The sequence below is a fragment of the Microtus pennsylvanicus genome, chromosome 15 (assembly GCF_037038515.1).
Source record: "Microtus pennsylvanicus isolate mMicPen1 chromosome 15, mMicPen1.hap1, whole genome shotgun sequence".
Taxonomy (NCBI): domain Eukaryota; kingdom Metazoa; phylum Chordata; class Mammalia; order Rodentia; family Cricetidae; genus Microtus; species Microtus pennsylvanicus.
In genome coordinates this window covers 29,954,490-30,098,668 of record NC_134593.1, presented here as the reverse complement: position 1 = coordinate 30,098,668, position 144,179 = coordinate 29,954,490, and the positions used below count along the sequence as shown (strand labels likewise).

Genomic DNA, 144,179 nt, shown 5'->3' with positions numbered 1-144,179 from the left:
TGGACAAATGAAAGGTTTGCTCAGAGTCTGAGATAAGTTAACTGCATTCCCAAGGTGAATTAATAATGAGAACACACATGTTCATACACACGCATGCACACATACACACACACACACGCACACACACACACACACACACAGAGAGAGAGAGAGAGAGAGAGAGAGAGAGAGAGAGAGAGAGAGAGAGGGAGAGGGAGGGAGGGAGGGAGGGATGATATTCACACACATACAGAGAGAGAAACACACACACAATACACTCAGATCAATAGGAAAAAGGTAAACAGTCCAATGATAAGATAATCAAAAACATTTAGCAGTCAATTCACAGAAGAAAATAAAGTATTATAATCGTGAAAAGATGCTCAGCCTCACCAGTCATGTGGAAACACATATTAAAACAACCACCTACCAGTCTATATTCACCAGATCAAAGCAAAAGGCCTGACAGTGTCAATGCTGATGTAAAATTTCCATAGTCCACCAACTCAGCTCCTGACTACACAGAAGTCTCCTCCTACACACAGTTCTTCTTCCCATCATCTTAGTTACTCGTGGTCACCTGTGGTCTGAAAGTATTGTTCTACTTTGTTTTCTACTGCGGTGACGAACACCGTGACCCAAAGCTACTTGGAGAGGAAAGGGCTTATTTGAGCTTCCAGTTTCTAATCCATCACTGAGGGAAGTCGGGAGGTGGTGCTGAGGACATGGAGGAACACTGAGTACTGGCTTGTTCTCCACGGCTACCTCAACAGGCTTTGTTCTATATCCTGCCCAGGAAACACGGTCCACAGTGAGCTAGGTCCTTCCACATCAATCATTAATCAAGAAAATGCCTCCATAGACTTGTCAGGAGGCCAGTCTTATGGAGCATTTTCTCATTAAGGTTTCTTCTTCCCAGATGATCCAAACTTCTGTCACATTGAGAAAAAAAAGGATGGAAGGAAGGAGGGAAGGAGGGGGGAGGGAGGGAGGAATGGAGAGAGGGAAGGAAGGAACGAAGGAAGGAAGGAAGGAAGGAAGGAAGGAAGGAAGGAAGGAAGGAAGGAAAAAATAAAAAATAAAGAAACCTAACCAGGACAAGAATAAAATGGAAAAATTTGAAAATAGGCTATTCAGATGCCTTAGATAACTTTTATTAGTGTATTGTTACAATTATTCTATTCTATTATTATTTAAAGTTGTCAAGCACCACTAGGGGTCTTGGAAAACATCTCCTAAGATCAACAGACACTATGGTATGTTCTAGAAAATTGTAGCAGTCAGAGCAAGAGAAGACCCATGTCTCCTTGAATAAACGAATACTTGGATGCCCAACGGTAATGGTGGAAAGAAACATCATTCACATGAGAATGAATAAACAACTTTGGAATTGGCATACAATGAAAATTATGTGTAATTAAGAGAAATGAACCAAGATTATAAGAATCACATGAGACGGGCCCTCCCAGGGCCAAGTGGCTTGGGCAGGTGGAAGACAGCCACCCGCCCAGTGGGCACCACTGTGATAAGCAGGTCTGTGGGGACGAAATGGGATCAGGAAGAGGCAGAGCAGTTGGTGTGCTGTGGAGAAAAGCATAAGTGATGTGGGAAGGAACGGGCTGATACGGGTGGCCTGTGTTGCTCTCCGGGACTGTGCCTGTGTCCCTACCGCAGCTGGGGTCTGTGTAGATGTCTCTGGCCCATGTTACCACCAAAGGTCTTTAGATGCTGGTGGTCTGGGACGCCTCCTGAGACCATGTTGACGTCCAGGGTTCATGTTGCCACCAAGGTCATACTAATCTGGATAGCCTGCACTGCCATGGTGGTACCCAGGCCTGAGCTGCTGCTAAGAACCATGTCTGGGTCTGTGGGTGGGGTCTATGTTGGTGTCTGTGGCTTGTGTTCCCACCAAAAGCTGCGGGAATGTCCAGGGTCTGGACCACTGCCTGAGGTCATGTTGTTATGCAAGGGTCACATGACCACTGGGATTATCACAGTCTGAGTGGCCTGTGCTGCCATCCAGAGTCATGACAATGTCTAGCCTTGAGTTTCTGGGTCTATGACCCTATCACAGCCAGGGTCTATGATGATGTCCATGGCCTGTGTTACCACTGAGAACCTGGGCACTGGAGAGCTGGTCCTGCCCTCACTGGTCCTCTCAGTGGAAGAGCTGCCCGCCCCCCAAGGAGAACTGACCCTAGTGTGATAAGCATAGGAGAGTTGGCTCCAAGACCCTCGATGGCCCTGGGAAAACTACCCTCCCCTTTGCCAGCGGTCATAACAGGAGAGCTATCCCTATAGGTGGGAGAGCTGGTCCCAGTGGCATGGGTGAGGGAGAGCTGGCCCTGACCCTTACCTGAGGGGTCTAGTCCTGGTGGAGGCCCAGACTAACCAACTCAGGTACCCCCAGGCCCACATCCAGGGCTTTGAGTTGGTCTACCCCATCATCTACTCCATCTATGACCTGCTGGAGGGTGTGAAGGGGCCAGTGCTGTGGAGCCATAGCCACAGGATCTCTATGACTCAGGGCAATAGCCAGATATCCAAAAGAAGTTTAGGTGAGGGTCCAGTATTGATGGTGCACCAGAAGTCAGAGGCCTTGAACCGGACCAAGAACTCATTGCAATGAACATTTGTAAGTAAAGCTGTTTGGGCAAAAGGGTTTACTATGCAACACACGGCAGCTCCCAGTGCCACTACAGCAAATGAATATGTGATAGCAAGACAGGAAAGACAGAGGAGCAAGGTATTCTCTTCTTTCTTTTGTTTTTTTTTTTAATACATTTTCTATTGGTAGACCCAAGGGGAAGGTGGGAAGGAGGCTACAGGGTAGAGGACAGAATGGAGGGACTGGGAAATGAGAGAGATTGGGGTGCATGATGCAAAAGTCCCAATGAATTAATTAAAAAAATTACATTAATAAAAAAGAATCAAATGAAAAATCATCAATAATGTTGAAGGAAGAAAAGCAAGTTAGACATTTATGTGATACTTTATACTTTAAAATATGTAAGACTATGTAAACTTCGTATGTAAATACACACACACACACACACACACACACAGCACTGTGTAGCTATTTCTTCCAAATTGTAACATCCCCATCTAGAAGAAGAGGGGAAGCTCATTAAACTTGGGAAGCTATGGACACTTGTTTTGTTGTTGTTTTGGTTTTTGGTATTTTTATTTTTTCAAGACAGGGTTTCCTCTGTGTAACAGTCCTGACTGTCCTGGAACTCGCTCAGTAGACCAGGTCGGCCTCAAACTCACTGAGATCCTCCTGCCTCTGCCTCCCAAGGGCTGGGATTAAAGGCGAGTGCCACCACCTCCTGGCACTATGGACACTTAGAAGGCTCAGCATGATAGGTCAAATAAGAAATATACCCCATAGGCTCAGGCGTTTAAACACTTGGTCCCCAGATGGTAGAGCATTGGGGAACTTATAAAGAGGTGTGGACTAGCTGGAGGAAGTGCATCTCTGGGGATGGGCTTTGGGAGTTCATAACCTCACCCTACTTCCAGTTCTCTCTCCCTCTCTCTGTCTCCGTCTTCCCACCCCCACTTTCTTGTTCCTGCCAGCGTACCTGCCATTTGCTGCTATGTCTCCCACCACAATGAACTCTTAGGCCTCTTAAGTTCATACAAACTCCTCCTCCTAAATTGCCGTGGCGGTGTTTTATCACAGCAGCAGAAAGTAACTGATATACTCATGAAGTTCAAGAAACTTCTAAGACGTGAAAAGTACAGAAAGGCACAAGATTCATAAGGCCCTGTCCCCTAAGTCACAAAGCAATAAACAATCCTAGGAGGTGAAGAGAGCCCCTTCAACCCATAAATTGGTCAGTGAACTCCAGGAATGCAGTCCTTACCAATTCTGAGGTGGGCCTTTCTGTGACTCTACTGCCTTTGAGGCTCTCATAGCTCTGTAAGCAAACCCCCAACCACGCTCCTATTAACAACCCCCACCCTCCCACGCTCCTATTAACAACCCCTCACCCACTCTTATTAACAACCCCTCACCCTTTCCCGCTCCTATTAACAACCCCCCACCCATGCTCCTATTTACAACCCCCACCCACACTCCTATTAGCAACCCCTCACCCACGCTCCTATTAACAACCCCCACCCACTCTTATTAACAACCCCTCACCCTTTCCCGCTCCTATTAACAACCCCCACCCACACTCCTATTAACAACCCCTCACCCATGCTCCTGTAACTCCAGTAAATGCTGGAATTGTTCCTATGGTCTGTCTGCCCTATCTGGGATAAATGGACATTTGTTAACTTTTCCATAATAAATGTCATGCAGCGGTGTCAAAATGTTTATATGGTTTTATTTACTTGTTTGTTTATTTGGTTTTTGGTGGCCAGGATGAACAAGTATCCTCCTTACAACATGTTAAATATGCTTTCTTTTTTCCATTTGATATTTTTTGCTTCTTTGTCAAAAATCAGGTGTTCAAAGGTGTATGGATTAATATCCGGGTCTTCGATTCAGTTCCACTGGTCCTCCTGTCTGTTTTTATGCTAGTACCAGGCTGTTTCAGTACTGTTGTTTGGTAGTAGAGTTTGAAGTCAGGGATTGTGATGCCTCCAAAAATTTATTTATTGTACAGAATTGTTTTGACTTTCCTGGGTTTTTTGCTTTTCCATATGAAGTTGAGTAGCATTCTTTCAAGGTCCGTGAAGAATTTTATTGGGATTTTGATGGGCATTGCATTGAATCTGTAGATTGCTTTTGACAAGATTGCCATTTTTACTAATTCTACTTACCCAAGAGCATGGGAGATCTTTCCACTTTCTGATGTCTTCTTCAATTTTTTTCTTCAAAGATTTAAAGTTCTTCTCATAAAAGTCTTCCACTTGTTTGGTTAGTTACTCCGAGACATTTTATGCTATTTGTGGCTTTTGTGAAGGGGTAATGTTTCTCTGATTTCTTTCTTGGCCCATTTATCATTTATGTAAAGGAGAGCTACTGAATTTTTGAGTTAATCTTGTATCCTGTTGCATTACTGAAAGTGTTTATGAGTTGTAGAAGTTCCTTGGTAGAATTTTTAGGGTTGTTTTATGTAAACTATCATATCATATGCAAATAGTGAGAGTCTGACTTCTTTTCTGATTTGTATCCCCTTGATCTCCTTTTATTATCTTATTGCTTTAGCTAGAATCTCAAGAACTATATTGAATAGATATAGAGAAAGTAGACAACCTTGTCTTGTTCCTGATTTCAGTGGGATTGCTGGGAGCTTCTCTCCATTTAGTTTGATGTTGGCTATTGGCTTGCTGTATATTGTCTTAATTATGTTTAGGTATATTCCTTGTATCCCTGCTCTCTCCAAGACCTTCATCATGAAGGAATGTTGTATTTTGCAAAAGCTTTTTCAGCATCTAATGAGATAATCGTGTGGTTTTTATTTTTCAGTTTGTTTATTTGTGGATTACATTGACAGATTTTTATATGTTGAACCTTCCCTGCATCTGTGGGATAAAGCCGATTGATCATGGTAGATGATGGTTCTGATGTGTTCTTGGATTCAATTTGCCAGTATTTTATTTAGTATTTTTGCATCAATGTTCATGAGTGAGATTGTTCTGTAATTCTCTTTCTTAGTAATGTCTTTATATGGTTTGGGTATCAGGGTAATTGTAGCCTCATAAAAAGAGTTTGGCAATGTTCCTTCTGTTGCTATTGTGTGGAACAATTTGAGGAATATTGGAAATAGTTCTTCTTTGAAAACCTTGTAGATTTCTGAGCTGAAACCATCTGGTCCTGGGCTTTTTTTGGTTGGGAGACTTTGGATGACTGTTTCTATTTCTTTAGCAGTTATAGGTCTGTTTAATTTACTTATCTGGTCTTGATTTAATTTTGGTAAGTGATATTTATCCAGAAAGTTGTCCATTTCCTTTAAGTTTTCCAATTTTGTGGAGTACAGGTTTTTGAAATATGACCTGATGATTCTCTGGATTTCCTCCATGCCTGTTGTTATGTCCCCCTTTTCATTTCTGATTTTTTTGATTTGGATATTCTCTCTCTGCCTTTTGGTTAGTTTAGATAAAGGTTTGTCTATTTGTCTATTTTGTTGATTTTTCTCAAAGAACCAACTCTTTGTCTCATTGATTCTTTGTATTGTTTTCTTTGTTTCTATTTTGTTGATTTCAGCTCTCAGTTTGATTATTTCCTGCCATCTGGTTCTCTTTGGTGAGTTTGCTTATTTTTGTTCTAAAGTTTTCACATGTTCTGTTAATTCACTAGTGTGGGATTTTTCCAGTTTCTTTATGTAGGCATGTAGTGCTATGAACTTTCCTCTTAACACCGCTTTCATTGAGTACCATAAATTTGGATATGTTGTGTGATCATTTTCATTAAATTTTATTCAGATTAAATTAAATTAATTCAGAAATTAAGTCTTTAATTTCTCCCTTTATTTTTTCCTTGACCCATTGATGATTCAGGTAACATTGTTTAATTTCCATGGGTTTGTGGGCTTTCTGGAATTAGTGTTGCTGTTGAATTCTAGTTTTAAGCCATGATGATCTGATAAGATACATGGGGTCATTCCAACATTTTTGTATCTGTTGAGGTTTGTTTTGTTACTGAGAATGTGGTCAATTTTTGAGAAGGTTCCATGAGGTTCTGAGAAGAAGGTATATTCTTTTATGTTTGGATGGAATATTCTATAGATGTCTGTTAAGTCCTTTTGAGTCATAATATCTGTTAGTTCCCTTATTTCTCTGTTAATTTTTTGTCTGATCTACCTGTCCAGTGGTTAGAGTGGAGTGTTGAAGTCTCCCATTATTAGTGTGTGTGGTTTAATGTATGATTTAAGCTTTAGAAGTATTTCTTTTACATATGAGGGTGCCCTTGTATTTGGGGCATAGATGTTCAGTATTGATATTTCCTCTTGATGGATTTTTCCTGTGACTAATATGAAATATCCTTCTTTGTCTCTTTTGTTGAATTTTAGTTTGAAGTCTATTTTGTTAGATATTAGAATAGCTACACCATTTCTTAGGTCCATTTGGTTGGAAATTTTTCCCAACCCTTTATTATGAGGTGATGTCTGTCTTTGAGGTTGAGGTGTGTTTGTTGTATGCAGCAGAAAGATGGATTCTGTTTTTGTATCCAATCTGTTAGCCTGTATCTTTTTATAGGTGAGTGGAGTCCATTTATATTAATGGATATTAATGACCATGACTGTAGGGTGCTAACCACAAACTGACAGCGAAAGACAACACCTATACAATTCATTGACCATAGAGAAATTGAGTTGATGCCTACCTAGAGCCTTCAGCCCTGTGTGCTACCATCTTCAGTACAGGAAGGCACTCTGTATACTACCAGAGGAGAAAAGTAAACACCAGGCCAGCTACAAACCCTTTGATCTACAATGATATCCTGCCTGTAAGATATGTTAGGGCAAAGGTGACACAAAGCTTGTGGAGACAACCAAGTAACATCTCATTTGGCTTAAAGCCTACTTCATGAGATGGAACCCATGTCTGACACTATGACTAGATAGCCCAGGGACCTATGGTAAAAACTAAATAAAAGAACATAGCAGTATAATTACTCGCAATGACATACTGTTGTGCTCATCGATCAGCGCCTTGTTTAGCCATCAGAGAAGCACTCTTCTGCAGCGGATGGGAACAAATAGAGAGACCCACAGTCAGACAATATGCAGAGAGAGAGAGCCCTAAATGGAATGTCTCCATCAAATCCCGCCCCGTCAGGGTTTAGAGAACCCTATGGAAAAGGAGGCAAAAGAGTGTCAGAACCAGAGAGGATGGAACACTTGGAGACAATGTAAATGATAAATTCTCAGCCAATAGCTCAGGCTTATTGCCACTTAACTCTTACATTTAAGTTAGCCTATACTTCTTAGTTATGTTTTGCCCTGTGGCTCATGGCTTATTGCTTTATTTTCTTCATGTGATCACTTCCTCCAAGACGTCACCTCCTAATCCTTCCCAAACAGCCACCAACTGATGAGGAAGCATCCATGTCCTAGACTTATAAGGGACTTCTCATTCTAATCACCATAGCTACCCAAGACCAAGTTCAAGTATTCCACCATGATAGTGAAAAACTGACCATGTGACAATCAAAAATATCTCCAGACATTGTCCATAATTTCCTGGGAGGCCCGTAGTTGAGAATCATTTGTGTAATTTTTATTTTCCCTTTAAGTAATATATGAGAACATAAAATGTGGCTGTGGGGATAGTTTAATCAGTAAAGCCCTAGGTGTCCAAGTATAAGAACTGAGTTAAAAACTGGGCACATGACCTGCAGTTGCCCAGGCACAGAACCAGGGTTATGACTTGGCTTGCCCCAACATCTGTCCATCTATGATCTGCTGGAGCACGTGAAGAGACCTGACCTGTAGAATCAAAGCTGCAGGATCTCCACAACACAGGGCGACAACAGGATATCCAAGAAAAGTCCTAGTAGGGGCCCAGCATCAATAGCGTAGAAGAAACCAGAGGCCTCGAACCAAACCAACGACTTTGCAATTAACACTGGCAAGTAAAAAAATATGGGCAAAGGGGCTTACTTCATGACTCGCTCACTGTGTCACCCTTAGCTTCCATGACAAGATTTTATTTTTTTTCCTTTTTTCTCTTAAAACGTTTGCTTTATTTGGAGGGTGGGGGTAAAGGGGCAGAGGGCAGATGTGAAGGGATGGGGAAATGAATGGGATCAAGATATGTGATGTAAACAACACATAGGATTTTAAAAAAAAAAGCTGGGGCATAGTAACATCCATGTAATCACTGCACTCCTAGCAAGTTAGATACTAAGACAGGAGAATTTCCATAAGCTCACAGACCAGCTACCCTGGTATGTGTTGGAGCAGACAAATGAACCTGTCTCCAACAGGTTGAAGGTAAAGACTGATACCTATGGCTATCCTCTGACCTCCATGTGTATCCATCCTTACGCATATGAATATTCTCCTGCAGATTAAAACAATGCAAAGAATTGCTCATATAAATGAGGTTCCATTAATGGGCATGTAGATATACTATGCAATACTCAAATCAAGTCACATATGTCTGACTCGCTTAAAACATTCGTCTCTTCTTAGTAGTGAAGGTATCCAGTATCCTTCCAGCTTTCTGAAATGTCTAGTAAATAACTCTTACCTACGATTGCTCAGCTGTGCAATAGCACCCAGAACATCTTGCACCTGTCTGTCACTCAGTTCCCTCTGACGAACATCTCCTTATCTCACTCTCCCCTGCTCCTGTTTTGTATGCTCAAACTTTTCACCCTGTGCAGAACTGGGATGTGAATAAAAGTATTGGACTGGACCCTTCAGAACCCACAGAGGGGAATGCCAACAGAATAAAAAAATGTGTTCAGACAAGACTCATTAGTGGATACACATGTGATATCCTGTTTGCACAAATAAAACTTGTCTGAACATCATAGGGTGGAGCTAGCCACTGGCTAACCACAGAACTCTGGAAGTCTGTACAGACAGATAGGAAGTGATATGCTTGACTGGAGAGAGGAAGTGATAAGTCAGGAGGAGACAGGAACTCAGTCTCTTTTCAGCTGGGAAGTTAAGTAGGTAAGGTGGCTGTGGGTTTTTTATGGGGTTTTTTTGTTGTTGTTGTTTGAGACAGGGTTTCTCTGTAGCTTTGGAGCCCATCCTGGAACTAGCTCTTATAGACTAGGCTAGCCTTGAACTCACAGAGATCCACCTGCCTCTGCCTCCTGAGTGCTGGGATTAAAGGCATGCGCCACTACCACCCAGCTAAGCTGGCTATGGTTTTACTTCTTCATCTCTCTGATCTCTTAGTATTTTCTTCAATATCTGACTCTGGACTTTTATTATTAAGGCCTGTTAGAACTCATGTTACATATTGATGCCCAACGTGGGGCTCAAACTCACAACCCTGAGATTGAGTCTCATACTCTATGCTTAGCTAGTGGTTAACTTCATCTTCCAATCTTGAAGCAAACTTTATTTGTACAAACAAGATATCAACACACGCATACACACACATACACACACCTGAACCCAGGGCAGAAACAGAATCTTTCCTTATAAAATACATCCTCTTGAGGTTTTATGCGTGTGTGAGTTTGAAGCAGGGTCCCCCTTACATAGCCCTGGCTGTCCTGAAACTCACTGTGTAGACCAGGCTGGCCTCGAACTCACAGAGAGCTGCCTGCCTCTGCCTCCTGAGTGCTGGATTAAAGGCCTGCACCACCATGCCCAGTTTATGAAGTCTTGCTACAACCAACAAGTTGGCCTCTTTCCTTCCTGCCCCCTCCCCAGCTCTGAAGTCCCCTTGGGTCTGGACACCTAGTTCCAACACAGTCACCAGGAACCAGGTAGGTCTAGAGTACTAAGAGTGTGTCCAGATGCAATTGACTTTACTCCCAGTCGTAACTTCTGATTCCATTTGGAGCCAGCAGAGGCTGCAGAGTAATCGAATTAGGCAAATATTATGGGGAAGAAAATGGGCCTGTAAGTAGCTTAAAGTGATGGAAATGACCTGAAGGTGACCATGCAAATGGTCTGTATAATATCCTGTAATAATCCTGTCCAGGCAGCCCGAGGAGGCTGGCTTCCAATAATGAGGTGTCTGATTAGAATAATATTCAGTGGGAGAACATGTGAGTGTCTGCATAAATCAGGCCTGGAGAGCCTCCCCAATTAGCTAGGAAGGAGACAGGTAAGGTGAGTGCCAATTCTGCACCAGAAGGATGCTGGGCAAGCTGCAACCGTGGGGAGGGAAAGTAATCATCCTCTTAACAATTCATGACATTTTACAGCACTTTATAGTTTATAGACCCTCTTCCTGGGCAATATTTCATCTGATCCTCCCACAGTTGCTTTAAGGATTAAATGAGACAATTTCTCTTGGGAGATAATGTTATCTTTGGGTTGGGATTTTAGCCCCAGCAACCAGCATGTGTTCAGCACCTAATAGTTGTTCAACCAAAAAAACCACTGAGAACCATATATGACCATTTTCCACTAGCCTGCTTCTTCCCCCTGTTTGTACAGGAGACATAAAGTGCTGTGGGAGCACATTCTGCTCCTTCAGCCAATAGCCTTTAAGATACCAGTCCACTGGGGTGTGGTCTCTTATACTGTAAAAGCAGCAGGAACCTTGAACCTGCTCTCTTGCTTCCAGCTCTCATTCTGCTCTCTGTTCCTGTTTGCACTCAGAGGACTGTTGTTTAGGACGGTGGTCTGTAAGTTTTCCCCTTAAATAAAAAAACCTTTTATTATCCATTCTTCTGAACTGGTGTGGGATTGTTTTATGGTATCAATGAAGAGACTCACATCCAGTCTCGGAGGACTTCTCCCTTCCCATTCCCCTTCCCCTGCCTCTGAAACAATGGAGCAAGATCATGACTGTCTTCAGCAGGTAGCTGCTCCAGAAGGAAGCCTCTTTCTGAGCCTCCCATCTCAGTTCTAAGAACAGGTACAAGATCAAAAGCATCAATGGGTGCCACCTTCCCAGGATACCTCACTCCTTTGATAACTGGATATTTAGTCTCATTCATTGTGCCGCTCATTCATACAGTGGGTCATTCATTCATATACGCATTCAGAGAAAGCTACTGTACACCCAGTCTGGAACAGACCCAGGCAAAGGGAAAGAGGAGAAAATGGAGAAAACCAACCATCCTGGAAGCCCGAGTCCGGTGAAAGAAATCCTCTGGATGCCAGAGCACTGCGGTTTCAATATAACATGAACTCTATTGGCTCGTATTTATTTGAATATTTGTTTGCCAGCCGGTTTGGAAGGCTGTGGAACTTTCAAATTAGGGAGCCTAGAGGACAGAGGTCAGCCACCAAGGGGAAGGCTTTGGGAGGTCACACTCAGCCTCTAGGTCCTGGCACGCTGTATTCATCTAGTGTGCTGTGGGTGAACAGCCTTGGCCCGCAAACCGAGCTCCTCAGACACGGATCCACCTTTCTCACCGTGATGGACTAAAACCACGAACCAAAACAGATGTTTCCTCCCTCAAGGTGTTTCTGTCAAGAATTAATCATGCTCACGGGTGATGGGAAAGCAGCTAACATACGGAATCAACAAGCCACAGGAAGAAGGGACTTTCCATGGGAAGGGCTAGGCCACACAGCCTTAGGAAGAGGAGCCCCTGGGGTCCTTCTATCTGTGACTGCTGTGGTATTTACAAGGGAGTGCACACCTGTCCCCTTATCCTCTCTGCCCACCTCTAAAGGACATTTCCACCCTTGTTGATTCACCAATCACAAACCTGAGGGTCTTGTCTAAGACAATAGAATCAAAAAGCAACAAGCTTGCCCTCCACCAAAGGTGCTAGACTTCAAGACTAGTCTTAGGTGAGTATGTGTGTGCGGTGTGCCTGTGTGTGGTTCCTCATGAGTGTGTGGAACATGCAGGCGGGCATTTGTATAGAAAAACAAAACAAACAAACTTTTAAAGGTTAAAAAAAGAAAAGTTAAATTTATTTTAGAATAATGCTTTGGTTGATGTATAATTTAATCATCTATCATAGATTTATAAAGTTGGTTACTGATGAGATAAACATGCTTATCTATTTTCACATAAAGACTTAAATCTTGACTGAATATTTGATACAGCAGAAGGCAGAGTATCTTCAACATTGTTCGAAGTGGATCAATAATAGATTTTATAATCATCAGCACTCAAAATACCACTTCTAAATACACTTCTAAGTATATAGCAGACATATGTGTTTGTATGTCTAGGACCTGCTGTGGTTAGGATGTGAAATGTCCCCCATAAGCTCACGTGTTTGAACACGTGATCTCTTGCTGGTGATACTGTTGGAGAAGAGTGGAGCCTTTAAGAGGCGGAGCCTTGCTAGGGGAAGTAAGTCACTGAGAGTGGATTCTGAGGCTCTGCAGCCTGGCCCAGCTTCCTAATCCTGCTCCACTGCCTATCAACCATTACAATAACCAGCCTGCTGTGCCTGCTGCCATGCCTTCCCTGCTGTGATGGACTGATACTCCTACAGCTGAGCCAAAATAAGCCCTTCCTTCCTTAGCCGGCTCCTTATCACACACTTGATCACAGCAATGGAAAAAAACAGCTAATTCAAGACCATTTCAGAAACTGTTGTAGATTCTAGCCCAAATTCATGGGATGATTTTTTTTCACAAACCGCATCAGCAACTCAAATAGAAAATTCTAAAATCAAACATCCTAGCACAATACAACCCAAAGACATACTGATTTGATACTTACATGTTGAAGAAAGGCTGTGAGGAAATTGTCTTTATTTTCATAATCAAATCAGTATGTTTCTTTAAGAACAGAGAACTGCATACACGGTAAAAACTGAAATGCATAGCATATAGCAGTCTCGAACTAAGCCGAGCTGCTCCGGGCAGCATTCGTGGGTGCCGTATGACATGATGGCTTGCACATGCAACGTGTGCATACGGTGTGTGCAGAACCAGGCTGCAGTGAAGTCACAGGCTACAACACAGGCGCGTGCTGCCAGGAACATCTTTGATACATCACTTGTTTGATTTTTGACATTTGATTTTTCTTTTAATTTATTTATTTATTTTACATCCAGGCCGCAGTTTCCCTTCCCTCCCCTCCTCCCATTTTATCCCCCCATGTGCCTTCTGCCCCACCGCCGCCACCACCATCAATCCACTACTCCTCTGTTTCTGTTCAGAAATGGGCAGGCCTCCCATGGGTATCAACAAAACATGGCATATCAAGTTGAGGTTAAACTAAGCACCTCCTTAAGCCTGGACAAGGCAATCCAGTATGAGGAATGGGTTCCCGAGAGCCTGTCTGTCAAAGGGTTAGGAACAACCCTTGCTCCTTGTTAGGAGTCCCACAAGTAGACCAAGCTACACAACTGTCATATATATATGTAGAGGGCCTAGGTCAGCCACAATCAGACTCCCTGGCTGTTGGTTCAGACTCTGTGAGTTCCTGTGAGTCTGGGTTGTTGTTCCTGTGGGTTTTCTTGAGATGTCCTTGACCCCTCTGACTCCTACAATTCTTCCTCCTTCTCTTCAGTAGAAATCCCCATGTTCACCTAATGTTTAGCTGGATGAAGGCTCTCTGATGACGAAAGTCACCAATCTGATCACAGGAGATGGCCAATTCAGGCAATGTAGCCGAGGACACACAAACTCACATTCGGTTACACAATTCCACATAGAGTCATTTCCCAGGGCTTAAGAAGCTGTAACCTATATCACACACTCAAAACAGAAAGGCTAAGATTCAGGTTCCACCCTGGATTTCCAGAAGCCCTCCTTCTTGGTTCTGCCCCAACATTGGAAGACAGACAAAAACACATGGTCTAGCAGACTCAGGGATTAACACCCTGTGCTCCTGGGTGACTAGCTATTGCCGTACAAAGTCCCTCTGTGGCCCTGGGTGACTAGCCACTGCCTTTCTTTTTTTTAATTTATTTATTTATTAAAGATTTCTGCCTCCTCCCCGCCACCGCCTCCCGTTTCCCTCCCCCTCCCCCGATCAAGTCCCCCTCCCTCATCAGCTCGAAGAGCAATCAGGGTTCCCTGCCCTGTGGGAAGTCCAAGGACCACCCACCTCCATCCAGGTCTAGTAAGGTGAGCATCCAAACTGCCTAGGCTCCCACAAAGCCAGTACGTGCAGTGGGATCAAAAACCCATTGCCATTGTTCTTGAGTTCTCAGTCGTCCTCATTGTCCGCTATGTTCAGAGAGTCCGGTTTTATCCCATGCTTTTTCAGACCCAGGCCAGCTGGCCTTAGTGGGTTCCCGATAGAACATCCCCATTGTCTCAGTGTGTGGGTGCAAATTTAAACAATACGTAGCCACTGCCTTTCAACTCGTCTTCAGGAGCCATCAGTGTGCAAGAAGTAGAAAAGATACCCACGGCTGAAAAGTCACTTAAACAGAGTCAGAGTTATGGCATTCCAGCCTGCAGAGCTGGAAGGTACCTTTAAGATGGGTTCATCTAAAGCACAGAAGTTGGCCACAGTGTGCGACTCCCTCCCTTTCTTTGTCTCCGTTGTCCAGTCAGTTCCTTGTGTTATCACACTATACTCTGTTGGTTCTTGCCTTGAACAAGGGATGCCTTTACAACCCTTGAACACTTTCACACTGTGGCAATTACAGGGCCCAAACAGGAAGTGGTTTTGTGTAATAAAGTACATAGTTGGCTGAGAAGCTCCAAGGGCAACTATGGGGCCAGTCTGTTACTATCTAGGGGTTCTTATTCGTTCTTTTCTGCGCCAGTTAAAGAATGAAAAGATGGGGAGCAGTGGCGAAATCTCAAGCCCAGGAGACAGGATGTGCAATTGAAGAAAAGCTTTTATTAGGGGTGGGGAAACACACAGACAGCAGGCACAAGCAGGCGGAGAAGAGGGAGTAGTCAGAGCCCAGCTTCTTTCTAGGGCTGGAGTTTTTGAAGTCTCTGAGGGCTCTTCCTCTGCTGATTTAGGGTTGGTCAGTTTGAAGAAAGACGGGACGGTTGATTGGCCCACAACTGCTGTGTAAAACAGGTTCTGATCCAGCCTTGAACTGATTGGCCAGTTCAGCCCAGAGGCCTTTGTTTCAAGCATTCAGGATTTTTGACTCAGGTCCAGAGGCTGAGAAGAAGCCAGCCATCTTGAAAGTTCTCCCTCTCTATTCCCGAATCCTGGCCCCTCTCCTGATCTGCTTGCTCACCAGGGATTCTGTCTACCTCCTACTCCCTCACCCCTGCTGTCACCAGTCAGCAGCCTTACCATCCTGAAACCATAGGTTGTTTTGTTTTGTTTTGTTTAAATCCTAGCTGGATTTGTGTGGGATTGGGGGGAAGGGGTTAAACTTTAAAATGCTATGTATACAGCACAGCAAAACCTTACAGGACCATTCACGTATAATGTCAAGGATCAATTCACCGCTTGCCTCTTCTCTTCCCCTCTCCTCTTTCCATTGTTCTGTCCAGCAAGCACAGGCGACCTGTGACCCACCCATGGCCAAGGACAGCTGTGAACGCTGCCCAAAAGAAAATCACAAACTTACTTAAAATCTGGTCGTATTTGTTGGCAGATTCTGTGTTTGTTTATTGTTTGTTTGTTTGTTTGTTTTTGGAGCTACGTAGCAGTGTTATCGGGAAAACACAGACGACAACATCCTCCTAACACGACGCCAAAAGGTGAACATGTCTGATCCAGGTTCTCACGATCGCCGTCAAATCTGAGGAAGACTTAGGCCGACACTGTCTCAAAGAAAAGTTAAAGTGAATACAGGGAAAGCCTTTCCATTTCCAACCCAAGAAGAAATGTCAAGAACTTCCACCACTGACCTCAGTGTAAACCCCCTGAGAGCTCAGAAGAAAAGTCACAGCTGCCCCTCCCCCCATACATATATTCCCATGGACACTGCCCCCTGTATCCATCCCTCGCCCCTTCCCCCATTAACCTGCTTCCCTCAAGCACCATGATTCCAGATAAATAAAAAATGAGTGCCTATTCAATTGAATTGCTTTTCTGTTTTGTTTAATTACTAGCATCGGGACAATATTGTTTCCTGCCATTTCCAATGCAAATGAACTTCATTGTGGGGTTATCAATGTTTATGAGCTGGCCCTGGAAAGCCAACCACCACTTAGAAGGCAACTCTCCTGGGGACACACTTGCCAAATCCCAAAGACTCAGCTTCAGCAAATCAGGACTGGGCTCTCCAGTCAGCTCCACACTGAGCTATTTGAGGGACAGGTTTGCCATTTCACACGCTGGTGCTAGCATCTCAGACCACGTGGGTGAGAAGCCTACTTGGAAATCACTTAGTCCACCCCTTCATCTAAGGGGGTGGGGGAGGGGGATGTTTGCATGTGAGAAACAGAAATGAAGTAACAAGGCTTCCTACTCACAGGTAGACTGTGCGTGACCTGGAACCCCAGACACCGCCACAGAGAAGACAGGGGCTGGAGGGATGGATGGCTCACAGGTTTGCTGCTCTTTTAGAGGACCCAAGCTTGGTTCCCAGCACCCACATTCAGTGGCTCAAGATTTACTATTGACTCTACCTCCAGAGGCTCCAAATGCCCTCTTCTGCCCTACCCTGGCACAAACACACATAGCGTATGCTCACAAACATGCACATAAATAAAAGTAATAAAAATAAATCTTTTTTTTTTTTTTAGAAGGCAAAGAGGGCTGGAGAGTTAGCTCAGTGATGCGGAACACTTTTTGCTCTTCCAGAAGACCTGAATTCAGTTCCCAGCACCCATGGCACGTGACTCACAACCATCTGTGACTCCAGCTCCAGGGAATCTGATGTCCTCTTCTGTCATCCACAGGCACACATATGCAAGAGACGCTACATGAATAAAATATAGAATAAATCTTTAAAACAAGAGAGGAAACAGAAGCAGCCAACACTCATTAAATTCATTAAAGTTCAGTGAGTGCTGGGCCTGGTGTGAGGCCTTATAGCTGGATGATACCGGTTCTCTCCAGCAACAAATGATGCTCCAGGGAATCAAGCCTTCAGCAATCGTACTCTGCCTGAGAGTCGCCCAGTGCAGCCACCTGAGGCCATGTTGATGTCCGTGGTCCATGCTATCGCTAACAGCCATGTTTGGGTCTGTAGTTCTGAAACAGCGAGGGGCTGGCTGATGTCCATAGCCCAGGTTACCACCTAAGCCCATGGGGATGTCCGTGGTCTGCGCCACAGACTGGATCCATGTTGATGTCTGTGGCCTGTGTGACCACCTGGAGTGAGGTTGATGTCTGTGGTCCATCTCTGGTTTGTGCTACCACCTGAGGCCTTGTCGATGCCCATCTCCTGTGTTACCCCCAGGGTCCATATTAGTATCCATCACCCATGTTACCCCCAAGCCACGTTTATGTCCTTTGCCCAATATTGCCACTGAACACTATGATGGTGTCCATGGCCCATGCTTTGGCAGAAAGCCGTATTGATGTCCATGGTCTGTTCTGCCACCAGATGTTGTATTGAGGAGCAGCAGGCTTCCCGCCGCCCGGCTCCCAGCTAGCTTTACCCAAAATAATTACATGAAAACTGTATTCATTTAAACACTGCCTGGCCCATTATTTCTAGCTTCATATTGGCTAACTCTCACATCTTGATTAACCCATTTCTAATAATCTGTATGTCACCACGAGCTCGTGGCTTACCGGGAAAGATTCAGCATGTCTGACTTAGCGACTGGCTCCATGGTGGCTCCCTCTGTCTCTGCTTTCTTTCTCCCAGCATTCTGTTCTGTCTACCCCACCACCACCTAATTTTCTGCCCTATCAAAAGGCCAAGGCAGTCTCTTTATTTAACCAACGAAAGTAACACATAGACAGAAGACCCTCCTACACCAACCTGAGACAAAGCAGAGATCCTTGGCATGAACTGACGCCGGAGTCTATGTGGATGTTCGAGTTCCACACTATCACCAGAAGTCATGTAGAAGCCCGTGTTCTGTGTTCTCGCTGACTGTAAAGGGCAGGGAAGCTACTTTCACAGTGATGTTGATAACTACAGGCACATAGTTGAGAAGGAGGGACATAGAAGGCTTCTGGGTCAACTCCTACCCAACTCGACAGCCACCCCCCAAAAAGTAACAGCTTAAAAAGGAAGCTATCAAAGAGAACTCTTAAAAATGGTGGTAAGAATGCTGAAGTGTGGCTCTCTGCAACTGACAGCTTTGGGCAGGGGTGCATGTGGAGAAGGACTCAGTTTTTTTAAGGGGCTGGCCACTGGGAGTTTGACCGTGCTCCAGTGAGTGTATGAACAGCACAAATTAGACTCGTTTTTTTTTCTTTTCTTCTTTCTTTTTCTTTGGGGGGGAGGGGCAAGCACAAGGATGGGGATGGACATAGATGGGCAGGAAAATGAATGTGATAGGGGTGCATGATGTGAAATTCCCAAATAATCAATAAAAATATTATGTTGGAAAAATAAATAAAGGTAAAAGTCAGGGCTAGAGAGATGCCTTGGACATTAAAAGCTAGGCTCGCAAACAAAAATTCAAATTGTAAACCGAAAAAAAAATCTAAAAAAAAAAGAGTTACATAATTTTCCCACACCCTACCACACACCCAAATGAAGAGTATTGCCCCGCAGTTTCATAATGTCTCTTCCTTCTATAGCCTGTAACTTCCTGTGGTCTCCGGGGCAGTGGTTCTCAACCTTCCTAATGTTGCAAGTGTTATGCCCAAGTTTCTGGTCTCCAAATGAATTCACGGAGCCAGATTTCTGACGCAAATTACATGAGGGTTTTTAATAATATTCAACCTCAAGTTTGGACCAACACTTTTCCAGCACCCCAGCATGGTGGGTGCAGAAAGTGTGGTGGGAGCCCTGGGAGGCTAGAACTTTTAAAGGGGCAACGCCATAATCAGGGGAGTTTGGGTCCTGTTGTCTTGGGATTGTGTAAGGAGTGCATTGGATAAGGTATTTTCTGAACCCATTGGTCAGTTTTTGGGCATGAAAACCTAACAAAGAACCATTAATAACTGACAAGGTATCTTCGAAGACAGGATGCCTCCCAAGAACATCTGGATCTCGGTAAATTTTATGCCCTGGCTCCCTAAATTAATTGGTCATTTTTAGGGTATCTGTTCAAATTTCTGCTATGACAGCATATCTCTAGAGCTGAGATCACATACCCCCAGCTCATTATATGGCTTAATATGAAGCCCCTTCTTTAAAACGAAGTTTGCTAAGTCAGGTCCTCACACAACCCTTTAATACAGTTCCTGGTGTTCTTGTGTCCTCCAACCATAAGATTATTTCATTGCTACTTCATAACTGTTATGGATCAAAATGTAAATATCTAATAGTCATGATATCTGATATGCAAGCTCTGTGATAGAGTCACTTGAGCCCACCCCCTCCTCCACCTCACTCCACCCCCACCAAGGAGTTGCAACCCACAGGTTGAGAGTCACTGTTCTAAGATGTAAGGATTCTCTGTTGAGAAGAAGCAGGAGAACCTCTCATTCTCAGGACACATGGCGGCTGAAGTGTCCAGAATATCTTCCTCATAAAGAAGAGCAAAAAACTGATGAGAAAAAAATAAATTAACATCATAAATGTTTCCCTGGGCTTTGGACGAGTGAAGAAAAAAATCCCCAAAGATTTAAAAAAAATAATAATAATCATACGAAAGTCCACTTCCAAGAGAGAGGAGTAGCCACATGACCCCTGTTTACCTGAAACTTGACTTTCATTGGGTCAATGTAAAGGGTAAAAGTTCAGCAAGTAAAGACGTGGGGAGAAGGATGAGAGACAAATGAACCATTTTTTTGTCCCATACTCTCAAAAACTATAAGGCACGACAGAAAATAAGACTATCTGTAGAGGGGCCTGGAGAGGTGGTCCAGACATTAAGGCATTAGCTGGAAACTGAACCTGGGTTAAATTCCCAGCAACCAAATAGAGGCTCATGACCATTAGTAACTCTAGTTCCAATGACTTCAGCGCCCTCTTCTGGCCTCTTCCAGCACTGCATTCACAGGATGCACAGATATAGACGCAGCAAAACACCCATATGCATAAAATAAGATAATATTAATAAAGAGTATTTTAGAGTTGCCTATAAAGAAAAACAAAGGTGACAAAGTGATATGGGCTGGAAACCTCTGCAGCCAGCCAATCCCAGATCGTGAGAGCAAGGAACGAGTAACAGTCACAGGATAACGATTCTGAACTGAACTCTACACTGAGAGTTTATGTGGACATACCCCTACAATATTGACTTATGCACGAAACCAGCAAACCAGTGGTTAGTCCCAAGGGTCAGAGAAGGGGCATGGAAGGACTGTAAGAGCCAGAAGTTTGGGAGGACCTGAAAAAACAATGTCTTCTTGACCTAACAGGACCAGGAACTCCTGAGTTCCGAGCAGCTGTGGTTGTTTGAACAAGATCAAGCCAATCAACGGCCAGCATGGAGAGGGGAGGCGCTCACAAGTCCCCGCCCCCAGCTAAGGAGCCGCTGAAAGTTAATAGCTTCTGGGGCAAAGAGAGTCAGTTTTCTTGCGAGGTGTGGTCCCCGGTAGGTTGGCCATGCTCCTGTACACACCATGTGTACGTGGGTTGCACAACTTGAACAGCCGGGTATTTTTTTAAGAGGACTTGAAGTTAAGAGAGAGAGTGGAGAGGTAAAGAGTGGTGCACGGGCGGAGATAATCAAAATATATTGTATGCAAGTGTGAGGCTCTCTAAGGATCAATTTAAATATTAAAAATAGGCTTAAAATACCAGAACTGGGAAGAGTTTTACTCATCACCTAATTTCATATTTTATAACTTTGATTCTTACAATTTTGGGCTCATAGGAAGAAGATAAATGGCTGGATGGATGGATATAGGCACATATGTACATACGTGATAGCTAAGATAGGTAGATGACATATATTCACAGATATATATATATATATATATTATATATATATATATATATCCATACATCATTTGATGAGAGAGATATGTTCTGAGAAATGCATCATTACAGGGGCTGGAGAGACGGCTTGGTGGTTAAGAGCATTGCCTGCTCTTCCAAAGGTCCTGAGTTCAATTCCCGGCAACCACATGGTGGCTCACAACCATCTGTACTAAGGTCTGGTGCCCTCTTCTGGCATTATATATATATATATAGCCATATATAGACACAATATTGTATACATAATAAATAAATAAATATTTTTATAAAAAAAAAGAAATGCATCATTAGAAAATGTCATCATTATACACCATTCTTACCCAAACCAAGGATGGTATGTCACCCTAACCCATATAATCTTGAGAGTTGACTGCCATGGGTTGGATCCATCTTTGCCTGAAAGATCCTCATGCAGCATATGGCTGTCCACACGTACACGTACAAATATGAACACACACTGTGTCTTGGTATAGATCTGCAGGCTAAAGTGAAAGAACCCAAAATATGGGAAACACTGATAAAGTTCCAAGCCATCAGCCATTTCCTTTTGTAGGAAATGGAGGCTTAGAAAAGGAAGCTACCAGAGTTGGAGCAGAGTCCAGATGAGGATAAGATCTCTCTGTGGCTCCCTGTGGAGGCAAGGTGGTCCCAGGAACCTCCACCCTGCACAGCTCCTGCCAGGAAGCTCATCCTGTGCCCCCTGAGGAGGGAGCCATGCTGCAGGGTTGGCTCTGCCTCTGACTGAGCAGGAGGGGATTGAATTTCAGTGTCTCCTGGGTGAGCTGCTTCTCTCCACATTCCTTCCACAGAAACACCCACGGCCTTTCTGCTGGCTCCAGTCTCCTTCTGTGAAGACCTGGCCTCGGGAGAGGACATCTGGTCTCTTCTGTATGCAAAGCTGTAAGTTGCGCCTTTGCTCACTTCTCTGCAGCAATTTGCTCTTGTCCTTAAGGATAGACAAAAGTCTATGTCCAACACAAGAACTTCTAATAGCAGCATTTCCGTCTCCTGTTGTCAGCATCCCAGCCCGGAGGGAGAGAGGAGGGGGGAGCATTCGCAGCCTCTTTGTCACCACGGACAGACATGGGTGGTCCTGAGGAGTGACTTAGGGGTTGGCTTCATTCTTCCCCAGGTGACCTCCTTCAGCAATTCTCCTCTTTGACCTCAAGTCCTCTAGTCCTCCTGCCTATGGAGTTGATAAAGGAGAATAAGAGATAAGATTATGAGGTTATGAATATGCTATTTTTTAACACACTTAGCAAAATTTCTAATTCTAGATAAAGTCTGTCCCTTCAAAGCCTTCACCTTGGGGGACATGGCCTTTCTTTCATCAACGTTCCCATTCATTTCAGGATCCCTGTTTTAGGAATATTAATAATTACCAATTATAAAATGCCCATAGATCAAAAACTATCCTAAGAACTTTACTCACCATCCCTTATTATATGCTTGAAGGAAGAAGTATATTCCCTTTTAAACAGAAAAAGTAAGCCTTATCCCAGCCATATTAAACCTCATCAGAGGCCATAAGAACCTTAATCTCTCATTTTAGACATCATACATGGTTTTCAATAACTCGATGCTGTTTCTAGGAATCAAACTTACCCTTGAAATGCAAAGAGTGAGCCCGACAGAGAACAGTCAGAAGAGGGATTTCCCAAAAGGGAATTTGAAAATGCTTTATCCTTATCCCACAGTAACATCTGTGCAAAAAGTTCATGGTCTCCCGAGGTGTCTGGGGGTTTTAGTTTTGGTTTTACTTCTTAAAAATAAAAATGTGTGTGTGTGTGTGTGTGTGTGTGTGTGCGCGCGCGCGCGCGCACGTGCGCGGAGGGTTACATGCCACAGCCTGCATATTGAGGTCAAAGGACAACTTGCAGGAATCAATTCTCTCCTTCCTTGTGGACAAGCTCAAACTCATGTCTCCAGGCTTGGCAACAGTGTCTTTTTTTTATAAAGCCATTTTGCCTTGCACCTTTCCCTTCAAAAAGATTCCTTGATGTGCAAACTCACATGCTGTGCGTTGGAGGGGAAGGGGTACGCACACATGTGTAGATGTGTGTGCATCTCTATATCTGTATGTGTCTTGTCAACCAAAGTAAGTCAGAGACACAAGCTACACCGTCAGACTTGCCTAAGTGTCTACGAGAGGGAAGAGGATGAGAAAAAGGCATTATGAAATTTCCCTCCCATTCAGTGAGAGGCCTGGCCACATCTCTGTAAACACCTGTCTGGTTCTGCATCTTCCTTCTCACCCCATTGGCCTTGATTCTGCTGACTGAACACAGCTGGGGCAATGGCACTAGTTCCGAGATGGAGGGCTCATCTTACCCAGAAGGCCCCTCTCTCCCCTCCAGCTGCTTATGTAAGACCTACCCTTAGTGGGTCATGGGAGAACTTCAAATTTAACGCACTCTCTGCCCTGGCTACAGCTTATCTTATCCTTTATAGGAACAACTGAGGTTTTCTTGACCTAAAGTATTTTGAGAGTTCCTTGTCAAGCTCCCTTCCAAGCCAGCCCAAGCCCCTCAGTGCCTCCAATATAGACAGCGATTCTATATTGTCAGAAGCAATGTCAGAGCCAATGACATTGCTTGCTTGGGAAAGATGCCTGTGGCCACGGCTGGTGACGTGAGTTCGGTCCCAGGGACCTACATAGTTGAAGGACATAACTAACTATGCAAACTTCCTCTTGACCTCTGTGCTGTGGCACCCTCCAGCTGCTCCCGCACACACATTCGAACCTGCGGCGGTCTGAAGGAGAAATGTTCCGCACTGGCTCAGTTGCTCGCACACTTTGGCCCCCAGTGGGTGGTGCTGTTTGGGGGAGCTTTAGGAAGTACATCAGTGGAGGTGAGCCTTTGGAGTTAGAAGTCTCACCCTGTTCTCTCTCTGCTCCTTACTTATGATCAAGAGAGTGAGCTCTGGGCTCCCTGCTCCTGCTTCCATACCTGCCCATTTCTTCCTGGCCTTTCCCACCACCATGGAATCTTCCTCGGCAACCATAAGCCAAAAATATTTTGTTTCTTCCTTAAGTCGCTGTGATAATAGTATTTTGTCACAGCAACAGAAAAAAAGTAGCTAATATGCACAAATTTTTAAAACTATAAATGCAAAAAAAAAAATGTAAGGAGATTTTGGAGTTGCCCCAGGTCGCTTTGTGCTGCTCAAAATTCCCACTCTCTTGGAAGCCCTGTTGTCTTCTCTCTTCTCTTCAAATTTGTTGCACTTCCTCGCTTCCCTCCTCAACCCATGATTTTTGTTTACTTGAGAAAAGAGAAGTTTCTGTGGCCCTGCGCTGCCTCTCTTCCTGTTGAAACGTCTCACCAGCTATAGCCAATGAAAAGGTTTCTGCTCCAGGACCACGCCCAGATTGTCCTCACGCCTACGCAGGCCCCGTCCTTCTCTGCTGTCTTTACTGATTGGTCCGCCTCCGCATCCTGCTGTCTAGACTGTCCTCCCTCCCCCGGCATTACGTTTTTATTTACTATCTTCTCTACAAACACTCAATTTCTAAGTAAGTTCACTCTGCCTTGTGGCTTTTGAATACTGAGAAATGCCCATCTTCCTTTATCTAAGCCAGACTCGTCGACTCACACTTGTGGCTAAGGCTCAACCACCATAGACACTTGGAAGTCCCGTCCTAAGAGGTCAGTTCCTCCCTCAGCCTTCCCCACGTCAATCAGCGGGTTGTGTTCTTCCATGCCCGAAACAACCGAGATGCCCTTCAATGGAAGAATGGATGAAGAAAGTATGGAATATATACATATTAGAGTACTACTCAGCAGTAAAAAACAATGACTTCTTGAATTTTGCATACAAATGGACGGAAATAGAAAACACTATCCTGAGTGAGGTAAGCCAGACCCAAAAAGAGGAACATGGGATGTACTCACTCATATTTGGTTTCTAGCCATAAATAAAGAACATTGAGCCTATAATTCGTGATCCTAGAGAAGCTAAATAAGAAGGTGAACCCAAAGAAAAACATATAGGCATCCTCCTGAATATTAACCTTCATCAGGCGATGAAAGGAAACAGAGACAGAGACCCACATTGGAGCACCGGACTGAAATCTCAAGGTCCAAATCAGGAGCAGGTGGAGAGAGAGCACGAGCAAGGAACTCAGGACCGCAAGGGGTGCACCCACACACCGAGACAATGGGGATGTTCTATTGGGAACTCACCAAGGCCAGCTGGCCCAGGTTTGAAAAATCATGGGATAAAACTGGACTCGCTGATCATAGCGGACAATGAGGACTGCTGAGAACTCAAGAACAATGGCAATGGGTTTTTGATCCTACTGCACGTACTGGCTTTGTGGGAGCCTAGGCAGTTTGGATGCTCAACTTACTAGACCTGGATGGAGGTGGGTGGTCCTTGGACTTCCCACAGGGCAGGGAATCCTGATTGCTCTTTGGGCTGACGAGGGAGGGGGACTTGATGGAGGAGGGGGAGGGAAATGGGAGGCGGTGACGGGGAGAAGGCAGAAATCTTTAATAAATAAATAAATTTTAAAAAAAAAAAGACAGTCAAAAAAAGAAAGAATTTGGTAGCCTTGAGCCTGAAGCCGGTGAGAGAATCGATCTCTGGAGTCATCCCTCTGCCAGTGACTGGTGCAGAGCTCAGAACTCTAAAGTTCACCCCTTCCCTTCATCAAGGATATTAATACTTAGGACATTTTGAAAATACAAAGCTAAGCCGGGTGGTGGTGGCTCACGGCTTTAATCCCAGCACTCAGGAGGCAGAGGCAGGCAGATCTCTGTGAGTTTGAGGCCAGCCTGGTCTACAAGAACTAGTTCCAGGACAGGCTCCAAAGCTATGAAGAAACCCTGTCTCAAAAAAAAAAGAGCGAGAAAGGAAGGAAGGAAGGAAGGAAGGAAGGAAGGAAGGAAGGAAGGAAGGAAGGAAAGAAGGAAGGAAGGGAGAAAGAGAGAAAGAGAGAAAAGAAAGAGAAAGAAAGAAAGAAAGAAAGAAGAAAGGAAACACAAAGCCATGTCCTGCACCTGTTCAGACTACAGTACTGAGGTTACTTCCACTTGGGAAATAGCCTCTATAATATATTAGTCACCCCCGCAGGGACAATGAGTTTAGGAATCTCCAGAGCACAAGAGAAGCAGTCCAACTCACAGACTAAAGCTAAGCGTGCCCAACCGAAGTCCCTGTTATGCAAAGAAGTAAGGGTAATAAACAATTCTGGTAGGCATCAGACACTTGTCCAATACAAGCTCAACACTATCATAAACCACAGGAAAGACATGAATCCACAAGTTCAACCGCCCCTCTACACTCCCGTGTATGCAATTGTCGGTCTATAAATTTCAAAGACCCACAAAGCAGCTGCTCTAAGGGTTGGAGGAGTTTTCCTTTTTGAATTCTATACCCTCTCTCTCTTCCAACATTATGCTTCTTCTATTTTATTTTCCAGCAACTATAAAAGCCAGGAGAACATAAAACAATATATGTCAAGGCCTGAAAGTAAGACTTCCAACCAAGACTGCTGCTTCCAGCAAAGCCACTTTTGAAAACTGACAGGTAAATAAGGACATTGCAAGACAAGCACAGACTAAGACGGTTCATAACCACCAAGTCAGCACTGCACAGGATACACTGTGCAGAATAGTATTCACTGAGGAGGAAGACAGACAGTCTCAACCATAAGAGCACAAGAAAGAATATATTTCAGAGCTGGGCGGTGGTAGCGCACACCTTTAATTCCAGCACTCGGGAGGCAGAGCCAAGAGGATCGCTGTGAGTTCGAGGCCAGCTTGGTCTACAAAGAAAGTTCTAGGACAGCCAGAGATGTTACACAGAGAAAACGTCTTGAAAAGCCAAAATGGAGGGAGGGGAGGAGGAGGAGGAGGAGGAGGAGGAGGAGGAGGAGGAGGAGGAGGAGGAGGAGGAGGAGAAGAAGAAGAAGAAGAAGAAGAAGAAGAAGAAGAAGAAGAAGAAGAAGAAGAAGAAGAAGAAGAAGAAGAAGAAGGATTGCCTCCACGCTAGCCTTGCCTCCACGCTAGCCTTGCCTGTTTGTGCCTATTGTTTGTCTTCTCTCACTTGGAGGCTCTGAGCTCACATCCAGCCAGGCTTCCTCTTGTTACCAAAGAAAACCATTGTGATAAACTGAAGTCCACTGATCTTCAGGTCAGAGGACCCAGGTGACAACCACATCACTGTCACCAGCACACTGAGTGATGCTGGGCAAATCCCTGGCTCTTCAGCTTCCTTTCTGCAAGAGTTCAGACTGTATGCAGAGTCTCTTTGCTCAGAGTTCAGTGTTCCTAGGACGTCAGTGTTTAGTGAGTTTCCCCGCTAGAGGAATATGTCCACTGCAGAGAGACCTGGAACAGGGCTTGATGAATGCACAGGGGAGAATATCCAGGGATGGAACTCAGATTGAATGGCACATGGGGGGCTTTTTTTTTTACGGTGATGCGGGGGAGGGGAGACTCTTCCAACACACAGTTGGCAATCTGACTCTATAGAAGACCTATTTCACCTCAGATTCTAGGCCTACCATGAGCCTCAGACCACTACCTCCTCAGCAGAGTTGGGCCTGCGCCCCCACTCCAGGCTTCACCTTCCCATCTACCAAAAACCAAGAAACCAGGCCCAACTGAAAAACCGAGGTATTTTATTCATTTGAGTGTCTGTACAGAGAGAGAGAGAGAGAGAGAGAGAGAGAGAGAGAGAATATTGAGGGCGAGAAAGGACCAGGAGGAAAATCAGACTTGACAACCTAATAAATGTCAATTTCTGAGGGGGGCTGAGTGGAAGATGAATCCTTAGAACTTTAATTGGAGACAAGATGCTTCCCTTTGCCGACAGCCCCGCCTCCTGCAGATCTCTCTATAGATAGTAAGTCCCTTGCCTATCTCTAATTGATGATAGGCCTCTGTCTGCTAGGATTTGTTTCTGGGCTGTCAAGATATCGGTGGGATAGGCTGATGCCCCTCAGAGAGGAGCAAGAAAGCATCAGAATACGGCCCCCCAAAAGCAAGAAGTCCAGTGGACTGAGCAACCACACAAACAGCTCTCTCAAAAGACACATGGTCCCTCCTGATTGGAAACAGTTGCTTCTGACCAGGCAGCAAGTCACATGGTGTCTTAATGGCTCCTAATCACGGCAGGATGGGAAGCGAAAGCATCTTAAAGAGACAGCTGCTTTTATTCACTACTGGGGAGTGGACCCCAGGGTCTCCAGGACAGTAGTCAAGGGCTCCTCCACAGCTGAGCCCCAGCCCCAGCCCAGAAACACGTCTCTCAATGAGCACTGAACATTTCAAATGTTTGCCTGTTATAGTGATGCAAACATCACCATAACAAAGAGCTGGAAGCAGATCCTTGGCACTTATGCAAATATATTTATAAGATACATTCCCAAAAGTGGAATTGCTGGGTCAGAAGAGCTATGTATTTAAAACATTGACAGCGATTGCCAAATTACCCTCTGTAGAGGTTATACGCATTTCTCTTCCCATGAGAAAGATGAGGGTGCCTATTTCCGCGCAGCAGCGCCATTACAGTGTGGTATCAACTTTCTGGCCTGTTGCCCATCTGATAGGTGGGAAAATTGTTTACCACGGTGTAATTTTAATTTACATTTCTCTTATTCTAAATGAGGTGGTAAGTCGTCATCTGCACTTAAGAGCCATTTGTGTTTCCTTACAGTAGACACACTTTGCTGGCCGTTTATCTCCTTTGATCTTCGTAATATCCCTGTGAGATGCGTGAGGCAAATATTCAGAATATCTGCATTTTAAAGGGATAAAGCTAACGCTCAAAGCATTTAAGATTCTGACTCAAAGTTACAGGTTGAAGAGGCAGATCCAAAATACCTTCCTTGTAGGGTTCCCTCCTCCGTGCCAATAGTTTTATCCTTTTCATCTTAACTTCTCAATTAAGGTGTGCAAAATTTTACCTGCTTTTGGATCAACACACACACACACATAGCAGAAGATGCTCAGATGTGTTAGAAAAGCAAGTCAGAGACCAGGAGAATGTAGGCTTCTAACATGGTAAGTTACTGGCTGTGTGCCGCTGAGCAAGTCTCTTGACTCTCCAAGCAGACTCTCCATATCTGTAAAACCAAGATTTGAACTAAATCACCAAAGCCCCTTCTAGGAAATGTTTATAGTAGGCAGAACTCCATGAATGTTTTATTATTATTTCTTTTTGAGTAGAGGAAATAAACATCCTAAGATGAGAACTTTCAAATCATAGCCATTTACATAAACTTAGTTTAATCAAAGATGAGACATGGGAAGGCAGGAGATCCCTGGGAAAGGGGGCTTCAGGAAGAGTTTGGGAGAAAGAGGGTGCTGCTATGGTGATAGTCTGAAGTGAGATGTATATTTTGAAGTGCATTGTAGAGTTTGCAGTGTTTCAAGCTGATTGATATTCAGATGAGGGCTTAAAGTTGCCCATGGAGGGAATCCGGCCACAGTGGAAATATTTACACCACAGCAAAGAGCAAGGGCTGCAAATGATAGTGTGTGGGACAATGGTCTTGTACCCTGTGAGGATTTGTCACTTGTATTGGTTTAATAGAATGCAGATTGGCCAGTAGCCAGGCAGGAAGCATAGGCAGGGTGACCAGACTAGAATTCTGGGAAAAGGAAAGACTCAGTCTGCAGTCATCACCCAGACGCAGAGGAAGCAAGATGAGAATGTTTCCCTGGTAAAAGGTACCAAGTCACACGGCTAACACAGACAAGTATTATGGGTTAATTTAAAATGTAAGAGTTAATAAGAAACCTGAGCTATAGGCCAACCAGTTTATAATTGATGTGGCCTCTGTATGTTTCTATGGGACTGAACGGCTGTAGGACTGGGCAGGACAGAAACCTCTTTTAACAATAGCATTCCATCTCACTTGCCCAGAGTTGCCCATGCACCATGTTCATCTCTCCCTGAAGGGAAGCAAAATAAGGAGGAGGAAGAGAAGCAGCAATGGCACTGAGGCATTGACAGACAGTGTAGAGGGTAGAACTGAAAAGATCTTTAAAACAGAAAATATCTTAAAAACAGCGTTGCCATGCTTAGATAAGGGCTATGGACCACACTCTTGGTTACCCAGGACATCAGATGATTCTATGTTACTTCTAGGAGGAAGAACATGGCCCCTAGCACAGACTGAAGAGTTCCTATCCCTGATCCCTATATACTAGCTGTGTGACCTTAAATAAGTTAACCACTGGGCCTAAGGTTCTTCATTTGAAGAATGGGAAAGAAATAACCACAGTAGCTCTCTTGGTGGGGAAAGAAGATGAATGAGTTTGTACTTCAAAAGTGTTAGAACAGAGCAATATGGTGTGGAGGTCCTTCTATGTGTTGCTTTTATTGGTTAATGAATAAAGAAACTGCTTTGGCTTATAGCAAAGCAGAACTTAGTTAGGCGTGGAAAACTAAACTGAATGCTGGGAGAAAGAAGGCAGAGTCAGTGAGAAGCCATGTAGCCCCGTCAGAGACAGACACTGGAACTTTACCTGGAAAGCAACAGCCTCTTGGTGATACACAGATTAATGAAGATGAGTTAATTTAAGATACGAGATAGCCAGAAATATGCCAAGCCATGTTTTGAATAATATAGTTTTCTGTGTGATTATTTCGGGTCTTGATGGGGGAGTGTCATATATCAATCTGTTGATTTCATTGGTAGCAATAAAGAAACTGTTTGGCCCTCATAGGTTAAAACATAGGTGGGTGGAGTAAACAGAACAGAATGCTGGGAGAAAGAAGCTGAGTCAAGGAGTCGCCATGATTCTCCCACTCCAGGCAGACGCAGGTTAAGATCATTCCTGGTAAGCCAGCTCGTGAGCTACAGCAGATTATTAGAAATGGGCTAGTCCAGGTGCGAGAGCTAGCCTAGAAGAGACTAGATAGAAATGGGCCAAGCGGTGTTTAAAAGAATACAGTTTCCGTGTAATTATTTCGGGGCATAAACTAGAGCTAGCCATGTGGGCGGCCGGGTGCTGGGGACGCAGCCCCACCGCTCATATATCAACAGGGTCTGAGCTGCCAGGTGGCTGGGAAACAAACAAGTGACCTCTTACAACAGCAATATGTACAGCTACACTGAACTAAGAGTCCTGAAGCGTGAGGGTTTCGGTCCACGTGTAACCATGGGATCTTGGGCAATTATCTTCTCCCCTCTATGCCCGATTCTATGTCTATAAACACAGGGATTAAATAGAGCCAGCCTTCTCCTTCTGTAGTTCCAAGGTCCTTTGCTCCACCATATGGGTGCTACTCACATTGAACACCACTCTAAATAGAATGTCCTCCCCAGGCTACCTCTGCCTTTCTCACAGTAGACCACAATGTCCTCTTCCCTTTCTTACTCCACAGTGGCCTCTCCTGTGACTTGGCGTCCTTCCTTTTCCCACCACACTCAAAGAACATACTATAATGACCAAACACGGGCCTCTCAGCCTGCAATGCTATATTTTCTTCCTCTATCTTCAGAATTCATCTATGTCACCATCCCTGGAAACCTGTGATGCTCAGGTAGCTGGGCCTCCTTCCTCTGGACCACAGTACACCAGAGCTATTTCCTCCATCATCCCCTAGTAGCACTGCATCACACCTTGGGGCACTGTCAATCCCCCATTAGATTCTATGGACAGTTCTGTGCTATTTTCTTCTGTGCCCCCTCACCTAGCTAAAGAAGACCCTCACCAGCTAAACGAAGTAAGGAGGGAGTCCAAGCACTGTATGAAACAAGCCCTCAGCTACCCAGCCTGTCTTCAAACTGTTTTCACACCATCTCAGTTTGGTAATCCCCCCCCCCCGAAAGCTGTGGATGTTAGGGTAGGAAAAAAAGAGAGACCACCCAGACCTGGAAAGGACACTCCAACCTGTTGAGCTGCCTATAAGTTGTGCAGTGTGTGCTCAGATTCCCCAGTTTTTGTGAATTGTCATTCATGCTAGAGCAGGTCTTAGTGACACAGCTGTCTTTGAGTTATTTCTAATCCTGTGAGTAACTCCTCACCAGACACCTGTAAGTAAGCCTAATAAAACTCATTGGTTCAACAAGTTGGACTTTAGTGGTATCCATACTTTTATCTGTTGTGGAATCCCTATCTGGGTTGTGTAGACATGTGTGTTATGCCTCTCCAGAAGTTTCGTCACACAGGAGGGAAAAAAATTTATGAGAGGTAAGCTGGCACCTCATTCCTTGGTGTGGTAGCAAATTCGAGTTATTGAACTGATTGGATGGAAAACTGTGTGCACTGGCAGAACACACACCCATGGATGTGTCTGTGATGGTGTTTCCAGAGATAATCACATCACCAGGGTTGAACAAATTCATGGTTGTGTTGAATGCATGAATTCTTCAGTCTCTTGAAAGATTCAAGGGATGGCAGCATTAATGGAAACTGAAAAATAGGAGATGCTGTCTAGTTGAAGAAGGTAAGTTAAGTCACTGGATTGTGTCCTTGAGGCTACATCTTGCCCTGGCTCCTTCTTGTACTCCCTGTCTCTGTTTCCTGTCCACCATAAGATAAATAAATAGCTTCTGGGGCCATATTGTTCTGTCTCCCCATGGGGCCAAAAAACAAGTGGCTGGGAACTGAACCTTCTGAATGTGGGACCCAAAGAAAACTTTCCTCTGTTTACTAATATTTTGGTCACAGCTAGAAAAGTAACAAATATATCCAGGAACTGGCTGGCAAGGAGCTTACCGAGCTACTCAGTCTGGTCAGGAAACACCACTTCTGTGGCTTCTCTTTTGCTGGGCCCTGAGAGCTCTCTGATTCTTGGAACACTGCGTGGAGAAGGAACATGCATGGAGGAGGCAGGTGTCGGTGGGCATGCACCTTGAACATGGAGAAAGGGTCTCCTTCAGCGCCATGTCCCAGGAGTCTGCAGGCCTTCTCCTCATCCTGGCACTTGTAGTCACAGGCTCGTCCTTTCCCCCAGAGCCAAGTCCAGCCGGGAAGCTGACACCTCTTCTGTCATAGCCTCTCCTCTCCCTGCCACATTTTTCTCCATTATTCTTCCTGCCATCTGACTTACCTTCACCTCTCGTTCTACCTTGTTTCTTGCCCTTCTACTTTGAAAGAAAGAAAGCTCCATGGGGACAGAGGTGTTTTATTTCTTTGGTCATTCTCCAATCCCGCAGAACCAAGACTATCATTTGGCATTCTATTAGTGTTTGATCAATATTTGTTGAATGAATAAAAACAATCTCCTGCTCTCAACTCAAAAATATGCACACACATACTCAAAGATTGTCTATAAATGTGTGTTTACATTTACATGGGGATATGCTATGAGATTTGCATGGGTATGGATCTTGGTTTATTGATACAAATTTATGGTCAATTTTGTTATACTGTGTATACATATTTCTGCTCTTGATTAAGGTATTGTGTTTGTGAAGCTCATTTAAAAATGTAATGTAATAGATAGTCACCTATAATAGTCAAGTTTGTGGTCATGTTAGTTAGGTTTTCTAGATGTACAGAGATGTATTTCAGATGGATAGGCATTTTTCAAACCTTTCAAAGACTACAAAATATGACATTTAAAGTGTTTAAGAACTTAGGACTTTTCATGACAATGAGACATATCTGCTTCTGGAATCACCAATAACTTAAAGAGGGAGATGGGCATTGAAGAGGCTCCTTATGGAATCTGTTAGCCATTTGGGCAAGAAACTGCTCTTGCCTGGACTGCTTCATGAACTGGACATGCAGGACCAGTGAGAAATGACTGATGAACTTGCCTAAAGGTGAGATGGTCCTTCAGGGTTCCTACTTCATGAGTCTGCTAGACATTCTGCAGGACATAGAAGAAAGTGACTGAAAACTACCAATATAGGTTGAATTGTCTTTGAAATTTCCTGCTTTGTGGGAAAGTCTACTGGATACTATGGACTTGTAGGCTGAAAACGGATGCCCCAACAGTACAGAAGAAACTTTGGGTGACTGTTCAGGCAGCACGATGTCTCTATCAATTCTAGAGTTTTGGAAGTTGCTTACAATTCACCTCCTGTTTACTTAGGTAATATTATATCCTTCTGGAGTCTTTGATGGAGTTGAAGAATAGATAGGAAGTAGATATAATTATTGTAACTGTAATTCTTGCTTGATAACTATTTTGTTTCATGCAATTTTACTATGTTAAAGTTAAAGCCTTCCTTTTTGTTTAAACAGAAAAGGGGAAATGGTGTGGGAAGGCCTTCTGTCAATGTATTGCTTTTATTGGTTAATGAATAAAGACCTGCTTTGAACCTATGGTAGGGAAGAACAGAGCTAGGTGGAGAAAACTAAATGGAATGCTGGGAGAAAGGAGGTGGGATCAGAGAGAAGCCATGGAGCAGCCAGAGACTCTGGGAACTTTACCCAGTAAGCCACAGCCACGTGGTGATATACAGATTAATAGAAATGGGTTAAGTTAATATAAGAGTTAGCCAATAAGAAGCTAGAACTAATGGGCCAAGCAGTGATTTAATTAATACAGTTTCTGTGTGGTTATTTCTGTTCTGGGCGGCTGGGACAAACAAGCGGCCCTACGTGGTCATTCTCCAATCCCGCAAAACCAAGACTACCATTTGGCATTCTATTAGTGTTTGATCAATATTTGTTGAATAAATTTAAAAAAAAATCTCCTGCCCTCAACTCAAAAACATGCACACACATACCCAAAGACGTGTCAAATACACATGCCCACGTACACACATGGAAACGATTAGGATCAGATTTCTGGGTGCCACCTAATTCCTACGGAAATGACCCCAATTGGGGTGTTGGTTGATAATGAACACCAGCCATGGCCACTTTATGGGGCATTTGCCTTTTATAAGGTAGGCTCTTATAAATGCTAAAATCTTTTATGAGCCCATGGAGGGAAGCCATCATGGATGAATTATATGCTAGGGGTATTTTATAATCCTTTCATCCCCCACCTCAAAGTGCCTTCAAAAAGATCTACACAGAGGAGTCAGCCCCCCACATCACACGGCATCCAACCTCAATGCCACGCTGGAATCACTCAGCTCTTCAAACTCCTGGAAAAGACACATCTCAGTTCTAAGCCCTGATGTCCCCAGGCTGCTACCCCTCCACAGTCTGTCCTCCTCCCCATATGAAGACTTGTTTTGTCTTTGTTCAAAACTACTACTACATAGTAGTTGGCATTCCAGGAAGTATGGCTCACTAATGGGAGCAACCTTGTCCCCAGCTTCTAAAACTCCTGATATTCCAGTGTCATTAGGCTAGGACCCACAAGAGACAGAAGAACGAGCACACTGGCCTAGATCAGTGGACCCCACAGCAAGAGCCACAGTGCTGACAGGTGAACGGAGAGACCTTGGCAGGAGAATCCAACCTTAAACAGAGTGGCATACCACGGTCACCTACAAAGTTCATGCTGTAGAACTAACCAATCAAGTTATATTAAAAGAAAAAAAATGATAGATGCCAGTGAGGTAACCCAGACCCAGACAGACCCATAAAGACAAATATAATATGTACTCACTCATAAGTGGCTTTTAAACATAAAGCAAAGAATGACCAACCTACAGTCCACAATCCCAGAGAACTTAGACAACAAAGAGACCTCTAAGAGAGACATACACGGATCAGCCTAGGAAGGAGAAAAAGACAAGATCTCTTGAGTAAATTGGGGTGGGGGGGAGGTGGAAGGGGAAAGGGGAGGAAGGACGGGGAATAGGAGAAAAGTATATAGCTCAATAAAAAGAATAAATGGGGGAAAAAAAGGTAGAAAAATCTCCCAGTGGTTTGAGTAAGTTTATGGCTTTGCGTGTTGAGCTGTATTTATAGCTACAAATCTGGCCTGCCTACCAGTAAAAGGAGCCAGTGAGTTTATCCCACAGAAGAGGGCCTGGAGTAACTGTCTCCTGCCCCTTACCCTCATCAGTTCTGATCTTGGCCAGGGCACTAACTTTAGAGAATCCATACAGGAGCACCTCTGAAAAATGGAGGGGGGCTGCAGATTGTCCCTCTTTATGAGACATTCCCCTTAGTTAGGGACCCCACAGCCTGATAGGCAAAAATGCTACCCCACCTTGGGAACAGTGTAAAGGGAGCAGAACCTAGATCCACACACATCTCCCGGAGGAGGAGCTGGTGAGGTGGCAGGATGTCGCCCTACCTCTAGCAGAGACCCACGAGTGTGCACAGATCCTGGGCGACAGCGTCTCTATAGACATTTAGAAGTTTTCTACTTGCACACACTATAGTGTGAAGACATCCTCAAAATCCTGCCTGGTAGAGCAGAGCACCTCTTAACTACCAGACACTGAATCCTAGCTAGACAAAACAGTATGAGGATCCCCTCACAATCCTGCCCAGTACGGGCAGACCATCTCTTCAGCTACCAGAACACTGGATCATAGCAACCCACATGCTCAGGTCTGGAACAGGGAGCCTTGTTTCTTGTGGGCTCTATGGGAAGGGCTTCTGAGCTTTCCTAGAGTCTGAGAAAGGGCTGGAGACAGCACTGTTCCCTTCTGCGGGGGAAGGGAGTAGATACCAGGACCAGAATCCAGTTGCTCTCTTAGTCCCTAAGAGCAGCCCACTGTGCAGATGGTCTCCATTGATCAACCAGAGATTTTGCCAACTTGTCTGTTCTCCAATCAATTCTTCTTCCAGCTCTCATCCCTCTCCTGAGACCATCATCCATCTCCCTGCCTGGGCCAACAGGAAAGGGCAAGCTCTTAAAGGAGCCAGAGCCAAGCTCTCAGGCACCTGTTAGCTGCCAGAGGTAGCGAAGCCTTCCTCTGCCCCGGGGCTTTGTCAGGGTTTGGCTATTCCTGCAGCTTCTGGCTGAGCCCCAGAGAGAGCCAGAGAAGCCAAGAACAGGGAAATTATCCAGGAAGGCGGTGCATGCCTACCACCCCGGACAGAAGGATTGAACATTTGAGGTCAGCGTGGAGGAAGAAACAAAAGAGAACCAAAGAACCTGAGTCGCGTATGCCTGTGTGGGTCCCTCCTGTCCTCTCTCCATTGTTCTACTTGATGACTCATGGAGACATCTGAGAACATTGGCATCTGATTGCCATGGGGTGCTGTGGGAAACAATGACGACTTGTTGTTGAATAAAGGGACATGATTTCCACTCACCTTATTTAACCTCGTGGAGGTTGATAGATGGCTACTACCCATAGCTGAGAGATAAACCACTAAGCCTGGGACCTCTCTTCCCAGCCTACCCCACCCCCTAGGGATTTTGCCTCTTGGTGTGGACCCAGAGTCCCCCTAGTTCTTTTCCACCACCCCTTTCAGACATTATTTCCAGCACATTTCCATTCCTTTGTGGTTCCTGCTGGCTCATGAAAACACTCTCTATCAGGGATCCCACAGCCATCACACTTGGTTAGGATCCGAGTGTGCAACAAGCAACTGAAGAATAGAACACCCACCCAATAAAACACTCAAATACCCCAACTCCAGATCCCCAAATTTCTGCACAAAAAAAACAAAAAAACAAAAAAAAAAAAAACACAATACGAAAGCCAAGACAAAACCTCTCCTCCAGAAGCCAGGAACACTGTTGTGATAGGTCCTGGGGGAGGGGGAAGCAGTTTAGCTGAAACACATGACGAAGACTTCAAAATAGCAATTAGGATTATGTTAAGGGCCTTAAAAAAGGATATGAATAAATTCATTCATGAGACCATAACCACAAACAGTTAAATGAAATAGTAAAAACAATTCAAGACATAAATATAGGATTTAACAAAGAAATACAATCACTAAAGAAAACTCAAACTGAGCTCAACTAGAAATGAAAAACTCAAGATATCAAACAAATCCTCAAAGGTAAGCCTAACCAATAGATTAAAAGACATGGAAGAGAGAATTTCAGATCTAGAAGAAATGGACACTTCAGTCAAAGAAAATGCAAACTCTAAAAAAATATCCAGGCAAAAAGAATCCAAACCTACAAACAATAACCATAGAGGGAGGGGAAGAAACCCAGGTCAAAGGTGCAGAAAATAATTTTAACAAAATCATAGAAGAAAATTTCCCCAGCCTAAAGAAAGAGGTGCCTATCTCTATATATCAAGGTCCAAGAGGAATACAGAACACCAAATAGACTGGAACAGAAAAGAAATGCCCCACGGCTTTTCTTAACAGGACGCCAACACTGCAGGCACTAAAACCAGAGTTAAGAATGGAACCTTGTAATGCTGAAAAGCTTTTGTGCAACAAAGGCCAGCATCGTTCTGGCAAAGGAGATACACACAGAATGGGAAAAGGTCTTTAGCAATTATACATCTGATAAAAGCATCTAAAATATATAAAGAATTAAAGATTTTTAAAAACAAATAACCCAATTTAGGATTGCCTAGGAGATGGGGACACACCACGGGTATGTCTTTGGAAACATTTCCAGAAAGAACTGAGAGGGAAAGGGCATGGTGGAGGGAGACCTGATGTGTGATTCCCCTCTGTATGTCAGGGAAGAATATAGCCAGGCTGGAAGAGATACAGAGAAGAAAGTAGGTGGAATCAGAGGGATGCCTTATAGCTACTGAAGGAGGAAGACACCGTGTAGCTGCTGGAGGAGAAAGATGCCGGAAACCCTTACTAATAGGCCACAGCCTCGTGGCAGTACATAGATTAATAGAAATTGGTTAATTTAAGATATAAGAGTTAGCCAGGAAGATGCCTAAGCTATTGGCCAAGCAGTGTTGTAATTAATATAGTTTCTGTGTGATTATTTGGGTCTGGGCAGCTGGGGAGGAAAGAGAAGTCTCTAACTATAGTAACCCACTCCACCACCCCCATGGACTGACACTTCTGAAACCCTGGGACCACGCCAAGAGTCAAAACCCCTAGGGGGTGGGAGGTGGGCTGGGAAGAGAAGTCCCAGGAATTGTGTTTTATCTCTTGACCATGAGAAATAACTCTGTTTGTGGTCATGGTCTCATGAAGGAATTCATTCATATCCTTTTAAAGTGGTTTCTCCTTCCTCTATAAGTGGGTGGCATCACCCTCCCAGGGCTTCAACCGATTAAGAGGGCAACACCATGAGTATCCCTCCAGCTCTGTCCTCAGGCCAGCCATGATGTAAGCTGTTCTCCTCTGACCCACTCCACCACCCCCACGGACTGAAACTTCTGAAACTCTGAGCTGAAGTATATTCTTCCTCCTGTATTGTCTATTTTGGTCACAGTGATATCAGGACACCACTCTGCTCACTCACAAGGATAGCCCTCAGCTTCAGACAACCCAACCTCCCCAGTCATTTGGTAACTGCAGGAGCCATTTTATTACTCCAAGGAAGGGACTGGGGGAGGGGAGTGTCAAGGAGATAACAGCCCCAATTTAATCCCCAGAAACTACATTTGTTTAGGCCAGATATGGTGGCAAACATCTGTAATACCAGGTGAGATGGGAGCCAGAGACAAGGGAAGCTGAAGGGCAGGCTAGCCCAGAGCCCAGAGCTTAGCAGCAAAAACAAGAGCGATCTTATCTCAACAGCAGAGGCAGAACCAACCCCTAAGAGTCTTTTTCCCATCTCTCCACTCCTGTTCGGACACATGCCCCTCACACATACACACAAATAAGAATAAAAAATAAGTATACAACAGAAGAGGAGGATTAGGAGACCAAAGAGGAGGAGAAAAGAGAAAGACTCTCTGTGCTGTTCTCTGGCTTCCTGGGATGACCCCCAGGCCCAGGCACCTCTAGCCCCCTCTTCCTCTCTTTGATACAAGCCCGGTCCTCATGAGCTCACATTGTCCTTCTCAACTGGACTCGTCCTAACTCACCTCTCTACCCCCTGCCTTCTCTCTACCAAGCCTGTGTGGTGTCACTTCCCCTGGACTCAGTGATCAAGTTTGTGGCAAAGCAGAGGTTCGCGGGGAATAGAGCACAGGGTGACAGGGTGGGGTCACTACCAGAGGAAACCTGTCCATATAGCTTGTCTTTGGTGCAGAGCAGTGAGGGACCAGCAGGAAATGAATAGTCTGGGTCTCAGTTGCCCTTCGTTAACCCAAGCCTCACACACATCCTTGGGCCTTTGCTTAGAGACTTGCAGGGATGTTGTGGAGGGAAGAAATTCTTGCTCAGAGAGACCTGTCCTTTTAGGAAGATGGAATAGGGGACCAGGAGTTCCCGTCCTTATGGTGCCTCTCCTATTCAAGTGCAAAGTCTCAAACCGGCTCCCTATGGATGTCCAAAGCTGCCACATTAGAAACTCGGTCCTCTGCACCCAGCACAGATTCTCATAAGATGTAAACATGGCTGAGAGATGGAAAAGTCCGCATGGCCTCTATTTCCTTAGGTGGGAAATGAAGCTGTAGGCCAGAGGGTTGCTAAGGTCCCTTCAGGTTCAGGCATCTGGTCCCTTGCACTTCCAGGGGTAAGGTGTTCCTCAACCTCAGGGGCCTCCAGAGAGCTCTACCCTCTGCAGGCATAAGGCAAAGAGAGGGCATCAGAGGGGAAACACGGCCAACCGTACCCACGGTTCTATCTGTGTGTGCCTCCTATGGCTTCATACTAGGCTGCTTTTGTTTTGTTTTGTTTTGTTTTAACCAGTCACACTCTGGCTCCAGGAGCAGGAAATGGTGGCCATCCTCACCTCTGGCAGCTCTGGGGGCCTCGTTTACACTGAGGAGTTGGACACACCAAACATTTCAGAAGAAATGGGTGGGGAGAGAAAGAGAGAAAAAGAGAAAAGAGGAGAGAGGAAGGGAGAGAGGGAAGTAGGAAGGGATGGAGGGAGGAAGAGAGAGAAAGAGAAAAAGAGAGAAGCTATATTGTGTTAAGTGTTTTCTGGACCCCTTATTTTATTTTAATTTATTCATTCATACATGCATTTATTTAGAGGCAAGTTCTCATTACGTAACCCAGGCTAGCCTCAAACTAACCACCCTGCCTCAGCCTCCCATGTGTGGGGATTGTAAGCCTACCTGCCATACATGGCTTCCAACAGTCTCCGGGCTTACACCCACTTCTTCTCAACTTCCTCAATCATTCTTCCCAGTTCCTCCTTCTGGCTACAGAGTAGTGGTCCCAGGATCTGCACTGACCACACCAGGTAACAAGTGACACTAGCTGGGCCCCCTTGTGCTTCTTCCCAGCCCGAGGCCAGCTCCCTTCCCTCCCCCACCATGCCTGGCGTGAGCAGAGGCTGAGAGAAGGAAGGAGGGCTAGCCCAGGCTGCCTGGCCTCCAGCCTTGCTGCTAGCCAAGGCCTTCCAGGCTGTGCAACAGCCTGCCTGGCCCCGCTCCACCATTCCTAGGCATAGCAGACCACGTGCACATCAGATTCACCCAAAGGAACCCCCCTCCCCACTCTAACGGTGTAAAGGAGAGGCCACTGACAACACTTTCCTGACCTCTTCTTGACCTTTCTTCCTCTTTTCTTCACTCTTTAGAACCGCAGGTAACTCTCTTAAGCAAATCCTTCCACCACTACAAAGCCCAAGCCTACTCTGCAGAGACCAGGGGCAATCTGCCTGTCTGTGACCTAGTGACCCTCAATAAGATGAGAATAACTTGCCTGCTGCTTTAGGGAGCTGTCAGGGGCGAAAAGGAGACAGAGGGTGACACCAGAGCACTGCGTGTACCAGGCACTGTCTCAGGAGCCTCCGCTTTCACCTATTCCTTGCATTTTTGCCATCGCTTCAGAGATGGGTAGCATTACCCTCTCCTTTTCCATGGGTGCAAAGCGCTGTGTGTGTTCCAAAGACACAGCCGCCACTATGCAGAAGTGGAACTTGAACCTGGGGAGTCACACTGCAGCCTGTATGCTGTCCCAAGCACTCTACACACATGGAAGTGTGGCAGGCAGTCTGCATACCACTCCCCGCTCCCTCACTAACCCCGGCCACAGCTAGAAGATTGATAGACTCAGCTCTGCGGTGGGCAGTAGAGGGCCAGAGCCAAGCAGTGATGAACAGCAGCCTGCCAGGGGCAAGCCAACCTAACACCTAATCGGATCAGACACCCCTCCCAGGCTCTCATTCCTGTGCCTCCTCCTCTCTGCTCACCACCACCCACCCCCACCAGCCCTACCCTGCCTGAGGTCTGCAGCTGCCCCGGTTGATTTTATAAACGGCTCTTGCAGGAGGTGGGCACCTTGGCTAATTGAATCAGCACCCAGGAGGCAAGAGGCAGGAGGCTGGTTAGCATCAGCGATGAAAACTGGCGGCGGCAGCAACAGCTTGAGTGGAGTCACTAGGGAGGAGCCTGAAGAGCCAGAGAGGCCCAAGCAATCTGGGCCCTTCCTAGATGCTGAAAGTCCGTAGTGGAACCTCCTGAGACACCCCCACTGTAAGCATGGAGCACGTTTATGCAGATTGCACCACACACACACACACACACACACACAGCTTGTACACTCTGGAGAAAGTAGGAATAATGGGGAAAGAGAGAGTCCGAGAAGAAAAGAAAGAGAATGGCACAGCACATTGACAATCATGAATTTGGGTACCCACCTCTAAGCTGGGGACCTACGTTCTTCACTGCCCTGATGCCACTGCCAAGTTGTATGTCACACAGTGACTTCTCAGTCAATGGCAAGCTGTTTATTAAACCGGTAAGATTAAAGCAGATGAAAAGAATTCCTCCTGCCTGCTTTTTTTTTTTGGTTGGTTGATTGGTTGGTTTTTGTTTATTTGGTTGGTTGATTTTTCAAGACAGGGTTTCTCTGTGCAGCCTTGCTAGCCTGGAACTCACTCTGTAGACCAGGCTGGCCTCTAACTCACAGAGATCTGCCAGCTTCTGCCTCTTAATGGCATGAGCTACCGCCTGGTATTTTTGTGGTTCCTTTTCTATCTTTGGATGTTTGTATACACAAATACCACTGTGTTACCATTACATGCCATATTTCACATATAAACAAGCTCTACATGTTTGAATCCTAGGTGAAACAAGCTATGCCATACATATATATATAATATAAACATTCTAGATATAATGAAATATTATATAGAATATATATGATGTATACAGTGTGTGCATATACATGTGTATCTATGTCATCTACTATATAACAATTATATTAACACAGAGACATACATAAGCATATATACACACATATCATATACCTTAGGTATGCAGCTAGATGTCATCTAGGTATAAAATTCAGTGGTGAAAACGGGTAGTGACAAATTTCTCAGAGCAAGTCCCTTCATTAAGCAACTTACGATTGCAATTAAAATATTAAGGTCGTCTCCAAGTGTCCTAGATACCGTTAAGCTTCTCGTGGTATCAATGGGTACCAAGCAGATTGCCTTGAGCCCAGAGACCCTCTCCCAGCTGATGGCCTTTGCGATTCCATTGCCCTGGCCCACAAAGGCAGATCTGTTTCCTTACCTACGAACTCGCCCCTAGCAGCCTAGGTGGCTCAGCAGTTCTTCAAGGAGGCCTTGTCTCCGTGTGTCTGTCTGAGCTCTCTCAAGCTGTTCGTCTCACTGACACATCAGGAGCCATCTCTGCTCGCTGTTCTCCCCTGTGAGTTGGGTCTAGGGCTGTGGAGCCTTCCAGAATCCCCACTTCTGGATGAGGGGAACATACAGTGGGAAATGCTTTGGAGTGTTTGCTGAATGAATGATGCACACATCATGGCGGCCCAGACACGGCTAGCGCTGGCTAGGAGGCACCCAAGGCTCCCTTGCAGAATGGGGCACACCCACTGGCTCGTTTCCTCTCAGAGGGCGCTGAATGCCTAGTCAGCGTTTCCCCAGCAGCCCTCTAAAGACTTTCATTGCCCCTCCCAGCTTCCCTAAACGAGCGCGACTTCCGCAGCTACCAACCTTCACCCCACTTTTTCCCCAACCAAGCGGTTCACCACCGCCCCTTGTAAGATCACGTGATCTCAAGTAGCACTACCAGAAAGTTCTGTCTCTTGAAGGCGAGGGGCGCAATGGGACAGGGATCAGCTCAGAATCCCGGTATCTTGAAAGCGTGTCCACACTTCCGGAGTGGAATCCTGAGTGTCTTAAGGGACCCTCTCTTAAAAAGCAGACTCCTGAAACTGCCCCCAGATGCTTCAGGCAGGGAAATTCGTCCCTCAGGACTAGGCACCCACCGCGCCTGGCAAGCTTAGCCCCTGCTTGCAGTTTCCACAGACTGACACTGCCCTCTGCTGGCTATACTCAGTATGACCACGTCAAGTGCCACGTGAGGAAATTAGTAATGTGGCTTCCTTTGCTTTGAGACGCGTCTACCCCACTCCTGCATCACTCTTGTCGCCCATAACCTGAGGAACCGGACCCCTTGGAGAACTGGACTTACACAGATCCTGGAACTCATATTGGATGCAAACCTTGGCACAGACAAAAGAAGCAGAGCAAAAAATAAAAATAAAAAAAAATAAAAAAAAAAAAGAAGCAGAGCTGCCTCTCTCTCACCCGCTCCAGTTTACTTACTCCTTCACTAAGTGGCAGTCGCTATCGGAAAGCAAAAGTTAGGTGAGGTCTTGAGGGCATTGATCTGTGTGTCTGTTGCTCATTGCTCTCCTGGTTTCTAGAACCTCCTCTCTAGCTCCAGCCCCGCTCTGGCTGGACATACTGCGGCCATCTTAATCCCAGTGTGTGAGGAACCAAGTTCTCGCTGGACCCCTCCCTTCTTCATGGGCCACATCCAGCAGACACCCTTGTTTCACCAGAGCTAACTCTGTAACACGTTCTGGATCCAGGGAATCCTTCCATTGGAGGACCTAACCTCCACCTTTCAGCCCCAAGCACGCCTTCCCGGAGCTGCTGGAGTCACGCCCTAACGATTTGTCCCAGTGGGATTCCTTATCCAAAAGCCTTGACCCCCTACCCCCCCCCAGACAGCCTTCCACAGTCCGTCTCCTCTTAGGCATGCAGCTGCACACACAACTTGGAGTCACTGTGCGGCACTTACATCCCCTTCTCAAGGACAGACATCCGCACCTTGTCTCTCTGAGTGTCTCACACCCTGCAGCCAGGGAATCAATCCTACAGCTTCACATACATGGTGTTTCATTGAATGGGCTGGCTGGACTAAGATGAGAAATATCTGACCATTCCCCTTTCCACCAGCTCAGGTTTTGTGCACAAGAGAAACCATAAGGACACAAAGTCTATGGGGAAACTGGACACAAGAGGGTCTCAGGCCCCAAGGGAAAGCGCGGGGCTGCAAGGACTCTTGGCTCCCATGGGCGTCACAGACATCCTCAAATTATAAAGGGCAGTGGCTAGTTAAGTACTGACTGCTCTTCCAGGGGACCCAAGTTGAGTTCTCGGCACCCACATAGCAGCTCACAACCATCTGTAAATCCAACACCTTCCTCTGGGCTCTGTGGGCACTAGGCATGAACGTGGTACACATCCATGCAGGCCACACAACAGGTAAGTCTTATTCCTAGCGCATAAAGGACACAATCATGAATTCCAAGTCTTGGGGCTGATGAGACAGTTCAGCCGGTAAAGGTCACCAAGACGGATGGCCTGAGTTCAGTGGCCTGGAACTCGCATGACGGAAGGAGAGAACTGAGTCCTGCAGGTTGTCCTTTGACCTCCACGTGTGCCTGCCCATACACACAAAATAAGCAAATAAATGTTAAAAAAAAATGTTAAATGCCGAGTGTACCCTGCGATCCAGATTTCCCACCAACCCTTGGTACATCCACTGCCATTTTTCTCTCCTGGAGGAAAAGTAGACCCGTGTGAAGATTTTCGTGCTTTGGATGAACCTCACATTTCCTGTGTTGGGAACAAAGTCTCCAAAGTTACATGCTCGTGGGTTTGGAGGTGGGACCTTTTGGAGGCGACTGGGCAATGAGGGCACTGGCTTTGTGGGTGAATTAAGCCATTCATGCACTAGTACGTTCTCTCTCTGGTATACTGTCACCTTATGGGCACATGGTGCCCTCTGTGGTATTACCGAGCAAGAATAAGAAGCCCTGACTGGATGCCCAGTTTGTGGACTCTCCAGCCTAAAGACCCATGAGCCGAAACAAACAAACAAAAACAAACAAACAAACAAAATCTCTCTTCTTCTTAAACTACCTAGCCTATGACATCCAGTTATAGCAACAGAACGCATTAGGATAAACATTTTACCAAGGCACCAAGACCTTCTTGGGCCGCTGACTCTGGACAAATGCTGAGGCCCCCAGCCTAGGTCCAGGGAAGACCTCACAGCTAGGTAAAGAAGCCTTCAGTGGGTCAGCCAAAGCACTCAGCCCACAAACACACACAGTACTCGGGCCACAATGGAGTAGTTCAAAATATGTTTAATGACTGGAAAACTCTGGGAGACTGAGGGACAACAGTCACCTTCCTTGCTAACTGGAAGCCAGGGTTGTCCCAGGAAGGGAGGAGTGTCTGTACACATAAGGCCCGTACAAACCAAGGAACCAGGGTATCTGTGGAAATCCTTTTGTCTCCTAGCAGAAATGACCCAAGTTCCCTTTAGACCCAAGGCAGGCAGAGGAAGTGGAAAAGTCGTGGGAGGAGGGTGGGTCCCTCCAGGGCCCTCTTCCTGCTCAGGACCGGTGACTCAAACAGTAAACAGCCTGGGGCCCAAGACCAGAGGTCTCTAGCAGAAGCCTCCACAGCTTCCAAAGACCTCCCTGGGACCACATCTCCCATCTCTTGGCTACCCCCTTACTTTGGGACTTTTTTAAGTATGACATTGTCATACTCCGTTACCTGTGGCCAGCCAGGCACAGAGGAATCCTGCTGGAGGGGTTTAGGACCCCCATCAGCAGTAGGCTGCTCCCTCCATGTCTCCCCCAGGGTCTCCCGTGGTCTGTCATATAGGGAGAGGGTAGCCATGCCCTCGGGCTCATCATATATATGGTCGGGTGGGGGAGCCCCGAGATCCTCCTGGATGCTGTCATATAGTGGGTCAGGAAGGAGCCGTCGAGGCCCTTTCAGGATGCCCCTGAAGCTCTTCTCTAGGGAGTGAGCCACTGTATCAAAGGGTACAGCATATTCCCCCTCGGGGCCCCCTGGCCTTATGCCAGGCACCGATGTGCCAGGGGAAGGAGAAGGCAGAGAATCGTGGGGCCGGGAATAGGGGCTTTCAGGCCGAGGCAGCACAGCGGGCATCATGGACCCTGTGGCTGGCAGGGTTGGAGGCCCAGAAGGGGTGGCATTCTTCTGGGCAGCAATGGCCTCTTCTAGGGCTTGGAAGATCTCATTGCCTTGTCTTGTTTCAAACTCAAAGTTGCCTTCTCCAGAGACACAGCGTCGGCCAGCCTCAAAGGAAAATGTCACCTGTGGTAAGGGGAGGGAGAGACATTTTTGGCACTGTTGTTTTCTGGACCCCACCCAAACATAGATGTTCTAGGCCTAGTCCCCCCCTCATCAGAGACTTTTGTTCAAGCTCTTGCCCCTCTGACCCTGATTTTGGGAGTTGGTTGCTGTCTATTTGGGGAAAGGCTCTCACTACATAGCCCAGGCCGGGCCTCCAACCCTCTCCTGCCTCAGCCTCCTTACTGCTGACATTATAGTTTTGTGCCACTATGTATGGCCAACTGTTTCTTCCTGACAAGAATGCTCACTCTCTTTCTCCTTCCCTTTCACTCACAAATGAACTGACTGACAAGAAATGCCAGCCGCTCCTCAGCCGGAGCTCATCTCTCTCCTCACCCAGACCTCTTAGCCTTCACCCCTTTCCCCTCCCTGGTTCTCCCACCTCTGCTGTCTTCTCTGGCTGGCCTTCTCCCATTCTCTCTTTTTCTAGTGGCTCTCTGGCCCTCCTGCCCAGGTCAGCCCCTCACTCACCTTGTCCCTCCCAAAGCGCCGAAGAAACCTGTAGGGCCAGTCATATAGCTGTGTGCCTGGCTCAGGGCCACCCCAGAGCTCCAGGGCGCTCACCCCGGTCCGGAGAGTATAGGACCCTCGGAGCCGGCACCGCTCGCTGGCTTCTGTAGGTCTAATGGTCACAGCGTATTCCTTACAGGAGACCCCTGGGGAGGAGATAAAAAACAGAGGCAGCTACAGGAAACAGTGGGCCTCCTTCCATGCTACCCATCTGAGGTAAGCATGCCAGAGGTTCTCAGGGGAAAAAAAACTTACCCCGTGTTACCTAAGACCACGACACAGATCTTAAAGCCTGGGCTACAGACCCCACCCCCTCCCCTAGAAAGTGCCATTTATGCCCTTGGCCACCTCATCCTAATTCTGGGCCACATCCTTTCTGCCAGTGTAGCCTGTTTCTGCGCTCCCTTTCTCCCCTCAGGCCCCTGCTGTTAAAGCTACTGATGTAGCTCCCTATGGGTGGAGCTTAAATGGAAGAGTCTCTCGCTCCTCTTTCTCCATCACCAGCCCTCAGAAGCAAGAACTGGGCCTCTCTTATCAGCATTGTGTTCCCCATTCACAGAGCACCTGCACAGCGGCGCCCCGACAGAAAGCATTTCCTTCCCCCAGACAAACACTCAGATCCCACAAAGAGAAAGTCGAGACCAAGACCCTCAGCCTCCAGCAGGCACGACAGGGTGAGCCAAAGGTGACATGGGGGGCAGGCTGGGCGCCAACCACCTTTGGGCCACACCAAGACGCCAGGAAGAGATGCTGATAAGCAGGGCCCAGGGTAACCACAGGACAGGAAGACTTGGCCCTGTAGCCAGCCCACACCTTCCACCCACACGGAGAGAGTGTCCCTCGGGTACTACCCCTCACCTGCTGTAGAGCTGCTATACAATTCATTCTCCTCCATGCAGGGTCTGTCTGTCTTTTCCTCCAGTCCCAGGGGCTCCTTCCTCTGCCCCTGAGGAGGTGGTCCCAGGTCTTACCACCAATTCCCACCTCAAGGCCTCCCTCTGACCCAAGCTTTCTGTGCACACCCAGCCTGCCGGCTCTGACCGCACTTTAACTCTGGTTCCCATCAGGAAGAACACTCCTAAAAAGGGCTTTGTTTCCAACCACCTGCCTGCAGGAAGTATCTAACGCAGCCCTCCCCTGTGTGCCTGTGGGCTGCTTTGTACCCCTCACCGGGAAAGCCAAGAGGCAGATGGCCTGTATCCAGTCACAGCGTTCTGCTGAGGGGGCTGCGAGCAGGTACAGACGCTCCTTGGTCTCCAGGACGAAGGCACTGGTGTCCCGGGGACTGTTGGCTTCACTGCCTACCTCAGCCACCCGTAAGCAGTCACTGAGGCGGACAACCTTCCGAGTGGCCTCTCCTCGCCGCGTCTTCTCTGGGCCATCCTGGAGCTCCAGTCTGGCTAGGGCACAGCCAGACTCTCCATATAACACGGCTGTGAACCGGCGCCACTTCTGAGCCCGGGCATGACAGGTAGAGGCCAAGAGGGAGTCGCCAAAGATGGAGAAACGGTCATCAAAAGGGAGAAAAGGAACCACCATGGGAGAGAGTGGGGGGCTGGGGCAGCAACACAGGATGGGGAGAAAGAGGCGCACATCACGGAACCAGAGAGCCAGTGAGGACAACAGAGAGAATGCATGGGAGAGCTGAAGGTTAGCCAGGAGACCAGGATGGGCAAGCCAGGCGGGGACCACAGTAAATGGCCTATGGGTGCAGAGTGCAGGAAGACAACAGGCCCATCTCTCCTGTACTGGGGAGAAAAGCCTGAGTCACTGAAACCCAGACTGGAACTGGGAGCGGGCAGCCTAGACTGAGGACAAGTCCTCATTCCTTAGGAAGGGTCTGACTTCAACGCTTCCAGCAACTTCCCTTTTTGTCTCACCAATTAACAAGTTGGAGAGACACACCAAGAGATAGAGACCAAGACAGGGAGAGGTGGGGGCTGGGCTAAATGGCAGGAGGCAGAAGATTAACTTCAAAGAGGCTAGGGGAGGGGGAGGTTGGAACAGCCTGGGGGCATAGCTTCTTAGCAAAGGGGAAAGGGACCTCTACTGTGGTCCCAAACTGGCCCCCTAACTCTTCCCTTCCGCACCATTCCACATTACCCCCCAATCCAATAATTAACAAGAAAACAAAAAAGAGATGAAGTCAGCAGCTGCTTCCTTCTCTACCCCACCCACGAGGACAAACAACCCTCAGCCAAGAGGGTCATTTGGGGCCTGGGTTAGGAGGCAAGGCACCTTAAGAAGGCAGGCATCGCCCCCAGGTTCTTGTCTAAACCGGTGGAGCACATGGTCACAGGAGGGTCAGGGACATAAAAATCCAGCCCCTCTGCCCCGGGGAATTCACGACACCCTCCTTCACACAGCTGCTCTGCCCAGCCCCAGTCGAGCCTTGCCCTCACCTTGCCAAAGGTCTGGTGCTGCTGAAAATGCAGGAAACCCTGCTTCACGACCGCCTCCTCCATCCTGACCATTGCCACTTCAGAGCCCCACTGCCATTGCCTCTGACCTCTCTCCTCTCTCTTCTGGGCCTGTTCCCCCTTCTCTCTAGTTCATTTCCTCTCTGCCTAGAGTCTTTTACACTATTCTAGTCTGCTTGATGACGACAGGCTGATAGGCCCTGTGGTTTCTTGCTTTGTGTGTGCTTTTTTTTTTTATGAGTACACTTCATGCTGAAACTTCCTTCCTGCATTTCCACTGAGTAACATACAATTTCCAAAAAGGCAAAATTTCACACTTCTGCAGAAGCTGCTGTGAGGGACTGAAACCTAAGAGCAAACGACCCAAAAATTAAGTTGTACTAGAAAATCAGTAATGAGGGCTCTGTAGTTCAGACAAGATGTTGAATACGTCAAGCTGAAAGAGACCTTGGGAATCAGTCCACAGTCATTGAAAAGAGAAGACTAAAGGTAGGGACAGTCTGAAGGGCCTATAAGGCCAGATCCTGCATCTCCCAACTCAGGCAAAGATAAGCCAAAAGCCCAGTAATGTACAAAGACAGACACATGACTGGCAATGGGGGACCCCCAGGCAGCCACACATACACACACATGCACATACATGCACTAGTCCCTGAAAGTGTTTACTACCTGCCAACAATATACAGCCCTACGAAGAGTCTAGAAATAAGAACATCCTCTCTAGAGAAGACTTAGTCCCCAAGTACATCTCTGCTGCCGGTTTTCTTCCTCGCAAGGGTTCCAGACACTTGGGTTTCAGGTCGAACTTACCTTAAATCACAGGCGCTTCAGAATTCCCCATTCTCTTTCACTAGCCATAATTTACTCCTTGACAAAGGCAGGGCAGGCATGAGCACACCTGTCTGCAACTTACCTGGGATCACAGAACTGAGATGGAGGCAAGTAGATTGTTAACACAATAGGATTTTGTTTATTTGTTTGTTTGTTTCCTTGGTTGGTTTTAGATGTTTTGAGACAGGGTCTCAGGTAGCCTGGGCTGATCTCCAATACATGTGTCATCATGGTAGCTAATGTAACCATTTTTTTAATCGTGTGTGTGTGTGTGTGTGTGTGTGTGTGTGTGTGTGTGTGAAAGCAAACCTATAGAAGTCAGAGACTAAACCTCAGGTAGCTGTCCTCACTGCCCATCTTCTGGAGACAGGGTCTCTTGCTGTTTGCTCCTCATAAGTCAGAGTAGTTGGCCCATGAGAGGCAGCTTCTAGAGGTCCCTGCATCTGCCTCCTGCCTTGCCTGCGGGGATTGCAGATGCTAATTTAATATTGAGTTATAGAAATTCTGGAGATCTGAATTTAGGTCCTCGTGCCTGCATTGCAAGTGGTTTCCCCACTGACTCATCTTCCCAGCCCTAATGCAACCTTTGTAAAGCAACATCTCTCCGGCCTTAATCAGAAGGCAGACGCCAATGCAGAAAGAGAATCTCTTTTGGGGAAAGACAGGGTCCGTGGAGGAATTCACCTTAGAGCCCGATGGCTTGAAGAAACAGTCTGGAAGAGCTGGGGAAACTGAGAACTAGACCATCCTCCTGGAAATAACCTTGTGAAGGGTGTTTTTATAACACAGCCCGTTTCTCCTGGCACGGGGTTTGGGTTGCACACTGCTCATCCAGTCTGCTGTGGGTGCCATGTGCAGACCAAAGCAGCTCGGAAAGCTAAATGGGGTAGCTCTGGGGCTTGGGAGTGTGTTACTCTAGCTCATCACCCTCAGCCTTGCTGCCAGGGTTTGAGCAGCTTGAGCCAAACACCAAGGAGAACCACGAGGGTCATGGTGGGAACACTGACTCGGGAAGTGGCTAGGAGTAGGAAATGGGGCATGGCCTCCTCTGTCTCTAGAACATCAGACTCTTCACTTCCTTTTTCCACCTGAAAAAGTCTACTGGAACCCACGTATATAAGACAGGCATAGAAATCAAGCATTTACCGATAATCAAACATAAAGAAACATTTTTAAAAGGAAGTCTTTGGTATATGTGTTACCATTTATTAAAGACAAGCAAATTTACATACTGAGATGAGTATATTTGCTCATAAACTTCATTAATCAATGCCCACAGTATACACATTGAAAACGAAGCTAGCAGTGGTCTGGGGGGCTCCTGCAAGTACACCAGACCAGAACCCAAGTCTCCCAACTCAGGCAAAGCTAAGCCACATATCCAGTATTGAAATTCCCCTGCCTGCCTCCCATCTTGCCTGCAGGGATCACAGATGTTACTACAGTACCAATAACACTGGTACCACCTAAGTTTTCTTCAGAGCGCCCTGATATTCTGGTTTTGCAATCATCAATGCTGTGAATTCACTTTACATTCACATAGCACATAGCTGGGCATGGTGGCACACACCTGTAATCCTAACACTTGGGAAGTGGAAGCAGGAGGATCAGGAGCTCAAAGTCATCCTTAGTTACATAGCTAGTTCACAAAGTAAGCCTTGGAAACAAAAGACCCCTCTTCAAAAAACCACATACATGCACGCATACATACATACATACATGCATATGTATAAAATGGCAGTAGTATGTTTAGGGTCATTTCAGAAATTGCTATAAATCCTATGCAAATCCCAAACCAAAATATATGTAATAATCTCTTGTGAAACAACTCAGCAACTCAAAGAGCAGTATTTTGTCATTGTTTTAGGGATATTTTTTTTTGGTTGAGTTTTGTTGTTGTTGTTGTTGTTTGTTTGTTTTCTAAACAGGGTTTCTCTGTGTAGCCATTAAGTATGTATACTGGTCCTTCCGTATCTATGGTTTCATAGACTATAATTAAAAAACACTAAATAAAACACTCCAGATTTTTTTTTAAAAAAAGTGTAATGCCACATTTTCATTGTTCTATTTATTGTCTATTATTATTTGTCTCTTACTGTGGCTCACTAGAACTCACTTTGTAAACCAGGCTGGCCGCAAACTCACAGAGATCCACTTGCCTCTGCCTTCCAAATGTTGGGATTATAGACATGCACCACCTCCACCCAGCTCAAAGAGCAGCTTTTAAAATCAAATATTCTAACAATACAATCCAAGGACATACTAATTTTATAGGTACTGAGGAATAATTGTAGGAAAATATTGGTTTCTTTCTATTATCAACCCATTATTTTTCTACAGCAGCAGAAAACTTGGTGTGTGCAGTAAAAATACAGCAGTTTGTGGCCTATCATCATCCTGGATCTGAGCTAAGCTATTCCAGGCAGTCTTTGGCATTGCATGGTTTGACGTTATACACAGCAAACAGTGTGTATGGTGTCTGTTTAGAACCAGGGCTACAACAAAGTCTTGCAGAGCAGTGCAGGGATAGCGCTGCCAGAATCCCCTTAGGTTCGTTACACATTCAGCTTTAATTAATTTTTAATTTTGCATACTCAGAAACCTTTTACAGTTGCCAATTTTTTTTTACTACTCCTTCCCCCATGCTCAGTTTCCTGATCCCATATAGGGTTGTGACTCAAGAGTTTAAGACTTGGCATAAGAACAGACAGGAGGACCAATGGAACCAAATAGAAGACCCCAATATCAATCCACACATCTTCCAACACCTGATCTTTGATAAAGAAGCAAAAAAAATCAAATGGAAAAAAGAGAGCATATTTAATAAGTGGTGCTGGCATAACTGGATATCAACATGTAGAAGAATGAAAATAGACCCATATCTATCACCATGCACAAAACTCAAGTTCAAATGGATCAAAGACCTCAACATAAAGCCAGCCATATTGAACCTCATAGAAGAGAAAGTGGGAAGTACACTTGAACGCATTGGCACAGAGAACCACTTCCTAATAACCCCAGCAGCACAGACACTGAGAGAAACAATTAATAAATGGGACCTCCTGAAACTGAAAAGCTTCTGTAAAGCAAAGGACACTGTCAACAAGACAAAACGACAACCTACAGAATGGGAAAAGATCTTCACTAACCCCACATCAAACAAAAGTCTGATTTCCAAAATATACAAAGAACTCAAAAAACTGGACACCAAAAGATCACATAATCCAATAAAAAAAAAAATGGAGTACAGACCTAAACAGAGAACTCTCCACAGAGGAATCTAAAATGACTGAAAGACACTTAAGTAAACGTTCAATCAACAGCCTTAGGCATCAGAGAAATGCAAATCAAAACAACTCTGAGATTCCATCTTACACCTGTAAGAATGGCCAAAATCAAAAACACTGATGACAACTTATGCTGGAGAGGTTGTGGGGAAAAGGGAACACTTCTGCATTGCTGGTGGGAATGCAAGCTAGAACAACCCCTTTGGATGTCAGTGTGGCAATTTCTCAGAAAATTAGGAAACAACCTTCCTCAAGACCCAGTAATACCACTTTGGGGTATATAGCTAAAGGATGCTCAACCGTGCCACAAGGACATGTGCTCAACTATGTTCATAGCAGCATTGCTTATCATACCCAGAACCTGGAAACAACCTAAATGCCCCTCGATCAAAGAATGGATAAGAAAAATGTGGTACATTTACACAATGGAGTACTACACAAAAATAAATAAATAAATAAATAAATAACATCTTGAATTTTGCAGGAAAATGGAGACAGAAAACATTATTTTGAGTGAGGTAACCCAGACACAAAAAGACAATTATCACATGTACTCACTCATAGGTGGTTTTTAAACACAAAGCAAAGAAAGCCAGCCTACAAACCACAATCCCAGAGAATTTAGACAACAATGTGAACACTAAGAGAGAGATTTACATAGATCTAACCTACATGGGAAGTAGAAAGTAGAAAAAGACAAGATCTCCTGAGTAAATTGGGAGCATGGGGACCTTGGGGGAGGGTTGAGAGGAGAGGGGAGAAGCAGGGAGGGGAGCAGAGAAAAATGTAGAACTCAAATAAAAAATATTTAATAACTGTAAAAAAAAAAAGAGTTTGAGACCCTAGGCTCTTGAGAGTTTGGTCTAACTGGAACCTGTGTGGCCTTTGCCTCTGCCTCTCAGAGAGAAATGGTTTTTCAAGTCACCCTGAGTGCAGGAGGAGCAATAGCCTTCAAAGTCAAATGGACCCATCTTATCTAAAGCACAGGTTCAGGCAATGGTGGTAGAGGTCTTTAATCCCAGCACTTGAGAGGCAGAGACAGATGAATCTATGTGAGTTCAAGGCCAGACTGGTCTACAGAGCAAGTTCCAGGACAGCCAGAGTTACAAAGAGAAACCCTGTCTTAAAAAAAAAAAAAAAGGCAGGTTGCTATAACCCCAGCACTTGGGAGGTAGAGGGTAGAGGCAAGAAGGTTTCAATAAAGCTTAAGAGCAGCCTGCTCTTAATGGTGAGTTCCAAGCCAACAAGGGTTACACAGCAAGACTATGTCTCAAAGTATCAAAAGCAAATCGACCCAAAAAAGAATACAGATCCTGACTGGATGGCTCTGGTGTGGCACTGCTGTGGAGTAGGCGGCACAAGCCTCACAGAAGTGCAACAAAGTGCTTTCTTTTGAAACCAAGCTGCTTACCTTCCAACCTGAAGGTAAACCAGATATATCCCACTGAGAACCACAGGGGGGCGCCCAAGTTAACCAGATTGCTTGGAAACTATTAAACCTGGCCCCACGTATGTCAGGCACCCCCATTCCATCCCTGGCCTACTGAAGCTGGAAAGGTTACTCTTCCCACAGCCATAGTCTGAAAGAGGTAAGGAGCTAGAGTCTACTAAAAGGAATATATGTCTTTCATCAAGTTCAACTTCACCCGGCCAGGTTGGGAATCCTGAAGTGGGAATAGTAAACCACAGTACCTTCTGCCTGGCCTCTGGGGAGCCACAGGAGCAGGAATCAAGACACTGTTCCCATATACAACCGAGGTGCAGAGAGTCTCCAGGCACCAGCGGTGGGAAGCAAAAGTGTCCCAAAGGAAAGGATTCCCAAGGTTCATACTGAGAGACAGGTGGGGTTTGGGCTAGCACTTGACTTCCTAACTCAGTGATCAGGCAACTCCAAAAGCTCTTCTAGGCGTGGGCAGCTACCCCATGGGCAGCTCCGGGCAACAAGAGAAAGGTTTAAAATGGGTAAAGGAATGATGTGGGCATGAGAAGAATGAAGGACTGGGCAAAGAAGTAACTGAGGATGAGAACAGATCTGGTGCCTGCTACCCTCAGCTCCTACAGTTTCTGACCGTAAAGGGTAGGATAATACACATCCCTGAATTCATTGCTAGCCCCTGCCCTTTCCCCGTGAAGTATGTACAGTGGTCCTCCCGGATCTATGGTTTCATAGACAATAATTCAAAACCACCAAATGGGACACTCCTGAAACAAGCAATCCTTTAAAAAAGAAAAAAAGAAAGGTGTAATGGCACATTTTCATTGTCCTACTCTATTATCTATTATGATTCATCTTTTTCATTTACTTTTATTTTATGTGCACTCGTGTTTTGTCTGCGTGCACGTCTGTGTGAGGCTGTCAGATCTTGAAGTTACAGACAGTTGTTAGCTGCCATGTGGGTGCTGGGAATTGAACCTGGGTCCTCTGGAAAATCAGTCAGTGCTCTTAACCACTAAGCCATCTCTCCAGTCCCCCTATTATTCATCTCTTACTGTAGCTACTTTATAAACTGTATCTCAGGTATATATGGGAGAAATAACATATAGATGTCCTTACTGTGTAGTTTTTAGGCAATGTATCCTCCAAGAATAAGGGAGACATATTGTACTAAGAGAGGATTTAGTTCTTGGCACCTTGGACGAGGAAAGGCACTGAGTAATTTTAAGAGCAAACTGGCCAGAACTGAGCCAGAAATGAACAGAGCATTCTGGGGGAGAAGGGGTCCAGGGGAGATGATGTCAGGCCACACAGATACTTAATGAAAGCCCCCTTAAGGACTTTAAACAAGAGGGCAAATTATCTGTATTGTGGGGCTAATTTTGCAGAGGTATGGAGATTGAACTACCAAGGAGAAGTACGGAAGGAATGGAAGCTATAACAGTAATCAAAGTAGGGCTTAGAAGAAAAGTACGTCTTGGATCAAAAGCTCAGAGGTGAAGACAGGAGTCGAGTGGGGGTGTGTATTAGATATATGTTCAACTGGACATGAAAGGGAAGACTGTGGAGGGAGGAATATGAGGCTGGCTGGATAATCAAGATCATTACTGAGCTTATTTTGAGAAACCGGGTAAATTGGATGAGGTGCCATTAGAATGGTAAGAGAAACGAAGAACCAAATGTATCAGGGGAGACTGGACAGAGACCTAAGTAGTCTAACCTAACCAGAAAGCTATAATGTATACCCAATCAGTCATGTAGGGAAGCCCAAAAAATGTCACTGCCACCGAGACCCCAAGAATCTATGACCCTAGAGCAACACAAAGTCAGGAAGCCCCTGACACCAGTTTCCCCTACACACACACCCCTTTGCCTCTTGACACTCATGGAACTAGTGATTGGCCACTGGAAGGTTGAAGAAAGAGGGATGGGGAGTGAGGGGGTAAAAAGAGGGCGAGAAGGAGAAAGATTAACAGGGAAAGCTTGCCATTAAAAAAAAAAAGTCAAAAGCTCTGCCTTACTTCTGCTTCCTAAATCTTCTGAGTCAGTCTCATTCACTGGGCTAATTTTGCAGGCAGAACCCCAGCTACAGAGAAGTCTGGGTAATGTAGTTCCTACTTGTCCTACCTTTCCGAACCAGAAGACACGCTAGAAGGAAGACGGAGGTTGGAACGATTGCTGAAAACCTGCCCAATATATCCGTGGAATACTGTGGGCCTCATTACCATCCTCTTTTGCGCCGCAAGCGGCAGCCCCAGTAACAAGGCACGTTTAGCTGTTAGCAAACTTAAAATAACTAATGCTGTCGAAATCCTGCTGATTTAATCTGGGGGCCTTGGCTAATAACAGCGAGTGGAATCCAATAGAAAATAGGAATAGGTAGAGAAATCTAGTAGAGAAAACTGTTGGTGGGGACTCGGCCTCGGCGTGCTGATACGGATCCCACCCGACCCAAGAGGGATAGCTTTCCCCTTCAGACTGAGCCAGGGGATCCTAAGCACCTCTCCCAGTATCTGACCCCTCCTGGGTAGCACTGGTTAAAATAGCAATCGATTGTGTAAGATTAAACGGCGGCTCTTTACATTTTTTGATCATCGCTAATTGGAGGCTATTTATGGCTGTTTATGGAGGGAAAAAAAGACATTAATAAAAACAAGGCGATCGCTACTGGGGTTGCTGATGAAACCCAGATCAGAAAACAATGACCCTGGTCCACTAGAACAGGCTAGAAAAACACAAACACGGCCCGGTTTTAAAAACAAAACAGTGTCCTGGTAAGCCACGAATGGTGCAGGTATCTCAGGTGGAGGTCTCTGGCCCTGGGGCAGGGACGTCCAGCCGCAAGTCAAGCAGGCCGCACATGGACAGGCGAAGCCCCGGGTGCAGGGTTCCAGGTGTCGCCCTGACAGCCCACGGCGCTGCAGTGGTCCACTTCCACGCGGTGCCCGCCCGCGCGCGAGATCGAGCGCGGCCCCTTTAAAACCCATGTAAACAAAGCTTTGTTCCCCCTGCTCCCCTCCCTTGCGCTCCCCCGGCCCTCCGCTTCCTCCCACCCGGCGTCTCCGGGCCGCTGACGTTGCCCGCGCCTCTACGCCGTCCCAGCTGCGCTGCGCATTCTCCAACCTGGGCCCTCCGGCCCGGGCCTGCGCAGCCGAGCGGCGCTACGCCACGAGCGTAGAGCGCCGAGCCCCCAGCGCGCAGGCGCAGCGGCGACGGCGGCGGCAGCGGCGGCGGCGGCCCCGGCCGAGGTGCGCGCTGGGGGGGAGGGGGGGCCTGAGAGGAGCATGAATGGAGCAAAATGGCGGATCATGTGCAGGTGAGCGAGCGGCAGGGGAGGGGACGGCCGTGGGAGCGGGGCCACGGAGTGCGTGGCGCACGCGGGTCCCAGGGCTCGAGCCCGCCCGGGGCCCGACAGGCCGCGTTGCCGCCGCTCAGAGAGGCCGAGCCGCCGCCCGGCCCGCAGCTCGGGGCCTTTCCCGCCTCCCGGACCGGGGGCCTCCGCCATCCCCTCCCACCCGGCCCCATGCCTCACGCGAGGCGCTGGAAGGGCAGAGTGGTCGGCTGGCGCGCACAGCCGCGGCCCGAGGCCTCCGCGCAGCCCTTGACCCCCCACCTCCACCAAGCCGGGAAGGAGAGGACCCCTCGCTGACTGTCCTGAGGGGTCCCCCCAGGTCACACCGCCGGCCCTCCGTGATCAACAAAAAGAGAGCCTCACCTCGCGAACCCCTCTCTCCCTACTCTTTCCTGTCTCCTTCCTCCTCACGCCCCCGAAACCGAGAGACCCCCCCCCCGCCCCGTCCGGCCCACTACCCCAACCCCGAAGCGTCCCTCCGCTCCCACTTCCCATTGGCACTGCCAGGAGGCCCGAGCACCCCGTTCTCCAAAATGGGAGCTGAGGCCTTGGCCCGCCTCCCCTCGCGTCCCCCTTGCTACAGCCTAGGAGTTGAGCGCCCACACCTCCCGTGAAACACGGGGTGGAGGGGGGTGTGTCTGAAACCAGAGCTGCAGGGTTGGGTGCAGACCGCTCTCGGGAGGGTCTTGATTCTGCTCCAGAACTGACTGGGGGTGCTTTGGGGCCAGGCCACTTTTTCCTCATAGATACAGCCAGACCCGGGGAAAAAAATAAAAAAGGATAGCCCACACCTAACCCAGTAGTAGCTGGAGCAAGTGCAAGCTGTTTCTTGCAAACTAGGTAAAGGTTTTGCTGTTTGGGGTGTCTGATGCAAATCCATGGTCAGGAACCTTTGGATTTGCTCTGTAACAAGCCCCACAGGTTTGGGGTTATGGGACGTTAAGATTAGAGAACAGAGTCGGCTTTATTTTGCACACTGTGTGGCATCGTTCCCCACTTTCAAAGACTAATCTTCCTCTGAGTATGTTCAAAGAAAGTGGGATGGTGGGACTTTCTAGTCGTTTCTTTGACAGAGAAGAAACTGATTAAAGACTTGCTTCGCAGGCATAAGATTGGTGGAGTTGCACTCTGGAGTGGGCGGAACTTATCAGGATAGAATTATATCTCAAAACTTAACCACAAATGGAAGACCACAAGATTGGTGTTCTGCAGCAGTGTGGTGGCCTAATTCAGAAGGAGCAGTAAAACACGACAGAGTTGTACTAATAATAGTGTGGAAGCTACGGTACTAGTTGTTACTGGTGTAAAAAAACATGAAGATGGTCACATGGTTTGTTTTTTTTTTAATTTTGGCATCTTAGAAAAGTAGGTAGGTCAGAATTAACTCTTACACTTAAAGGAAGAGTGCCAAAGCACAGAAGTGATGTGAGACTTTCTTAAAGTAACCCCAGGTGAGCTGGGTAGTGGTGGTGCACGCCTTTATGAATCCCAGCACTCACGAGGTAGGGGCAGGCGGATCTTGCGATTTCGAGGCCACCTGGTCTACAGAGCAAGTTCCAGGACAGCCAGGGCTACACAGAGAAATCCTGCCTTGTGGGGGAGATGGGAGAAGTAAACCCAAGTGAACCAAAGTTTTTTGATTTTTTTGAGTCCAGTCTCTTTGCTAAAAGGGGAAAATGTGCAATGAATATTCCAGAACTTTCTGGTTGTGCTAGGGATCAAATCCAGGACTTTGAGAATTGATCTCCTGAATGTTGCTTTAGGGGTTACAGAAGTCATTACTTTTAAGACTATACACACACAGACACACAGAGGGCTCCCAGCACCCAGCAGGTGGCTTGTAGCTATCCAGAACTCCACATCCAGGGGATCAGACACCTTTTTCTGACCTGCAGGCATCAGTCACACACATAGAATACATACATACATGCAAGCATTCATACATGTAAGCTTTTTAAAAAAATTTTTTAAACAGGAGTACATCTGTGGGTTCTGTCTCTAAAAGAAGTATCTCTTCATGTCCAATTCAATATTTTTTAAGCAATACTGTTGAAATTATGCATTAGAATATCAGGAAGCATCAAAGCCATCTTTCTAAGAGCCTTTTGCCACAGGAAGGTCTCATTTTTAGTGGGCTCTTTTCCTCCCACCCACCCAAAAATAAATAGAATAAGGAAAGGATTAATCAACTTCTCTAAACAAAGGAAAAATTCTTAGGTATTTTGTTTTTATTCTTTATTTAAGACTAATGTGTAACTCTGAATTAATTTGGAGTCTTGAGACATGCTGGGTTTTGGAGTTTTTTAAGGCAACCAAGCTAAGTGTTAGCATTGAATATTTAGATCCTTTATGGTGGTATTTTAATATAAAACCTTGCCATAAAAAAACATGCTTTCTTCCCCAGGTTGGTTAGAAGCTAGTCTGCAGAACACTGAAGGGGGTACCTGTTAACACTGTTACAAACACAGCTGATGGTTGGAAGCTGCCTGTGTAGAACTAGGTAGTTGAGAATCTATACTTTTCTGAAACCACCAGGATGAACAGTTTTTTTTTTTAATGCCAAGTAAGTGTTTTGATTATTAGATCTTCTCAGACTTAAGATGTTATTTTTCTAAAATAGGTAGCAGTTTGGGGTTCTATTTTGGTGGTGGAGATAGAACCCTACTGACCTCAAACTTCCTATGTTATGTGTTAGCCAGTATTGGCCTTGAATTTCTGATCCTCCTTCCTCCATTTCCCAAGTGCAGGGATTATAGGTGTTTGCTACCACACCCAACTCAGGTTGTGTTTTATTGAGAATTTTAAGTGCCATGAAACTTTAGTCATGGAAAAATTATAATACTTGGTTTGTCTGTGAGCCCTGTTATTGTCATAGTCAAGGGTCTTTACAAGAATGGTCTTAATGTATGTTTTTCTTACTTGAAAAGTGTGATCTAGCTTTGAATAGTGCAATTACAGAGCCATACGGGGGGGGGGGTACTAAAACTAAACAGTCATGGTAGGTAGGCAGATAGACTAAAACTCATGTATTAGCGATCACAATAGATAGGCAGAGAGAGAGAGAGAAATGTTATGTAAAGCTGAGTGAATGTGATGGTGATTCAGTATCTTCTGGCTAGTGAATGCAAAGAGATAAAGGTAAGTCAGAGAACAGTGGTATTGCAAAGATTAAGGAGGGCCAGGCAGAGGTGGTATTCTCAATTAATCCCAGACGAAGGCAGGCAGATCTCTGAGTTTAAGACCAGCCTGGTCTACAGAGTTAGTTTCAGGACAGCCAGAAAAAAAAAAAAGAAAAGAAAAGATTGAGGGTCTTGCTAAAAAGAAATTGAGAAGAAAAGGAAGGAATCCAGTATAATTAATTGAGTATATATACATATGTTAGACATATAAATTTAATAAAAGAATCATTCCAGAGTTTTGTTGACAGGTTATTTATTGATCTCTGCTTTATAACTATAACAGGGAAAACTTTGCAAAGTAGTCATGTTTTTTTTTTAGATTTCAGGTGCAGTAATTAAATATTGACTGCCAGTGTAACTCTAGGGAGTTATGAAGAATCATTACAGCTGGCAGGTTAAAATTTAACAAAGTCCAAAAATTTAGCCTGATTATATAGCAAAAGGGATTGTTGTTTCAGGTTTTTGAAATGTGTAAGGAAATGATAGGCACAGTTAGTCCATTTTGAGAGAACTTTACATAAAAATAAACAATGACTTTAGTAACTTTTTTTTTTTTTTGGTTTTTCAAGACAGAGTTTCTCTGTATAGCCCTGGCTGTCCTGAACTCACTTTGTAGACTAGGCTGATCTTTTTTAACTCGCAGAGCTCCACCTGCCTCTGCCTCCTGAGTGCTGGGATTACAGGCCTGACTTTAATAACTTTTTCAACTAAACAAATTGCCAGAATTCTAGTCGGTTGGTGGTGGCTCACGCCTTTAATCCCAGTACTCGGGAGGCAGAGGCAAGCGGGTTTCAGTGAGTTTAAGGCCAGTTTGGTCTACAAGAGCTAGTTCTAGAACAGGCTCCAAAGCTACCTAGAAACCCTATCTCGAAAAACAAAAAAATTGCCAAAATTCTTACTGTCTACTGTGCAAAAGATGCAGAATGAGAAAGACCCCAGAGTCTAAAGCTGAAGTACTGGATTCTCATGTTCTCTTTGCCCAGAATCAGAAGCAAACTTCAGCCACACAGATATAGACAGAGGGAATGCATTATTTCCATTCATGGCTCCCCAAATCCCTCTCAGATGTGGATTTACAAAATAATGTTTGATTTATTTTATTTTTGTCATGGGATCTGTGTTTTTCTGGCTGGCTTTGAACTCCCAGGTTCAAGTGCTTCTCATTCAGTTTCCTAAATGGCAGGAACTACAGAAATATGCTACTCTGCCAGGGAAATATGTCCATCTTAAAATCATCTATTTATACTTACTTGGTAACTCTCACATCTGTAGATTTCCTCTTGTAAGAAAAGCCTTGAGAACAATTAAGGAATGTATATATGCATGTGGTACCATTCAAACACTTAAGCAGTAAAACAAAGTATATGACTAGGGTAAAAAAATCACTAATTTAGAGTGAGGTAATAGAGGCATCAAAAAGATCTGTGTCTATATTTTACAGGAAATAGCTTCCATAGTTAGCAGCTGGGTTTTCTGTCCTGGTTGGATTTTGAAAGTAATACTGTACCATTAACCTTCAAGAAGCTAGTATCTCCCTCTAGGTACAGCTACTTTGTTCCTGTCAATATGTGTACGGAAGATAGTGTTTTTCTTTTCTTTTTTTTTTTCTTATTTTAAAGCCAGACATTTGTTATCTCACAGATTTTTCTCGGGGTCAGGGACCTGGGAGTAGCTTATCTCAAATGGTCCTGGTTCAGGATCTAGTTTACAGTCTGTGCTGTCAGCTGGGGCTGCAGTTTCAAAACTTGATGGAAAATGGAAAATCTGCTTTCAAATGCACCTTCTTTGATAGGCTCAGTTCCTTGCAAGCTGTTGGTTGGAGTGAAGGCTTTGGTTCCTCAGCAACTGCTTCAATTCACCACCAGCCTCACCCAGTACACCCACTTTACGGGTTTTCCTTTTTAAACGCTCTACTGACGTCCATTCAGTATAAGTGATTTCTCTCTCTCTCTCTCTCTCTCTCTCTCTCTCTCTCTCTCTCTCTCTTTCTTTCTTTCTTTGGTCTTTCAAGACGGGGTTTCTCTCTTTAACAGCTCTGACTGTCCTGGAATTTGATTTGTAAACCAAGCAGGCCTTTTACTCACAGAGATCCACCTGCCTCTGCCTCCCAAATGCTGGGATTAGAGGAAAGTGCCATCACCCCCTTTAATCCCTTTCTTTTCTAATTTACTGAACTATGATCTACCTAAGACAGGTTTAGAAATTTTCATTTTTCAACTTGATGAAGTTTTATCAAGTGAATATTCCTTTGAATGCAGCTCCCAAATTAATATTGTCAGTACTCAGAAGCCCTCATGATGCCTCTGCTCATACTGTCACCCGGCCACCATCCCCAGGATAGCTCCTGTCCTGTCATTTAGTTTTTAAACATACTTTCACAGCTCAGGCTGAGTAACTTGAGAATTTCAACTTGGAAGCCAGGTTTTAAAAAACAACAACAACAAAAAAGGCAATAGTTAACAGCATATAGGGTATTTTTACTCAATTTTTGAGAACACAATGGAAGCTGTGTCAGTAGTGAGAGAAAGAGGAAAGTGTACCTACACAAAATTTTGCCCATGATTTTACATCATTCAGGAGACTTAGAACTATAGTTTAAGGTTGTGATCTTTTTAGGCATAAATGTTCACAATATTAGGTTTACAAATTATTTAACAAATGTTTCTTTTGACCTCTGTGACCTAATGCAAGGTCATAATATGTTCATGGACGGTTACACCAAAATGAATTCTTAGATAATAAGTTATGTCCTTATGGCTCTAACAGTACTAGAGGTTAAAGCAACCAAGGGCCTTGCATATGCCAGGCAAGTGATCTGCTATTCATCTATATTCTCAGCATTTTTATTTAAAAAAAAAACTTTAAAATTATATCTATGTAGTTAGTTGTGTGCACATGAATGCAGATGCCCACAGAGGCATTGGATTCCCCTGGAGCTATAGTTACATGGCTGGCATGTGTACTGGGATCCAAACTCAGATCCTCTGCAAGAGCCATATACACTTTTAACCCATTAACAATCTCTCCAGCCACTACTTTTTAAACTTTGAGGCACAGCCGGGCAGTGGTGGCGCAAACCTTTAATCCCAAAGCCGGGCGGTGGTGGTGCACGCCTTTAATCCCAGCACTCGGGAGGCAGAGGCAGGCTGATCTCTGTGAGTTCGAGGCCAGCCTGGTCTATAAGAGCTAGCTCCAGGGCAGGCTCCAAAGCTACAGAGAAACCCTGTCCCAAAAAACCAAACAAATAAATAAAAATTTGAGGCAGATTTTCAATAAGTTGTTTAGGGTAACCTTAAACTTTGAGTCTTCTTGCCTCAGCCTCCCAAGTAGTTAAAATTACAGGCATGTGCAACCAAGCAAGACTATGAGTTACATTCTTGAATGATTTGTAGTGACTACCATAAGCCATCTCCTGTGTTGTGTTGTTGTGGGGACTCAGGAAAGGATGCACAGATGTGGACTCTTATCTTCAGAGCTTTCCATGTGATTGGAGAGATAACAGAAGCCTGGGTTCTAGAGTTAAGTCTCTGTAATAAGAGGCCATGCCTTTGTTCACATGTTCCTAAAAACGGGATTATTATTTACCTTTTCTCACGTTATAATACTTCTGGAAATGTAGTTGTCTCTTTATAGCTTCTTAAAAAACTGGAAGTTCTTAATAGAATGAGGATAGTATGAGGGAGCTGACTTAGGGTTTCTATTGCTGCAACAAAACACCATGTCCAAAAAGCAAGCTGGAGAGGAAAGGGTTTATTTGGCTTATACTTTCAGATCACTGTTTATCAGAGAAAATCAGGGCAAGAACTCAAACAGAAGAACCTGGAGAGGCCACAGAGAGGTGTTGCTTACTGACTTGCTCAGCCTGCTTTTTTATAAAACCCAGGACCACCAGCCCATGGATGGCACCACCCACAACAGGCTGTACACTTCCACATCAATCACTAAGAAAACGCCCTCTAGGCTTACCTATAGCCTCTTGGAGCCATTTTCTCAGTTGAGGTTCTGTCCTCTCAGATGACTTTAACTTGTGTCAAGTCGACAAAACTATCCAGGACAGGCATGTACAGTCATAAGGAAGGAAAAGAAATTGTTAACCACAAACACTAGACCCTTAGTTATTCTGATACCTGCATCCTTGGCTCTTGACCACTTCACACACTTGTTCTCTTATGTGTGCCCACAAAAGCATACTATTACTGCCACAAAATGAAAAGAATAGACTTGAGAGAAAATAGAATTAGAAACTACACATTAACACTCATTGGACTTTTAGGTGCTTGCTATTTTACAGTGTTCTCATTTAAGGTTCAGAGCCATTCTGTAAGATAGGTATTGTAGAGATGTTAGTAATGGAATTTTCCAAGAAACAGGTTGACTAAATAAAGAATTGCTATCCCTAGAAGAAACTTTTGGAAGATTTAGATATGAGTGTGGTAGTTGTAACTACCAGACTTAATGGGGTTGGGAAAAGGAGGATAACATCATTTGGCCCTTCACAGAAGTTTGCAGACTTCTAATATATCTTCGTTGAAAAAATGTCACACCTCACATCCATTGCCTGAATTTTGGGACAGGTGAATACTAACCCAGCATGTTCTAACCAAAGCCTAGATTGGCAGGAACCAGACTCAGAAATTACTTGATACATTTTTGTTTGCTATGCCATTCTGGGATTTCTATTGCACTGTCCAATGATAATGACTGTCTACAAGTCACTGTTTCAATTAAATTAAAAATTAAGTTCTTTAGTCATATTATGTGAGTAATGGTCCATGATATTAAATATTTATGTTATAATGGACTTTTTCTGATATGTCTGGTAGACATAGTGTATCTTCCTCAATCACTCCATCTTATTTTTCAGACAAAGTCTCACTGAATCTGGAGCTCACCAATTTTAGCAATACTAGCTGGCCAGAAAGCCTCAGGAATCCTCCTGTGTTTGCCTCCCTCACGCTGGGATTATATATACCTCCCACAGCACCTGGCTTTTATGTGGGTGCTGGGGATCCAAATTCAGGTCCCCATTCTTGCATGACAGCATTTTGTCAACTGAACCACCTCCCTAGCCCTATCATAGACATTTCTTTTGAACAGTGTTGATCTAGAATAAGTACGATTTTGAACCAAAGAGGTAACACACAGAAATGAAACATGGGTTATAAAGTTGTGTTCTGACATGCCAATAAAAATAAACTAAATTATCTTTTCAGATAGGTGTGATAGAGGTAGACATTGGGTGACTTATTTAAGATTACTTCCAGCCAGGCGATGGTGGTGCACACCTTTAATCCTCGTACTTGAGAGGCAGAGACAGGTCAATCTATGAGTTCGAAGAACAGACCAAGTTCCAGGACAGCCAGGGCTAAACAGGGAAACCCTGTCTCCAAAAAACAAAAGCAAAACAAAAAAATAAAAAGATTACATCCTACCCTATGTTCTGTTCTCTTGGCCAAATGATGACAAAAAGCAGTGTACATATAAACAAAATGTAATAACTTGAAAAAAGTCAACTTAATGTTTTGTCCAGAACAAAAGCAAACTTAGGTGATGCTCTTTATATAGGTGAAAATAAAAGTATGTCACAAACATAGGGGTATCTTAGAGGCTTCTAGAAAGGTACATGTTAAAAGAGCTTCTGCCACTTCTGATTGCAAACATAACTTGTCACGTTGTTAGCTGGCTTCTAAGTAATGGACTGCCATTGTTTATGACAGTATTACTATATTGGTGATTTGGTAAGGTGAAAAACTGGTAGCTAAATAAAGTCATTAGTAAACATTCATTAGTCAAGTTTTTAAAATCATATTCATCAAGATTGCAAGGCTTACGAGGATATAAATGTGAATAAGATATAGCTCAAAGACCCAAAAACTATACATGTATGCCACTAATGGTTATGACATGATATCAGAAATATGACATGTACACATAGAACATGAGACACAGGTGTCAGTTTTCCTTCACAGAGCCAAGAGAGGCTTCTTCTAAAATGGTGGATGGTCAAGCTAGCTCTAATAATGCCTGGCATTCTCCACGTTGATAAATACATACCCGCAGAGAAAGGACCATCTGCAGTTATGTTCCTCAGTCATTCCAGGAAAATTAAGAGACAGTGAAAAGTCAGGCAGATGGTAGGAGACCAGGACATGAAGAAGCCTAGTGGCAGAATAACTACTCTAGCAAACATGGAGAAAACTGATTGAGTATTGATGAAGAAGTGAAGCAATAGTATATGCTTCAAAGAGACCTTGAAGGGTCTAGTACCTGTGGGGGTAGAAAATAGAGGCTAAATCAGGTAGGAATCATTTCACAAGCATATGTATATTGCATGTTTGTGTGTGCGCGTGTGTATGTTACAGGTATTTGTACTCCAGTGGTCAATGTCAGATAGCCGCCTCACCTTCATTCCCTTGGTTTTTTTTTTTTTTTTTTTTTTTTTTTGATTTTTCGAGACAGGGTTTCTCTGTGGTTTTGGAGCCTGTCCTGGAACTAGCTCTTGTAGACCAGGCTGGTCTCGAACTCACAGAGATCCGCCTGCCTCTGCCTCCCGAGTGCTGGGATTAAAAGCGTGGGCCACCACCGCCTGGCCATTCATTCCCTTGTTTTTTAAAACACTCTCTGAACCAGTTAATAGTGTTATGAATGTGGAAAGAAAGCAAGCTTCCACATTTCTGGGCCACTGAGTGGAAAATGAAGAAAAAAAATACTGAAGCAAGGAGTAAGATGAGTCTTAAGAGTGGAGTTTGAAGCCGGGCGGTGGTGGTGCACGCCTTTAATCCCAGCACTCTGAGAGGCAGAGGTAGGTGGATCTCTGTGAGTTCGAGGCCAGCCTGGTCTACAAGAGCTAGATCCAGGACAGGTAGGGCTACACAGAGAAACCCTGTCTCAAAAACAAAACAAAACCAAAAAAAGAGTGGAGTTTGAGGTGCTTACATACTTTTGAGCACAAAGAAATTCAGTTGACATTATGTTTCTCCATTACCACATTGGGTTAGAATCAATATTTTCTCTATGTGTGTTTTGTTTTCCTTTGCTTTTGAGACAGGCTTTCACTATGTAGTGAGCCCAGTCCAGCTGCAAACTCATGGTGCTGCCTCAGCCTTCTAGTTTCTGTAATTTCAACCTGTGTTCAGCTTAGAACCCACATTTTCATAGGAAAGGGCATTTTAGTTATCTTAGGTGTCGTATATGTTAAGTGTTGAGGGTCACATCGTATAACTGTTGTATTTCCTTTGTTTTCTTTGGGGGGGTTGTTTTTATTCGGTTGGTTGGTTGGTTGGTTCGTTGGTTGGTTGGTTCGTTGGTTGGTTGGTTCGTTGGTTGGTTCATTGGTTGGTTGGTTTTTCAAGACAGGGTTTTTTTCTTGTAGCCCTGGCTGTCCTGGAACTTGCTTCATTCACTAAGATCTACCCACCTCCTGCCTCTGCCTCCCAAGTGCTGTGATTAAAGGCGTGTGCCACCACAGCCTGGCTTGTTTTGTATTTTAAGACAGTGTTTCTCTTTATAGCTCTGGCTGTCCTGAAACTCACTCAGTAGATCAGGCTAGCTTTGAACTCAGAAATCCACCTGCTTCCCAAGTGATGGGATTACATCCATGCGTCACTGCACCCGACCTAGCTAATTGCTGACAGTGAATGAATTTGAGTGAAGGATGGTTTATTTTGCAACAATAGTGTCTTAGGGTGGTCAATGCTGTGATGAAACACCTTGACCAACACAGCGTGAAGAGGAAAGGGTTTATTTATCTTACACTCCATATCACTGCTTATTGTTGAAGGAAGTCAGGACATGACCTGGAGGTCAGAGGCCATGGAGGGGTGCTTGCTTCACCAGCCCACAATGGGCTGGGCCCTCCCCATTAATCATTAATTAAGTAAATGCTGTACAGGTTTGATCTTATGGAGGCATTTTCTCAACTGGGGCTCCCACCTCATGACTCTAGCTTATGTCAGTTGACATAAACTAGCCAGCACAACTGACTCCGTGTCAATCTGACAAAACACTTCGCTATTAAGCCATACCCTTTCCTTTCTTGTTCGTTTCCAAGATCACACATTAATATAAACATTACAATATAAAACTTTTTACAAACTTAAAAAGTCCCACAGTCTTTACAAATTCAAACCCTTTAAAATTCAGTTTCTTAAAATCCAGAGTTTAAAACTGTGGACTCCTATAAGATCAAAGAGACCAGAACCATGAAGTTAACTATGGGCTCCTGTAAAATCAAAGTTAAATACTTTCTTACTTCAAGAACAAAGAATCAGAGCACAGTCACAATCTGAACAAAGCAAACCAAACCCCAATTGTGTGAATAACTCAGTGTCTAGTGTCTGGGGTCCACTTGAGATCTTTTAGGCTTCTTCAAATGCTTGGGTCACTTCTCTGGCTCTGCCTTCCACAGCAAACACAGTTTTGTTTCTAGGCTCCAGCAGACTCCAGTCCTCTGCTGTTGGCTGTTCTTGATGGTCATCCATGGTTCTGGCATCTCCTAAGTGCTGGGGTCTTTGGCTGCTTTCATCAGTAGCCTCTCCTGGGCTCTCTTCAACGACTCCAGCCCTTCCACACAATGCCAAGTCTCATGACCCCTTCATACCTTCAAAACCTTGTACCATGTAGGTGATTCTTACACTACCAGGTTTGGCAACTGGTTTGTAGTACAACTTTGGCTGCTTTGTGTGCTGACTCTGAAGAAACACTTCTCATTTTTACCTCAATGATGTTGGTTGCCTCTTAATCACCACTGATTTGGTTTTGTGTGTGTGTGTGTTTTTTAAGATGGGATCTCTCTGTGTAGCCTTGGCTATCTTAGAACTAGTTCTGTAGACCACGCTGGCCTCAAACTCCGAGATCTGCCTACCTCTGTCTCCATCTCCCATGTGCTGAGATTAAATGCATGGACCATCACTACCCAGCACCACTAATTTCTTAACTCCAGCTAACCAGTATCAATTGTCCCAGTAAGGCAAAGGTTTCACTTGAGTGATTCTGGTATCTTGTTAATCACAGCTGATTCTTCAGCCTCATCTAACCAGAACCACACATTCTTAACTCAAAATTTGCAACAGCCCCAGTTGTCTCTGTAACTCACCTGCTCCCCTCTGGAACTTCACAAGCCAGGCCTTTGTGTGCACTTTTCTCAACAGTCTTCCAAACTCTCACGGTTGATGGCTCTTCTAGCCAAAAGTTTCATAGTCCTTCCATAGTCCTCCCCAAAACATATGTTCAGGTCTGTCACAGCAGTACCCCACTATCCTGGTACCAATTTTTGCTTTATGGGGGTTATCATTGTTGCAGTGTAATAGCATGACCAAAACAACTTGAAAAGGAAAGGGTTTATTTGGCTTACACTTCCATATCATTATTCATCATTGAAGAAAATCAAGACAGGAGCTCAAACAAGGCAAGTACTTGGAGGCAGAAAGCTGACATAGAGATCATGGAGAGGTGCGGTTTACATGGCTTTCTCAACCTGCTTTCTTAAAGAACCCAGGACCACCAGCCCAGGGGTGGCACCATCCACAATGGGCTGAGCTCTCCCTTGTCGAACACTAGTTAAGAAAATGTCCTCTCCCAGCCTGATCTAATGAAGGCATTTTCTCAATTGAAGCTCCCTACTCTCTGATAACTCTGGCTTGTATCAAGTTGACATAAAACTAGCCAGCACAGTTAAACTCAGATACTGTTAACATTGGCAAGAGCAAAATCTTTGTGACAATCAGTATGGAAATTGGCATGCAGTTATGCAAGAAGAGCTCATATTCTTAGGGGCTTTTGTGAACTGTACAACATTGACTAATATGATCACTACTACCTCTTAAAGGTTTCTTTTTATGTTAGGACAAATGAAAGCAGTTCTTGTTTTAAGTAAGTTTGCTTGCGAGATATTCACAGTGTGTAGCCCTAACTGGCTTGTAACTTGTAAGAGACCAGGATAGCCACTACCTCACAGAGATCTTCTTGCCTCTATGCTGTTATGCCCAGCAACTAAAAGTAATTCAACATTAAACTGCCCTTGATTTATTTCCATAGATAAATGGATGTGATTAGTTCTGGAGTCTAGGGATTGAACCCAAGGCCTTACACATTCTAGGCAAGAACTCTATCAAATCTTCCCATCCTATGTTTTCCTCTTGGAAAACAGTTTCCCTTTTCTAAATTCTCTTCGTCTGTTTATTCCCCCATCAATTTGTTTTAGGAATATTCAGAAAAGAGTTCTTTTTAACGTTCTTTCTTCCGTTAGAAGATTATTCTAAATCTTAGATCACAATGTGTCTGTCTATCCTATTTGCTGACTTAATTTTCTTGAAAAGTATTTTCATAATTTATACAGTAGTATAGGTTTGAAAAATGAATTAAAAATGATTTAGAATTCCAGAGACTGAGAAAAACCAGCAGTGTGTGGGGTGTGCATGCCAAAGCCTTTCAAGAAATAGCCACTTACAATTCTTTTACTTTTATTCTGAGAGTAAATACAGAACTATGATATTTTTTTTCCTCAGAATCTAAGTGCAGGACTCCAGGATTAAGTATTTCTGATTTCTTTTATCTTTTTCTCTTTAATGTTCTGCTTTGGATTTTCTTATGCCTCTGCCTTGTTGAGCCTTCTAAAAGAGTTCAGAGTGTGTTCAGGGTTTTCTCGTGGGAAGAGATAAGGAAAGATGAAAAGCTTTCTTGTGGATTTTTGTGTCAATAAGAACTCTGTGTCCTTTTATGTGCCTATATCTCCTGTCTTCTCTCTCATTCTTCATAACTTTGAAATGTTTGTATCAAGAGTTAGACTACATGTAAGTAGGCCAGAGGAGATCTAAGTCTTAAAATACTAGCAACTAGTCTCAAAACTATAGGCTGTTCATTTGTTCATTATATGTGTATATGAATCTAAAGAAATAAAATTCAAAATGAGAGCATTCAAGGAAACTTGACTGTATGCTAACCTCTATTAGGGAATCAAGGACATGCTTCTATGGAGCAAAAAAGAATTATTTTATGTATGATATCCTATCATACATATCCCAGATAGTAGGAACAGGTCACATTCTAGGACTTTGGAAGAGAAGTGAAATTGCCTTCTCATTTTTGTGGATTTTTTTATTATTATTATTTTATTATTTTATGTGTATAGATATTTTACCTGCATGTATATCTCTACACCATATGCATGTCTGGAACCTGCAGAGGCCCAAAGAGGACACATTGGCTCCCCTAGAACTAGAGATAGAGCAAGTTGTGAGTTTCCATGTAGTTGCTAGCTATCAAACTCCAGTCTTCTAGAAAAGCAGCCAGTGCTCTTAACCACTGAACGATCTCTCCAACTCCATCTTTTTGCTGGACTTTGGTAGTTTTTTACTGTTTTCTAATAAATAATGTACTATAATTTGAAAATTCCACTACTTTGAGGCTTCAAAGCTATTTAAATCATTAGTTCCCCAGGCACATGTACATGTTGGAATGCTGTCCTGACCATTTGTTTGTTTGCTTGTTTATGGTTTTTCAAGATAGGGTTTCTCTGTTGCTTTGGAGCCTGTCTTGAACTAGCTCTTGTAGACCAGGCTGTCCTCGAACTCACAGAGATCTACCTGTCTCTACCTCTCAAGTGCTGGGATTAAAAAGACATGTGCCACCACTGCCCGGCCCGATCTTTATTTTTAAGCAGAGATGGGGCTGGAAAAATGGCTCGGTTAAAGAGCACTAGTTGCTCAACTTTCTTTCTATTTATTCTTCGTGTCTTTCACATCATGCCTTTTGATCCCACCCTCCAGCCCCCCAAAATAAAATGTAAGAGAAAAAAGGGGATGAGGAAGGAAGGAGAAAAATATCATCATGGAAGCTGCAGCAAGATACAGTAAACCCCTTTTTCCATTTTTGCATGTGGACATTCATCGCAAAGAATTTGTTTATCTACAGCTAAATGTTTGGAATCTTTTATTTATAAATGCAGTAAATTTGTTACATACTTGTATTTATCTAAATACTAGCCATCAGGCCAATGAATCAGGATTTGTAAATTTTATTTTATGTGTTTACATTAATGTATATTACTACATGTGTGCCTGGTACCCACAGGTACCAGAAGAGAGCATCAGATCCCCTGGAACTGGAGTTAGACAATTGTGGGCTGCCATGTAGGTACTGGGAACTGAACCCAGGTCCTCCAGAAGAGCTGCAACCACTGAACCATCTCTCCAGTCCACTTGTGTGCCATTTGTATTTTCAGTCACCAGGGTGTTATAATAGCAAAAAGATTAAAAGAGTATACAGCAAAGCAGATTATCATTACCTGTGTGGTTAACCAAAGAAAAGTACATTTTCAGCTTTGCTACTTGTTAGAATTCACTCTTAAATAATATAAATTACACAGAGAAACCATGTCATGAAAAGACTAAAGGGGGAGTGGAGAAAGAATATAAAGCAGGACATGGTAGTACATGCCCTTAATCCCAGAGGCTGGTGGATGGGTCTCTTGAGTTCAGACCAGCTTGGTCTACAGAGCAAGTTCCAGGACAACCAGAGCTACACAGAGAGACCCTGTCTCCAAAAACAAAAAAATTATAAGGGGGAAGAAAAAGGAAGTAATACAACTAAACCAGGTATGGCAGCACATACCTTTAATATCCCAGAAGCAAGTGGATCTCTGAGTTCTAGGCCAGCCTACTCTATGTAGTGAGTTCTAAGGCATCCAGAGCTATGTAGAGAGACCTCGTCTTAAAAAGAAAGAAAAGAAGGAAGGAAAGAAAAGATATAATTATCTGGGTCATGTTGGCCAGCCTGGTCTACAAGAGCTAGTTCCAGGACAGCTAGGGATGTTACACAGAGAAACCCTGTCTTGAAAATCAAAAAACAACAACAGCTACCAACTTGAACTCCATCACAAAACTATTTGATTTTTAAAGTACCTTGAACCATTGTGTTCAAGCTGAATCATTTTGATCTCTCTACTTCTGAAAAAAAGAAACTTCTTAGTGCTTGTATATAATAGGAAAGACATTTAATTGATGTTTTGCTGGCAGACCCTACAGTAACTGGGTTTGGTGTCTTTTTCAAACTGTGCTTGTCTAGTTCCTTTAGATTCCAACGATGCTCCTAGCTGTGTCCTTCTGTTCCCATCACTGCCCCTTGTCACTGCAGTGTCCTTTGTGCAGTGACTACCAGCTGTGGGCATAGTTATTTCTTTTTTGAGTTTATTAGTTACTGAGAGGTATGCTAAAATCACTAGAAATTACTACCTAGTAACTTGGTTTGATTATAGAGGATCAGGCAGAAACTAAAGTATCCTAAAGCAACAAAAAAGTTGGTTTCTGATTCTAGGTGTCTTTCTTTGTTCCTCTTTGATTAGACAGTGATGCTCAGTTTTTGCCAGTAGAGTGTTATGTGGATAAAGAAAATTCTAAGGCCTTGGAGTAATTTATAAAGGAAATATAAATTTTGCATTGAATTCCAACTTTTAGGACTGGAAAGATGACTCAGAGGTTAAGAGCACTGGCTGATCTTCCAGGGGACCTGAATTCAATTCCCAGCAGCCACGTGGTAGCTCACAACCTTCTGTTAGGAGATCTGGTGCCCTCTTCTGTCATGCAAATATACATGCAAATAGAACACCATGTACATAAAATGCTGTCTTTATCTAGTATGTGTTTCTGACTTCTTTATCAAAAATCAGGTGATTTATGTTTGGGTCTTCAATTAGATTATGTTGCTCTAAGTGTCTTCTTTTGTACCAATTCCACTGTTTAATTACTGTCGTTCTCTAGTAGAACTTGAGACAAAGTGAAACCTCCCACAGTTTTTTATTAATTAAGAATGTTTTAACTATCCTGAATTTTTTATGTTTCCATCTGAAGCTGAAAATTGCCCTTTAAAGGTCTGTGAAGAATTGTGTTGGAATTTTAAAGGGTATTGCATTGGATCTGCAGATTGCTTTTGTTAGGATGGCCATTTTTACTGTATTAATCCAAAGTGATGCATGAGTTTGGGAGATCTTTCCATTTTCTGATATCTTCTTCAGTCTCTTTCTTAAACGAATTGAGGTTTGTATCGTCCAAGTTTTTCACTTGCTTTGTTAGAGTTATCCCAAGAAATTTTGTAGTTTTGAGGCTATTGTGAAAGTGTTATTTCCCTGATTTCCTTCTCAGTCTATTTGTCATTTGTATATAGGAGGACTACTGATTTTTGTGAATTAATTTTGTTCCTACCTACTTCGGTGAACATGTTTATCAGTTGTAGAAGTTTCCAAGTTGGATTTTTAGGGTCACTTACATATACTATCATATCATCTGCAAATAAAGATGTTTTGACTTCCTTTCCAGTTTGTTTCCCCTTAATCTCCTTCATTTTCTCATTCCTCTAGCTAAGACTTCACTTGTTCTTTTTTATAGTTATGGAGAGAATGGACAACCTTTTCATGTTCCTGGTTTTAGTGTAATTGCTTTAAGTTTCTCTCCATTTTAGTTGATGTTGGCTATAGACTTTCTGTAAACTACCTTTATTATGTTGAGGTATGTCCCTATATCCCTAGTACTTCATGACTTTTGTCACATAGGGGTATTAGAATTTGTCAAAGGCCTTCTCCACATTTAATGAGATGATTATGTGGTTTTTGTCTATTTATTTATATGGTAGATTACATTTATCAGCTTTCATATGTCAAACCATTCCTGCCTCTGAGATTAAGCCTACTTCGTCATGGTTGAAGATCTTTTTGGTGTTTTCTTGGATTCAGTTTGCAAGTATTTTCAGGTCTTGAACTATTTTCTTTACTTCCTTCCACTGTTTTTGTTTCATAGATTTCTTTAAGGGGTTTATTCATTTCCTCTTTAAGGACCAGTATCATAAAGTATCATCATTCATAAAGGCTATTTTAAGGTTTTTCTTGTGCTTCAGCCATGTTAGAATACTCAGTGCCTACTGTGTAAGGTTTGCTGATCTCTAGTGGAGACATACTGTCCTGGCTGTTACTGTGTTTTTACTCTGGCATCTAGACATCTGGGTTTGGGGTAATTATAATTCTAGGAGCTGATATTTGCCCTTGTCTTTGTTGGGTGGTCATTTTGTTCTTTGGTTTTTGTTTCCTCTCTGGTTTTTAGGAGAGTGTGGTGGCTGTGTAAAATACTTCAGGGATCCTGATAGGTGTAGCTACTAAAGGCTCCAGGTAAAAATGTGTTTCCAAGTATTGAGAGCTGACAGTTAGGAAAGGGGATGGACTAGATGGGGTTGAGAGATCCACAGGAGCAAGGATAGCTGAGTGTTCCGCCAGGATCTGCTTAGTCCCCTGGGAATGGGAGCAGAGAGTGAAGTGAGACCACGGCAGAAAATCTACAGATCTGAGGATGAGACTAGGGATTGGATTTGAAGCAGTGGAGGGAGAGCTGAAGATCTGCAGTTAGTCTGTTTCCCTGCCAGAGTGGCCTATAGGTTCCCACGGAGTGCCTGCTAGAGTTGAGTGGGGCGGGGAGGGAAGTTAGGAGAAAATATGTATGATCCACTGGAGATTGCGGGGAGGGGTAACTGTCTTTGTCACTGTTCTGTTGCTGTGAAGAGACACCATGACCAAGGCAACTATTATAAGAAAAAGCCTTTAATTGGGACTTGCTTACAGTTTCAGATGTTTAGTTCATTATTATAGCAGAAAGCATGGCAGCAGGCAGACAGGCACTGGAACAGTGGCTAAGAGCTACATCCTGATTCATAGGCAGAGAGATGCTGAATTGAACCTGACTGACATGGGTCTTTGTTAGTCAAAGGCCAGCCTACTCCAACAAGGTTACCCCTCCTAATCCTTCTCAGGTAGTGCCACTCCTGATGACTCAGAATTCAAATATATGAGACTGGGGTGAGCATTCTTATTTAAATCACCACAGTGACCATGACTGGTGGTCTGCTGCAGAAATGGGAATGAGACTGGGGAGTTGGATTTAAAGAAGCTGAGGGAGGGGTGAAGATCTGCAGTTAGCCTACCTGTCTCCCTGGTCAGAGTACTTATTTTAGGCATTTTTAAGAACATAATTAGGAAACACATTTGCTCTGAGTTTGTTGTCTAAACATTTGAGTCAAGGTCTGTGAATTCTTGATGATACTTTAAAGGCATAATAAAATAATTGATCATCTTCAAGCATGGTAGGAAATCAATGTATTGTTTTGAAAGTTGGCAAGAGAATTAAGATGGGCCTAGAGAGATTGCCCAGTGAGTTAAGAATCTACAGTGAGTTTTCTCTCCTTGAGCCCCTCCCAGTCTTAGGAGTTCTTACTATTTCTTAATAAATCTGATCAAAAAATAATGATGAGAAGTTTGCAGAGGGTTTTGTTCTCAGCACCCACATGGGTGATGCACAACTGTCTATAACTGCAGTTCCCAAGGATTCAGCAACACACTGTGGACTCTGAGGGCACCTGCACCCATGTGTACACAGCCACATACATATACACGAAAATAAGATTAAAGAATTGAGGTTTACCCTGTCCAGAGAAGATCTTGATCCTGTCTTAGTTAGGATTTTTATTGCTGTGAAGAGGGAGACACAAAGAAAGCATTTGATTGAGGTGGTGGCTTACAGTTTCAGAGGTTCAGTCCATTATCACCATGACGGGAAGCATGGCAGCGTGCAGGCAGGCAGGCATGGGGCTGGCTACATCCTGACTTGAAGGCAGCAGGAAATCCACTGACTCACTGGGTGTGTCTTGAACATATATAAGACCTCAAAGTCCACCTCCACAGTGACACACTTCCTACAAGACCGCCCTTACCATAGTGCCACTCCCTTTGGGGGCTGTTTTCTTTCAAACCACCACCCATCCCCAGAACCCACATGATAGAAAAGAACTAGCTCTCCTACAAGTTGCCCTCTGACCTTCACACACTGTAGTGAACTAGCCAACTCATGATGAAAAGCAGAGCTGGGATCAATTGTTTACATCTATATAGTCTGAGTACTTCAGAGACAGGTTGAGTTCACGCGTGTTCATGTGTGTTGGAGGAAGTGGGAAGGGGGATTGTTGGTTTTGAGACTGACTTAATATATAGCCCTGACTGGTTGAGTGATTGAGAGTGTGTGTGTGTGTGTTGTGGGGGAGCTGTTGGTTTTGAGACTGACTGGCCCAGTGTATACGACCCAGACTGACCTTAAACTGTCAGCTACCTCAGCCTCCTGAGTATTTCAGTTTTTGTAAATTTCTTTTACAAAAGAAATTCTGGCTTCCTAGAATATAGCTGGATTCTTATGTTTGTTTCCATACTTAGCCTTTGATGATACATTATGTGAACACAGTGTCTGAACAAAATCTAGTCCCACACAAATATTGTAGTGAAATGGAAGAGTATTTTAATAGCCATTTGAGATTGTTGTGGTTAGTCTGCAAGTGGTAGTTTGTGAAAGTTAGTTGCATTGTATAATCTAATCTTCTCTGAACATTTCCTTCCTCTGGTAAGTGAAAATCCATTGGTCTGCAGAAGTATTTTATAATTCTCTTATCATCGCATGCAGTGTTTTTAGATCTCAATGTTTTTATTGCACGTACTTATTTTGTGCATGCCAGAGTGTAAATGGGAGTGGATTCTCTCCTTCCACCATGTGTGTCTCAGGTATCAAACTCAGGTTATCAGGCTTGGCAGCAAGTGTCTACCTGCTGAACTATCTCTCTGATCCTCCCAGTTAAGATTTAATAAAAGTGATTTTCACCATGAAGCATAATCTCAAGTAAAATTGGCAAAGTTTCTGTTTTGCTTTAAAGGAGTGGGTGGCAGCCAAGAATTCAAAGACTGTCCATATGCTTTGAAGTCACTGTCATGATTTGTGCTAAAGTACCATTGGATTTGTCTGCCATTGCTTTAATGCCTTTACTTTACCATTTGTGCAAGCATCAGTACAGCAAAAAGATGGAAAGTATTTAGTGCCATTGTGAGCAATAGCTTGGGTCTTACCGACCTCTTGGAAGTTTCAGGAAACTGTAGAGGTCCAGGAACCATGTTTTTAAGAACTATAAACTGGAGAGTTTTGTATATTCTTTCTGGATGATATATTTACCACTCTTCATGATTATATTTTGAGAAAAATAAAATTGAAAATAACTCTTTTTTAAAGAACTGGCATACACTATGGCTTTCCCTGGCTCATCAGAAATTACGAACTTGATGCTTTATAGATATTCCTTAAATAAAATCTTTAGGGCTGTGGTGTTAGAGTGATTGACAGTGTGTTTCAAAACACTCTCCTTCACATCATCTGAGAAACATGTAAGCCCCTCTACTCTTTGGATTGCTGTAACTGAGCACATTTCTTTCACAAGTGTATGTTTGCTGTAGGACATATGTTTGCAGAAAAAATATATAAGGATAGAAAAACAAATTTTGATAGTATTAACGTGTGAGTTACATTAGTAAACAGACAATATTCCTTATTTTGTTCCCTCCTGTTTTGAGAGTAAGGCTTAAATGAGAGTTCTCTTTTTCTCCCTAAGTATCACAGACAATCCATGCCTCTGTAATAAAGAAGTCTATATTTGGGCTTGGTGGCTCTTGTCAGTAATCCAGGCTTTTGGAAGACTTTGGCAGAGAATAGTTGTGAGTTCAAAGCCTGTGCTACATAGTGTGTTCCTGGCAGCCAGCTAACCTGCAATAATTGAGACTTTGTATCACAAAACAAAATGACAGAAAGCAACTGTTATTTACTGCATGTATGTGTATATAAAATTTATGTGTTCAACATTATTCACTATTGTGAGCAAGTGTGTTATAAACTTATTAAACAAAGGAAAAGTTAACATTGGTATGGTGTAAACATTTATATTGCTGAGTTCTTGATCAGTGTGATCTGAATATTCAGAAAGACATCAAGAGGGGTTTATTTTTTGTTTTTGAGGCAGACTTTCATTATGTAACCCAGGCCGACCTCAGATTTGTCATCATTCTGCCTCAGCTTTTGGAATACTGGGGTTTTAAGAATGCACAACCGCCAGGTGCTGATGCCACATGCCTTTAATCCCAGCACTATGGAGGCAGAGACAGGTGGATGGATCTCTTGAGTTCAGGCCAGCATGGTCTGCAGAGTGAGTTCCAGGACAGGCTCCAAAGCTACACAGAGAAACCTATCTTGAAAAACAAGAAATAAAAATGCAAACCATATTCATGAGATTTAAAACAGACCACTAATGTTGATAGACAAAGAACATGTAGACATACTTTATCTGAGGGCCAGCAATGTATTTGATAAAGATAAAAATCTCAATATCCTCAGATATTAGGCAATTGGATCAGACATAATGTCAGTTTAATGTCAAGTGTTTGTTGATCATTGAATGCTTCAGTCAAGTACTGTCTCCAAGAGTACAAATCAATCAATGATTCATTGATATTGAGGGGAAAAGATCTCTCTCTTCTGGCCAAAGTCTCTTTTTTGTTTGGTGGGTGTGTGTGTGTGGTTTTTTTTTATGTAAAAATGTTCATTGTAACTAAATGAGGGCTTTTAAAATACTTATTTTATATGGAGAAATGCTTGCCTGAATGTGTATGTGTGTGTGCAGTATGGGTGCCTGGTACCTGTGGAGTCCCTAAGATCACTGTGGAACTGGATTACAGACTGTTGTGATCCACTGTGTGAGTGCTGGGAAGGCCCTCAAAAGAGCAGCAAGCACTTAACTACTGAGCACTCCAGCTCCAGCTCCTAGATAAGGGTTTGTATTCAGTATACTTATTTGGTATCTTTTATGAACTATAAAACCTATCCTCAAAATTTAGAAAGAAAACATTGAGTTTCCTGTCCTTTGTAATCTCAGCAGGCACCTAACCTACTCAGCAGTGGTTATTATCAAATTTTTTTTTTTTTTTTTTTTTTTTTTTGGTTTTTCGAGACAGGGTTTCTCTGTGGCTTTGGAGCCTGTCCTGGAACTAGCTCTTGTAGACCAGGCTGGTCTCGAACTCACAGAGATCCACCTGCCTCTGCCTCCCGAGTGCTGGGATTAAAGGCGTGCGCCACCACCGCCCGGCTATCAAATTTTTTTTAAGAACACTGGTATTGCTGTTATTTTGTTGTTGCTGTTGTTGTTACTACTGCTGTTTTTAAATATATACAATCCCTAGAGACAAAGAAAGTAATAGAGAAGGCCAGAGAGATGCCTCAGTGGTGTTCACTTCCTGCTCTTGTGGAAGATCATAATTTGGTTCCCAAGACCTACATTGGGATGCCCACAGCCACCTGTTATTCTCTCTCTAAGAGATACAACACCCTGGACTCCAAGGCATTTGCATGTACATGTGCTCACAGACATATAACTTAAAATAAAATCTTCCTTTTTAAAAATCACCCTAAGAAAATTTTAAATTGTTGTTTTTATAAATACTAAGTTTGAGCCATATAAAAATGACCATTTTTGAAGGTCAAGAGGAGTGGGCATTTTGACACTTCCATATGATTCAGCCTAACAGAAGACTGAGCCTTTTTGGATTTGTTTTCTTATCCATCCTTATGAAAATAAGCATTGGGCCATAGTCAACATCCCTCTAAAGGCATCTATAACAGAATATTCCTGAATATATTTAATATTTTACACACCAGAAAGCATCATGGGTGCTAGTAAAATGTCACATTCTCAAACTAGTGGGTGTGGGATTATTTCAGTGAAAATGTGTCCATTAAAAGCCAGTAAAAGGGCTGGAGAGATGGCTCAGCGGTTAAGAGCATTGCCTGCTTTTTCAAAGGTCCTGAGTTCAATTCCCAGCAATCACATGGTGGCTCACAACCATCTGTCTGGTGCCCTCTTTGGCCTGCAGGCACACATGTGGACAGAATATTGTATACATAATAAATAAATACATATTTTTTTTAAAAAAGCCAGTGAGAAGTTTAGTGAATGTGGACACTGAATGTATATGGTCTAAACTTGCTGTACTGAGGCTTCTGGGCTTCTGTCAGTACCAAATCAGCAAGCCAGGATCCTGAAATGGGAACAGGCAGATGTTTCCACAAGTAATGTTCTAAGTTTTGCTGGACTCTGGAGAAAGCTCTGGATACATTGCTGCTAGCTTTTGTTTCACTATTGGCTCACGTCTTCCCCAAAATCTTCTAACCTGAAACAGTAGTTGCAGAGGTTAACACAAGCCAGATTAGTTTATTATCCATTTCCACATTTTTATTAAGTGGCTTCTGGTGTAGTACAAGTCTTCAGAGTAGAACTATCTGATGTCCTTTGGCATGCAGTTGTTGCTCCAGCAACCATCAGAGACTGACCCAGACAGCCTCAGGTTCTTCCCCACAGAGGCTACTGCTTGCATGTCTACTTTCCACTGGATAACATGGCCTTGAGAGAAACTGAGATGTGTGATGACTGCCACTCAGTGGAAGTTGATTTTATGTATTAATTGTTCCTAAGTGACAGAAGAAACTAGCATTTAAAAATCCATTAGTTAAAAGTAATACGATGGGGACAGTTTTAAAGAGCATTCAAGGGTGTGTGTGTGTGTGTGTGTGTGTGTGTGTGTGTGTGTGTGTGTGTGTGTGTGTGTTCATTCATGTTCATGCATCCTGTGTTAAAGACCAAGTGCTTAATTTTCCCTGATCTACCTCTAAGGTATGGCAGCCGTTCTCTAACTCTTGTCAGGAGTCAAATGAGGTCATGTGTAGTCAGATTTTTCTTCAGGCTGCCAGCTCACAAATAAGACACAAAGACATTATTAATTATGAAAGCTCAGCGTTAGCTTACAATTGCCCCACTAGCTCTTATAACTTAACTTGCTCTTATTAATTTATGTTTTACCATGAGGCTTTTTATCTCTTTTTCATTCTGTATGTCCGACTTCCTCTGTGTTTCCTTGGCATGTCCTCTGCAACTTGATTATCTCCTCCTACTTCCTCTCTCTGCCCAGAAGTCCTGCCTATACCTCTGCCTAGCTAATGGCTATTCAGCTCTGTATTGAGCCAGTCACAGCAATATATATTCACACTGTGCACAAAAGGATTATTCCACAACAGTCATGCCTGGGACAATGATCATTGTTGTCTAATTTTGTTAGGGACTTGACAACAGATATCAGTTTATTGTAGTTTGGGAAGTCCTGGGCTTCCGAAGAAACTGTAGCTAACCATGAACAACTTTAGTTACCAAATGGAAAGATAAGAGTTGAAGATAGAAAATCTGTTTTAGAATCATTTTCATTTTGTTTCATTTTATTTTTTCAAGATGGGATTTCTCCACATTCCTGGCTGTCCTGGAACTTGCTGCATAGACCACGCTGGCCTTGTACTCAGAGATCCGCCAGGCTCAGCCTCCCATTTAAAGACATGCGCCACCACTACCCAGTGGCTAGGATCATTTCTTATTTGGTGGGATCTAAGTTTTGTTTGTTTGAGGTTTTAAAAATTGTGCATATTAAGTAATTTGGTTTTGTTTCATTATGTTATTTCACAGTCATACCCTAAAATGTTTTCTTATCCAGTTGGACTGAATGGACCTAAAATTACCTCATTTCCTCAGAGTAAATGCCATTAATCTTACTTATTTCTAGGCTTTTAAGGACATTTCCAAAGAAATACTTGCCTGAAGATTTAATTAGTAAAGTGCCGTTTGTGGAAGGAGTGTTTCATGCTCATAAAGTACAGGAGCTCATTTCTGCTCTTCTGAGGAAAAGCAGATTGTCTCCCTGTCAGACGTGTAAGATTTGGTGGCGTTCTGCTGAGGTGTTTAGGAAGCTCATGTCTGTGTTCTGGGAACATGACTGTTGTCATTTCAGCTACATCAGGTCTGTTTCAAGTGGTGGTATACATAGAACATTCCTCTGTCTTCCTCAGAAAACTGTTCTTTTAAGCTAACTGCTGTAAAAATCATGTGTGCCTTTTATTTTATTTTAAATGAGAATTATTACAAACTTTAAATTTATGCAGAAAACAAAACATCTATAAAGTACCTAGCACATAATTGGCATCTAGTAAACTAGCCATCTTCCTTTTAGGTAGACTTTGTATGCTCTCATATCCACTGAAGAACCTGTCCATTTGGCTAACCTCGCTTGGCCATTTTGCCTCTCTCTAAGATCTGTCTTAACCATCCATTACCTCCCTTGTATCCATATAAAATCTTACTTCCAGCCAGGCAGTGGTCGCGCATGCTTTAAAGAGGCAGGCGATCTCTGAGTTTAAGGCCTGCCTGGTTTATAGCGTGAGTTCCAGGACAGCTAGGACACAGAAACCTTGTCTCAAACCACAGCAGGATGGGAGTCGTCTTAGTCTTCCTTATGATGTTTCTGTTTTTCATGGTGTTTATCATCCCCATGTGCTTTATATGTTTAGTATTATATTCCCTCATTTATGCTAACACCAGGAAGCCAAAATCTTTTGGTTTGCTCACTAATATTACCAAGCTTTTAGAGTGGTTGGTGTTTGGCACATAGTAGGCACTTATACCTGTCTCTAAATGGATCCTGTTTTCCATGTGTTAGAAAGGGAGCTTTGAAGAGTAATGCTGATTCTGATATCATGTATGTAGTCCATTGGAACTACACATAAACCACTTCAAGACCCTCTTGACTTTGAAGTTGGTGTTCTTTTCATTAGCCTGTTGTTCTGGCCATTTAGCTTAAATATCAATTCAGCCCTCAGCATTTGATCACACTTGAAAAAATTAGCTGCCCTAGATATATGATGAGCTGGTGTGTTTCTGAGTTACTGCTACTTTTCAGAGCATTGTGTCCTAAGCTAGTAGCTTGAAAACCCCTTTTTAAAGAATATTTATGGGGGCTGGAGAGATGGCTCAGAGGTTAAGAGCACTGACTACTCTTCCAGAGGTCCTGAGTTTGATTCCCAGCAACCACATGGTGGCTCACAACCATCTGTAAAGAGATCTGGTGCCCTCTTCTGGCCTGAGGGCATACATGGAGGCTGAACACTGTGTATATAATAAATAAACAAATCTTTTTTTTAAAAAAGAATATTTATGGTACTCAGACTCACTTTATGCTCTTAACAATAATTATATACATAAATAACTTGTGTCTGATTATGAGTCCTGTGATTATGTTGATGCCAGTGCTGTCAAGACAGTGGGAAACCCTAGAAGTGGTAGAGTTGCAGCAGTTCTTCACAATAGGATTGGTGACAATCCAACCCATTCTAATCAGACTTAAGTAAAAATTGTCCAGTCCCGTCCTCATATTGTCCCCTCCTAGTGTGTCAGACACATTCTTTATGAGGATTAGTTCAAAGAGCATAATGCCAGTTTAGGAAGTAAAGAGATGGAAGATTACCTTTAGTCATTTCCTGCAACAAGTTTATTAATGAAAACACTAGTGGGTCTAGAGAGATGGCTCAGCAGTTGAAAGCATGTACTGCTTGTAGGGAACCTAAGTTGATTCCCAACACCCACATTGAACTACCTCTGACTCCAGCTCCAAGTGAGCCCCCACGCTCTTCCAACTATACATACAAAACAGAAATTTTAAAAAAGATATTCGCTCAACCACTTAAACCAAACAGGATCCTTTCTCCGTGGCAGCCTTGTGAGGCTGTTAAGAGCAGCCTCCTTGGGAATGTGTGTACCATGTTGCCTACATGGGCTGTACCCGTTTATGTACCCCATTGTCTACATGAGCTGTCGTCAGGAGCCTTGGAGACAAATTATCCCGGTGCTGTCCTCAGTCCAGGGTACATCTGCCTTTGGGAAGCCCAGGGCAGTGGCCAGGGCTCACACTGGCCAGGTCATCATGGCCATCCACATTTCATAATACCATTGTCTGGTTTACTTCCTGGGTTGTCTAACTAGGAAATTGTAAGGGTGGATGTGGTTTTTTTTTTTTTAGTTTTTATTCAATCATATAATTTAGTTTACCTTAAGTCAAATTATTACTTTTCAATATTTAAACATAGAAGAATTTCATAGTTTCTAATATCCCACTAAAAGTGAATAATCTGTAACATCCTTTCATATCTTTTGCAAGCAGATCTCAGCAATAATGATTTTGAGTTTGTGAGTTTTTTTATTGGATATTTTTATGGAGATTCGCCTACCTGCCTTCCGAGTGCTGGGATTAAAGGCATGCGCCACCACTTCCTGGGTGGATTTTTCATTATTTTTATTACCTTTATTTATTGGGGAGTTACTTACACATGTAGGGGTCAGAAGAAACTTCCAAGAGTTGGTTCTCTCCTTCCACTGTGTGGTTCCCACAAATTGAACTCAAGTCATCAGGCTTGCCAGTAAGTAGTTCCTTTACCCACTGAGCCATCTTACTAGCCCTGTTTTTAATTTTATTGTCACTGTTAAATTTGTTTTTAATTTTATTGTTATTTTTTTAACCTTACTGAAAATTTGAGTAAGTACAGTTTCTACATAACCTCCCATCTCCTGTCCACCACAGTTTCCTCTGTTTTTCCATGTCCACTCTGTGCATGTTTGGGGTTTTTTGTTTGTTTTTATTTTGTTTTGTTTTTTAATTTATTATATATAATGTTCTGCCAGCATGTATGCCTGCAGGCCAGAAGAGGGCACCAAATCTCATTATGAATGGTTGTGAATTGAACTCAGGACCTCTGGAAAAGCAGCCAGTGCTATTTTTTTTAGAGATTTATTTATTTATTTTTTTATTATGTAGACAGTGTTCTGTCCACATGTATGCCTACAGGCCAGAAAAGGGCATGAGATCTCATTACAGATGGTAGTGAGCTACCTTGTGGTTGCTGGGAATTGAACTCAGAACCTCTGGAAGAGCAGCCAGTGCTCTTAACCTCCGAGCCATCTCTTCAGCCTGCATGTTTGGGTTTTAGCTAGGCTGTGATATTACGTATTTGTTGTTACCAAATCATTTCACTGCTCTAAACACCCCCTGTGTTCTCCTTCTTCATCCTTCCAACCCTGATCTATTTTTTTACTTTTTCTATCCTGTGGTGTTTGCCTTTCCCAGGATTGGAATCATTCAGTATGTCATTTTTTTTTCAATTTGGTTTTATGTCTACTTAAGTTCTTAGTGTCTTTGTATCCAAGTTTTGACTGTATAAATTTAAATTATATAAAGTTTGTGTATAAGTTTTGATGCAGACATGAGTTTTCAGTTTTGAGAGGTATATACCAAGGAACTCAGTTGGTATCTTCGAAGTGCCCTCTAAAATGGTTGTGCCGGTGTGCACCTCACTAGCAGCCTTTATTGTTTACGTTTTTGCCAACATCTGTTTTGTCCGTGTTTGTGTGACAGTAGCTCACTACTCAGTAAATGACAGGACCCAGGTGATGTTGATGTTAGCTGTTTTTCACATACCCACCTGCCATCTGTATGTTTAGTGAGGTGGCTATTCTCACCTTTGGGGGATTTTTTTGGGGGAAGGTTTTTGGTTTGGTTTAGTTTAGGGAGTTTTGGGGGGGTTGTTTGTTTTCTGTTTTTGTTTTGTTTGTTTTGTTGAGACGGGGTTGAACTCTGTCGCCCAGGCTGGCCTTAGACTCAGGGCAGTCCACCTGCCTCAGCCTCTCAAGTGGTAGAATTACAGGTACAAGCTACTATGCCCAGCTTTTTTTGTGATTATATAATTGGGGTGTTTTCTTATTTTGGGGGTGAGAATTTTAAAGGAATTGTTGTGTTTTAAGCAGTCTTTATATTTTTCTAGTATCAGTCTGGTTTCAGGTTTTTGCAAAGATTTTTCTTCCAATGTATTGCTAGTCTTTTCATTTTTTCAAGTAAGTTTGATTCCCTTTGTAAGTGTATTTTAAGTTAATCAGAGACACTGTAAGGACTAGAAGTGTAAAAAGAATCAGTCAGGGTCATTCTTGGCTACATAGTTAGTCTAAAGCCAGCCTGAGATAGATGAAAACCCATCTCAAAAAAAAAAATGAAAAAAAGAAAGGAGGGAGGAAGGAAGAAAAAGAAAACACTTGACCCTGGAGTTTTCTGAAATTTTTCTTTCTAGTCATTCCAACACAGTGAGGAGACTTGATTAATGACCTCAGAGATGTGTGGTCACTCCCTTTGCTTATTGTATATAATGATTGAGCTTTTACTATCTTAATAGAATTTCGCATAAAATACTCTTACGTTTGAATATGTGAAAAAATATTAAAAGCATAGATTTAAGCCAGGCAGTGGTGACATACACCTTTAATCCCAGTACTCAGGAGACAGAAGCAGGTGGAGTTCGAGGACAGCCAGGCTACACAGAGAAACCCTGTTTCACATTAAAAAAAAAAAAACATAGATTTAAAATCATCAGTGTGAACTACCCAATAGCATCCCATTACAGTGTAAGTTGCCTAATAACTGAAAACAAATAGCTCTTGAAAACTAAGTCTACCTGACGTAAAAGTTTATGTAACATTCTCACTTTGACTCCTTTAATGCCTAGCCAATAGGTTATCGCTTTCTGAACTTTGAAAGTCAACTGTTTAACCATTCTTGCTACATAATAAAGATCACTATTAGGTTTCTTTGAAATCTGATAATATCAAGATAATATCACACTAGTTTTACTAGTTAGAGATGTGGGGTGACACCTTGTTATCATTCTCCCTGTAGTTGTGCTTAGAAACAGGTTTTAGAGGATTGATTTGTTAGTTGTGGCTTGTTGCTGTTGTAGAACACTCGAAAGAATCAACTTAAAGAGGTATTCATTCTGTCTCACAGTTTAGGGAATACATCCCATCGTGGTGGAGAGGGCATAGTATTTGGGAGCATCTCTGGGCTGTGTTGGTAGAACATGCGGTGACTGGTTCATATTTCTTGGCAGCTGACCAAGAAGTAAAAGACTTCAGCCTCTAATCATGAGTTTAGCTTCTATGACCATATACCGTTGTGAGCCATGTCTAGAAAGTTTCATAACCTCCCAAACCAGTGTTTCCAGTTGAGGATCAAGTAAGTGTTCAAGCACATGCGATACGGGGAGCTTTGCACACTCAAACCATAACAAATGGTAAAATAGCAGGAAAATGTATTTGTATGTGGTTGTTTTAAACTGCAGGTTTGGACTCCCAGATAACTTAGGTGACTGCTTCCTTTCATGGGGTGACCTGCTTGACTTATACATACTTCTTTTTTTTTTTTTGCTTTTCTATTTTCATAGCAGTGTACACTGTTGTTTTCCAATGATGTCTCACTGGATCTTTTAACCACACCTCAGGGTAGGCCCATGTGCGCAGGAATAGTTAGTTGACCAATGCAAAATGAACTCATTATTTGATACTTTTTGTCTCATTTTGCTTTGTTTGGGTTTTTTTGTTTTTGTTTTTTGCTTTTGGTTTTTTTGTATATTTTTATTTTCATATTTGTGGTTTGAGGGATGTGTTTGTGTTTCTTGGTTTTGTTTTTGTCTTTTTTTGTTTTTGTTATTACTCTCTGAACTTTGAAAGTCAAAATTTGTTTTTAAGAGACAAAAAGAACTTAAAAAGTTGTAAATGGAGTTGATAGGAGAGACAGCAAGCACTTGGGAGACAGAGGCAGGTGGGTCTCTGAGTTTGAGGCCAGCCTGGACTACAGAGTGAGTTCCAGGACAGCCAGGGCTACAGAGAAACCATATCTCAACCACCCCCCCAAACAAACAAAACAACAAAAACCACTCATATAATTAAATCTACTCACTTCCATGGGAAATAAGCTCCTGTAATTAACTTGTCCAGTCACATGGTTACAAGATCAGTATCCAAGCTGCTTGACATTTAGAATCATTCTTTTCTACCTAAGTTTTATGTTCAAAGGACTGTTAACAAAATTTGTCAGAGTTATAACCAAAGCTAAGCCAAAGTCTATTGTGCGATCAGGATCGTTCCATCTGTCATCCTGTGGTGAACTACTTAAGTCAGGATTTGCAGTAGGGCACAGGGAATGAGCCAGGTCTTTAAGGGAAGTGTAGGAGCATGCCCCCCCACCCCACCCCCAAGCTCTTCCTTCTTGGCAGCAGGAGACTAAGAGCCAGTGTTTACTCGCTTTCTAAATTTTTTTGTGGAAAGCTGGAAAACCAGATAGTGTTCAGCAGTTTTCAAACTTTAAACCTGCTCTGCAAGGCCAGAACCAGAAATGTCTCCGGGTCAGACTTTCAGACTGCTTGTGTGAAACCTCTTTTTGTAAATAGATCTAAATGCTGCAACTTGTAGGCCTCTGTTCTGTGACAAGGAACTTAAGCCAACTTCTAGTGACAGATTAATTGAATGCTGATGTGGTAAATATATAATTAAAAAGAACATTAAATGTCAAACTTTATCTCATAAAATAATTTAACATGTTTTGGCTACGTTATTACAATGCAAAAAGATCATGTGTGTTTACTATGTTAGAATTGATTCATATTTTGAGTCAGTATGGAATTTTGCAGTCTCAGACGGTGGCACTCTTACTATCCTTATCTAATGCATGCAGCCCTCTGCAGAACAGTATCACATGCTGAAGTTTGCATTTTATCTTGCTTTAAGTCAGTAGACATTACACAGCACCTACAAAAAAATGTTTCCTTCTCAATACTCTTTAAAAGTATGGTGTCCTCAAATGCATCCAGAATCCTTGCCTTAGTTATTTGCTGAGCAAATTGGAGGCCTAGTTCCAGTGGTATGACTGAATGTAACTAGTCTCCAGTGTAGTTCAGGGCATTGATGAACACTCGCCCATTACGATAAGAAAGCAATGGACAGAACAAATACTTGGAGAGTTGGGGAGGGCTGTGTCTTTTGTGCATTCAGAAAGCTGCAAAAATTATAAGTACACATCTCCATTAGTATGAAGTAGACATTCACGGATAGCCTGCACCCAGACTAGGAAGCAGAATATTTATCCATACTACTTTCAATGCATTTGGCTTTCCATTTGGGAACCATTCCATTTATGGTATTGGAAGTTGAACAGTAACAGACACCACCAGGTTTTTAGCATGTTTGAATCAGCTCAGCCTAACAGTGTGTGAATCTACTTGAAGTGCAGCCCAACAGTGACCTTAGCTTTTCCTTTTTAGCCAGTTCTATTGAGTATCTTTGTGATTTGAACTCCTATCCTGGAGGTACCAGAGATTACAAATCTTTGGCTGTTGGCTGTTTGGATGCCCTCTGAAACACATATTAATGTCTAATGTGTATTGGTTTCATAAACATTTTTCTTAAACTAACTTAAAAAATAAATGATTTGCATATGTAAACATTCAGAGTAATTTTCATACTGACTATTGACTCCAGTGTAATAAGCCTTTCTGAAATAACTAATGAGAACTTGACTGGTAATATGTAAATAAATCAAATTAAATGTATAAAACCAAGCTAGCTTTAGCTTCAAAAGATTATCTTCTGTTAATTTTATAAATAGGAAGAAACTTTAAGTGTTTGGTTTTGATTTTTGACGTTTGGGTATTTTGGGGGGGGGGTTATCTGCTCATTTAAACTACCAATAGTTGCTAGGCTTGGTGGCACATGCTTTTAATTCCAATAGTTGGGAGACCAAGGCAGACAGATCTTTGTGAGTTCCAGGCTCCAGGCCAACACAAGTCAAAACCACCAATATTAAGAACAAAATAGAAACTAGTTACAAATACAATTTTTAATTAACTTCTGAAAAAGACTTTCTGATCACTATTAATAAATTATTACCGCCAAGCTTGGTGGCACACACTTGTAATCCCAAGATTCTGGAAGCAGACGCAGGACTTCATAGTTAGTCTTTGTCCCTTATTAACTAAATAAGATCATTACTAATTAAAGGAGTTGATTTTGAAAAAGAAAAGAAAAAGAATAGCTTGAATTGTCTTTAAAATAAAGATAAGGTTTGGTTTTTTTTTCTTGATTTTTTGTTTGTTTGTTTTTATTACACTATATATTTTTCTCTACTCCGCTCCCCTCCCCTCCTTCCTCTCCCCTTCTCCCTTCTCCTCTTGCCCCCGTGCTCCATTTACTCAGGAGAAGATACGGGGTTTTTTTCTTTTCCTGCTTATAGAGTATTATAAACTTTGATATGGGGGCTGGAGAGACGCCTGAAGTTAAGAAAGCATGCTGTTTGGGATATGGTGGTACATGCCTTTAATCCCAGCACTTGGGAGACAGAGGCAAGCTGATCTCTTGAGTTTGAGGCTAGGCTGGTCCACAGAGACAAGTCAGTCAGGGCTACACAGAGAAACCCTAACTGGAAAAACCAAAACTAAAGAAATAAAAACAGCATACTTTTGTTACTGAAAACTGGAATTGAGTTCCCAGCACCCACATAGGACAGTTGATAACTGCCTATAACTCTAGCCCTAGAAGATCTGGTGCCCACTTTTGGTCCTTGTGGGCACCTGCATTAATGTGCACAGATACACACATATACACATAATTAAAAATAAAATTCCTTAGATTTTTAGTCCATAGCTTTGGGCCAGGACTTTTTTTTTCTTCAAGACAGGGTTTCTCTGTATAACCTTGGGCACCTTCTCTGCCCACATAGTTGTAAAATCATGAGAATGGAGAGATGGTTCATTGGATAAGAGTACTTACTGCTCTTCCATAGGACCTAGCTAGGTTCCTTTTCTAGTTCCAAATCATGTGGGTAGCTGCCATCTATAAGTGTGCTTTCAGGAAATCCAATACTCTTTTGCCTCTGTGGGCACCCATACAAATATGATGTTCATAAACTCACTTAGGCACATACATATAAATAATATTTTTTTAATTTAAGATATAAGCAAAATATAATTACTCCTGTAATTCCAGTACTCGAGTGAAGAGGCAAGTTTGAGGCCAGCCTGTTCTGCATAGCGAGTTCCAGGCCAATCAAGGCTTCATAGAAGTCTCTATTTTCTCTATTGAAAAAGAAAAAATTCAAGGGCCAGCAAGATGGCTTAGTAGATAGAGATACTTACCACCGAGTCTGACAGCCTACATTCTCTAACTGGGTCCCAAGTTGGGAAGGCTCAAAGTCCTGTAGGTCAGGTTGTCTTTCTCTTCACTTGGCCACAGCAAGTTCACACGCATAAGTAAATTAATGTAGTTTTTAAAGTCTAGTCTTCACATTATTCAAATTACAGAAGTTTTAAATCTCCCATAATCTCATTTCTCAGTTGTAACTAACTTTAGATTAAATTTTTAACTAATTTTAGATTAGATTCAGATTTTCTTATATAATAAACATACAAATGACAATATACTTTTATTTTGCTGTTTTGGTGTGTGTGTTTGTTCATGTACATGTGCCACAGTGAGTGTGTTGAGGGCAGAGGACATCTTTGTAAAATCTGTTCTCTCCTTACACTTTTGTGTGGAATCTGGAGATCTGTGGGTTTAATATGACAGATGCCTAGCCATACTAGAGTGAACAGGTTTGTTATAATGGATATCAACATCAGCTTGCATAGCAGGCACCTTTATCTGCCATCTTGCTGACCTTCTTTGACCATCTTTTAACCTATCAATAATAATTGCCAGTTTTTAAGAGTTCTTTAGTTATTCCTGTGTTGACTGGATAATTCATTAATAATAAGATACCATCTTGACTCAATACTTTTTCTTATCCATCTATCCCATTTACTTTATAAGTCTCCAGGTATCCCCTTTTCTGGCAGAAATTCAGAAAAGTATCCTCTCTTTTAATATCCCTGACACTAATGTTTTTTAGTGTGCAGAATGCTAATGAGGAGGATCTAAATGGATTGGACATGGCCTAATTTTTTTCTACCAATTCCTTTTTTATAGTTAAAACATCCTAATTATGAAAGTTTGACTACTAATAAATTCTCTCTGGTTTTGGTTTGCTTGCTTATTTGTTTATTTGTTTTCCCATTAAGACTAGTGTCCTACACCTTTGTTTTGTAATGTCATGGTGGCTTCTATCAGACAGCAGTAGGGTCAGGGAACCCTGATTGCTCTTCGGGTTGATGGGGGGGGGACCTAATTGGGGGAGGGGGAGGGAAATGGGAGGCGGTGGCGGGGAAGAGACAGAAATCTTTAATAAATAAATAAATTTTAAAAAAAGATACACTGAAAACAACACCTACGGGTCTGATTCATGGGTATGCTTGTTTCCAGTTAATACTTACATTTAATTAATGGAAAAGTATTGAGCTCTTCCCAAAAAAAAATCCTAATCTGTGAGTGGAAATCTCCAAAGTAGATTTTTAAAGCAGTGAGGCTAATTTAACTGTTAGGTATTTGAAAACCAATAGTATACAAACTAATTAAGATACATCCCAAAGCCAGGCGGTGTTGGCTCACGCCTTTAATCCCAGCACTTGGGAGGCAGAGACAGGCGGATCTCTGTGAGTTCGAGACCAGCCTGGTCTACAGAGCTACAGAGCTAGTTCCAGGACAGGCTCCAAAGCCACAGAGAAACCCTGTCTCGAAAAACCAAAATAAAAAAGGTACATTCCAAGCTATTTCTGCTTTGTGGTGTAATACAGTATCCAGTGTACAAACAAAATTATTTTCCTTGTGTAGAATCAGCTCTTCAACTAAATCATCACACTGTGAGGTCTGTGGTCTCAGCAGTAGTTCTTTTGTTGAAATATGCATAATTGGGTAACATTTTATAGTTTGTATTTTATATGTGTGTATACACATAAGCGTGTATGAGGTAATTTTTTAAACATGTGACTATTGGCAAAATCAGGCTGATTCTAGGCTAGGGTTAATGGTCTGAGGTTCTTGTAATAAAGCAGTACTTTGCTAGTTTGAAGATTATCTGCTATTTCTTCTATTTTGTAACTGCTTTTCTGTTTCGGTGGCAACAGATAGAGGTTGCTATGTGGACTATAGGCATGACAGTTTCAGGAACAGAAAATAGTCCTTTACATCTGGAGGCTTGTTTTGTGACAAGAGTAGCATCATGCCATGTAGCAGTAGGGAGGAGGTGACCATCGGTTCTCCTGCTATGGTGGGTTGTTGCCGCTTCAAGTTGGAAGTAGAAGCTCTGATAGCTAATCAAATAATAATAAGTTATTTTAGGTTATGTAAAAGCAAGAGACTTAAAGTCATTCTAGCTGTTAGATTTGCTGTAGAAATACTAGGAACAGAAGACCTTACATGCTTCATTCCTTTTGCCTTCTCTGGGTACTTGGGTCAGCATAGAAAAGTGACTGTTAGCCCTGTGTTTTTAAGACACTGCCACTGATGTTGTGGGATCAAACTGTTAACTGTTCTGGAAACATAGAGGTGGAGCTGTCGTTCTTCAGACTTCAGTTTTGGTTTTGTTGTTTTTAATCAGCCTTATTTCATGAACTGAAGATTCATTCATTACCAGTCTTACTCCTTAGTGTGTTTTATCTGCTAAGTTAGCAAACCAAAACAGCAACCATGAACTGTTGTTGAATTTGGTAATAAGGGATGCTTAGCCATCCTAGCATGAACAACTTTGTTGAATTAAGCATAAAGAAGAGTTGATGTGGGGAAGCTATTAGAACTGATTGATCAGACCTTAAGGAGCCTCATTATACCTTAAGCAGCTGCAAGTCTATTTCGAGGGTATCTGTTCAGAGTGTGTACATTTACCTAATATCAAATTTAAAGCCACACTTTTCTTTTCAGTAATGGTGTCCTTGTTGCCTGTTTTAAATAATTTGTTCCTTTTGTTATAAGGGAATCATTTTACATGAGGAAATTGAAGTCTGATATTGAAACAAAACCTGTGAAGGAGACTTTATCTTTTGTTTTAAAATGTGTGGATTAACTGAGTAGGATGGCACATGTGCAGGTGAATCTCTGAGTTCGAGGCCAGCCTGATTTACATAGAGAATTTCAGGGCAACCAGGGCTCTATAGAGACCCTGTCTCAAAAAAGAACAAGAAAAAAAAATGTGGGAATTTATAATTTTATTTATTTATTAGTTTTTTGAGACAGGGTTTCTCTATAGCTTTGGAGCCTATCCTGGCACTAGCTCTTGTAGACCAGGCTGGCCTCGAACTCACAGAGATCCGCTTGCCTCTGCCTTCCGAGTGCTGGGATTAAAGGCATGAGCCACCACCACCCGGCTATAAATAATTTATAAATAAACTGATTTCGTTGTCAATACTGACGAGCATGCAATGACATTCCTAAGTGTTTTGTGGCATATATACAGTTAGATATCTCCTCTGTCTCTGTGTTTTTGAGCCATGTAGAATGGGGATCATGGGATCTTAGAACTTTAGACTTTGATCTGACTTCACAGCTACAAATGTCTCTGCTTTGGGCTGAAGCTAGAGAGAAGTAGCTGGAAGTCAGAAACAAGTGAGCCTCACTGAGACCCAGGTCACTTGTTTGCTCCCTTTTGAGGATGAGTGATGGTGTTTTACCCTTTGAGGGTTTCCTGGAGTGACACTGGTGTCTACCTTCGTTGTCATTTGTTTAATGGTAAGGATTTATTCATCACATTGAATGAAATAGGAATCCTGCCCAAAGGGCAGGCATTTCGGGCAATTTCCACACCTTGTTTCAATATCACTATTTTTATTCTTGTCTGAGTGATCACTTCTAATATCCAGGTTTCTGAAACTACTTAACCCAAGCCTTGCTTACTACTGTTGAAAGTTCTTAAAGTCCAAACCATTCGTTGTTAAAGACTTCCACGTTTGCTGTTGTTTTCAGGCAGTGAAAGGGGGTAATTAAGTGTGGTTTTAACTAGTTTTCAACTTTTCCTTGAGCACAAGTAGAGTGGAAGTAGATTTGTTTGTGTCCCTTTGGTTGTAAACAAAGCACACGCCCAAATTTCTGCACCTCTGGAATTGGTTCAAGATTTGGAGAGACGGGTTTGTTTGGGGGCGTGTCCCTTGTCTTATCTCCAAGAAAGCAGATGCTAGGGTTGAATTTATTTTGAGCCTTTCACTTTAAATGTGGAACTGAAGCAAGAATTTAAATCTATCAGAAGACTGTGCTGCACTTCAGACATGCGGGACTCAGGGAGAAAGGTGTGTGCCATATTCTCAAATGTTCTAGAAACTTTTTAGGGGTGGTGTCTTTATCCATATAGGTAGCTGCAAGCTAGCAGCTATTGCTCAAAAAGAAAATATTTAAAACCATGTAAAGTTCTGTGTTGCATTTAAATTATGTTTTATGTGCTTGATGTTAGCAACAATTCCTCTTCTACAATTGGTGACAAAATAAGTTTTTAATTTTTGTTTGAAATTTTTTTGGAAGAACTTAGGAAGTATGTATTTACAAGGGAAAGTATGTCATTTGTGTTTGTTTTCCAGAGGAATGTCTCAAAACTGTATAGGTATTCTAGGCGTTGTATCATTTTGTTTTCTAATGCTTCAAATAGAGCTACATGGTTATAAAATAAAGGTTACTTGATCTGATGAGTGGCAGTTATTGCTTCGCTGAGCATTGCTATCTCTGTCCAGGAATTCCAAGTAAGAGTGCAATAGATAGGTGATTGCCTAGACTGACATTTCTTACTGAACTCTTCCAGAGCCTGGCCCAGCTAGAGAATCTGTGCAAACAGTTGTATGAAACAACAGATACAACCACTCGACTGCAGGCGGAGAAAGCCTTGGTTGAATTCACCAACAGCCCTGATTGCCTGAGCAAGTGCCAGCTGCTCCTCGAGAGGGGAAGTGTACGTAAGCGTTAACAAGTCCTAAAGAGTAACAAGAATTAAGTAAAATGCTCTGGTTCTAACTTTAGGGATAGACTGGGATAGTCTCTGCTCTGAGTCTAAAGGTATCTGTATCCATTTTAGTCTTGAACACTATTGTATCAATGAAATTGATAAACTCTTTACACATATTTCTGTCCTGCTGCAGATTTTATGCTTCAGTGTCACTTCCTGTCCCTTGTAGGATATAAGGGAGTACATAAGTCCTTGTTGTACATACTGTGTTCTCCTCAGCTCTTACTGCTTACTGAACAGATCTAAGAACACATCACCATGACAGTGAAAATTAAAGTGTTGCTTTGTTAGTTTTTTGAGGCAGTCTCAAAACAATATAGGGGAGCCACAAACTTGCTACGTAGCTGAACTCCTGATCCTACTGCCTCTGACTCCCGCGCTAATTTAAAGTGTGACCACGTCTACCTAGGAAGTTTAGGTTTTAGAATTAGAATCCCTGACAACTGAGGCTGAAGAGGTGGATCAACTGTTCTTGAAAAGGACCCAGAGCTTGCTTCCCAGCACCCATGTCTGTAGCTCTCAAATACCAGTAACTTCAGCTTTAGGGGAGTCAACACCTGGCCTGACTTTCCTTAGACAAAGGAACAGCATAACTTAAATTTTTTGTTTTGTTTTTCTCTTGTAGCCTTAGCTATCCTAGAACTCTTTTTTTTGAGCATACTATCTAAAGTCAGAAATCCGCCTACTTCTGCCTCCCTAGTGCTGGGATTAAAGGCACGTGCTGCCACACCCAGTTGAATCCTGTTTTTTTCTAGATATGCATACCTATATTATCTTTTCTACAGATAAAAGGGAAGAAACTAAGAAAAGATACAAACAATAGCTGTTTTACTGTGAGCCTGGTGGAGGTGGAAATAGAAATGATGGTGCAATATTGTTTTCTGAACAAAAGTGTATCCCTAAAAAATTTTATTATAAATACTTCAGGGGCAGTGAGTAGCTCGTGCCTCCAGTGATCGTAGCAGTGAGATAATTGCCGTGAGTTCAAGGCCAACTTTGGCAATAAAATTAGACCCTGTCTCAAAAAAAAAAAATCCAAAGTAATAATAATTTACTTCTAAAAAATATCCTTCAAGCCAAAAGAACATAAAAATGTGAAATGGCTAATTTGTTGAAAATTAAATTCTAATTGACTTACTGTTTAGTTTTCATTAGTATTGTCAAAATGTTAATGTAATAATTAAATTATAGTTGGTTAAAATCACCCTTTTTCAAACAACCTTCAGTTCAGGGATCTGTTAAGTCTGGAGCATAGCCCCAGCCCCTGGCACCCATCCCAGCCCCTTGGCCTGGGAGTTGCTTTGGTCTGGACTCCAAATCCAATGCCAGGGAGAGGTCAGGACCACTCTCACGGGATATTTAGGTGGGTTCCCAGAGGAGAAACACAGGGTTCCGGGTTTGCATGTGCTCCTCGCTTTCCTGTCTCCCCGCCATGCACTCAGCACTGTATTTAATAAAACGATGGGCATTTTAATTTGGTTTGATCTGACCTAATTGTATTTCTTTGCGCCATCAGAGCCGCTCGTCTTAGGATTTTTTCCTAACAGATCTAACCCTTTTTCTAAATATTTGAAGATTACAAAGTGATGTCAGACTGAATACTGGTCTGACTGAAGCTTTCTGCACATAGCATCTGCATTTTCTTGTAGTCACTGTGAACTGGTATGGAGCACATGTCTCTTTCCTTCCTTGCTCCCAGAGCCCACATGCACTCTGAACTGTTGACTCTAGTTTCTCACTGGCAGTTAACAACATAGACAGAAGCGGAATGAAAACAGTAATGTTGGATTCCTTGTATTTAATCTGTGTAGAACTTCTCGGTGATTTGGCAAATCTATTAAAATTATGAATAAAACTTTACAGTAAACTGTGTTCAAGTATATGAGTACAAATCACATCCAAGTCACTTTTGTAACTTTTTTTTTCCTGTTGTTTTACTTGTTTTGCTGTTTTTGAGATAGGGTCTCCATGTATATAGCATTTAGCTATTTTGAACTCACAACTGTCCTCCTGCCTCAGCCTCCTGAGTGCTAGGATTGCAGGGATGCACCACCAACAATTTTTTTCTTAGTCTTAAGAATCTTTTTCTGGGCTGGAGAAATGGCTCAGTGGTTAAGAGCATTGCCTGCTCTTCCAAAGGTCCTGAGTTCAATTCCCAGCAACCACATGGTGGCTCACAACCATCTGTAATGAGGTCTGGTGCCCTCTTCTGACCTACAGATATACACACAGACAGAATATTGTATACATAATAAATAAATAAATAAATATTTTTTTAAAAAAAGAATCTTTTTCTGCCTGGTAGTGTTATATAAAAATACTAACATGAATGGATGTCTTTAAGACTTAGTTTCATGGACAATTATTTTTGACCCTTAGCTAGATTATTTTCAATGATTCTGAATCTGTTCCTGTTGCATGATTTTATGAAAGGTCACCATACATGATTCCTCTTCATGTTATGACCAGTTGGGATGTTTTAGTGCTCTGAATCTAAAATTCTTTAAAAGCCTCACTGGAGAGTAAGATAATACTCCGTTATTTGGACCTAGTTTTTCTCAGCAATAGTTTTCTGAAGTTTACTGTAAAGCTATCATATGCATTCCCCCAGAGCAATGCTGATGGACATATGAACTATGCAGTGCAGCGGACTATTCTGTCCAATAGTTATTTTCTTTTTATTCTGCAGAAATGTCCCAAGGTGAAACTTTGTGAAACATCATTAAAACATCTCAAAACAAGAACCTGCAGCTGACTATCTGGTACACTCAATGTTCACTGTTTTTTCTACTCTTTTTCCAGTCATCCTACTCCCAGTTGCTAGCAGCTACATGCCTTACCAAGCTTGTGTCACGAACAAACAACCCACTACCATTGGAACAGCGAATAGATATCCGTAAGTACAGAACTTTCTGCTTTGTCTTAAAGAAATCTGCTTCATAATGTGCTAATAGTAACTAAATAGATAAATAGTTGAATGTGATTAAGTGTATCTAGGATTCAGGCTTTTCCCAGAGTTCTGTAAACCATCCCTTTGGTTGCTAACACATTTCTTTATTCACTTTTTGTTTTTAGTTTGTTTTGGAGATGGGGCCTCACTGTGTACCTCAACTCCTCTTGTCTCACCTCACACCTATTAGGTTTATAGTGATGCACCACCACACCCAGCCTCTTTCATCTTTTTATTGTCACTGATACCTTAGGAGAAAAGTTGTGTTTGTTTGTTTGTTTTTTCTTTTTTTAGTTTTTCAAAATAGGGTTTCGCTGTAGTTTTTAGAGCCTGTCCTGGAACTAGCTCTTGTAGACTAGGCTGGCTCTAACTCACAGAGATCCGCCTGTCTCTGCCTCCCAAGTGCTGGGATTAAAGGTGTGCGCCACCACCAAGGTGTGCGCCACCACCACCCGGTTAGAAAAAAAAGTTTTTAGAGGATTTTTTTTTAGTTCTACATATACAGTAGTATTTAGCCATTTAAGAGTACATTTAAGGCTGCTCTAACTTCAGATTTTTAATTATGGTGTTGTAAAATTCTAAATTCAAAGGCTTAGAGCTTTTTTCTGAAAAAGAAAATCATGATTTTAGCCAGGCGGAGGTGATGCACACCTCTAATCCCAGCACTTGGAGGATGAGGCAGGCCAATGAGTTCAAGGCCAGCCTGGTCTACAGAGCTAGTTCCAGGACAGTTAGGGCTGTTACACAGAGAAACCCTATCTCCGGGTAGGAGGGAACCGACCCTCTGTATTTACAGCCTCCTTAACATGCAAACTGTTTCATATTTGTAGGGAACTATGTGCTCAACTACCTTGCTACTCGGCCAAAGTTGGCTACTTTCGTGACACAAGCACTCATCCAGTTATACGCCAGAATCACAAAGCTGGGTTGGTTTGACTGTCAGAAGGATGACTATGTCTTCAGAAATGCAATCACAGATGTCACAAGGTTTTTACAGGTACAGTGTACTTATGTGAGAGAGTGAGTGAGTGAGTGAGTGTGTGTGTGTGTGTGTGTGTATGCACACATGCATGCGTGTGCATGTACACGTACTATAATAGAAATGGGGAAAGCAACAGAAATAGATTTGATGCTTATCTGCATTTTTACATTGCGTAAAATATCATCTGAAATACTCCCCTCCATCTTTTTTTATCCTATGTGTGACCTTTTTTGCATTTAGCATAAATAAATCCTGTCTAAATAAATTCTGGAGATTCCTACATATTGTGTCAAGCTAAAATGCTATAAAATAATTAACTGGTATTCTATAGATGAGCATTTAGTTTGCTTCAATTGGGGGCTGTCAAGTATTCAGTAATTACCCCAGCACACACATCTTGTCACATATTGAATACATTTATCTGTCAGTGGACTCCTAACCTTGAAGCTGATCGATCAGGATAAAAGTATTTATAGCTTCCAAAGATATTTCCAAATAATCTTCAAAAGAGTTCAGTTTTTAAGAGTACCCTCTTTTTATCTCATCCCTATAAGCTAAGCATTTTTGTTTTTAATAACTTAGTAGGTCTACAGAGAAACCCTGTTTTGAAAAAAAATAATAATAATTAGTAGCATTGTTTGAGTTATGGATGAGACAGAACAAACTATGTTAATTTACTGCTTTATTTGTTCTTTCTGTGTAATATACATAGGTAATTAACTGCAGAGACCAGTAGAGAGAGGGCTTTGATCTCCCTGGGACTGGAGGAGTTACAGGTGGTTTTGAGCCTCCATGTGGGTGCTGGGTTTGAACCCAGGTTCTCTGGAAAACTGCTGAGCCATCTCTCCAGTCCCCCTCTTTACCTTTTTCTTAATGTTATAAAAGAAATCCCCTTTAAAACTTGGTTATGTATTTGGGATTTGCCTAAAGATATGCTTTGCCGTTTGCTTTTCAATAATTTTTATGCTGTGGTGCTTTGGAGCACTTCCGTTAAAACATTAATAAGTTTAAATGCAGCAGTCTTTATGGAAGGTGGTTTTTATTTTCCATAAGGCAGCAGGTTGAAACTATTTTCGTGCTGCCTTCTCTATGCAGTTTTCCTAGTGCAAAGACTCTGTAGTTAAATAGTATGAGTGCATTGCAGAGCCAGGCCATGCCAACTTTCTCCTGTGCATTTTCTTACTAGGACAGTGTTGAGTACTGCATCATTGGCGTCACAATTTTATCTCAGCTCACCAATGAAATTAATCAAGTAAGTGCTACAGCCTTCCTTATTGAAGTAAGTGACACATTTTTTTCCTTATATTGGTGCTTTCTGCTGTGTGTGGGGTGATATTTTTTGGCAGTTGTGTGCTTTTGCGGTAAGTGATTAATGCCTTTTTTAAACAAAATATATTCATTTGGTTTTCCTCTGTAAATGCAGTCCACATCACTCTTTTTTAATCAGCCTGCTTCTGAGATCACCAGTACTCTCCCATATCAGTTTTTCTGATAATATCAGTGTACTTTTTAGGATGAGAATGATGTCATCTAAAGCTATAACAGAATGTGGGAAGCTAAGGAGAGAGAATCATTATGAGTTTAAGGCTGGTCTGGGCTATGTATTAAGATTAAAAAGAAAGGAAATAACTTCCTTATGCTAGTGAAAGAGTTTAATTATAAAATAGCACTGTTAAAAGTGAAATCAGTGTCATGCTTGTGGCCCATCTGCTCCTGTATACATTATTATCTGCTAAAGGTATTTAAAAATCAGGAAGTGGTGGCTTGTGCCTTTAATCCCAGCACTCCGGAGGCAGAGGCAGGCGGTTCTCTGTGAGTTTCAGGACAAGCTCCAAAGCTACAGAGAGAAAAACCCTGTTTCAAACTCCCTCACATCACACCACTCTCACTCCTCCCCCCTCAAAAAATTTTTTTTCAGTTCCCAAGTTTAGGGTTGTTGCTCAATGGTAAAGTGCTTTTCTGGGGCATGCATCAAGCCACACCTTCCAGGCCTGGTGATGCATTTCTATAAATCCCAGCACATAGTAGGTGTAGACAGGGTGATCAGAGTTTAAGGCCAACCTGAACTAGATACCCTGTCTCCAAAAAATAGATAATATAAAATACAATTTTAAAAATATAAGTGAATATAAGTTTCCATGTATTACTACTAAAGATCTTGCTGGTGTTCTTTTGGAGTGAATAAAATGTTCTTTTTCCAGTTATTCTTTCAAGTAGCCATTGATGTCACCAAGTATTACAGAGGAAACACCAGTGGTTGTTTTCTTCCCTTTTTTTTTTTCTTTTTCTTTTCACTTTTTTTCCCATTTTTGCTCTGGCTAATATCATTTTGGTTGTTTGCTTCTATATTTGGCTAGAATTTTATAATTATTGAATAAGTCAGTATTGATATTAGTTGTAACATCTCACATTAAGTTGCCAGCACATTAATTACATTGGCATTGCCGTTGCTATTGCTAATAATTATGCAGATGTTTTATTAACCCTGAGAACTTTTGAATGAATTGGTGCTCTTTTAATGCTCTAGATTATAGCTTGTTCAGATTGGGAGTCTATATTGTATTAGATGGAGTTGCCATTATGAGCAGTAGTTACAAAGTATAAATAGCTTAGACTTTCAAGTAACTATGATAGGCCTGCCACCATTCTAAGCTCTAGAATGAAAATGTGCTGATTTTATTCTCAACAATCTTGTGAGGTGGGTATTATAACTGTCCCATTTTCTGGATAAGAAGACTGATACATGATAATTTGTCTACAGTTTCACAGTTACTATCTAAAGATAGTCTTATACCAGATCCTGTGTTGCTAACAGAATGTTCAACCACTGTTACCTGTACAGTAAAGAGAGCATCCATTAACCAAATATAAAAACCATAGGCTTAATGTTCTCTCAAAGCTCGCTCCCCACCCTCTAAATAACATGAAGGTTAGTATTTAACAAAAAGGTTTTCATCTTTCTCACCAGGCGGTGGTGGTGCACACCTTTAATGCCAGCACTTGGGGATGCAGAGGTCTCTGTGAATTCAAGGCCAGCCTGGGCTACAGAGCAAGTGCCAGGACAGGCCCTTGCTACACAGAGAAACCCTGTCTTGAAAAAAAAAGAATTTAAGAAAAAGAATTTTTTTCCTGTGTTTTACTTAAGTGATTGGGATGTGGCATGGACCATATGGTGACCATTGCTGCTCAACAAAGTTCTGTCATTTCAACTTTGCCGAGCACAGTTAATTCTCCAGCACCCTTTTACTTTTGTTTTTAATGATTGTCACTATTATACCTTTCCCTTTGGCAAATTTTGTGTAGACTTCGGTGAAGGATAATAATACATACAATGGTAGACTTTTTAAACAAAGTAATTCTTTGGGAAAAATCCCCAACACCTTGGAACCATATAGCATGATAACTTTGCCTAGTCCCATTCAAGTTAACAGCTTATAAGTAACATATGCTTGGTATTTGATGATCAAGATTTATAAATTCCTAAAGCCTGCTCATGTTCAGAGTAGTGTTTGTCTAGCTTCTTTGCTCACTTTTAAATTTTAGCTATTTGGATAAACTAAGAAACTACAATATTCTATAAGGAGTGTCTGATCCCAAAATGCCCCTTTCTCAAGGTCAGGTATTTAGTTAGATGATCAGGGGCTTGAAGAAGGTATCTGCTTACTAAAAAGGAGACAAATTCTTATTTTTGGGTGGGGAATTTGTGGCGCTGCCTATTGTCAAGGTCAATGCTGGATTCCTCAAGCCACACCCCAGCTTCTACAGGCAACTATAGAGTTTAAAAGATGGCAACCTTATGGACTCACCCACAAATCCTGTCTGTCTCCTACTCCATACATCTTCTTTGGGACCTAAACCCCTAGCAAAGCTGGTCACTGGCAGAAGTGATGGACATAGCTGCATGGTAGAGGGCTTACCTACAGGCACAGGGCCCTAAATTCAGTTGCCAGTACTGGTGGGGTTGGGGATGAGGCAGTAAATGAAAATGGGCTTGACGTAGGTAACTTTTTTTTTTCTTTTTTTTTTGGTTTTTCAAGACAGGGTTTCTCTGTGGCTTTGGAGCCTGTCCTGGAACTAGCTCTTGTAGACCGGGCTGGTCTCGAACTCACAGAGATCCGCCTGCTTCTGCCTCCCAAGTGCTGGGATTAAAGGCGTGCGCCACCACCGCCCGGCTGGTAACATGTTTTTTATGATCACTACAACAGTATAGTACTATGTATGTATAAAATTTAGCAATGACGTGGCATGGTGGCACACGCCTGTAGTCCAAGCACTAGGGAGGCGAAGACTGGTGGATCTCTGCGAGGTCAAGGCCAGCCATGTCTACGCCTACAGAACAAGTTCTAAGGCATCCAGGGTTACATAGTGAGACCCTGTCTCAAAAACAAACAAAAAGCATAGCTTCATCATGTAAGACATACACAGCACAGTGGTATGGACAGTAGACTTGGAATATTTTGAACTTTAAGTAATTTTCCATTATTTATTGGTTGGCACATTCAAATCAGAAAGTACACTTTTCTTTACCATTCCTGTTTGAACCTAGAGGTGGCATTTGAAGGTTTGCTATGACTCTTCAGTGTGACTGAAACAAATGAACCCCTCTTGGATGTGTTGACCAGTAAATCAAAGAAATTTAAGTTTCAATAAGTATCTAGACTACAAATACTATAGACAACCTTAATTCTTTTATTCTACTTGTTGAGTGTCTACTACGTGTTAAAAATGCAAGATATACTATTCTATAGCAGCTGAAAAAAACAGTGGAATGAGAGACCCTTAGAACCATTTAAGATCTCATTTCCAGAGCTGGAAAGATGACTCAGAGGTAAGGAGCAGTGGCTGCTCTTCCAGAGGTCCCGAGTTAGATTCCCAGCAGAATTAGATTCCCAGTAGCCATATGGTGGCTCACAGCCATCTCAGAGGGATCTGGTGCCCTCTTCTGGAGTAAAGGCATACTTGCAGATAGAGCACTCATACATTAAAATAAATAAATAATTTTTTTTAACCATTTCTATGTTGAAATAGGTTAGAGAATGAAGTGAGGCCACAGGTCATCCATTTATTTTCAAGTTCATGGCCATTAGTGACTGTTTTGTAATTGGGCAGTTGTTTCAGCCTTGATGATTTAACTTACCAAAGCCCAGTCTTGCTGCTCTGTCTGGTTTTGTAGCTAAGCCACAATACAATGTGACAGTAAGTGCTGGCTATAAATACTGACAGTTTCTGTAGTTTTGCTTTTTCTCTATACCCTAGAGAGAAATGATCATGGTGGCCACGAGCAACACTCCCACACACCCCATTCTTCATATCTTCCTAGATCTGATTTAACAATAAATTAAGCAATAAAATGAATTTTGTTTTTATATTTGCATTATTGGAAATCCTTCTGGTTTATTTGAAGTCTACATGAACCACCCTCTATCTAGGAATTAATTTTAAAACTTGCATTGGCTTATTCTTTTCTACACAGGCAGACACCACCCATCCTTTAACCAAACACAGAAAAATAGCCTCTTCTTTTCGAGACTCGTCACTGTTTGATATCTTCACACTTTCCTGCAATTTACTAAAACAGGTATGGTTATATTCAGTCCTAATTCCTGTTCCCTTCTCAAGAGTAAGAGTGGGTGGGATTTGTTAGAGATCATCTGACTGAGACCATCATTACACACATCTGGAGGAAAAACAATTAGCCAGGTTGATCACTGACTAAGAGGAAAGATTGCATGGTTTCCCCTATTTAAACGCTATTCATCTAGGTGAAAAGCAGTAAGTGAACATTTATTCCTTGTTCCTGTCTTCAAGGAATCTAGTTTACTATAAAGTTGGAAATTTGTTACTCTATGGCCACATAAAATGTTTCTATACAGAATGAAAGCCTGTTAGCTTTATGGTGTTTAAGATTCTTAAAGTGTTCTGTAAGCAGGTTCAGACTACATTGTTACCATACAAAACTAGGTGACTCTCTGTCCCCTGCTGAGTTAAAAGAAGCAAATAAACAAGCAACATCTGTAAAGAAGAGTAGGTTTTGAATTTTTCAGCATCCACTTAGATTTAATAACCTAAAGGGGTAGACAGTATCATATAAGGGAATTATCTGCTTTAAATAGAGAACTGATTTTAATTTCATCCATTTATAGCATTAAATTTAATCAAAAAAGTTAGGTAGACTACTTACCATGCTTGAGAGCCTGAGTACAATCCCCATTGTCACAGAAAATGGTAAACCTGTCACGATGCAATATGCCTAGGCTACAGAATCAAAGATTAAGGAAGGGAGCAGGAAGAGTCCTACTCATGTGTAACAGTGGTCAGGTGGCTTTTTCAACATGGGAAGTACTTGAAGATAGCCTTTGGGTTTTTAGGTTCACTTTTATGTGTTTGTATTCTCATTTTCTGATATTTCCCAATTTTAGCTCTAGAAACAAATTTATGTTCTTTCTGTTGCCCCCATTAACAACACCCATCATTTACTCACTTGACTATACTCCAGATTTATAAATGTTCCATTGTCCAGCACCTTGCTGGACAAAGCTCTGACATCTGAGAGAAATAGCTTTTGAGAAAACTAAGGATCAAATTCTTCTTCTCGCTATCAGAAATAATTAGCCAGCTCGTCACTGAGGGCCAGCTAGTAGATCCTTGGAAACTGTTACCACAGATATTTAAGGACTGGTATCTAGCTGTAAGTCTGCAGATATGTAATATACAGGAGAAATTTTTTTTTTAATTCTCATTAGAAAAGTGTTTGATAATGATAGTTTTACAAAGAGAAGGGAATTGTAAATCTTACTCTGAACTCTGTCCACAGCTTAAATAAACCACGCCTAGAAATACTAAGATTGCAGACCCAAACACCACATCTTGTATTGCTTTAGGATTTTCTCAGTGGCCATTGTGACTACCTATGAAAAAGAAGTATTAACCAGGGGATTTCTCTAAATATCAATTTCATATTTTTACATATGTGTTAATACTAAACGAGTAGATTTTTTTTTCATGATAACATTGTTAATAAAAGTGCAACATCTTCTGGAGTGAAAATATTTACTGTGCTGAAGTAGGGCCCTCCTTTTCCAGCTTAGCAGCCTGCTTCTGAAGCAGGGGAAAGAGAAGTGTTTGGAGTTCATTCATTGTGTGAAAATTTTTCCAGGCATCAGGAAAGAACCTGAACTTGAATGATGAAAGTCAGCATGGCTTGCTGATGCAGCTGCTCAAACTCACCCATAACTGTCTGAACTTTGATTTCATCGGCACATCTACTGATGAGTCCTCAGATGACCTGTGTACAGTTCAGATCCCCACCAGCTGGAGATCAGGTAACAGAGAACTCCAACCTAAGTCTAAGTCTGCCTGCCCTGTGTCTGTAGGATAATCCAGAGAGGCCCTGTAATTCTTGATTTACTTTGAACAAAACTTAGTGTTTTTATGCCTTTGTTTACAACATGGTAAGAATTCATAGAGGAGTCTTTATGGTTTATTTGAAGCAGGGTTTCTCTGTGTAACAGTACTGGCTGTCCTGGAACTCGCTTTGTAAACCAGACTGGCCTCAAGCTCACTGAGAGCTGCCTGCCTCTACCTCCCAAGTACTGGAATTAAAGGCATGCACTACTACTGCCTAGCTCATAGAAGAGTCTTATAAGATTCCCCCAAGCATAAGAGAACTTAGAATTACTGAACATCAGACACTTGAGAGGTGTTTGGTTTTTTAATTTTATGTATATGTGTGTTTTGCTTACACGTTTTTCTGTAAACCACTTGAGTGTCTGGTGCCCTCAGGGGCCACGAGAGGATATTGGATTTGCAAGAATGGAGTTACAGACAATTGTGAGCCACCATGTGGGTGCTGGGAACCAAACTCAAGTCTCTAGAAGAAGTGCTCTTAACTGTTTAGCCATCTCTCAAGCACTCACTTCAGTTACTTAAAAACAAGATTTCATAAAGTGTCACTTACCTGTGGTCATCCTACTTGAGGCAGGAAGATCCCAGGTTCAAGGCCACCATGTACACGGCAAATCTTAAACAAACAAATAAAAAATACCTCTGGAGAGATGGCTCAGCAGTAAAGAGCACTGCCTGTTCTTCCAGAGGTCCTGAGTTCAATTCCCAGCAAACACGTGATGACACATAACCATCTGTAGTAACATCTGTCACCTTCTTCTGGCCTGAAGGCATACATGCAGACAGAACACTTTGTACATAATAAATAAGTAAATAAATAAAACCTTAAATAAAATAAAAGAATTTCAATGTGTGTGTTTTTTTTCCTAAGGACAAACTGTGGGTTAAGATTAATAGGGGTTCTTTCAGAGTCAAAAGGATAAACACTTCATAGAGGAGTCAAAATCAGTGCTTAACCTAAAGGGAAAAAAAGAAAACAAATCTCACTAGTTTATCACTTTCTAAGAAAATAGATATTTTTGGACAAATAATCAGAAGATTATGGCCCATAATATATAATGCTGGGAAAAGTAGACTTGTGCAACCATGGTAAAGTCATATCCTTTGTATTTTCCCCTAGCATTCTTAGACTCTTCAACTCTGCAGCTGTTTTTTGACCTGTATCATTCCATCCCTCCCTCATTCTCACCTTTGGTAAGTCAGAACCACGGTTTCTAAAGCAAACGTGTTCTAGAAAGTAACATTGGTAAATAATCTTTAGGTCTGTTTTGTTTTGCAAAATCATAGAAATAAATCAAACATGATGGCTAGACGATCATTGTGAGTTCAAAGATAGCCTTGTCTACATACCAAGCTCAAGGACAGCCAGAGCTATATAGAAAAACCCTGGAATTGTTTTTGGTGTTTTGGTTTGGGTTTTTATTGTTTTGTTTTGTTTTTTAATCTGGGGGGGTGGTAGTAGTTGAAATATAGCATAGGTGTACATTATGTACGCTATGTACCCAGCATGCTGATGCTGAGGTCATAACCTAAAAGTTCTAGCAGCAGAGTCTTGATTGTTTTTAACTCGTCCTGTCTTGTCAGGTTATAGCTAACTGTCCAGCTCTTTCTGTCCCGTCTGTAAGCCTAGTTAACGCCACAGGCTAGTATGTGAGCTATTGATACTTGTCTAGCTACACATTGAGACTGGCATAGGACGATTTTTAAATCCTTCAGGCACTTCTGTAATCCAGGCATGTGGAGACCACTGTATTGGGGATTTAAAATCATCCTATCTTCCACATACCAAATTTGAGGGAAAGAAGAAAAGAAAGTCTCTGAGGCCAGAGTTGCATATTGATAAATGATAAACTGAAAGGCCTTTCTCCCAAAAAGAATTGGGATCATATCTAGCATTAACATACCTTAAATCACAAGATTATTCAAGTTCTAAAGCCTCATTGGTCTGGAGACTTTGGACTTAAATAATATTCTACATGAAATATACATAGGAACACAGTCAAGTAAGTAATGGAGGATCTGGATGGTGTTTCTGCAGTAGATCACTCTCCTGGTCATTGTACTTTTCCAAACTAACACAGGTCTTCCCTTTAGCATAAATATAAATTCAGTGTATGTGTATCCTTAAGTCACTTCAGAAAAAGGAAGCACAGTCCAGAGGGGTAGTCAGTGAAAACACTGTTTATAGTTGAGCATACTCACAGTGACCCAACAAGACATGGTGACATGTGCCCTTTACAGCTGGTGGGAATACAGGCCTGGGAGAGCTCAGCCTATATACTAGGAGACAGCTATACAGCAAACACTGTGGCAGTTTATAGAAGAACTGCTTGTTTGTAGTCCAGCCAGAGGGTTGAAAGGAGAGCATCTTTGCCTTTCTACCTTCTGACCTCCCTAGTGCTTCTCTGGCTGAAGCCAGCCCAAAGCAAAAGCAACAGCTGTGCTACTGCTAATATCCCTCTTCCTGGGAATGCAACATGCAGAAAAGACCAGAAACTAGATATAGAAAGACGGACAACAAAAAATTAGCACAGTGGGAAAGAGAAGAAAACTTTTTTTTCAGGGTATAGATTTGACATGATTATTTTGTCATATAGTTCTGTGAGCAGAACTTGCTTTTATTAAGACAAAAAAAATCTAAACCTCAAGCTTTATTGAAGCAATAAATTACTTGACATTTTTTGTGGCTTAAATAAATATATAAGAAAGAATCAAAGAAGTGATTAGAATAATCAAAGATACTAAGAAGAATTTCCAAGCTGAATGTAGCCATGGACCTTGCTCTGATGAATTTGGATTGGATGTTTCTTTCTTTGATAAAGCTAATGAATATTGTAGGAGGCCATGGCTGCCCATCTTACTAAGTGTTTCTGTGCTATGCCTTGCTTGCAGGTATTGTCCTGCTTAGTACAGATTGCCTCAGTCCGGAGATCCCTATTTAACAATGCTGAGAGGGCCAAGTTTCTCTCTCATCTCGTTGATGGTGTTAAACGAATACTGGAAAATCCACAGGTAAGGTTTCTGAGAATGTGTGTATACACTGAATACATGTATGACTGAAATCTGAAGGAAGATTATCAAGAGCTACACATGGCAGGAATCCCAGGAAGCAACATAGTCTGACTTCTGAAGATGTGTGGATAGTTGTGGGTGCATTTGCTGCAGAGAGGAACATGGGTCCTATAGCTCTAGAATACATGGGAAGAGGTCATTAGATACAAGCCAGCAGAGGTGGAACCAGCAATTCTTACTTCCTCAAGAAATTAAGAATCTAAAGATTAGTTTTGTTTCTCAGTGTTTAATATTGACATGAGTAACCTAACATAGAAGGCTATCTTTTGGTGGGAAGGGAAGTATTTCTTTTTCAAAGATACAATCTATAATTTGATTAATTTTCTTTTCTTTTTTCCCCCAAAATTCATGTAATAACCACTTTTCTTTCAAGTATTCTCTATAATTGGGAAAAGAAATTCTAGAAGCAGTATACTTTAAAATATACTTAAACTGTTTAAAATGCCTTTTTTTCCCCAACAAACTGTATTAAGACTTACTTTGTGGCATGATTTTGTATATGAACAAAACAAAGTTTCTGCCCTGATCATTAATAAAGAATAGTAAGCCAGGCGGTGGTGGCGCACGCCTTTAATCCTAGCACTCGGGAGGCAGAGGCAGGCGGATCTCTGTGAGTTCGAGGCCAGCCTGGTCTACAGAGCTAGTTCCAGGACAGGAACCAAAAGCTACGGAGAAACACTGTCTTGAAAATCAAAAAAAAAAAAAAAAAGAATACTATTCTTAAGGAAATACAAATATACTGGCACCTTTAAATTCCTGTAGTACTGATATAGTTATATACTAGTATACAATAAATATCTGATATTTGTGATACAACATGAAAACACTTGTGCCACTTTTGTTTATAATAACTAAGGTGCTTCATTTAGTGATCGTTTCACATATGTTGAAATTAATTAATCCCTTTGGTCTATGAGAAGCAAACACATCAAAGATGGTGTCCATTTCTGCCATTGATCACCTTACAACCGTAGACAAGTAGTGTGATCCTTCTAGGTTCTGTTTCTTACTCTACGCTTGAAGCTAATGATCCCATATCATGGGTGAATATTTTGAACTGATGTGATAATAAATGTGATCAAACCTTTTTAAAGTAGTGCTTGACTTGTGTTGAAGCCTTCTATACCTGTGTTCTTAATCATGGATTTGCAGTCCAAAAGCTGAAAAATAGACTTTCCCATGCTGTGCCAAGCACACAGCATTCTTGGAGTGTGGTGATCATATTTTCCATTTTTATTTTCTTTCTATGCCATTGCCAGAGTTTATCAGACCCAAACAATTACCATGAGTTCTGCAGACTACTGGCCCGATTAAAGAGTAACTACCAACTGGGAGAATTGGTAAAAGTGGAAAACTACCCTGAGGTTATCCGGTTGATAGCCAACTTCACAGTGACCAGCCTACAGGTTTGTCTTTCACCACTGTGTCTTTCTGTTTAATTATTGGGATCTCATCTCTTGCATCTTGATTTTAACCCTATAAAAATATTATTGGAGTTTGACTATAACTTGGTGGTTGAGCACTTTCCTAATATGTATGAGGTACTGCTTCAATCCTCAGAATCACAGGAAGTCATAAAGAGTATTTTATTATACTCACACATACCTATAGCATACTCTGCAAAGTAGTTCCCACTGAAGACTACTTAAATTTATAAGAGTGTAAGGAAAGGATTAGAGTTGTAGCTCAGTGGTAAAACACTTGCTTCATATTTGTGAGACTCTGCATTTGATCCCAGCACTACAAGAAAAACAAGTTTAATAACTTTGGTTAGAGGAACATGTAGAAATTATAAAGGGCTAAGGACATAGGTCTCTAGTAGAGTGCTTGCTTAGCACACTAAAAGCCCTCCTGGGTTTATTTCAGTACTGAGAGAAGAAATCTTTTTTTTGGGGGGGGGGGTTTCGAGACAGGGTTTCTCTGGCTTTGGAGCCTGTCCTGGAACTAGCTCTGTAGACCAGGCTGGTCTCGAACTCACAGAGATCCGCCTGCCTCTGCCTCCCGAGTGCTGGGATTAAAGGCGTGCGCCACCATCGCCCTGCGGCGAGAAGAATTCTTTTATCTCTCTGAAAAGCACAAGGTAGAACTGGGGGGCCTAGACTGAAGAAGGAAAGAAACTCAGCCCTCACCTCACCCTCTTGTCATCTCACAGCACAGTTAGGGTCTCTTGCTGTGTGATTTACATCACAATCACCTGAGAGCTTGAAGGACACAGGGTCTCATCACTAGGCTCTGGTTCACAGAGACTAGTGATTCTCCTGCATTCTAATGTCTTAGACCCACTCCCTGCATCTTTCTTGTCATCTAGATTTATAGAGCCAGCATAGACCCACCTTCTATCTCATTAAACTCTTAAGTCTGAAATAACTAACAGCAACCTACAGAAGGAAGAGCTTATTTTCAGAGGGATGAGTCCATTATGGGCCAGGCATGGTGGATCATATCTTAATCTCAACACCTAGGAGGCAGAGGCAAGTGGATCTATATGAGCCTCATCTACATAGTGAATTCCAGGTCATCTAGGGCTGTGTAGCGTGACCCTGCCTCAAAAGAAACCAATAAAAAAGAGTCCGTTGTGGTAGAGAGGCAGTTAGCAAGGGACAAGCATGATAGGGTCAGGAAGCTGAGAGCTCACATCCTCAACAGCAAAGAGAATGAACTTGGTAAAACTATGAACTCTCAAAACCCTGCCCATGACAGACCTCCTTCAACAAGGCCATATCTCCTAAACCTTCCCAAGCAGCACCGCCCACAGGGAACTAAGTGTTTAAATATCCAAGCCCACTGGAAACATTTATCATTTAAACCACCACTAGTAGCTGCCTTAAATGAGTTACCATACACAGATTCAGGCCCCCAGAAACTTAGCTGTTTTGTTATCCTTTGTATCAAATAGCTTGGGATTTTGTGTGCAGAAATAAAAAACTTTCTTTTATTCTTTTGTTGATCCTCAGCACTGGGAATTTGCCCCAAATAGTGTGCACTATCTCCTGAGCCTGTGGCAGCGGCTGGCAGCCTCCGTGCCATATGTCAAAGCCACCGAGCCCCATATGCTGGAAACATATACTCCTGAGGTCACCAAAGCCTATATCACATCCCGTTTGGAATCTGTGCATATCATTCTAAGGTAAGGAAACATGGACTACCACCACATTCCCTAGTCAGCAACCTTGTATCAGACTTTCTAGAAGTCAGATCCCAAACTGACAAAGCTATGTTTAGTTTTGGCCGTCTGTCTTTCCTTCGATACCTTGTTCATGTCCCCTGATATTACCTTCCCCAGCAATGTCTGTGATAGAAATGCATTGCATGTGCTTGCCCTTACCACTGATTTTCTTTAAATGTTTCTTTAAATTTTTTATTTGCTGAGCCATCATACAGGCTCAAGTTTGTGGTCTCACTGTTTATGACAAGACGTTTCAAAATATAAGTATTCATGAAGTTGACTGGAAAGCCTGTGTTCAATTCATCTAGCTTCCAAGAGACAGTGGTGGAGGATGGAGAAATGTGTAAAGAGTCTAGACCCAGGAAACTGGTTTTAATAGCTTATACTTTTGGGTATGTTCCTGCAGTTCCTTTTTTTGTAAACTACAAATAGTAATAAGACTACCTTGTGATCTTATGAGAACCAGTATAACCTAGCATTGTACATAGCATGTGGGAAACATACAGCAGCCAGCTCTTGACTGCTGCTGCTTCTGGTCCTGGCATGCTACAATAGAGCAGTAGAGATCTCACCATAGGGCAAGGTGTCCTAAAGTCTGAAAACCTGAAGGTAAGGCCTAGTACAAAGCCACGATTCTGAAATCTGAGGTGGGAAACTATATCATTTTGGTACCAAATATATATTTGGGGAAATTGGGTATAAACCAAGCCAGTTTATAGTCTTTGGGTTTTTTAAATCCCATTTAGCATGATTATTTTTATAGTTATGTGTTTGCTGTGTAACAAGATTGAGCTTAATAAAATAAGGGGTTTATCAAAGTTTTTGCATTGCTAAGAGAAACATACTGCCTTCCTCATGAAAGTTTCTGAATTCCCTGACCTCATTTAGCCACAGTAACTTCAAATGCAGGATATGTACTTAGAGTCCCAAAGTATACAGTATTCAGAAAGATTGGCCAGGGGCACCTAGGGTAGCTCAGCAGTAGAGTACTTGCCAGACAAAGCCCAAGTTCTGTCTCAGCTCCATAAAAGTAAATTTAAAAAAAGAGGGAAGAAAAATTACTCTTTACGAGTTTCAAGATGGCCAGTGAATATAAGGTGCTTGTCTCCAAGCCTAACTACTGGTCAGTTCCCAGGCTTACGTGGTAGAAGGAGGAAACTGACTCCTACAAATTATCCTCTGACCTACATATATGTGTCCTTGGGCATGCATGCATACATACATAGTTACAGTAAAAATGTAATCTTAAAACAGTTTTAAATAAGCTAGCACTTGGGAGGCAGAGGAAGACAGATCTCTAAATTCAAAGCCAGCCTGGTCTATAGAGAAAGTTCCAGGACAGCCAAGGCTACACAGAGAAACGCCTTTCTTTCTTTCTTTCTTTCTTTCTTTCTTTCTTTCTTTCTTTCTTTCTTCCTTCCTTCCTTCCTTCCTTCCTTCCTTCCTTCCTTCCTTTCCTTCCCTCCCTCCCTCCCTCCCTCCCTCCCTCCCTCCCTCCCTTCCTTCCTTCCTTCGTTGTTGTTGTTGTTATGAAAGAAATAAGACACTGAATGCCTACAGCTCAGAGGGGTAGAAACATAATACTGCCAGGTTCAATGGCAGACAAATGCTAAGGTATTGGTAAGATTCTGTGGCAACAAAAACTTTTTAAATTTTTTTCCTTAGCAAAAATTAATGTTGATCCTCTATTGTTGGTGAGAAAGAGTTGCTGTATCAGGGAAATTAATGGGCATGTGTTTTTAAGAGGGTGCCTTCTTTCTTGGGAGTAGGGATGGCCTGGAAGATCCCCTGGAAGATACAGGTCTGGTCCAGCAACAGTTGGACCAGTTGTCCACCATTGGGCGTTGTGAGTATGAGAAGACCTGTGCGCTCCTTGTGCAGCTGTTTGACCAGTCGGCCCAATCCTACCAGGAACTACTGCAGAGTGCCAGTGCCAGCCCAATGGACATCGCAGTGCAGGAAGGTAAGTGCAGCGTCCAGGGAGCACAGAGATACTGTCAGCCCCTTCACCTCTTGCTTCTTCTATTTGTGCCCCCATCCCCGCCAGAAAAAGAGATTATTCATTATTACCTTCATGCACACAGAGTAAGTGAATGAATGAATAAGTGTCATAGGGGCCTAGGGTAGAATAACAAATCATACCTGTAGCGGGTTGTTTCAAGGAAGTACTGCACTCCAAAAATAATGGTCTTGTCTGATATAGGAATACTACTATCTGATCAGTTTCCCTCTCGGTACCAACCTTACTAGAGTAGAATGGTAGTCATTCTCTATCAGAAAAGTAAAATTTTATGGCTTCATTAGAATACTCTTTTAAGATTAAGGAGTCTTGCCAGGTGGTGGTGGCGCACATCTTTAATCCCAGCACTCAGGAGGCAGAGGCAGGTGGGTCTCTGAGGGTTGGAGGTCATCCTGGTCTACAGAGTGAGTTCCAGGACAGACAAGACTACAGAAAAACCCTGTCGCAAGGGGTTGTGAGGGTAAAGAATTGAATAGTCTTCTGGCGAGAAGTATCTTTACGACATTAGCAAGGGGACACTAAGGAGTTTTCTTCCTACTCCAGGACGACTGACATGGTTGGTTTACATCATTGGAGCTGTGATTGGTGGCCGAGTTTCTTTCGCCAGCACTGATGAGCAGGATGCTATGGATGGTGAACTTGTCTGTCGGTAAGTGTGCCCCAAGGAAGCCTCTTATTCTGCTTGACAACTCAGCGCCTGCTGGGGCCCTTCTGGTGCTTCTGAGGCAGCTGAATGCCCATGAGGATGTGGACCTACTATGCTAAGCCAGCTAGCTCTCTTTTGTGCATGCACTAAGAACTCTACCTATGATTTATACTAAATTTTAATCAGTAATCAACAAGGAAATGTTATGTATGGAATTGGGGAAACTAATGGAGGGGAGTAACTGTTGATCTATTCAGGGGCAGTGTCTAAGAGTTGGAGAATATGGGCTGTATTTGCAGTGCTGACATGATCTAAAAGGAAACTGGTTCATTGATGTCACTCCTGCAGCCTGTCACAACCACCGGATTTTACATTATTTTGTATCTGTGTTCTCCTTTTGTTAAAAAAAACTCTAGGTGAGTGTTAAAACTTACTGAAGATTTTCCAAGTTAAAATGGGGAGGCAGAGGCAAGCAGATCTCTGTGAGTTTGAGTCCAGTCTTGTCTACTTAGTTCTAAGCCATAGTAAGATCTTGCCTCTTAAAAAAAAAAATTCTTTTTACTGTAATAATAAGCCCACTGCATGCTAACATAACCTTCTTTCTTGTTTATTTATTTACTTGTTTCAGAGATTGATTCCAGGGTCTTATGCACATGCGCTACTACCAAACAGTATCCTTAGCCCCTTTTCCAAAGGAGCTTTCCATCTCAGAAACAAGTTAATAAATAAACAAACAAGAATGGTGTTTATGAGAAGAATAGTCTTGTCTACAATTTCAAACCTTTGTCGTATATAAGATGGCTGGAGTCTCATTCCTGCATCAGTCTGTGGTGATACTGCACATCTTGCAGCTTCTGGAAAGCTACTGTAGATTCCTGCAGGAGTGCAAGTAGGAGGGACCAGAATGTTGCCATGTGTTTTGAAGTTGTTGTAGGACCATACAGAGAGCTGCTATTGTTAGGACTTCTGAACTTTTCAGATATCTTCCCTAGGGATGACCTACAAGGAACCTGGTGTTTTACCTTCTATTGGTCCCAGACATCTCAGTCTGTAAATCTTAGTTTTCTGAAAAATTCCCATTTGGAGCTAACAGAATCACAGTTAGCTTCATTTCTCCACTCTCGGGTGTGGAGGGAACAGTTGATCACGGTTACAATAAGCCTCCAGATTTCCAGTATTGAAATAATCCAAATGTAGTCTGTAGAATTCTGAGAATCATCAACAAATTGGGCCTGTTTCTCTTTGTACCCTGTATTGTTTATCAAATGTTCTTTTGACTTTGGGTGCCCTAATTGTGACAAAAGTGTGCATGGTATTACCCCACTAGCACTTTTTAAAGGTAGTAAACAAAGATTTCTTAAGAATGAAATCTAGTACCTTTCAGATACCACATGTGTGTCATAATAAACTCAGTTTAGACAATGTCTTGTAGGCTGTTCTCTTGGATGTTGCAACACAGTGAGTCTAATTGACTCATAATATGTCACAAGTAGTTGCTATCTTCATTCTGTCAAATGCCAAAGACTCACTTGTAAGAATAGCATTCTTCAGCTGGATGGTAGTGCACACCTTTAGTCCTAGCACTCGGAGGGGCAGAGGCAGGCAGATTTCTATGACTTTGCGGCCAGCTATATCTACAAAGGAGAGTTCCAGGACAGTCAGGTCTACAAAGAAACCCTATCTCAAAAGAGGATACCATTCTTACTCATTCATCATTGACCACATCCTTTGTTTGGAGAGAGAAAGGTCCAGAGCAAAGGATTAAAGGCACAGGTAGTAGTACATGTGCTGCTTGTTCCTGAAAGTGGTCCTTTCGACTGTGTCTCCCTTCCTTTCATGGCTAAGTGAGAAAAAAAAAATTGAGAAGCACTAAGCTGGCTAGTCCAGTCCCATTCATCTGTATAGATGAATTTGCATGCAGAAGATCCACAATCTCACAGAAGTTCCAGAAGACAGTTACCTTTCTATTTATGTTTTACCACTGTTTATAAGCAGAAGTGGAGACTTTGTTTCCTCACCACCATTTAGAGCCTGCAGAGAAGACAGTTCCCAAAGTGGAGGGATAAGAAGAGAGATGTGTGATGACTTTGAAGTAGCTTACATTGTTTAGAATGCCCAGGATATCCTGCTGTTGAGAGAATCATCACTCTTTTTCCTCCAGGGTGCTCCAGCTTATGAACCTGACAGATTCCCGCTTGGCTCAGGCGGGTAATGAGAAGCTAGAATTGGCCATGCTGAGCTTTTTTGAGCAGTTTCGTAAGATCTACATTGGGGACCAGGTGCAGAAATCCTCAAAGGTAACATACTCACTGTCAGCTTCATTTCTCACTTCTCGGGTGTGGAGTTGCATGGAGGGAAAACAGTTGATCACAGTTACAATAAGCCTCCAGATTTCCAGTATTGGAATAATCCAAATGTTTTCTCTTAGTCTGTAGAATTCTGAGAATCATCAACGAATTGGGCCTGTTTCTCTAGTGCTCCATATGCTTAACAAATGGCCAGTCAAAACATCTGTTGTACTCCCCCAAATTGGCAGTTCTTAGTCTCTATACATGAATTAATGTTGAGAACAGCCGGTAGTTTTGGCAGTGTTTGGAGAATTTCAGGATTGAAGGGGCCCAATAAGAGAACACAGCCTCTATCTAGTATTTAGAACATTGAGGCTAGCCTATCCCTTTAGTCCATACTTCCCAGAACTGTACTACATCTTGAACCTGAGTGTGGGCATGTTTTAGAAAGCTCAGGGCTGTGATTTTTCGAATCTATGTCATCTGATTATTTTCTCTTACTTTACATGACATCAGCTGTACCGCCGACTCTCAGAAGTTCTGGGGTTGAATGATGAGACGATGGTGCTGAGTGTCTTCATAGGAAAAGTGTAAGTGTTGTGGCTCACAGTCAGCAATAGGCCCTGCAGTCCTGTTGCAACTGTGCAGTGACCCAGGCACTGTGCTGCCACTGCCTTGCTATTCCAGCCTTGATCGTTTGCGTCAGAGAATTGTGCATTTGAGTGTGTGACACGCTGTGCTTAGAGATATGGCCCGGCCCCAGAGCATTCCAGGCTTGTGTAGAATTTTACCAAATCTGCTCTTTAGCCTCTGGAATCCCAGTTGAAATACTGCCAGGCATTCACAAAATGGAGCTCCTCCCTGGTGATTGGTATTTGTCCTCTCACTCTCGGTCACTCAGATGTCCAGAATGCCCAGAGTAGGCATTTGTTTTCTGGTGCTGATTTCCAGTAGGAATGCCTGCCCCTCCCCTATGGGGAGTTTACTCTTCTCAGGAAGCATCATACTCTCCAGGAGTCTTGATCTCTAAAATATGCTCCTGCTGTTTGAACGCTTTCAAAGTTGGTGCTTCTAATTGGCCCTTTTCCTGTTTTTGTTTTTGTTGTTTTTAAGTTATGTCCCTTAGTTATATTTTCCCCTTTTTAGGAGCTCAATTTATCAAAGCACACACTAGGAGTCAAATACTAATAACCCAGGGCTGTGTGCAAAGTACCATTTTGCTTCCTTGCAACTGTCCCAGCCTAAACACTGATCTCCATGAGCTGGTTAATAATTTAAGATGGAAAAAGCAAAGGGGGTCTAAAGGACTCTACCAGCCAAGGATCCAGAAGCAAGGGCTACTAGAGTTCTGCAGCTGACAGTGGATGGTGCAGGTGCAGAGTTGCATACGTCTGCATGTTATCACTGCCGCAGAAATCTCTTACCCTTGCTGCAGAAATCAGCCCTGGAGTGCCCCAGAATTCCAAGGGCCTGGGTATGGGCCAGTGTAGCTTTGGAACCAAGTAGTGAAGATTATCTGAAGGATAATTTTTCTAGTCAACCAAATGTAAGTACAGAGATTTTATACCCTTTTTTTTTTCCTGTGGTCGTGATGTCTGTGAATTGGTGATACAGATGTGTGGTGACTTTTGATTGATGCATTTCTTCTTTTGTCCCTCAAGGAAATCAGGTGCATCAAAAATTTCTCTTCTTTTTTTCTTGTTTTTTCCTCCAGCATCACCAACTTGAAGTACTGGGGGCGTTGTGAACCAATCACCTCCAAGACGCTGCAGCTTCTCAATGACCTCTCCATTGGATATCCTTTAAGCTAGACTTTGAGGAAGTTCAAGTCACTTTTTTTTTCTGCTGCTGCTTTAACTTGGGTGTAGCTTGGACTCAAGTGTCTTCTTCCATTTTCCTAGGAGCCAAAGGCAATACACACAGAAAATCTAGAATAATTCCAAGTCCCTAAAAGTGAGGCACCACACAATATAATAATTGACTATAAATGTATCCCTGACTGGTCCTAAGATTGATAAATACCAGGAGACCTAGGACCTGGCTCACTTTTCCACAGTGGTGGCTTACAGCCCTTGATCTGAATGACGTCTGCTGTGAAGTTTGGATTGCTCCACAGTTAGGAGCCAGTTAAGTGCAAAAAAACACTGTACATTTCTTCAATAACTTTCTCAAAAAAAAAAATAACTTTCTCATGCCTTCAAGACTTTTCATAGCTAGTCCCTTTCTTAATATGAGAGGAGTCTAATCACAGTGCACAGTGGGTACTCGTTCAGAGCTTTAAGTCATAAAGTCCCTCTTGAAATCTGGGATAGTCTGACTCTAAAGAGAAATTGCTTGCTGTGGTATTGATTTTCTTAAAAGTAGCAGTTTGGTTTGGGTGTTCTCTTATTAATTAAATGCTAACAAGCACTTTGTACTCTTTGGCAGTATTGCACTCATTTGGTTTAGAAGATAGACTTTCTAGGAAAGTGTACTAATTCTAAACATGTCTTAGTTTGTGCCACACTTTCCTTGACTGTGTCCTTTGTCTTTACATACAGTAGTGTAAGGAAGCTAGTGAAGCTTAGCGCGGTACAGTTTATGCTGAACAATCACACGGTGAGTGCTCTCAGTCCTGTTCCCCTGTCCTTCTCCAGCCACCCACATAGACTTCTCAGCACTGCAAAGCAAGTGCTTCAGTTGAGGCCCTGGGTCCTGCATCTCTGCCAGATTACACTCCCACCATCAACCGCGCAGGATGCCTGAGCTGTAGTAAAGTCACCTGCTGCTGTATATACTTGGGATAAACCAGTACAGCCAATTTAATTTTAATTTTAAAATAATTAAAGACCAATGTATCCTTAAAAAGTGACCATTGGGCGCTAGTGTGCAAGGACTCAGTAATTCTGATATTACTGGCTTCCATTCTGTCTCTAACCCATGTTTTTACCTTTTTAACTTGTTTTCTTTTTTTTAATAGAGCGAGCACTTTTCATTTTTGGGTATTAACAATCAGTCCAACCTGACAGACATGCGGTGTCGGACTACCTTCTACACAGCACTTGGGCGTCTCCTCATGGTGGATTTAGGTACTGCAACAAACTCTAGTGGCTCAAGAAGTATCTGGCCCTGTACTAAATTTTTTCTGAGGACAGAGTAGTAGATGTAGGAGAACTCCCTCTCTGTTATTTCAACAGTTTTTAAAAAAAACAAAAAAAAACACATCCCTGTACTGGAAAAGTGTGATAATATGCAGCCAAGTTTTTATCTTGATATGCCATGGTTTTAAAATTCTCCTCAAGCTGGACACAGCTTGCACCTGTTATTCCACTATTTGGAAGACTGAGGCAGGAAGTCTGGGTTTGAGACCAACCAGAGCAATATAATGAGATACTTGTCTAAAATTACTTTTTTGAAGCATATAAAATTCTCTCTTTGATAACCACATCTGTAAAATAAGAGAATTATTGAGATTGGTAAGTGCATCTTGTTGGCCAGAACCACCTCCACCCCACAGTAATAAATGAACCCACCTACTCGGTCATCAGAGGCTTAGTTATGTGGGTCTCCAGTGCATAGGAGCCATGGAAGTTTAGTCTCCCGAGTAGCACTGGTGGTCCAACTAACCACTGATGGTGATGCTCAGTGGCATTTGTCATTGTGGGTTTTAAGCTACTTTAATCCTACTAAAATGACCGGAGACCTAGGTTTATGAAGCACTGCTAAGGAAAGTGCATGTGAATAAAGCCTCCGGAAGCATCTAACCTGTTCTAACACAGCAGCCTTGGGCTGCTATGTTCAGTGTGTAGTATCTTGTACAAATGCATGTTTCCACTAACATTTAACTTTTTAATTACTACTAACACCCGTTGGGATAGTTAAGGGAGCCTTTGGATTGCGCTGGGACCTTCTCCTCTTCCACACCATTTTATTCCTCAAGCATTCACAGCTTGGACTTGTTGACATCAGAGTCACACCTAGGGTTATTTCCCTTGTAGGAGAGGATGAAGATCAGTATGAGCAATTCATGCTTCCACTCACAGCAGCATTTGAGGCTGTGGCCCAGATGTTCAGCACTAACAGCTTCAATGAACAAGAGGCAAAGGTGAGTCCTCCACCTATGAACCAGTTGGCTTCTGGGCAAAAGCAGAGCCTGGTAAAGCTGGGATTGGGTAGCTGCCAAAAGGGCACAGCTTATCTACAAACTATCCCCTGGTTGGCATATGAATCTCTTGTGTTCTTGAAACTTAAATTGAAGATCTAGTAGTCATAAAGTCTTTTCATATTAAAGTATATTCTTAAGCAGTGATTAGGGATTGTTGTGTATATTTTTAGGTATATCAGCATGAGGTTATGGTCTTCTTACCTTTTGGATCACTGCTATATCTTATATTATGTCCCATTTTAATTTTTAATGGTATTTATTAGTAATTTCACTTTTTCTAGAACAATTCTGTAGGTGATTTGTCTTTGCAGAAAAAGACTTACCTGTGTTTTCTACTCTTTGTTTTTTTACTTTTCTTGGAGTAAATTCAGTTCTTTTTAGCTCTTTCTTATTGTAAAGCTGTAAAACTATAAGTATTTCTAGGCATATTCCAAAAGTTTTTCTTTGTTTGAATGTTTTTTAATTTGACAACAGACTATATAATCTTAATTATTTTACATGTTATAGTTTAGGTGTTTCTCCATTATCATTCACAAAACTGATTTTCCTTCTTTTTTTTTTTCCTTTTTATTTCTTTTTTTGGGGGGTGGGTATTCTCTCTATACTAGCTATAACTGTCCTGGACCTTACTCTGTAGACCAGGCTAGCCTCAAACGTACAGAGATTCTCCTGCCTCTACCTTTGAGTGCTGGGATTAAAGGTGTACACCACCACTGCCCAGCCAGATTTTCTTTTTTAATTGGAAAAAAAATGTTTTCACACCATATATTTTGTTCACAGTGTACTCTCCCAGAAGAAGGATCTTCTTCCAGATCCTTCCCATCTCCCCCACACCCACCCAAAACAGATTTTCAAAATCCCGGAATTTTGATTTGACATTTTTACTATCATTGTGTTCTTTGTACTTCCTTATTTCTGTAAGGAAATCTTTTGAGGGGCCTAGGAATTGTGGTTCTGTGGTAAGACGTTTACCTAGGGTGCTAGAAGCCCTGGGCTAAAACCCCAGCACCACAACAGAACAAACAAACACAGTAAGAATAGTCTTTGAATTTCCTTAATTGATGTGTAGAATTTCAAGTCAGTTTTTTAGTTTGATTTCTGGCTCTAAAGTTGTCATTTGATTGTTAGCTCTCCTGTTATTAGTTCATACATGCTTACTCTCCTGGCCTATAGATACCCATACCAAACTGGGAATACCTGAAGATGTTAATGTTGGTCATAGTGCTTTCTACAATATTCCTAAGAGCGCCCAGGCTGAGCAGAGAGACACCAAATAGCAAAAGGGTGTTGATGGGGGATAAATGTGAGGTTTTACTTGACAGTTCATCTTGTAAAACCCTCCAGGAACCAGCAAGGTGGGTAAGGACATTTGCTGCCAAGGCCGACAAACCTGAGTTCTGTCTCCATTGCCCACACAGTGAAGGGAGAGGACCAACTTCTTCAAGTTGTTTTCTGACATGCAGTGTGACATAGATGTGAACATACATGTGCATACATACACGATGAATGAATGCTGTTTGAGAACTTTTTTAGTTTCGAAAGATGGAAATCTAAGAGACTTTACAGCAAGGCAGTCAGAGAACAGTACCATTCTGTATAACTTCCTCAACTTTGTACTTGTGTTTGGGCATCTGAGTCATTCTAAGGGGAGTGCACTATTACAGAACATACCAGTGATTTAGGCTACAGTATCAGCCACCAAGAACTTAGTTAAGAATATCAGTGAGTACTAGCTCTGTCCTGTAATCTTAGTTCCATTCAAAGCAAGTAAAATTAGTAAAGAGGCCAGGCTGTCCATAAACTGCAGTGGTCACCCATTATTTCTGTCATGATCCTTGTAACAAGTCTTTAATATTGATGTGTGTTAGGCTAGAAAGTTGAGCTCAATGGTATCAACTCAGAATTGTTTGCTTAAAGAAGACTGTTTAGAGTATAGTACAGCAACTTTTGCTAAACAAGAAAATGTTCTCAAATTCCCAGGGATTTCAATAATATAATAAATTTTTAAAGCGGTTGTTCTGTTAATCAGGATGCCCAAGTAGAAATTCTGTTGAGAAAGAGAATGCTGGATTTATAGTGTAGGAGGTGATTGCACATGCCACAGAGTGTATATGGAGGTAGGGGACAGCTTTGTGGAGTCAGTTCCCTTCTACCTGTACATAGTCCAGGGATCAAATTCAGTTCACCAACTTGCACAGAGAGTGCTTTTACCCCCTGAGCCATCTTAACCAGCACCCGATACAGGATCTTGATGCAAGTAAACGACACGCCCTACTCTGAGAAGCAGCATGATGATGGGGAAGCTACTAGACGTCATCCATAAATGGAGAGTACGACACTTTACAGCTCCACACATTCAGCCTTATTTCTAGGTACTCAGGATCCAGGGAAGGCACTATGCATACTCCCTTTCTTTTCCCCTTGGTAGAATGCATAGTTGAGTTCCTTTAAGATAAAGAACCAAGAGAAAAATGCCTTTTCTGCCTTCATATAACCTTTTTTCCCTTTTGAAAAACTGGGTTATTTTGATTTCCTGATCTTTGCATATCTCTAATATCTTAAAATTTACCGTCATCAAGAGTCTTTTCCTAGCACACATGAGGCCATGGGGGGAAAGACTTAACTTCAGTTTTGCAATAATGAACCATTACCCATACTATTTTTCTGAGTATAGAGTGTGTGTCCCTTATCTGAAATATCTGGGCCAGAGATCTTTGAGATTTCAAGGTTTGCTTATTTTTTTGTTTGTTTTGGGTTTGGGTTTGTTTTTGTTTTTTACTAGATTTTGGGGTGTGTGTATGTGTGTGTGTGTGTGTAAGATAGATATATAGATATCTTGAGAATGGGATGGGACCCAAGTCTAAATACAAAAATCACTTGTGTTTCTCATATACCTGTGCACTTGGCCTGAAGGTACTTCTATGTTTTTACTATTGTTTATGGGACATTTCTTACTGTTCTGCAGTAGGGAGCTTAGGGGTCAGAGCTCTGACCTGTCTCCCCCGTCCCTTAAGTCCATATGAACAGTTTCATCATGTAGCATTCTCCACTTACTGGGCATGCTGAAAGTTATTTTGTATTTTGGAGGATTTTAGATTTCGGATTTTGTTACAAGAAAACTTGAGCCTGTGTATCAGGTTTCCAAAACTAATTTTCCAGGTGAAAAGATTCCATTCTAGCACGAAGAAATGGATTCGTGGGGGAGGGTTGCTATAAAAGGAAAAATTTGATTGTAATTGTGTGCAATTCCTGTCAGAGGATTATAGTTGGGGTGTTTCTTCTGTTTCTACATCCTGCTACAGAGAACTCTTGTTGGCCTGGTGAGAGACCTGAGAGGAATAGCTTTTGCCTTTAATGCCAAGACCAGCTTCATGATGCTCTTCGAATGGATGTATCCTAACTCGTACTAGAAACATCTGCCCAAACGATAACTGAAGGGAAGCTATGTGTTAGGAGTGGGAAGGGGAAGTGGGAAGAAGTTTGGTAAGACAAGAGAATGATTTTCCAAAAGGTCTGCTTTTTTTGTTTGTTTTATTGTTTGTTTTTCAAGATGGTACTTCTCTGTGTAACAGCCCTGGCTGTCCTGGAACTAGCTCTTGTAGAGCCTCAAACTCACAGAGATCCGCCTGCTTCTGCCTCCCAAGTGCTGAGATTAAAGACTTGTGCCACCTGGCTGTGGTCTGCTGTTTTCTGTGAGTCATACTACAGTGGGCTTAGGTCACATGCTGCCCTCTGATTAGTACATAAATGAGACTGTCTCCCAGTAATGGAACCAAGTACCAATGTGGAACTGCTGCACATGGATTTTACTATACGGAAGCCACGCGTTGTGGTGCATGCCTTTAATACCAGCCCTGAGGGAGGAGACAGAGACAGGAGAATCCTTGAGTTCAAGGCCAGGCTAGTCTACAGAGCAAGTTTCAGGGCAGCAAGGACTACACAAAAGAAACCCTGTCTCAAGAAGTGGGGAAGAGAGAAAAGAAAAAAGAGAAAACCAGACATGGTCTCCCATACCTGTAATTTCAGCACTTGAGAGCTAGACAGGAAATCACGACTTTGAGGCCAGCCTGGGCTATGTCGCAAGTTCTAATGAAAGAAAAGACGGGCAAGAGGGAGACATAAAAACTTGTAGAGCTAGGAAGGAAGTTTGATCTTGAAACAGTCACCAAAATCTGAGGACCTGTTTTTCCAGTAGTTTCACTAATATAAAAGAAATAGTTAATCTCCTGTCATGTACGTGGTAAAGTATAAGTGAATACAAAATACAAGGCCTGGAGAAATGGTTCAGTGATTGAGAATACCAGAGGACCCCAGTTCAATTCCCAGTACCAGTGTGGCAGCTTACATACAGTCAAAATGCACATAATACAAAAATATTTAAAAAATAGAAAATATGCTGTGTTCTTCAGAAGAAAGTCACTGAGAATTGAAATGTATCCCTCCATGCCTAGTGTGTGTAGGTGTGTGTGGGTGTGTGTGTGTGTGTGTGTGTGTGTGTGTACATAGAAAAACTCCCCAGGTTAGCAAACAAGACAGGAAAGTAAAGAGCTATAATGTAAGTTTGAGTTTGAGCGCTGAAAAGTAATTTAAGCTCTGTGTCTTCTGGATTCAGAATTTCTTCCTTAGCATTTCCTTTGTAGCTATCCCTCCTACATGCCAATTCTCCAGCGGGCGATTGAGCTCTGGTACCATGATCCAGCCTGCACCACACCTGTGCTCAAGCTGATGGCTGAATTAGTTCATAACAGGTAAGCGGTATGGTAACTGCTGAACTGCTGAAGAACCCCTAAGATGATTGATTCACTTTCTTGTGCCCAGGGCAGATTGTAGAGCACTGCTATCAAATTTGAAAGCTTCTAAAAATGTGTGTGTTCTTGTTTGAAAGAAGGATACTGCCAGCCACACCAAGCTATTGCTGTCTACAGGAAATAAATCACCAGATGAGCTCGGGTCGTGTTTGTTTGGTTTGTTTGTTTGTTTGTTCGGGGGTTGTTTTGACACAGGGTCTCAGTAGCCCAGGTTGACCTTAAACAATATATAACTGAGGATGACCTGAAACTGCTGATCTTCCTGCCTCTCCTGGGTGCTAGGGTGACAGAAATGTGCCAACATAACTGATTTTTGCAATGCTGGGGCTTAAACCAAGACTTCCTGCATGCTAAGAAACACTCTTACTAGCCAAGGTAGATCCCCAACCCAGGGTTTCTATCTTTTTTTTTTTTTGTGCCCCCTGCACCACCAGGATAGTCATTTCTAATAAGAAGTAGGCTTGGCAACCCAGGTTTGTTTTGTTTTTCTCTCCCTGCCCGAACATACACAAGTTGACATTTGGTGATGGTACTCTGTCCATCATATTTTAGAATAGTGATATATAAAAAGGATATATTTGTTTTGTTTTTTTTCACTTTTTCAAATCAGAGTTTCTCTGTGTAACAGCCCTGGCTGTCCTAGAACTCACTCTGTAGACGGGGCTGACCTCAAAATCACAGAAATCTTGCCTGCTGGAATTAAAAAGGCATGTGCCACCACCACCAGGCTGAAAGATATACTGTTTTGAGTATCTTTTTTTTTAGAATTTATTTTATTTTTAATTCTATGTATGGGTGTGTACATGAGTGCATGTGCTTGCAGAGGTCAGAGGCATTGGCTCCCTCCAAAACTGGAATGTAATTACATTCCATCTGGAATCAGATGAGCCACCCGATAACGACACTGGCAGCCGAACTCAGGTCCTCTACAAGAACAGTATATGCTCCTTAACTACTGAGCCATCTCTTCAGCTTCTAATTTTTTTCTTTAAACCTTTTAATGGTGGCAAGTGATTCACACTTATCCTAACACTCAGGAAGCTGAGCAAAGAGGATGGTCATATGTTTCAGGCTAACCTAGGCTACAAAGTGAGATCCTGTCTCAAAACAACAGAAAGGGCTTGGGAGCTGGCTTAACAGGTAAAGTGTTTGCTGTGCAAACAGGAGGACCTGTGTTTGTATTCCCATAAGCCATATAAAAGTTAGTTGTGGTTATATATCCATAATCCATACACTGAAAGGACAAAGATAGGCAAATTCTTATGATGTACCAGTCAGCCAGTCTAGGCACAACATTAAGCTCTGAAGTTCAGTAAAATACTTTGTCTCTAAATTTAGTGGAGGAACCAGGCATGGTAGCACATACCTTTCTTTAGTCACAGCACTCAAGGAGCAAGGCTAGCCAAAGCTACATAGTGAAACCCTGTCTCAGGGAGGGGGAGGAGGAAAAGAGGTAGAGAACAGTGTAAACAAGATCCCGATCTGAGCCTTTGGCCTCCAAACACATAGGCAAAGCACACATGTACCCACACACAAATAGTTGCTTATTAGCCTAACTGCAGCTCTAGCAAGATAAGAAAAAATTTCAATACACCAAATTTTAGATTTGTCTTACATTTTAGAGTAAAAAGAAAAAATATAACTAGTGCCTTAGCTTTGTGTCTGAGTGTATTCATCAATTTCTCCTAAGATTTTTTTTAAAAGTACTATAGTGAGGAAGTATGAAATACTCAGAAGGGACATAACCTTCTATGAAACCTACATTCAAGAGTTAATTATTTATAAAATACGTATCTGAGAATGACCAGTCTTTGTCAAGGAATTTCTTAGCTGTTATGAACAGAATCTCTGCCCTCAACTCATGTAGCATGTAGTAAGAAAGACACTAAAAATGAGTACATGCTGGACAGATGGGCTACTATGAATTTAAAGTCACACTGGGATATAGTGAGTATCAGATCAGCTTGGGCTGCAGCATAGACTCTCCCCCCGCCACCAAGTACAAAGTACAGAAGAGAATTTTAGCAATGATTAAATGCTATTTTAAAAAGTAATAGAATTGAAAGGAATAGGAGGGAGGTCAAGGAAAGCCTCTCAGAGAAGCTGATGAATTTTGTTGTTGTTGTTGTTGTTATTGATTTTTTTTTTGAGACAGGGATTCTCTGTGTAACAGCTTTGACTGCCCTGGAACTCACTTTGTAGACCAGGCTGGCCTCAAACTCATAGAAATCTGCCTGCCTCTGCCTCCCTAGTGCTTGGATTACAGGTGTGCGCCATTCTTCTCAGAGAAGCTGACATTTAAAATGGGATCTGAATGATAAGATTCTGATAGAACTCCAGTGAAAGCTGTTGTAAATAGTTAATACTGCTGCAGATACCCTAAGGTAGGCCAAGCTTGCTGTAATTTGAGGCAGAGCTTGTGGCTGGATCCTAGTGAGTGAGCAGAGGACTTAAAGGAAGTCAAGTTTGTGGGCAGAGGTGCCTTTGTCTAGAACCGTGGCACAGTGGTAGTGAAGAACTGTAGTGAAGAACGGACACTTATCCTCACTGCAGTAGGAAGTTACTAAACATTTTATGCAACTTTGTCAGTGATTTTGGTTACATCATGTAAGGGTGCCATAGCTACCTGCCATGTGAAGAGTAGACTGTAGAGAGGCAGGAGTGGGAACGGAGAGCATGTAGAAAATGAGTGGATTCAGAACTTCTTTTAGAAGTAGGTCTTGATTGTGATTAAACAGGCAGGAGTGTCAAGAAGAGCCTCTAGGCCTTGAGTAGTCAGGTGCCTTTCTCTCCAAGAGAGCAGCTAAAAGAAATTCTGGCCTCATGAACAGTCAAGGACCACAACTAAGATTATTAAAATGTAGTCTTCTGGCTGGAGAGATGGCTCAGTGGTTGGTAGCATTGCCTGCTGTTCCAAAGGTCCTGAGTTCAGTTTCCAGAAACCACATGGTGGCTCACAATCATCTGTTGTCCTTTTCTGGCCTGCAGGCATGCACGCAGACAGAATATTGTATACATAATAAATAAATAAATAGATAAATAAATGTTAAAAAGATGTAGTCTTCCTTGCCTAATATTTGAGTGTTAGAGCGCTTCAAGTCCCTTCGTGTTCTTAGAAAGTAGTAACAATGCTTGCACCCCACCTTCTCTTGCCACCAAAACTGTGGGTAAATGCAAACCCACAGAAGGATTGTGAGTTTGTACCAACAAATGACTGATAAAAGCTATACCTTACATAAAATTGAGAATTTAAAAGGGTTAATTTTATCTACCATCCTGTTGTTTGGTTGTATTTTAATGTTCTCATTGTTTGAGGAGCAGAACCTGAACCTAAAATCGTGGGCTTTAAAAAATAAGTACCGTTGGCCGGGCCGTGGTGACACATGCCTTTAGTCCCAGAGGCAGGTGAATCCCTATGAGTTCGAGGCCAGCCTGGTCTACAAGAGCTAGTTCCAGGACAGCTAGGACTGTTACACAGGGAAACCCTGTCTGAAAAAACCAAAAGAAAAGAAAAGGAATAGGTACCGTCACTGAATAAAAAGTTTGGCTCTCCCCTCAGTGGAGGAAGCAGTTTGTAGCAGTAGTGCTGAGTCACCTGTGGAGCACCTGTGAGAACCTGATCTGCCAAGAAAAAACTTTGATGTTTTGTCCTTCTGTATTTCCTGCTCAGATCTCAGCGACTCCAGTTTGATGTCTCATCTCCCAATGGCATCTTACTTTTCCGAGAAACCAGCAAGATGATAACAATGTATGGTGAGTGCTTTAGAGAGGCGTGTCCCTGGAAGTGAGTCCAACTGTTTGTGCTCTCAGATTAGACTAACAGTGGCCAGGAGAGCATTCCCATGGGATGTTGTGTTTCTTATACGAAAGTATTAGACTGCCAAATGTCACCAAAGGCCTGCTGAAATGTATTTTGTCTGTGCCTTTGGAATGGGAGGGTTGGGATGACTTAAAATCTGTGAACAACGGGTGTGGTAACAAATGCCTTTAAGTACTCAGAAGGCAGAGGCAGGCACATCTCTGTGAGTTCAAGGCCAGCCAGAACTACATAGTAGGACCCTGACTACAGTAAAAGTACTATGAACATGGGTGTATAAATATTCCCTGTTTTCTCAGGCAATCGTATCCTGACACTAGGAGAGGTGCCAAAGGATCAAGTCTATGCTTTGAAGCTCAAGGGTATCTCCATCTGCTTCTCCATGTTGAAAGCTGCTCTCAGTGGAAGTTATGTCAATTTTGGGGTCTTCCGTCTCTATGGAGATGATGCATTGGAAAACGCCCTACAGACTTTCATCAAACTGCTCCTCTCTATTCCTCACAGTGACCTCCTGGTAAGCCCTCAGCTCCCTGAGCAGCATCATGCTCAGATCATGTTAGTTTTGTGTGCCTGTGACCATGACTGAATGTTTTTCCTAAGAAACCACAACCTCATGCCTTTAATCCCAACAATCAGGAGGAAGAGGAAGGCAGATCTCCGAGTTCAAGAACAGCCTGGTCAACAGCAAGTTCCAGGCCAATCAGGGCTATATAGAAAGATCATGTCTCAAACAAAGGGAACTGCAACCTCATTCCTTTCTGCTATAACTGTCTTTTGGTTTTCCCAACTGAAGGAACTATTTTGTTAAAGACCCTCTTCCTTTGTGCTAAAGTACAAAATGATTCAGCTGATTCTCTTCCTTCTTTTTTGCCCAGGATTACCCCAAACTCAGCCAGTCTTACTATTCACTACTGGAAGTCCTGACCCAGGACCATATGAACTTTATTGCAAGCCTGGAACCTCATGTCATTATGTACATCCTCTCTTCTATTTCTGAAGGACTTACTGCACTTGGTAAGGACCTAGGATGTCTGATGTATGCCATTTACCAGTGTCTAAAACCATTGCTGATGTAAAATGTTGACCTTGACAACCCAATATGATCCTCATGGTGTAGTCTCATCAAGCAAGTGCTGACTGATCCTGGCACAAGAGCCACTTTGAGACATTCAGGATACAGTGACAGAACATACTCCTTTTCCTTCCAGAGTTTTTTTATCTGGTGGATAAGACAGATACCTGATATTCACCATAATTACTCCTTACATAGTGTGACAGGGGTGAGTATGGAAGAATAAGTAAGCTCCTGGTCATGAGAAGATGAGGTCAGGGAAAGCCTGGCATCAAAGTGTATGTGTAAAAGCTGGATAGGAGGTCCATGACAGTTGCAGGAACAGCAAGCACTAGCATTTATAGGCAAGAGACAACCAGGAGCTCCAGCTGGCTTGTGCAGAAGGGTTATAGAGGAATAAGATCACACTGAAAATGAGCAGAAACAATGTACACATGAGACAACGTTCCCTTGGGCGCATTAGGGGATTGGTACTCTCTTTTGAGCATAGTAAAAGCTATGGAAGTGGAACTATGCTCAGATAGTTCCCCAAATTCCCTTCTAGTCCAACCATTTTGGTATTAGGCTGAGCAGTCATGATAAAAAGGACTTTTAAATTATATATTGTGAGGCCAGGTGGTGGTGGTGCACGCCTTTAATAAAATTGAGAATTTAAAAGGGTTAATTTTATCTACCATCCTGTTTGGTTGCATTTTAATGTTCTCATTGTTTGAGGAGCAGAACCTGAACCTAAAATTGTGGGCTTTAAGAAATAAGTACTATTGGGTTGGAGAGATGGCTCAGAGGTTAAGAGCACTGACTGCTCATCCACAGGTCCTGAGTTCAATTCCCAGCAACCACATGGTGGCTCACAACCATCTGTAATGAGATCTGGTGCCCTCTTCTGGGATGCAGGTTCACATGCAGGCAGAACACCGTATACTTATAATAAATAAATAAATCTTTAAAGAAAGAAAGAAAAGAAAGAAGTACTATTGACGGGCCATGGTGGCACACGCCTTTAATCCCAGCACTAGGGAGGCGGAGGCAGGTGGATCTTTGTGAGTTCAACGCCAGTCAGGTCTACAAGAGCTAATTCCAGGACAGCTAGAACTAATACACAGAGAAACCGTCTCTCAAAAAAAAAAAATGTATTATGAGCTATCCACACCTCACTACCACTTCGGTGATACATTCATACTTCTTTCCAGGTCAGAATCATATCTAGGACAGTCCATCCCCAAGGTATCAGACCTTGCCTTGGGAGGCTGCCTACACACTGCCGGGTTTCTCAGATAAACTGTGACCCTCCCCAAGATGCTTTAGAGATAAAAGCCAGTACATAGCCAATTTTAACCAAGGTCAATATTGACAGACCATATAAAATTGGATTTAATGATGCCCTCCACCACCAGTAACTTGGGCTCATACTTCAGGCCCCTGGGTTCTACAGCTCTTTCTTGTTTCTAGCAATATGGTTTTAAATGAGTCTCATTATCTCTCTAAGCTGGTGTATCTGTTGTCAGAAGCCACACTTACATACCTCTTAGAGTTCTCAAGAGCATATATTAAATAAAGTACTTGTAAATTAGTGATGGCCCATGCCCTTAATCCCATTAGTCAGAGGCAGTGGCATGTAGATCCCCTGAGTTTGAGGCTAACCTAGTCTTCAGAGCTAGTTCCAAGACAGCCAGGACTACACAGAGAAACCCTGTTGTAGGGGAAGCATTTAACAAAGTGTTTGGCATAAATATAGCACTCGTTGAATAGCAATTTTTTTAAGTGAAATAAAATATATTAAGCCAATAATTTAATATTTCTATTATGGATTACACTCCATTGCAAAGTTAAACTGGGCCTTTTGTATAACAGAGACCTTGGCTGAGGTCCCAGTCTGAGTACTCTTATGGGAGTGCAGCCAATATTAATCTATTTGCTCAAGTCATCACCAGCTCAATATTCCTGCCCTCCTACATCTTTCTTCCAGACACCATGGTATGCACAGGCTGCTGTTCCTGCCTGGACCATATTGTGACATACCTCTTCAAACAGCTGTCACGAAGCACCAAGAAAAGGACAACACCCCTGAACCGGGAGAGTGACTGCTTTCTGCATATCATGCAGCAGCATCCAGCTATGATCCAGCAGGCAAGGAACCTGAGGGTTAATTGGCAGTGGTGGTATGTCGCACAGTGGATGAACTTCTACAAGAGAGGGAAGGCCAAGCAACTAACGTACATCTCACTATGTTCATGTTCTTAAAATGGCAGTGGATTTTGAATTTTCTTGATCTGGAAAACATCTGAAATGATCTGAGTGTCACCCACCCCACTCTTTGATTCTATCTCATGAGCACTCACTTCCATGGACATTACTCTTCTCCCTCACTGCTGAGAAATGGAGCTTGAGTTAGCCACACCTAGCTTTCTTAGAGCATGTGCTCCTTTTTGCAAAGTAGGAACAAGAATACAAGACAAAGCCAGGCGGTGGTGACACATAGCTTTAATCCCAACACTTAGAAACAGAGGCAGTTGGATCTCTATAAGTTCATGGCCAGCCTGGTCTACAGAGCAAGTTCCAAGACAGCCAAAGCTACACAGAAATCGCCTCCCACCCCAAAAAAATTGCAAGACGGGGCTAAGATGCACAAGGCCTGGGGTTCAGTTCCCAGCACTGCCAAAGAATACAGAGCAAAAGAGTTAGCAAACAGAGAAATCAGTCTGTGTATCTGTTTCTGTTTTATAAGTTTTTAAAGTAACTTGCAAAAAATACAATGCCAAACTGGGCAGCAGTGGCCCACACCTTTAATCTCAGCCCTTGGGAGACAGGGCCAAGCAGATCTCTCAACCTGGTCTGCAAAGCAAGTTCCAGAACAGCCAGGACTGTTATACAGAGAAACCCTGTCTTGAAAAATAAGAGGAAAAATAATAATAATAATGCCAAATAGATAATAAAGTAGCATCAGGTCAGTAATATGACATGTTTAAGCTGATAATGTCTAAGCCAGTTTCACTATTAATTTATTACTCTCTAAAAGTAGCAGTAAAATTATTCACAATTTAATCACATTCTTAAAGTGTCATGAAATTGTGTTCTCTAAGACCAGTACTTGAAAAATAATACACAGGGAGCTTCTGCTTGCTTAAATTCTCCCCATCCTATTCCCCACAAGTCAGAGTAAACAGGGAAAGACTTTACATATAAATAAAATTTTACCATAAAAATTTTCCTTGAAACAAATGGCCAAAATGAAGATTCACAAATACTTTTCTAGTTTACCCTGCATAGAAAAGGCCTATTTGGAGCCTGTCCTCCTACCTCAAGTAGCTAGATGCACACTGACTAGATCTCTGCCCTCTTGCTGCTAGATGCTGTCCACGGTGCTGAACATCATCATCTTTGAAGACTGTAGGAATCAGTGGTCTATGTCTCGACCCCTACTTGGCTTGATACTGCTTAATGAAAAGGTAGGCAAGGACCAGCAAAAGGCTCAGGAGATACGGTACTTACACCAGCCCTGACAGCCTAAGTTCGGTCTTTTTAATGAAATTTCTTCCTTATTTTATGTGTGTGGGTATTTTGTCTGCATGTATGTTTATATGCCACTTTTGTGCCTGGTACTCTTGGAAGCTAAAAGAGGGTGTCGGGTCCCATGGACCTGGTTGTAAACTGCCATATGGGTGCTGGGAACCAAACCAAGATCCTCCAGAAGAACAGCCAGCCCTCTTAACTATTGAACATCTCTCCAGCCAGCACCCCTTCTTAAGAGAGAGCGTATGTGTGTGCTGTTAGGTGTAGTGGTACACAACTTAAACCCAGTGCTCAGGAGGCAGAGGCAGGATAATCGGAGTTCAAGGCCAGCCTGGTCTATACAGCAAGACAACCAGATAGTGAGACCCTGACTCTAAAAGAAAGGGGGTCAGCAGAGAATGCTCAGTGAAGAGTGTGTATGCTGTTCTCCCAGCCCCCATCAGGCAGCACTCTACCATTTGTAGCTCCATCTCCAAGGAATCTGACACTTTCCTGTCATTTGAGGGCATCCAGACACATACACATACAGAATAATAATAGCAAGGTAGGAAAGCCAGCTCCTCTCCCAGCCAGAGGTTCATACAGTAATAAGTCTTCACATGACTGTCAGTTGGCAAGGGGGTATGGGCCCTTGACTAAATATGTCCTGTTCCTACTTGCCTCTTTGAAGTCTGCACAGTAGATTCGTGGCCTATTCCTATAATCTCAGCATTTGGGGGTTGAAGGCAGGAAGGTCAAAAGTTTAAGGTCATTCACAGCTACGCAGTGAGTTTGAGGGCAGTCTGGGATACATAAGACCCTGTCTTTAAAAAAAAATCCACAAGTGCCAGTTAATGGAAAGGAGAAGGTATAATGGTATGTTATTTGTATTTTGATAAATCTTGTCTGAAAACCAGGGGCAAAGCTAAAGCCACTGAAGGTCAGGCATACACCTTTAATCCCAGGATTTGGGAGGCAGAGTCAGATGGGTCTATGTGACCTCAAGGCCACCGTGGGCTACACAAGATCAATACAGAAACAGATCCAGGTGGTGGTGGCCTTCACTTTAATCCCAGTACTAGGGAGTCATACACTCTTAATCCCAGCACTAGAGGGAATATAAAGTGAGAGGAGAGAGGCTTGGGCTGCTTAGTCTGAGGTCATCCAGCCTCGGTAGAAGTAAGACTTCTGTAGTGGCCTAGCTGCTTTGCTTTTCTGGTTTTCAGGTTAAACTCCAATATCTGTCTCTGAGTTTTTATTATTTGTGCTACATGAAGGAGCACTTTCCTTTAAGTAGTGAGATTCGTCCTTTTAAAGGGGAAAGTTGTCCCTAGACATCAAAGGAGCTGAGACCTAAGCTCTAGATCCAGCTGAGATTTTCCTGAAAGGGGATCTGAAGCCCGATTTATTAGCACACACTTACAACCCCAGCACTGGGGAAGAGGAGGTAGATCCAGAAGTTCAGGGTTGTGGTGAGTCAAGGGCTTGGATTTTAGAATGTAAATTGAATTGTGGTAGACATTACCTTGGAGAACATTCATCTGCCTTCTCTCATTTTCTGTTTTACTCCTTGACCCACAGTATTTTTCTGACCTAAGAAACAGCATTGTCAATAGCCAACCACCAGAGAAACAGCAGGCCATGCATCTGTGTTTTGAAAATTTGATGGAAGGCATTGAGCGGAATCTTCTGACGAAAAACAGAGACAGGTAAGTATCTGGATCTTGCCAAGAAGTGTTGTTATTTTTCAAACCATTGAAACAAGGGCAGTTCCATAAACATCTCTGTTCAGCACATGTGATCTACCTAAAACAGTGCTTGTCTAGTAGAGAGGCAAGCTGCGTGTCGAATTTCTCCATGACAAGTGTTGGTAGTAACTCAAGTAACCCAAACGTCTAAAGTTATGTCAGTATATGATGTTGAAATTGAGATGTAAACTTTATTTTACTAAATCTTTAGAGCCATATATAGATTACACATACCTGAACTGAAATGCTAAGTTTTTGTCAGAAACACCAAATCTGAATTAGATTTTATAAACTTAACACAGATTGATAGATTCCTGTACCCTGGTAATGCAAAAAAAAATTTTTAAGTTTCCAAGAACTTTATTAATTTTCTAGATTATCTTCATTATTTAATTTTAATGAAAACATTTTGACATAAAATTTGTTAGACTAATGGGGAATCAAATTTAAATATCATTAAGTTTGATTCAGCTCACAGTCTGACTGCTCACTAGCCATCTGGTTAGCAGCTTCTATATTAGACAACATGCTCTATCTATGTTCCTGGTCTTTTAGCACTGAGCTTCCTAAGGTTAATTCCCATCTCTTGTCGAACAGTTATTGTTGCCTGTGATGCTACCATGAGCCCAATGTGGCCCTCCCAGCTCTGGTTTGACTATCTCTGGCCTGCTGTGAAGTTGCCAGGAAAAAGTAGAAGCATAAACAAGGCCACCTTTCCCTAACAGTCTTAAGACTAAAGTTAACTGATTAGACACAGTTCCTGTGTTCTGCTTCTCAGTAGCTATTTCTGTGCCTAGGAAAACTAACATTTCAGGCAAAGACCTCATTTCTGCCTCTCCCCCCCCCCCCCAACCCCATGCAATCTCTCTGCAGGTTCACCCAGAACCTGTCAGCATTCCGTCGAGAAGTCAACGATTCAATGAAGAATTCTACTTACGGAGTGAATAGCAATGACATGATGAGCTGACAACTCTCAGACTCTACCTGTACAGAGCAGCGTCCCTTTGGTCTGGTCCAGAGGTTGAACAGTTGCAAGGGAGAGGGCCTGACTGATCCCAGCTCCTTCCTCCAGAGGTGTGGGGGAAATGGCAACGGTCAACTAGCTATTTCCCCAGGAAATACGGGGGTGTGCGTGCACTCACTAAGGGGCAGGGCACTGCTGGTTCCTGGGGGTCTGGGTGGGAAGGGTGGTGGGAGGAGACAGAGACACAAGCATCTGAGACTCCAGCCCCCTCCTGGGGCCACCCAAGCAGGGAGAGCCCAGTGTCCTGCCACAACCTGCCTTGTATAAACATGTACATTTTTTCATAACATTTTGAACAAGGTTTATATTGACTCAAGTTTAAAAACAAAAAGTGTGAGTGAAAAATTTTTACAGAGTCTAGTGCACCAATGCTGATGTGAGGGGTTATGTATGGCGAGTGAAGAAAATGTGTATTGTGGTGGCCTGAAGCTTTATTGGACAAGGATGTGTGAAAGTGCAGAGATATATTTAGTGACACAGTGTAGAGAGGCAAAAAAGGAAAAAACTCCAAATGTATATTTTTTCTTAATGCCCTTTTCCCATCCCCAATGATGCGTTCCTGTTGCTGTATTAACCCTTGTTATTAGGAACTCTGAGCCATGGGGGAGCACCATCCTCCCATCCATGGATGCTGCCCTGGGTCCCCCAGCCTCCTGCAGTGACACATAATTCCATAAAAATTTCTGATCTGCTTATCTCCATCCTTTCTCCCATTTTACTAACCCTCATCCTCAGACAGATGCCTCTTGCTGTTAAAAATTGGATTTATGTTTTAGGATTCTTGGTCTCTGTAAGGGAGACGATGGAGAATTGAGCCATTTGCTCTCTTGTTGAGCAATTTGCATGAGTCCACCAGAGGCCTGATGTGTGTGGCCATAACTTTGTCTTCCCCAGCCCTTGAGGCAGTGTGTGTGGATGTATGTGTGGATATTTATGTATGTACCCTGCACTCATGAATGTATGAACTGGAGGAAGTTACTACAGAGGAGGGGTTCTTAATAACAAGGTCTACCTAGCATGAAGTATTTAACATTCTCTCTTGAAAATATACATTTTTATAAAATAAAAAACATAATAAATGTTTTGAATATTAAAAAAGAGAAGTGAACCTACAGAGGAAAATTCAATGGAGAAAGCTATGCCTTGTACTTTTCCACAAGTGTTGCTGCTAGTTGTACACATCTCTAGTTCAGCTCTTACCCATGGGACATTAATCAATTAGGTTTTATTTTTCTTTTCTTCAACCCTCACAAACAAGCCTGTTGATTTTCCTTCTCCTCTGGCGACTGTGTGGTGAATCTTTTCTTGCGTGATCAGGTTGCGGATAGACTTGTAAGGGTGTTTGCTGCATACAGTGTAAGCATTGTGACCGCCAATAAACTTCAGTGGTTTCTACTGACATGGTTTCAGCAGTCAAGTGTAGTGTGTCCAGGGATGTGTCTCAATTAAACATGGAGATATTTAAACAGCCATGCTTTCTTTTCTAAAAGCAGTGGATACAGAAGTCCCTCTGCCTTATAAAATTAACTCAGACTGTATTTAACTCAATTCTTTAAAAAGTATGACTGATTCAGCTGACATACTTGACATATAGTGTTATATTCCCCAGAGTTGTCCAAATGAAGCCATTCTTCCTCTTACCAGGTAATGAAATGACTACCTGCATATAAGCAGCAGCTGAAGAAAGCTCCTTTTTGTTAGTTCTTCCATCTGCTTCTCTGATATAGGCTGGGCAGATGTTTCCCCTGGAATACCACAGAATGCACAGGCTAGAGGAAGCGAATAAAGAACACTAGTTTCTAGGATTTATGATGCTGTGCTGCACAGTGCTTTCAGTATGAGGGATCTCCATTGCCAGGAAGTGTACTTGTCAGAAAAGTACAAGACAGTCGTGTGCACAGCCCCAAATGCCAATCCTGTGCACATCCTTGGGTGTACTAGTTAGTGCCTTTCTTGCTGTTTGAGCCTTTGGGAGTCGGTACTGCCTGCTTATTCCTAAAAGGCAAAAACCTATGTTTTCATGTTTATAAGGCAAGTAGAGTGTCAAGAATTTTGAGGTAACAGTTGGTCAACAAAATCCCAGTGTCCTTTCTTCTTTCCCACAAAGTAATCCCAAAGGCAAGAAACTCACTAGGGATGACAGTGTCTCTGCTGCATCACAGCGGAGTGTCTATGGCTAACATCTTCCACAGCCCCACCAAACTTTGTAAACCTTAAGGTTGTTACTCTTCAACTGACAAAGTTTCCACCCTGCTGTGGTATTGAATGTCTTTTTAACCCTAGCAATTGGGAGGCAAAGGCAGATAAATTGAGGCAAGACGATGTCTCTTAAACACACACAGAAAAAATGAAAACGAGGATGAATTAATTCAAGGTAGTCCATGAAGGCTACACTGCACGGCCATTCTCGGCTACATGATCATGGTCTTTCTCCATTCTGGGCTACATGATTCTCTCTCTCTCTCTCTCTCTC

At 42.6% G+C, this 144,179-nt stretch overlaps 2 protein-coding genes across 5 annotated transcripts; one reads left to right on the top strand and one right to left on the bottom strand.

The window, feature by feature from the left end:
* Positions 1 to 46,544: 46,544 nt before the first annotated feature.
* Dok2 (docking protein 2) lies at positions 46,545 to 50,673 on the bottom strand. The gene is made up of 5 exons (XM_075949862.1): positions 50,494 to 50,673; positions 49,262 to 49,543; positions 48,950 to 49,037; positions 48,053 to 48,237; positions 46,545 to 47,542 (listed from the first exon to the last, which is right to left on the bottom strand). Exons 1-5 carry the CDS (start codon positions 50,563 to 50,565, stop codon positions 46,928 to 46,930), a joined length of 1,242 nt encoding a protein of 413 aa, XP_075805977.1. The 5' UTR covers positions 50,566 to 50,673; the 3' UTR covers positions 46,545 to 46,927.
* An 8,571-nt stretch (positions 50,674 to 59,244) lies between these two features.
* On the top strand, positions 59,245 to 143,105 carry Xpo7 (exportin 7). 4 transcript variants are annotated; one of them, XM_075950272.1, is made up of 28 exons: positions 59,245 to 59,380; positions 98,876 to 99,022; positions 101,879 to 101,972; positions 102,857 to 103,023; positions 104,195 to 104,260; positions 108,482 to 108,586; positions 110,165 to 110,330; positions 111,533 to 111,606; positions 113,305 to 113,424; positions 114,744 to 114,890; positions 116,439 to 116,611; positions 118,420 to 118,613; positions 119,214 to 119,319; positions 121,478 to 121,613; positions 122,121 to 122,194; positions 123,319 to 123,399; positions 124,139 to 124,202; positions 124,564 to 124,672; positions 125,582 to 125,688; positions 129,051 to 129,139; positions 130,389 to 130,496; positions 134,227 to 134,309; positions 134,673 to 134,887; positions 135,249 to 135,387; positions 137,412 to 137,572; positions 138,793 to 138,891; positions 140,516 to 140,643; positions 141,556 to 143,105. In XM_075950272.1, the coding sequence occupies exons 1-28, from the start codon at positions 59,363 to 59,365 to the stop codon at positions 141,647 to 141,649; spliced, it is 3,264 nt and encodes a 1,087-aa protein (XP_075806387.1). In that variant the 5' UTR covers positions 59,245 to 59,362; the 3' UTR covers positions 141,650 to 143,105. The 4 variants fall into 4 exon arrangements, with proteins under 4 accessions (XP_075806387.1, XP_075806385.1, XP_075806386.1 ...); XM_075950270.1 differs by having other exon boundaries at positions 104,195 to 104,287; XM_075950271.1 differs by lacking the exon at positions 59,245 to 59,380 and adding an exon at positions 98,317 to 98,372.
* The last annotated feature ends 1,074 nt before the right edge of the window (positions 143,106 to 144,179 follow it).

Bases quoted from the DNA above. Each gene is read 5' to 3' on its own strand.
- Dok2 (XM_075949862.1), bottom strand. From the start codon at position 50,565: ATGGTCAGGATGGAGGAGGCGGTCGTGAAGCAGGGTTTCCTGCATTTT. The intron at 49,038-49,261 runs GTGAGGGGTACA...CCACCTCCTCAG, and splicing joins TCTGCCTCTTGGCTTTCCCG to GGGCAGAGGAAGGAGCCCCT. The intron at 47,543-48,052 runs GTGAGTGAGGGG...CCCTTACCACAG, and splicing joins GGCGCTTTGGGAGGGACAAG to GTGACATTTTCCTTTGAGGC.
- Xpo7 (XM_075950269.1), top strand. From the start codon at position 98,352: ATGCGGGACTCAGGGAGAAAG. The intron at 124,673-125,581 runs GTACTGCAACAA...TTTCCCTTGTAG, and splicing joins TCTCCTCATGGTGGATTTAG to GAGAGGATGAAGATCAGTAT. The intron at 129,140-130,388 runs GTATCCTAACTC...TTTCCTTTGTAG, and splicing joins ATGATGCTCTTCGAATGGAT to CTATCCCTCCTACATGCCAA.